General features: G+C 41.1%; 4 protein-coding genes and 1 pseudogene across 10 annotated transcripts; 4 read left to right on the forward strand and 1 right to left on the reverse strand.

The window, feature by feature from the left end:
• The first annotated feature begins 4087 nt into the window (after positions 1-4087).
• LMOD2 (leiomodin 2) lies at positions 4088-10607 on the forward strand. Of its 2 annotated transcripts, none has more exons than XM_005146091.2 (3): positions 4088-4367; positions 8532-9844; positions 10181-10607. In XM_005146091.2, exons 1-3 carry the CDS (start codon positions 4088-4090, stop codon positions 10205-10207), a joined length of 1620 nt encoding a protein of 539 aa, XP_005146148.2. In that variant the 3' UTR covers positions 10208-10607. The 2 variants fall into 2 exon arrangements, with proteins under 2 accessions (XP_005146148.2, XP_033919060.1); XM_034063169.1 differs by having other exon boundaries at positions 4088-4360; positions 8504-9844.
• Positions 10608-26174: 15567 nt separating this feature from the next.
• WASL (WASP like actin nucleation promoting factor) lies at positions 26175-75224 on the reverse strand. 3 transcript variants are annotated; one of them, XM_005146093.3, is made up of 12 exons: positions 74754-75224; positions 49304-49438; positions 47998-48084; positions 47370-47466; positions 42355-42378; positions 37438-37606; positions 35815-35857; positions 35304-35457; positions 31623-32137; positions 30286-30394; positions 28783-28874; positions 26175-28055 (listed from the first exon to the last, which is right to left on the reverse strand). In XM_005146093.3, exons 1-11 carry the CDS (start codon positions 74871-74873, stop codon positions 28813-28815), a joined length of 1515 nt encoding a protein of 504 aa, XP_005146150.1. In that variant the 5' UTR covers positions 74874-75224; the 3' UTR covers positions 26175-28055; positions 28783-28812. The 3 variants fall into 3 exon arrangements, with proteins under 3 accessions (XP_005146150.1, XP_005146149.1, XP_030902185.1); XM_005146092.2 differs by having other exon boundaries at positions 26175-28874; XM_031046325.2 differs by lacking the exon at positions 74754-75224 and adding an exon at positions 69305-69384 and having other exon boundaries at positions 26175-28874.
• Positions 74176-89436, forward strand: LOC115946030 (splicing factor 3B subunit 4-like). 4 transcript variants are annotated; one of them, XR_004549654.1, is made up of 4 exons: positions 74176-74527; positions 78828-78867; positions 86277-86496; positions 89205-89436. XR_004549654.1 is itself a non-coding variant. In XM_031046330.2 (3 exons), exons 1-3 carry the CDS (start codon positions 74217-74219, stop codon positions 89247-89249), a joined length of 396 nt encoding a protein of 131 aa, XP_030902190.2. In that variant the 5' UTR covers positions 74176-74216; the 3' UTR covers positions 89250-89436. The 4 variants fall into 4 exon arrangements, 3 of the variants coding, with proteins under 3 accessions (XP_030902190.2, XP_030902187.2, XP_033919189.1); XM_031046330.2 differs by lacking the exon at positions 86277-86496; XM_031046327.2 differs by lacking the exons at positions 86277-86496; positions 89205-89436 and adding an exon at positions 83575-83935.
• Positions 89437-108624: 19188 nt separating this feature from the next.
• Positions 108625-117610, forward strand: LOC101871564 (hyaluronidase 4). The gene is made up of 3 exons (XM_013128283.2): positions 108625-109542; positions 116082-116171; positions 117182-117610. Exons 1-3 carry the CDS (start codon positions 108625-108627, stop codon positions 117608-117610), a joined length of 1437 nt encoding a protein of 478 aa, XP_012983737.1.
• Positions 117611-129012: 11402 nt separating this feature from the next.
• On the forward strand, positions 129013-134318 carry LOC115946023 (hyaluronidase-4-like; annotated as a pseudogene).
• The last annotated feature ends 9861 nt before the right edge of the window (positions 134319-144179 follow it).

The raw sequence follows: 144179 nt of genomic DNA on the forward strand, positions 1-144179 counted from the left end.
TGACTGAAATAGCCACTGTCCCAGAGCCAGCCATGTCCCATGCCTGAGGACAAGGTTGTGCAGCCCTCTCTTTGCTTGCCTGCAGTTTTCCCTGCGCTCACCCAGGTGGAAGTAAGATTTAATCTGTGGGCTCTGCCCTGCTGGGGGTGAGCACCATACACCACGTGTTGCTTCGGTTCTTTCAGCAACTGGACTGATGTGCCCAAAGTGTGGAAACATGAGAACAGAACAAATTTTCCTAGACCGATGCTTAAATACTGAAGGCAATATAAGCATTTAGAAGGGTTTCCTCTTTTAAAACTGAGAAAACAGATCAGCCAGGCTAGGAAAGATTGGAAGGTCTTCAGTCTAGCTGCTGCCGAGTGAGGTCCATCCCACCTGAACCTAGGTGTCAAGTATCTACAATGGCAGAGTGAATCCTGTGCCTATAAAATGTGCTCTCCCATTTTTCATTTCTCATCTTAGCCCAGATCCTGAAGGGAGAAAACCTTTTGATATTTCTGTTGATTGAGTGATGGGCTTTCACGGCCTATACATGAAATGGTGCATTCCCTGCACACTGGATTTCAGCAGGGCATTAAGGAGGTGAGTCTGGGTTTTCTGCTTGGATGTGCCAAGCACCTCAAAGGGTTCATCCTAAAACATGCTTAATGTAGCCAGTATAAACTTGTCCTCATGTAATGTACGTGGCTCATGCTCTGCTCTCTGTCCTGCTGTAACAGAAGGAATGCACTGTGGTACCTCAGTAGCACACAGTCTCAAAACATGTGATTGAACCCACAGGCTGGGATGTATAACAGGATGACCAACCTGCTTGCTTTTACAGAAATCCCAACATGTATAATGCCTGAGAGGAAAATTCAGGCAGGAATGCTGATAACAGGAGAACACAATCACTCCTGTGTTCACAGCAGAATTCCTCTCAGAATTTGGAAGCTGTGATCTGAACTGTTGAAGTGATGGGCAGCCCATCCTGTGGCTGGTGCCCACAGGAACTGAGCCGTGGTAAGCTGAAGTGCTGCATAATGCCAAATGCTCCCCAAAAGGGAATCCTAAACTCCAAGTTAGTGGATACTCTCAGTTTTAAGGTCTTTGTACCTCTGTTCTTCCTCCTCACAAAGGTGGTAACACCTTCACATCTCCTTAAAGGGTCACTGCACGTATAAAGCCGTTGGTAGTCTTGATATGCTGAAGAACTGGGGCAAAACAAAACGCTGAAAGCTGTTTTTCAAATATGCATGATCTCTCCTGTAAACTGAGCTAAGAGTAAAGGTCCTGGGGACTCATGGGTCCAGGATCAAAGTATATGATTGCAGAATTATGGAATTAAGGACTGTGTTTTAGTGCTCATCAGCAGGCTAGGGCAAACATTATCCCTGCATTTTCTGACCTGTAGTACTTAGCTTTACTTTCAGCTTTTAAGCATCTTTGGTGTGTGTGTAATTTGCCATGTGCTACAGCCTTATTACTTTTATTAAAATTGTTCTGGAGATGTTCATGGGTCTTCACCCTTGGCCATCCCCCTATGAAGAATGCTTCCTAAATTACCATAAGCAACATGTACAGGATCAAGAAAGGAGCCAAGCCTCCCATATCCTCACCTAACTGTGCCAATTAGACCTGGCCCAGAGTTGTATCATGCCTCAGCAAGGAGTAGCATTGAAGTAATATTCATGTTACTGCCAAGGTCTGGCCTCAATCTGCCTCTGGAATATTATTTTAGAAGTGAGTAATGCATGGTGCTTTTGAAGTTCCTTTGAGTTTGGAAAATTTGAGTTATACACAAAGACTTACAAATTTTGTTACATCTGAAGAAAAAAGGAAAAGCAGAAAACTTGAGATTTTCTGGGAAACAGTATATTTGAAGAGATTTCATTTTGAACAGCATGTCTTTGCTTTTAATATTGTACCTGTCAATGTTGTTCTTGTCAACACTGTACTAACATAGCACCTTTCTAAAAGCATTTCAGTTTCAATCATCATTTTCCAATAGAAAATCTGTCCAGTGCAAATTTTCTAACCAAATCCATCCAAGTTTGCAACAAAATATTGTCTGCAAAAATGTGCCCACAAAGGTAATTTTTTCTGCTGCTTCTCTGCCTAACTCCAATGATAACAAAATGAACCATTGTCCTAGACATACTGAAGAAATAAAATTGCTTGGTGTTCTGTTATATACATCTAATGAATGCCAACGTCAGAGTCCACAATGGAAAGTTAAAAGAAAAAAGGTACAAAAGGTACTTCCTATTTTTTCGTGATCATTCATTTTACAGAATTTGGCCTAAGTGTGATTTCTACAGGTGCAACTGAAAGAGTGAATAGAACTCCTACTTAGACACAGGTGACCCACCACACTGTCTCATAACATGGAGGCAATACTCTTAGCTCCATAAGCCAAACAGTTTTTCATCTTCCTCCTTTTATTCTTTTATGCAAAAATTTGATCAATGTAAATGACTTGCAAATATTTCTTTTATTTTAAGGTACACAATACTCTTTAGTCTGCTTTATGAATGTATTTCATGTGTTAGGGAAGACCAAGCTTGTAAGCTTTCATCCTACTTCTTGAGCAAGGCGAACTGTATGAAATTGATATAGAAAAATTATCAAACGAAAAATGTAAATCTATTACCAAATCTGTTATGAAAGTCATGCTCAATCTCCTCTTTCCTTTGCCAACAATACGCAGAATAGTAAAATTAATTGAGAAATTTGGCTAAACATCATACATAAGTTCAGGTATCCAATCGGTGCTAACTAAAAAGAGATGATGTTGGACAAGGACAATACTTCAAATTATATTCACTCCCATTTCCTTTAAATACTGCCTTGAGTACCTAAACAATAACCCACCGTGTGTTATCATTTAATAAGGTTGCTACATGTTGTTATAAATGTGCTCCTTCTTTCCTGTACCAAAACCAACCTTTTCTCTGTCTTTCTGTCTTCCTCTCTTTGCCCCTCTCTCACAACACAGGTTAGCAAATATTGCTGCGTGTTTCAGAAAACACTGCTAGTTCACAGTCATTCACTGCTATAGAGAAAAGAAGTGAAGCTTAACATTTAATTCTGTAGTTGCTTACACTGGAATATACCTGTCTACAAAAATAGCATCGGAATATTATATCACTTATTAGCAGACATGAATGTAGAAATACATTTGAAATTAAGAATTTAAGGACACTCCAGCTGCACATTAGTCAGCCACAGCAAGTAATAGCCATAACTAAAATAGCCACTAGAGGCCTTCATTTGCCAGGCTCTGTCAGAAGTGAGGAAGATAGAGCCCCGCTGCCCACCCAGGGCTTGTTCCCCATAAAGCTCTGGGGGAATCTGCTCACACTCTCCAGCAGAGCACAATTCTCTGCGTGAAAGAAAATCTCTGTGGAGCTCCAAATAGATGTGTCAGGCTGACTCTTCCTCTGATCATCTAGGAAAAAACAAAGGGCAATTAATAAACAATCCAGTTGTGTGATTTGTTACAGGCAAGGCGTGACACTGCTGGAGCAATGCTCCCACAGGTGCTGTCACACACCAGCCTTCTTACCGATCTCAGCCTCCTGCAAGCACCTTGGTGAGATAACACTGCAGTTCTGCTAGAAAGCCATGAAAATGAGAGGAAGTCTGAACGACAGCAAGGGTGTTTTATTTACAGCCCCCGTGGCAGCTTGGGATTAAATGGATTTTCATTCTCTGCTGCAGTTTGGACACAATGTCAGTGTCAATGCACTCAGGGTTCTATTTGCTGCCTCCCCCTGTCTGTGAGGCTGGTATTCTCCTGCTGGCTGCTTGCTCTAAATATGGCCATAGCCAGTGTGTCAATAATCCCCCTCTTTAAGGGACCTGCAAACACTACTGTTGGGACATTCTTGCTGTTCAGATGTCTAGCTGACGTCTGATGCTTAAAACGGCGCATGCTTTCATCCCTCCGTGCATTGTCGTAAGCCCCTGATGACTACTCTTAAAAGGGTGTCTCTGCGACACAGGGAAACAGTTGCTGACCAAACGAGACACAGCTTGCTTGCTTCAGCCTTCTTGAATGCCTAGTCACTGCAGGTTTGTACCAGCCTGACCAAGCAGGACCATGTCTACCTTTGGCTACAGAAGAGAGCTCAGTAAATATGAAGACATTGATGAAGATGAGCTCCTTGCTTCTCTCACTGAAGAGGAGCTCAAGGAGCTGGAACGGGAGCTGGAGGACATAGAGCCCGACCGTAACCTGCCAGTGGGACAACGGCAGAAGAGCCAGACGGAGAAAACACCGACAGGGACTTTCAGCAGGGAAGCACTGATGGCCTATTGGGAGAGGGAGACCAGGAAACTCTTGGAAAAAGAGAGATTGGGTGCATGTGACAAGGTAAGACGTTGAGGCATTTGCTGTTTCCTAGAAATATTTGGGTTTGTTCTTCCCTGGCATGACCTTGCTGGCTCTTTTCTTTCAGTCTCTTGTAGCATTTCTAAGAACATTGTTAGCCATGCTTTTGTGCCTGCAAATTAGCTCAGAGAGTTTTTGCTCCATCTGGAGGTATCTATCCTAAATGCTCAGTTGAGAACAGAAGAAAATCCCATAAAAACTATCATCAGTGATTAATACAGGAACAATTCGAAAGGGCATCTTAGAACTTATTGCCAGGTAGCAATGTGGGCTTTTGAATAACATCTGATTTTGTTTAAAAGCTAAAAAAAGTGCTTCTTCCTTTCCTTCAAAAAACCCCAGCATTGACTGCTGAGAAGCAGGTGAGGAAGATGATTTTGCATACATGTTATGTCTGAAATCAAGTAAGGGGCTGCCATGTTTCATGCTTGCTGGAAGGAAGAAGCTGTGTTGCAGACAGCAGTGCACGTTGCTTTGTTCCTGCTGAGGATTGCTGGCTTGGGAGTCTTCTGGCAGCTGTAGTCAGAGGGTAGCTGGCAGCTATTTTAAAAGTGACCTGGGGTAAGCCAAACCATTTATCTGTATTCTCTCTCCCCTCCAAAAAAGCCCCACAACCCATTAGTGCTTGCTGGGCAATTTACCCTGCAAAATAAAAGTGTTAATAGTAATAGCTGATCCCTGAACTGCAAATGAACAGTTGCAGTTGGGCAGGAGTGAAGGGCTCAGCCCCAGCAGGCAATGAGTGCTCTCACTGTAAGCTGATATCCTTGTCAGCATCCCCTGAGCTCTTCCTAAAACAATTTGTGAGACTGAGCTCTATCAGAAAGGGGTTCTGTTTCCACCCTGGTTCCATGCAATTTCAAAGCAAAGCTGGGGCTTCAGGGTCATGAATAGCTTTAATGATTAGTACTGCTTCATACCAAGCTCTGGCTCTCCTTATAAGAGTATGTTTTCCCATGTTTAAGTAGGAAAGAATACAACAGAGGCAAACATGGCAAAACAATTCATAACTTCTAACAGCCTTGATTCAGGAGCTTGTTTCATTTGCAGGGAAATAACTGCAGTTTGTACATTAGATAAAATAGTTTCCTGGAGCAAAATCACCTGGATTAAATTAGATAACAGTAGTTATAATAATAATAATATCCATGTTTTCTTTAGACATAAGTGTCTCTTGCTCATGAATGGTGGTGTAATGTCTGTGCAGGCAAGCGCACAGACCACTAGCTGTCATCAGACCGTTAGTATCAGCTTGCATACGCTGACTTCACTCCTTGTTTGTCAAGTCCTAGGGAGCCAATGGCAAGATTAATGTTTATTTCCAGCTGAGCCTGGAACTCAAAACTTGGACAGTTCAAAAAACCTCCTGAACAGGTCTAGTTTGGTGTCTTACACAGATGCAGGAGTTTTACTGTTTCCATGTCTATACAGCATTATGGTGGGTTCTGGCTGAACCTCAAAGTGCCTGCAAAAGCCTCCATGGTTTTTGATCTGAGAAAAAAGTTCCTAAATGCATCTGTAGATATGAAAATGTTGACATGCTGATGCAGAGGGCACCAGGGCTTACTCCAATGAAGGCAGGAAGGAAGCTCCTTCTGAGTTTCTTGGAAGCAACTTTCTTGCCCTCAAACTCTCTGACAGGTAGATTCCTTATCTAAGATAGTTACTTGTGTTCCTTCTATAGTTAGGATGAGAGATCAGCCCTTCCAGAAGGCAAACATCCTGCAGATAGCCTTTTAGGGTGAATGACTTGCCCTCCAGAGATATCTACCTCTCTTCATTAACTATCTGAGTCCTAACTTTTCATTGAGTTACTACTGCAAAGTAAGATGAAGCCCTGCAGCAGTTCTGTACTGAAATGCTGCCACAATAACAGAGCATACCTCTATGGCTCTGAAAAGAGCACTAGATTTCAAACTCATCGTGCAGGTTGTTAAGACACCAAATAATGTGTGTGACAGGAAACTGAATTCCCCTTTGACCTCAAAAATGTCACTCAGAAAAAAAAAGTACTTTTTATTAATATAGTGTCATCAAGTACATCAGCAGTCCAGTTAGAGACACCAGCTTCTCATCTGTAGCTTTGTTGAAGGCTGTAGTATGTATTCCTGTATAGATAAAAACATAGCCATGCAGACAGGTTCCTGGGTACCTGATATTTTCAGCTTTTGAAAGTCTGCAGTTATGTATAGAAGCTACAGATATAAATCTTAGTCCCATAATAAACCTGGCTTAAACACAGCCCTGTTTCTATATGTAGCTCAGCATCGCTCAGAGTAAGGGCCTTCCCACACATGATCCTCAGGAGAAGCAACAGGGCTGGACCCTGCAAGCCCTTCAGGCACTTAACACTTCAGAATGACAGACTGGAACAGCTCTATGCCCTGTTTCATTAGAGTCATGCTTCTGTAAACATTACAATTAATGTCTGGTTTGTGTGTGTCCCAACAGAGAATTCTACTTACGATTGTGAAGCAATACCATGAAATCTGCCATTACTATTATTTTAACCTTTTCCTGCATTTTCAGAGCCAGATAATTAAGCAAATCTAAGTCTGCACAGGTTTTCTAAAAATAGCCTGTCATATTAGTAACTTTTGTTTTCCAGAAGCACAAAACAGAATTGCTGTGTCACTGCAGTTTACTCACTTCGTAAAACACTCTCTAGTACTTTACAAGGACTAAAACATGATGTTAGTAAAGTACTGCACACAGAACGATTGTATTTAATCCAAAATGATATAAACGTTTACAAATGTAAATAAAAAGGCATATGCTATGCCTTGCCTAGTAGACAAAATAGGACATGGGAAACTGTATGGGACAAGAGGTGTAAGGTTGGTCATAGCATGTGGGTTCAGTCATGGCCCATACAACAGTGCCATGCTTCTGAAGTCTTCCAGGTGCAGAGTGAATCTTTCCTGGGGTGCAGACCTGCTGATGCTTCTGCACTAGGAATTATCTCTGCCACTGTAACTGTTAATGGCACCAGACAGAGCTTTGAGAAATGGTTCCAAATTTGCCGTCTTGGTGCCCACCAAACATACTAAAATAACCCCTGGGGTTTAGATAAACAATCAGTGTACTCTGTAGGCACTGAATTATAATGTCGGCTGAAGGTTAACTAATGGGTGTCTTCAGCAGTGGGTGCCTAAGGAAAAAGAGAGATTTAGATCAGACCTTAGGAAGAAAATCTTTACTGTGAGGCTGGTGAGGCCACAGCATAGCTTACCCAGACAAGCTGTGGTTGTCCCATCCCTGGCAATGTTCAAGGACAGGTTGGAGAGGGCTTTGAGCATCCTTATCTAGTGGGAGGTGTCCCTGCTTGTGGCAGGGGGTTGGAACCGGGTGATCTCTAATGTCCCTTCCAACCTAAACCATTCTAGGATTCTAGGAGTTACAGTATAACAGCTGACCTGCAACAGTCTTAGTTGTAGGGAAACGTGAAGAATTTTGGGGATTATTGACATCTGTTTACTTGTTACCTGTGAGAATGTGTCTGAATATTTTCTTCACAAATAGCTTCTGAGTATGTATAGCCCACATAGTGCATCCAGAATCTTTCTGACATGACTCCTACAATTCTGTATTATTTTCAGTGTCAATATGCATATTTCCATGTGCAGATACTCTTTGTGTTCTAAATCATGGCAGTCTTTAACCTTTTCAGATGTGCTAACACATGCAAGGGAGTCTGAGCATTGGCACAGGTGTCTAACCCTTGTGAAATGAAGGAACTTGTTGCTCATAGATCATGTCCATTCTGAAATTGCTGTCTTGTGTTTCTGCTGGCAAGGATCCAAATGAAATCCCTTGTGGACATGCCAATACATAGAAAACACGAAGTATGCCTATGTTGCAATATCTTCTATCAATTTTTCTCTTGGCAGAAATCACTGACATCAGTACAATGGTTCCAGTTTATTCTAAACATTGTCTTCTAAAGAATATGAAAGAAATAATGTTAAAACTGTGCTAGGTGCTATTCTCCTGTCTCTCTTTCTGGGGATTTATTTTTAACTTTCAGCATTAACCTGTGTAGTTTCAAGGTAATTGGTTTTATGCAAAAAGGCAGCAGTTACATTACTGCAATCATGTTTAACACACACCTACATTCCTGTCCAGGATTTTGAGCAAGAAGAAGACAATTCAGAAGAAAATTCAGAAGACATCCAAGAAGAGTGTTTCACAGAAAGCAATAGTGAAGTGTCTGAGGAAGTGTATACTGAAGAGGATGAAGAAGAAGAAGATGAGGAGGAAGATGAAGATGAGAGCGATGATGAGGATGAGGAAAAGCAAAATGCTGCAGCTAGTAAAAGACCTGAGGATGGCAGGAGTTCTGACCACATAAGACGCAGAAAGTGTAACAGCACAAAGGACAGTGAGAACCTGCTCAATGGCCATGATGGAAAAGAAGCTGATAATCTGAGCTTAAAAAGCAGCGCCATCCACCCTTGTGGGAATCCAACAGTTATTGAGGATGCTTTGGAAAAAGTCCGGAGCAATGATCCTGACACCACAGAGGTCAATCTGAACAACATTGAAAATATCACTTCACAGATGCTTATACATTTTTCTCAAGCCCTGAGGGACAACACAGTGGTTAAGTCGTTCAGCTTGGCTAACACACATGCTGACGACAGCGTTGCAATAGCTATTGCTGGTATGTTAAAGGTAAATCAGCACATAACTAGTCTGAATATTGAGTCAAATTTCATCACAGGCAAAGGAGTGCTGGCCATCATGAGAGCTTTGCAGAATAACAAGGTTTTAACAGAACTGCGGTTCCACAATCAAAGGCACATCATGGGTAGCCAGGTGGAAATGGACATAGTTAAACTGTTGAAAGAGAACACCACTCTGGTCAAGCTTGGATACCACTTTGACCTTGCTGGCCCAAGAATGAGCATGACAAGTATCCTGACAAGAAATATGGATAAACAAAGGCAAAAGCGTATGCAGGAGCAACGGCAACAAGAGTCTGGCTGCGATGGAGCCATCAATCCAAAGACCAAAGCCTTGCAGAAGGGGACACCTCGGTCCTCACCTTATGTGTCACCTAAGAACTCACCTTGGTCCTCTCCAAATCTCCCTAAGAAAGCACCACCAGTGAAAAGTCAGCCTACAGTTCCTGCACCCCCACCTCCTCCTCCACCTCCACCTCCTCCTCCTCCCCCCGTTATTCCAGAGAAAAAGGCACCAACCAGGAATATAGCTGAAGTAATCAAACAACAAGAAAGCTCAAAAAAAGCCTTACAGAATGGACAGAAAAAGAAAAAAGGCAAAAAAGGGAAAAAACATGAGAACAGCATATTGAAAGAAATTAAAGATTCTCTAAAATCAATCTCGGACAGAAAATCAGAGGAAGGTTCACAACCCTCCACCCGTCCCTCTACCCCACAAAGGTCTCTCCATGACAACCTTATGGAAGCAATTCGGGCAAGCAGCATAAAGCAATTAAAGCGGGTAAGTAAGAGGTCCTGTTTCTGGGCTTAGATAAAGAACGAGCTCCATTAATTTTAATATAGGTATATTTAATAAAAACCCCATTCTCAGAAATGTGAGCATGAGGAAGCACTTGGGAGGAGACTTTCTTCTGCTTGGACTTTTCTGAGCACACTGATTTCTGTTATACTGTGATTTTGACAGGAAGTGGGGTACTTTCCCAGGTTCAAGCTTGTTGCGGGACATGTTGCATACATAGCACAGGGCTCTTGGGAGTGTGTCTCTGGTAGGAATTTCGCCATCCAGACTGTACAGCAAATGTAATGAAAACCCTTCCCACCCTACCCCATTTCGTAGGTGGAGGTACCAGAAGCCCTTCGGTGAAAGCCTGGATGACAGAAGAAGCAGAGCTTTGCGGTGGTCGAGGGGAGGCTGCTCGACCCTTCACTGATGGTAACATAGACTGTCTAGCAAGCTGCTTCCAAAGTACCCTCTTAGATACAAACCATTTCTCTTTTATTTCAAAGAAATAAACCTGCTAAATATGAAACAATGCTTTAAGGATACATTTGCCTTGTAATCTGTAAATATGGAAATAATTTTCTTTTTTTTATTTAATGAAATTTCTATTGAGAAACTGCTGCTTATTTAGACAATATTTTCAATATTTGGTTGCACATCACTGGACAAGTTCTTCACTCTGAGATGTAATAGTTTACCAACCTGTGGTCTCTCCAATTTTTTTTCCATGAATTTACAATAAATGTGGTTTGAAGCTTTGAAGAACACAAGTCCTGTGTTTCTGTGAGTAAAAACCTACCAGATGTTTGCGTCACGTTCAGGAGCAGTAGGGAAGTCCCCTAGGAAAGAACCTGAGATCTTTCTTAGCTGCAGCCATCAAGCCTGTTTGGAGCATAGTACCTGAGCACACATGTTAGTGCGGTTTCATACTGACATGGGAAAAATGGTTCATAAGGCTATATACAACTAACATTAACTAAAATTAAGCTGTGGGCTGTGTCAGGTCACTGGTGTTGCATACAGGCTCCTAAACTGTGTTCTAACAAACAGAACAGGAAGTGGGTGATGAGTACAGCTGCAGTTCATGTTGACCTGAAGGTTAAAAATTAATGTAGATATTTTAAGGATGCAGCAGAACTATTCAGCTGAAAGCCATTCAGTGCAAGTGCACACACTGTATCTAGGCAGAGCTAATACCACTGCAGACATTCAGCCAGACGGAGAAACTTGAAAAGCACTCTAGCATTCAGGTGGAAAAAGACTCTCATATGATATCAGCTGAACAACAAGTGGAGTGTGAACTGTCAATATGATATGGTGGAAGCAGAGCGAGTATCATTTGGAGATGCATGGCTGGAGGTATCACATCACAGGCAATGGCACAAATAGCCTTTCTTTGTGTAGTACTGGGCATCTCCCTCTGTCAGATTAGTTATGGTTCTGGGTGCTTCAGCTAGTGTGAAGGTAGTGATAGCATGAGGAAAACTGAGCAGTGGCCAAAAATGTTGAAAGGCAAGAGGAGATGTATGTTTAGAAGCACTACTAAATATTAATCAGTTAGCTCATTACAACAATAAACAACACCACACCAAAGAGAAGTAATTGCTTAAGATTAGCTAACATCGTGGTGGCACTGAAAAACCACGGGTGAGCTTGTACCTAGAAATATCCGCAGAAACATGAACAGATTACTAAAGGGAAATGAGGCATAACGAATGGCGGATTCATTAGTGAATTGTCAGGGATGTTAATGCTACGGCAAGAAAATGTTGAAGACACATTTTTGCTTTTGTATTTACTGACTAGCATGTATCGAAAGCAATTTAAAGTGAACCGAAACACTGACAAAATGGAAGCTAGGGCTTGTTTCTTCTGGAGATGGAAGCAATGCTGGAATGCAGACCGTAGTCAGGAGTAGACCTATGACCACAGCCCTTGTTTCCAGTATCTTTGTGAAGGATGCAAAGCGGCAAAAAGTTTAGTCAGAGAGTTCAGGTGAGATATAATGAAGTTCTTTACTGTAAGGGTGGTGAGGCACTGGAACAGGTTGTCCAGAGAAGTGGTAAATGCTCCATCCCTGGCAGTGTTCAAGGTCAGGTTGTACAGAGCCTTGGGTGACATGGTCTAGTGTGAGTTGTTTCTGCCCATAACAGGGGGCTGGAACTAGATGATCTTAAGGTCCTTTCCAACCCTAACTATTCTATGATTCTATGAAATACCAGAAGCATTAGAAGCAGCTAAGCAGTTGCAAGACAGAATGAGAGGTAGGGAGGGAGCTCAGGGAAAGCACAGTGGAAAGGATTTGGAGGACAGCAATAAAGTGTTTTCAAAACACCAAAACCAAACCTCTAAGGAAAGAGTGAAAAGTGAAGAAATGATCTGTATGGGAGGTGAAAACTGATAGAGAGGAAGAGGATGATATAGAAGAAAATGAATATTGAAAAGTGGCAGATGGGAGAAGAATGCAGAAGAAAATACTAACAGAAAAAGGCAGAAAGGAAGGTAAAATGAGACTTTCATGAAGTTGAGCTGTTGGAGTTGCTCTTCTGCAGAAGTGGAGGGTGATGGGCACAGCCCTTGGTGAGAACTGCTGACTGCGGTTGCTGACCAGGGGCTCATCAGTCCTCACCGGTACGAGGCCTGCTCTGACAATGGAGATCAGTATTTCAGCTAAAATGCAGTCATGGAAGCATGTCCATGTGTGGGTATTGAAGCTCCTGCAGTACACTCCCTCAGGAGGTGTCAGTCCTATGCCTCAGCCAAAGCCTAACCTTCTGCCTGCGCACATCAGTTTCACTTGGATGCATTTCCAGGCCTGTCTCCTATTTGCAGAGCTGTGATTTGGAGCCCCCAAAACACCTTGTTAAGGTTTTGATGCCCTGCTGAAGGGAAGGGCAGCCCCTTCCCTCCTGAGGTTGATGCCAGCCCTGCTGTTGGCTGGGCTGAGCTCCCTCGCACGTACTTCCAAGAAGCAATCTGTTTTCCTTTCAAATAGGCAAGTGGGCATCATATCACAAGTATGCAAAGCCCCTCTGGAAGGGACTGGGCTGCCTTCCTGCACTGGGTTTAGCAGGTGCCAAGCTGTGTTCGTGCCTGAGGAACAAACACCCTGCAACTGTGCATTTCCCCTGGGGCCCAGGTCCTGCCTGTCACCTCAGTTCACTTTAGGTACCCTTGCCTTGAGTCATGGGGGGGGCAAATCAACTCCTCTGAAGGCCTGACTGCCTCTTGTCTGATCTATGAGGAAGATGGCTCCTGGGTCAGCTCCTGCACATCCAGAGCTACGTCCCCATCAGAGCTGGATGCGTTGTCTGGGCAAGGGAGCCCTGGGATGCATGTGTGCTCCTTGTTTGGACCATAGGGCTCCTGCAGTGGGTGGCCACCCGTGGGTGGCCAGAGAAACAAACACATGAAAATCTGTCAAAATTAAGTGGTCCTCAATTAAAGAGCTGCAAAGGATAACCAAGGGCTTGCAGTCACTGAATAGGTGAAGGGATAGGGGAGGACAATAGGATGTAATGTCTTCAGGAGCAGATGATATATCCTTAGAACATTATCAATCACCTCATGAGCTGCAGAAATACCCAGCCCATGAAGAGCAGAAATACTGTAGCAGAAATACTGTAGCTTCTTGAGGAAGAAAATAATCAAAGCCTGCCTCCCTGTTTGCACTGAGACAAACCTCTCCTGTGTTCCCCCAGATTCAGGATGGAGGCCAGGATGGGAGGGCTCTGTACTGAGCTGCACACTGTGTCTGAGACTGACAGGGGTCCTTCCCACTGCCCCACAGCCACTCTGCCCCATGTGCTGCTGTGGGAATACTCCGGTGACGATCCAGCTGCGCCGGGCAAAGGCTGCAGCCTTGTGTGGTGGTCGGAGCCCCATGCTCCAGGTAGTCCAGAGCCTCCGCTGCGGCTTTGTGCTCTGGCTCCTTCCCATAATGTGCATCCATGTGGTCACCCATGGTGCTTAATGTGATAGAAAAGAACTGATCTACTGAAGCTCCAGAAGTATTAGAGCTTGACTGTTACATGTAATTGCAGTATTTGGCTGTTTAGTTTGTGCCTTATCACCTGGTAAAGTGTCTGAGCTTAGAGAAAGAAAAGGAGCTTGTACAAGTCCAAGAGATTTTATTTCCACATCTCCTGGAAGTTCCCTGCCTCCTGCAGAGTCCCCTGTTGGACGCCCTGGCCAGTGGCCCACATTGCTCTGCCACTGGGGGTATTAGTGCTGGTCGGACAGCCCTGCAGACCTGCTTCCTTCCCACCACCCAGGGCAAGTGGCTGATGAGGCTCCTGCCAGGCAAACCCCCATCCCTTCTGGAGACTGTTTGTGCTGCTGGAAGGCATGGGGACCTGGTGCAGCACAGTCCTAGCATGGTGTGGTGGTAGGCTGGATGTGCTGGGGCATGGGAGGGGAGCAGGAGGTGGTGGCCCAGGTCTGTCCCTTGCCTGCACAACTGAAGAGAAGCTGTGGGCACTCAAGGCTTCCACACCAACACTCGGTTTCCTCAGGAATTTATCAGGGCTATGGAAGCAATGATTAAGGCAGAGCACCTCCACAGCCAAAGTAGGGGACTTTGTCTGTAGGTTGTTCAGGAAGTGATGCATAACTACCATGAGTTTGCCATGAAGGGGGTACCTGCAGTGCCTGGATGTAAGGGGAGAGGTAGCTCCAAGAACCCTTCCCAGTGCAGGACCAAGTGCAACAGTGTTTGGGAGCTGTGTACACAGTAACTGACAGCCAGGAAAAACTGTTTTGAATCAGAAGAAGGGCAGAAAAAGGCTAGGAAAATTGGGGAACTGGAGAGGGTGTCCCATGAGAGAGATGAGAACAGGTGGTGGGATCAGGCTAACCAAACAAAGGCTCAAAAGGATTTCAGCTCATGTCTATAAATACTGTGGAAGGGAAGGAGCTATAGGACACTGCTAGCAGTAAGGGGAAAAAAGGACATAAGCTGTGCATGACTGCATTTGGATCAGAGATCAGAATGAATTTCTTAACTCTTAGAACAAGAAGGCTCTAGGAACAGTGTTCCTATTAAAAAGGAGTGACCAAATTCACCAACTTACTGTGAAAAGAATGCAAGAAGCTTATGAAAAAGATAGCATGGTACAGTGCTTTCAGCCGCAGAAGCCTGAAACTGGTAGCACAGAGGCCATTGTTATATTAATGCTCTTAGATGTGATAACTCCACAGGATCTGCAGGTTGGAGTAGTACTGAAAGTTGTAGGAATCTCCTACAGTTTGTAGTAAGATGCTTTAATTTCAAATCCATGCAGGTCAGATGCAACTTTAGGAAAAGACTGTCACATGGAAGCCAAAGCCATCCCCTAGATGCTGCCTTAACACCATCCATGCTTGCTACCAACAGAAACCAAATACTTGAATGTCAGAGCAGAATCTGACTTACAAGCCCAGTGCTGTCCATCCACTGTCCTGGTCTGACAGATCTCTGTTTCTAAAGCCCTGCACTTCAGACAGAATTCGGTTTTAGATTAATTCCTCTAAAGTTACAGCACCAGTTTACTCTGGCCTGCGGTGCAGTGGCTTCATTTGGATTTTCAAGCTCTTGAATAGGATGGTGATCATTGTGCCGCAGTCACGAGGAGAAAACCTGTAATGAGGAGATAAAGCCTTGTTCAGAAAATACCATGTGCCTGCAGCACTGAGAAGATCTTTAGAAGCACCTGGTGATTTGGAGTGGCTGGTTTTATGCGAGTAGTGTGAGATACTTTCCTTTTCAGACTTACAAAGCATCAGCCCTGCCTGTGTTTAGGCACTTCCAAATGAAGTTTCTGAACAGGACTGTGATTTTTGCTGTATTTTGCTCATTTTACTTTATCTGACAGTGCTCTTGCTCTTGGAAGCACAGAGGATTCATATTTAAGAGCTGCTACTCAGCACACTCAGGTGTGTTTATTGCTACATGTAACATTTGACTATCCTCAGCTTCGAATGAATACAGATTTTATGAAGCCTTTTTATTGCAAGAAAAGGGTTATTTCCTACAGAACTGTGACACAGGGAAAGGCGCTTCTCTTTCCTTGAGATATTGCTCTCAGGGAGTTTCTGGTAAGAACCAGAACACGTATCCTCAAACTAAGTCTGAGGGTTATACCCTGGGCTGTGCCTCTGCTACTTCTGTACTCTGGGGTATACTGCTTCTTTTCTTTTGCTGCTTCTTTGCCCTAGAGACACCAGTAATGCTCTGCCTCACAATACTGCAAGGCTATGTTCACATAGGCTCAAGTGTGCTCCAAATTCCTCAGATATCAAGAGCTATTAGGTTCATTATGGTTATTGTTTTAATTTATTTATGTATTGTGTTGTTTTTGTTGACAAACAGGAGTGTTTTGCCTGGCTGAATAGAGGTGGCTGTGACAGATGTCAGTGTGTTTCTAAGCAGTCAGAGAAGCAGCCCATGACCCGGTGCAGGGAATTTTGCAAGTGAGATGAAACAAGCCATGAGAACAGGGACATTGGCCGTGCAAGAATGCTGTGAAAGGAAGACGTGCCATTCCTGTCATTAGTCACCTAAGAAACAGGCATGTGGGGAACTTAAAGGACAGTCAGAAATGCTTCTGCACCCTGAGGAGAATGATTTGGGGCTGTTTCCCAGGAGTGACCTGAGAGACATTTTCTCCAGACTAACTAAGTATAACCTCTATCCACCAGACTGATTTTCTTGCATTGGAGATGCCTGAAGTTTCAGCTCCATAGGTAAGAAATTGGTTCCTTCTGCACTCTGTTATGCCTTTCTGCCAAGAGCATTTGGTCAATGCCCCCATAAAGGGCTAAATATTTCCTGGGTTTCTTTCCAGGGCTCTTTCTGAGAAACATTTGGAGCCTGAGCTTTATATTAACATGGAGGTTCTCAAGGGCTATCAGTGAGCTACAGTTAAAGCAGTGAATTTCCAAGGCACCTGCAGGAAGCACCTGTGTGTACACAAAGCAGGGTCACCTCTTTCTCTTGGTCTCAGCTTACTGCTCTTTAAATCATCCATACATGCACGTGTTGCTATGTTCCACAAACAAGGTGGAAGGCAGCTGTGCTCATGTTTCCTGTGCTCTTGAACCCTTCCAACAAACTCGGCTCTTTGTTTTCCTCCCTACCAAGCCTTCCCTGACTGTGGCACGTTAGTCGTGATTGTATGGGGCAGGCAGGGACACACAGTCTCTGCCTGTATTGCATCCATCCAGGCATGTGACTGCACAGGCAGCACTCACACAGGACAAACATTCCTGCCTTTCATCCTGGTTTAGCACACAGGGTAGAGTCTGTCACTAGCCCCTGCTACACAGCTTCTGACGTCTCATGTCAGGCTCATCTCTTCCATCCAGCCAGTCATGAGCTAAACTTTTCAGGTTCTGCTATGGTTTAGAGTGACCAAAAATAGTATCTGTGAGATCCAATCACTCCAAATACCCTAAACCAGTTGGATTTTAGCTGCAACACCAGTCAGAGCTGTTCCAGGAGAATTTTGCAGAGCACTGCTGTGGTTCCTGTGTCCTGTTCATGCCTGCTTGTCTGGGCATCGCTGTTCCCTCTCATGTACCAAACCTGCAATCGCTGAGCTCAGGGAGGTAAACCAGCACAAAACAAAAAAAAAAGGATAAGGAAAAGAAAACCAGCTAAACAAAAGGAAGACTTCTGGTTTGGTTCATTAGGCCTCTCACTAGGTGTGTAATTAAATGCAGGGTGACCAGACCTGTTCAGTGCTAAGGGTATGGGCCCTCTGACAGCCATCTGTCCAAAAGCTGATAGGGCCCACAACTCGTTACACCTGTTAACAACTTGTGATCCCACCAACAGCATGGATAATCCTGAAGCACTCAGCAGTGTGCGGCTCCTCAGTCCTCAGCTGTATTTCCACCAGAGGAGGTATGCTGTTCAGTACCTGAGAATACGGGATCATCATCACGTTTAGGGGGCTGCATGACCCAAATGTGCTCCCATCACTTGCTTTGCCTGTCAGGGTTCTGATACTGTCTTGGAATTGTGATGGCTCCAGTTAGCGCGGCCTGGGATACAGTGGTGCAGAGGAGGTTCTTTCATCAGGGATGGTGTCAGTGCATCACTTCCAGGGTAGAATTTCTCATTGGAGTTAGAGAAGCAGCCCGAGCCTCTGAGTCTCAAGTGCTGCTGTTGTGGTGGGAATCACATGCCTGAGACTGCTTGAAACAAAGACCTGAACTTCACTCTGTCATATTTCAATGAATGTTTAAGCACCTGCTTTCCAGATCAGCCTCTTTGCAAGCTGATGTTTCCCCCTCTCCAAGTGGAACATTGCTCTCCAGAGAAGTTCATTTTGTCTGTATCTTTGTTACAGAATACTTTTCATGTGAAGTTCAAGGTTAATGCATCTCTTGGGCAGGCTCAGGATGTCTCTGTCTCTCATCCTTTTCATGAAGAAGTCTGGAGGTTTCATCTCTTTCTGGGGCTAATGGTGAAATCATTCAGTTCTTCACCAAGCCTCTGCAGGGCCACTCAGTCCCCTTGCTGGGGCTAGGAGAGCTGCCATGGTCTTTGTGCAAAGGAGAAAGAATGAATGTGTCTACCTTGTTCTGGTCTTTCTGCCAGCTGGAGACGATGCTGTGAGGCCATGGGGGGTCTCAGGGGCCATTGCCATGTGTAAAAGCAAACAATGGACTTGAGTGTGTTATTTCTGACACAGAACATCTTACTTTAAAAGCAGCACATCTGATTGAACTGAAATCAGCTGGGAATGGCCTGACGGCAGATAAGGAGCTGCATAATTTATTGTAGTCAGCTTCTAAGTGGAACAAGGAATTCAGTCTGGAAATGCTGTTGAAGCTGTAGCTCTGCTCCAGCCTCCTGCCTTTTACACCAGATGTCTGTAATGATTCAAAATACAAACACTGAGCTAACCAGTGGCAGAATTCTGTGCATGATATCTACATGGCTGCTGGTGAGCAGGGCTCAGACTGCAGCACAGAGGGAGGCTGCATAACGATGGCTGAGGAAGTAAGGATGCTATACCCCTGATTTGCTCTTCCACCAAGTGGTCTGTGGGATCACTGTGCTGTGAGAAGGAGGTGGGCACGGTGCTGCCAGCGATCAGACTGCACACAGAATTATGGGGGAAGCATGCCCCCTATTCTGTCCTGCTGTGTCTTCCCTTCACCTCAGTGTTCTGCATGGAAGAGGCTTGCTTTTTTCCATGTTTGCTCTGGGACACTGTCTGTTTAATAACTCTCTCAGAGACATACTCACTGTGACCCAAGCGTTATCAGCTTGGGCTCAGGGTGTTCTCATCAATGTCAACCCTCCCCTCACATGTCTCTGTGCTAGGCTTCGTGTTGTCATGTCAAAAGACACCCTGCAACCTTTTCTTTACCCTTTAATCCTCATCTGGCATTGCTTAGATCATGGGAGATGTAAGTACAAGAGGTAAGGAAGAGCCAAGCCTAAACCATTAAGACAGTCTGAAACAAAGCTCCATCAAGCTGCTTTTTCCTTCCCACTGGCTCTGAACCAGAACAAAGAATATGGCATCTTTTCATCTTATGTCTCGCTGCTGATGAAAAATGCATTTCCTAGCAGACACCACACAGGCTTTTAAATCCCTGAATGTGTTTCAGGTAGAGGGTCCCATCCTGGTGGTTAGAGATGTGGTAATCATAAATGGGAGTTTTCTCTGGTAGATAAATATAAAAATGAAACTTCCACTATGAATCTAAATTAATGCATTTAAAGCATTAATGGCTCTAAAAGCAAAAAATCCACAAAGCACTTTTAGTATTGATTTGCTGCTTTTCGGTATTCTAAAAATCCTTTTTACAGGTTTTATTGGAAACCAGCAACATAATCACCTGCACCACACATAAAGTAAGTAATTGCAACCTAGAGGAGAAAGCAAGTTTGTTCTGGTATTAAAAATTCTCTATCATAGGAATCTGATAGATAATGCAGCATGCAGAATCAGCCTGATTTGTATTTCAAATGTATCTTCAGCACCATAGGGCTATGATATCCTTTATGCAGCCCCAGGCTCTGGTCAGTGAAAGAACTGACCCTGTTACAAAGGTCAGATGATTTACCAGCTTGCAAGAATTGCCAAAACTGTAATATGAACTTGTGGATCTCTTGATATATTCTCATGAAGATTGATGTGTTTCAGTGTGATGGGGCACTGCCTCAGATAGCATAACAAATCCCTTCTCAAGCCTGTAATTCCAGTCTTTGTTTCTGCCCTATGAGCTCTGCCAAACCCTCACGTGCCCCAGAGAGAGAAAGCTGGGGGTCTTGATCGTACATACTGTGCAGATTGCTTCAGATGCTCCCATCTGCAGTGTAAGCTTCTATTCTGTATGCTTCTCTGAGATAGCATACATGTAAGGGGAAACAGTGAATAAATGCAGAGACAATCTCATACTGTGTGTCCCCAGCCATTAGCTATGGTACATGAGAGCTGCTCAATGAACATTGCAAAAACTAACCCTATAGGAGCTTGCCCTCTACAGACTAATAGCACTATTCCTTACCAAACCTGTGGTTGAAGTATCACACCAATTAAACACATACTCTTCTCTAAGCTTGAAACTATTGCTAGTTAAGCACCACCACTGTGTTTGCTGTTGCTGAGCTCCCTTACCATCTATTTCCAGACCATCACAACAGTTTGACTGAGTCCATACCATAGCTTCACTCCGGTTTAGTAGTTCTCAATACAGCTTGGTGGGAAGGTTTTGTGACTAGATAAAATGTAATGCTGCTGGAAATCAGGAGCACTGGGTAGAGCATGTACCTTTATCACAAAGCTCTGAAAAAGCCTTGGTGAAAGGAGCCTCCCCCATTTACAGCTTGTGGAGTAACATTTGACTGCCCGAACCCTTTACAGAACCTCTTGCAGTCCTATCTGATTAGTGTTAGGAAAATGCTTAGAGGTCCTGGACAAAATGCTGGCACACGTGTCCAGAGAATAACCAGCATTTAAACTGAATAAAAACTTCGGGGTTAGTACATCTGTGAGCTTCTGTTCAGCAACACCTTAAGAAGTTGAACTGGGCAGAAATTAGCAGCCAAATTAGCAACAGGAGAGACAAAGTTATTGCTTCTTTTTTCCTTCTTTAACACTGCAGACTTTATGCTGCTAAATTAGAACCCAACTGTCTTTATAGTAATAAACCAGGAGGTCACATTTAAAGAGCTACACTTGCCTTTGTGTTTCCTGGAAGACCTCTGTGTCTCTAAGTCAACTGTGCAGCTGTTCACTGCAAATTATGCAGAAAGATTAACAAAATCTTCGTTAGGACCTCAGAATACATGTCAAACCTACCAGCTTTAAGAAAACATGGATCATGATGTTCAGCTGGAAGAGCTGACACGTTTCACCCTGTGCCTGTTGAATTTATCAAGCGCAAATAGTAAAGAAGAAATACAATGAGGAAAGTAAATCAATCTGATTGCAGCTGTGTCTAGTCACAGTTTCTCCTAATGTCCTGTGATGATCCGAGAGGCTGGGGATGTAAGAGTGTGACTGGCATCCTGCAGAAACACATTATCACACGCTTCAAAGCGATTGGCTGCCTTTCCTCAAACAAAGTCAGAGCTTTAATGTGCACCCTGATGGAAACAGGATGGCCCCTTTCAAACAGAGATGATAGAGATAGACAAGGCAGTAAGACGAAACCACAGGAGCTAGCACACGCAGGGCTGCAGTAAATCTAGGCCATAAACAGAATGCCTCCTGCACTTGAAATCTTCCATGGCCCTGAGATTTCCAAAAGCATGGCAGCAGCACTGCAGCACCTTTTGGCCTTGCAGACCCGCAGGGGTCCAGAAGGGGCACCAATTCTGGTGATCTGATAATGACTTACACCCGTGAAACTAATGTTCTTTACAACTTCAGGGAGAAAGGTGTGAAGTCTGATGCAGGCAGAGCTGAGCAGCCATACGATAGGGCTGCACATAGCTGCTGCTGCTCCTACAAACACTGCCTGCAGTGATCACGCACCAGGGCTCAGGTGGCTTGCCCCAGAGAGGACTCCCTGTCCAGGATCAGTTAAGCTTCTGACACCATCAATCACGGTGAAATACTGCTATGGGAGGGTGTGCTGCAAATCTGGTGTTCAATCCTGTGCTCAGTTCTGGGCCCCTCACTACAAGAAAGATATTGAGGAGCTGGTGCTGGTAACAGAAAAGGGCAACAAAGCTGGTGAAGGGTCTGGAGCACAAGTGTGATGAGGAATGGCTGAGGGAACTGGGGTTGTTTAGTCTGGAGAAGAGAAGGCTCAGGACAGGACCTTATCACTCTCTACATCTACCCAATAGGTTAGTGAGGCAAGGGTTGGTCTCTTCTCCCAGGTAACAAACGATAGGTAATGGCATTGGAACAGGCTTCCAAATGAAGTGGTAGTCACCGTCCTCAGAAGTGTTAAAAAAGCACTTAGATGAGGCCCTCACTGACAAGGTTTATTGGTGGACTTGGCAGTCCTGGGGTAAAGGTTGGACCTGATGATCCTAAAAGTCTTTTCCAACCTAGCTGACCCTACAATTCTATGAAATGTGCCTCATAAATTGGGGATTAACAACTGCTCTGGAACTTTAAGTCCTAAAACTCCTGTCTTTGACTTAGTTTATTAGAACTAAATCCAAGGGGAACTGCATGCTGTGGCTGGGTTTGCAGTGTTTGGGTCACCCAGGAAATATTCAAAAGCACAGGTTTAAGGCAACACTAGAGTATGACCCAATACTTGCACACACAGATAATCAAACTGCTTGGATTAACTCTGCTTTACAGACACGATTCAAGTTTTGGTTTTGTTTTTGAGAGCTTAAAAGTGGCTGTTAATTCTGAAAACCAGGCCTAGCAGAAATAAAGCAGTGTCACCTGATAGTTTTGTTCTGAGAATTGAAGCAACTACATTTTAACAAGTAAAATGGCATCTAAAACTACTTTAAGCAGCACATGTCTGGACTGCAGTACCATGGTCTATATGTATATGCATTACTTCTGAGATTGTAATTTGAGATTTTGAGATTGTTACACCACTACACAGGAGGACAGGATGGTTTGAGTTTTTACTGTCTGCTAGAAGGTACCAGTTCTATCCATGCAGAGAGGGGACATCTGAAGAATGGACTGCAGGTTAGTGCTGAAAATGGCATAGGAAGGACAATAAGGAACCATGTACAATCTAGTTTTATGGGAAAGTCAGGAACCACGAAGATCTGTAATGATCTCACATTGTATCACACTTGCAAAGGAATTCAGGCTGGTCGCTGCCCAGGCCCGCTGATGTCCCGAGGTCCACAGCCACACAATGAGCCAGGCCACATGCCCAGCAGCAAAGAAAGATTCCAGCTTTTTCTTCTTTTCTGTGCCATCAGTTATCTCTGTTGGGATGACTCCTGGAAGAATGCATCACTACAGCTATCCTTTGCCCAGCCACCCACCTCTCATGTTGCTCATTATTAGGACAATCAGCCCAAAGCTTTCTCTATTGGTCATTTAATACCTCCAAGTATTCCTCAGCTAAGTGTGTAGGTAAGATTTATCCCCAAATAGGAATCCATATTAGTACAGCCCCTGTTCACTTTGAAATGGCTCACGTGTTTCATAGCAGCTGCATTCTGCAGGCCGTTGATAGTATTTGTTAGGCAATTGTGCTAACTGTATTTTTATCAAGAGGTTTGGAGAGCTGTCCCAGAGTAAGACATTGTCCCAGAAAAAGACCAGAATGGCATAGAGTAGTGCCATGAGATGCCCTTGAGATGATTACCACACGAAATATGGCAATGTATCTGTGAGAAAGAGACACTTCAGTTAGCTGTGTAGGACATTAGTTTTGCAGGAGTCACATAGCTCCTTTAAGGAAGCAAGAAGGCTGTTATAGCACAAAAGGGATCCTTTAAACATTACAGAATGATGTAATAGTTTTTCTCCTCCTTGTCTTGCTTTACTGAACTCTATTGGTCCTTTTGCAGACATGTAATTAGATTAGGGTTTTTTAAACTCTCTGAACACTCTTGGTATGTATTTATCTCCATTTTGGCACCAAAATTGGCAGGGCTGTGCCTTCTGCACAGACATCTTGTCTGTAGTTTTCCTTTTTTCCTAGTTGGATAAGAATTCTGCTTTACCTGATAGCTTGCCTTAGAATTGGGATAATTCATACGGAACATATGGTAGGTTTTTGAGCTCTTTTCTCCATGAGGGGTAGCCCCCATGTGATGGGTTGTCTGGCTAAGGAGCAGGTTAGCAATGTAATGTGCCTTATTCAAATATGTCTGTGAGGATACCTCCTGTATTCATCTTTCTCAACAGTTTGTCATTCCGTATTCCTTGTACCCTGATGAGCTGAGAAAACCCCATCTACCAAAGGGCTCCAAATCCAGCTCAACTGTTCCAGCAGTTGCCTGGTTTTTGGCATCAACAACCAGAAGAGCCAATTCCCAATTTTGTGTGCTTGCCAATGTCATTTAAGCAAATACTTTGTGTCTGACATACGATATAAGCACTATCGTATTTCTTCAGCTTTAAACTCCAGATCGTATTGTGTCCCCCAGGTGGCACAGACAAAAATATAACCCTGGTGATGGTTGTTTCCAAACTTGCTGTTTTCAAAGCTTGACTTTTTTTTCTCCTCAGCAAACATTACCTCCCTTAATCTAATCCTTAAGTATGAGTCTAAAATTCATACTGCTTGAGTGGCAAAACTCAGAAAAGACGATCAAGCTTGAGGGAGGGACAAAACACACACATGAAGTAATGGGTCAAGAATTTCACTCCAAAGAGGTTCCAAAACCTCTTTAGAGCACTAGCAAAAGGCCTTTACATATGTTTGCTAGTAGTAACAGATAAAACCCACAACAAATGTAAATATGAAGCTTCACAATTTCAGGAGTGTATTAAACTGTGTATAGATGGGTAAGTCCTGCAGGTATCACCCAAAACTATGTTAGAGAAAAAAATCTAATAGCTGACATGTTACTATTCTAGCTCATTTTAGCAGATTACTCTGCAAATACTGCAAAATTCAGCACAAAATTAGCAGAAAATAATTCATTACCTATTTTTGAACATTCATAAAGTGATTCTACTTCTCAATGTATTTCTGCATTGCTTTCAAATCCACAATTTCAAACAATTAATGGTTTATTTTTTCAAGCACAAAATAGCAGATATGTCATAGCAGTTTGGTGATTAAAAATACAAGTCTCCTCTACAACTACATAAACATCCTCAAACGTTCAAAGACTGAAGTGTCCAGCTGGTGTCACTGACAAGTGGGTTTAAATGTGGATATTAAACTCCCATAGCTCACGTTCTAGTTCACGCTACCCCATCCTTTCCAAATTCTCACTCACAAGAAAACTCCAGGCAGTAAACAAATACATAGCAACCGGAATCCTCACTGCAGTGCTAGAGGGTAACACGGGTCCTTTGAGAGACAGAGGCTTAGTATCTTCTAAGCTTCCCTAAACCAGTTTCACTTTTCTATAAATAAAGCTGCTTATCACTGTACTTAAGCTTCAGGAACTTTAATTAGACCAGGAATTTCTCTAACGATTAGATAAAGGCTGCTGCAGTGGATTGGTAACAGCCTTAAACCAAAAGGCTCTCTCCTCTCCTTTCTCCTCTTTATGTATGTCTTACTTGGGAAAATAACCAGTCAAAGAAAAGAAATAGGAAGAAACCCCTCCTTTTAAATGCATATTTTAAGTTTCTGTTTAGTAAGTGGAAATATTATATACCTCAGCACATCCTGCAAGTGACAATTCCAACTCTGCCTTGCACTGAAGGCCTGAAAAAAAAATAAATCAGAGAAGTACTCAACTTCAAAGAAAAGCCTACACCAGATAAAAACCTGAAATGCTGGACTCTTAAGGCGCTTTGGAGAAGGAAGGCAGACTGCTGAAGTGCCGTGAGCTCAAACACTACTCCATGCAAGACAGAGTAAAAACCTTGTAATTTAGCACATTCATTGACAAGAGTTAACTATTGAATACTCCTTCTGGAGTGTTTACTGATGAAGCCATGTTTGTCTGACCTTGAAATGCTGCTGGATTACTGCACTTGCCTGCAGCAGGAGCTGTTTCCAGAGAAGCTGCTGAGCAGCCATGAGATCTGCTAGGAGGCCAGACACAGTGTCACATTCTTACTCATTGTGTTTACTCACCAGCAGCACAATCCAACTTTCCAGAGACACCAAAACTACTGTGACTAGAGAGCAACTATTTACTGCTTTGTGAACTTGGCGAGGGGACCAAAGTTACTTTTAAAGTGTGTAATCGATATGCAGATCTACTTCAAAAGCTGTGCCACAATTAGCACTTAAAAACCACACAGTTTTACGCTAGTTGGGTCAAATTAATTTTATTATGCTCCATGATGAATTGCCACCAGTGCAACATCCTATTCACTGTACATTTCAAAAATTCACATACTAAAAATTTCAGTTTGATAAATGGAAAACTGAATGATTGAGAAGTTCTTACGGATTTCATACGTACAAGTGGCTAGCCAATATTGTCTATGCACACAGAGTGTTGATACAAAAGCCTCATGCTAGTTTGTTAATTGCTAAGGCTATCTGGACAGTCATTTAACCAGAATATATAAGAGGCCTTCATTACAATGTTTAGCAACAATGCACCAGTATCATGAAATGCTATCTTCTGCTCATAGTGCAAGTGGCGGAGTGCTGAAGCATGCAGTTATGAGTAACTTAACTGCCATTGCAGTCTTTATGCCTGAAATTTATCATGTACAAACACTACTTTAAAGTAAATATTAACCTGGACACCACAGAATGTGAATGTACTTTTTGCATGAAGAAAAGAGAAATAGAAAAACCAAAAGCTTTCTTTGGCCAGTATCTACAAATAAAAGTTTTATTCAATAATGTAACTTCAGAGCTCCCAAAACCTGGAACAGAAAATTGATTAATGAACTGTGATGCTTAATTATTAACTGTATTACAGAAACTCCAATTGTGGGAACATAAGAACTAAACATAACTAGTAAGTAACATGTTAGGAAAACCTCTAGGCCTCATCTGCTTAATTTTAAAATGCCCTATATGCAATAAAGATAAGGGAGCAGTGCCAGAAGTTATATGAAAGCCATACAAATATTTTCCCTATACACGAGTTCTTAACTCCACTGCCATTAGCTACCCCAGGCTGCACTTGCACTTAAATCCAACGCTCACGCCATTACAGCAGCAAAGCTAGTAGGAAGTGTTTCCAGCAGCAGAAGGCAATGCAAAAGTTACTGCAAGAAAGTGAGACCACTTGGAAATTTTTTTCCTGAAGTTATGTGCTTAAATTACTCTTGGAAGGAAGTCAGCATCCCCTGAATAATTTAACTACGACCTTACCTCTCCCACTACTTTTCAGCAACTTTCCTTTCTTCTCATATGACTAAATTAATTCGCTAAAGACTAGGTTATAACTGGGTTAGAAATCCAAGCCGTATCATGCAGGTCCAGCCTGTCAAGATCAGGTCAACACTGGGTTTCAGTCAATACAATTCTGATAACTTAAATTTAGTTTGATACCCTGACTACAGTCAAAGACCCAGGACACTACGCATTAACTACGCTCCAAGTATGACTGACTTAACTAAATATTCTGTGTCAGATAATGTGGTTTTTAGAACAATTTTCTACCTGAAAATTACAGTAAGTACAGTATTAATGCTGCAGATATTAAATACCCACATAGCATAGATTAATATTTTGTAATAGGCAGATATGCCAAAGTTTACTGCACTACGAAGTACAATTTATATAAATGTGCAAGCTGTGAAATGAGAATCCCACTTTCCGTCCACTTATTCAAATATTATTCTTGTGATTCGGGTTCTTGATCTTCGTCACAACCCCTGGTCTTAAAGCCAACATACGAAGACAGAATATTGCCATAAAGTTCAGTACTTATTCAAAGTATATATTCTGAGTTAATGGCTTTCCAACCTTATGGATGTAGGATTGGTGTTTCAGCAGTTGTTGTGTACCATAACGCAAAGACTGCAAAGTAATACCACTTAAGTTTATTAGTACACCAATGTCCTACAAATTTTTAAAGTAATTAAACATTATTGAAGCAAGCATTAAACGAAGCCCTTCAGCCTGAAAACCATGTAAAATTGGTTTTAAAAATAAATCGAACTGTAGCAACTGCCAGCCTCCAGTATAGCCCCCGGTAATTTACACTTCTTCATTCTGGAAGTAAGAGCTGGGAAGGAGAGAAAAAAAAAGACTGAACTTGCTTGCATCAAAGATGCCTTTACAACTATTACAACGTAAAAAGCCACCCTGTAACTTCAGATAGAGAGCTCCCTAATTGAAGGATTTAATTACTTCTGCTGTTCAGTAGCAGTCAGTATTGCTACAGTTAGGGCAAACTAATCTTCACAACTAGCTGTGCATTTCTGTGGTGATCATGTTTTATGTCAAGCATACTGCTAAGGTTTGAACTAAATGTTGTGATGTATTTGAAACCATGCAATAGTATAAACCAGCCTCAACATTCATGTAGCACTGTATTTGAAGTGAAGGGGCTAAATAAACTAAGAGCTGCATCACTTAAAGAACATAGTGCTATACTAGGTTTTAATAAGAAAATTTAGATACAGAAAAAGTAGGGTATGAAAATAGTGTTTTCCTTCTTGCATTATAACTAAATTACATTAAGGTTTTTGTCAGTCTCACATATTACATTTAAACTCCCTTATTGATGGAAAGTATTCACATGTACATGATCATCCAGGTGTAAACTTGCACACATTAACAGGGAGTAGCTTTGTAGAGGATTATGACAAACCTTTACAGATTAAATGAGGTATTGCACAGATTAATAAAAAAGCAAAAGGCAACAAAAATATACAGCAAATTGGTAGAACATTTACATGATAATTTTACAGAATCCATAGACAGAAAGTAGTGTTTAGTATATCATTCACCTTAAAAAATATATATATAATAATATATGATCAATCATCCCATTCATCATCGTCCTCAAAGTCTTCTTCTTCATCTTCATCCTCATCTTCATCTGTAAGACAAGAAAAAGCAAGTCACTTGCACACACAGAATTAACATGACGAAAGTGTTATCGATTTCTCCCACAACTTTCTGAAAACAGAACAATCAGTTCAAGGTCATCATTCTGAAAACAGAACAATCAGTTCAAGGTCATCATGACAATACATTTGGTAATAGTCTATTTTAAGATTGCTAGACATGACATTTGGTTTAGACAGATGCTGGCTGGAAGTTAAATGTAATTTGTTTCCTTTCTCACTCCTCTCTCCATGTAGGAAAAATATATCTCGCCTTCTGCTATGACAAAAAGAACGAGAAGTTCTCATTTAACACTTTCTACTTATTACTCTTTCTTAGAAAATGTGAGAGCCAGCTTGTTCATGACTGGGTTTTAAACTTCAAGGACATATTAACTTCTGAAATGTCAGAACTGCTTCCCCAGGTTTACTATGTAATGGGATTTCTGTTTACTGTACGAACAGATGAGAAAAAAATCGCGAGCTAAAATAAAGACTGTGTGGCTACTGGAGTATTCTAAGGTACGTAATGCACATCACAACATCAATGTTTGTGGTTAATTTTATTCAGCCTTCCCCTCTTTTTACATGTATCATAATTTTAAAATTGTAGCCTGTTAAAAATAAGCTAGTTATTTGTTGGGCAAGAGCACTTCCTTCCCTAAGAAGGCTGTATTTAGCATACTCGTGGTATTTAGTTTACGTAAAGTACCAAATTTGAAGATTACTAAACAGGGCAGCAAATCAACAATCTATATTGTATTTAGTCAAATAGTCTGCAGACCGCAAGTGCAGATTTGGTATCAAGGTAAGATCTGGAAGAAAAATGTATCAAAGGCTAAACAGAAGAGATGTAACCCAACAGCTGCACTGCAGTTACTAAACTGCATTTATTACAAGCTGGTATTTGAGAAATGCAAATCCTCTTCCAGCCTTATTTTTCCCAAGCACTGAAGTGTGAAAAGTTGATTCAGTACTAGAATGGGACTAGTCGAGTAACTCCGGTTATCCAGTAGGTGGCATCCAAAGCCCACTTGAAGGCACGGTTTTGAGAAACGAATCTTCAAGAGCTTTGTTTCTAGAAACAGAAGGGAAAAACCTTCCTTCCAAACATACTTTGACAACTTATTTCATCAGACATGTAGTAGATAAAAATATGTCAGTTAAAATAAGAATCTTCACAAGAATATTAGCCTTAATTAATCACTTTAAATTCATAATTACTGCAAACTACTATACACCAGTAATTCAAAGTAGCACAATGTAATCACCGAACTTAACATTAGGGGTCTGCCTACAATATGCTGACATCCATGCTCTTTTCCCAGCACTTTTTTTACATTGAACAGAAGTGTTAGCTCTTGAAAAGCTGACACTCTGAGGCCAAAAAATTCACAGGCTCACCTGAAGAATGAATGGCTTTGCTCCTTTTCTGCATAACTTCCATTAATGCACCCACAATTCCTGAGGTGGGTGCAGGTGTAGGCGGTGCACTCTCCTGACCATCAGATACCTTGGAATAAGGATACATTAGAAAGATGCAATTAGCAAAACAGAATCTGTGTATTTCAAGACAAACCTCCCTGTAAGATTAGTGAGGTTTTTCCTTCAGTCAGAAGAAACAGTGAAACTGCACTTTGTTTCTTCAGCTCAAGCTAAGTTTTTATTTATAAGAAGGTCAACGCTTTCTCTTTCATCATGTAACACAACTGTAGTCGGTCCACGTTCAATACTACGTATTTCAGCTCTGACTTCTCATGAAGTGAGGGCTCATCTAGAGTAAAGCTGTACAGGCATGACTCCTGTGGCTGAAAAATCGTTATTTATTTTATCCTTGGTATATTCCACAAAATATTCTTCCTTGTTGGGGTTCGTTATCCAGGTCTGCTTTGGGTTGTTAATTCCTTCTGAAAGTAATAAGACTTTGATACTGCATACCTGTAATGGCACATAAATATCAACACAGTATCCCAGAATGGTTTGGGTTGGAAGGGACCTTACAGATCATCCAGTTCCAACCCCCCCCACCATGGGCAGGGACACCTGCCACTAGACCAGGTTGCTTAAAGCCCTGTCCAACCTGGCCTTGAACATGCCCTCACACTATTGTCATACCAGAAGCCTCAGGTGCAGCAGCATGGCACAAAAAACCCTCCACAACAAAAAAAAACCCTACAGGTTAAATTATTTTGAAGTTATTCAGTGATACGAAGAAGAAACAGCAAGAGCCTGAAACAGCCTGAGCTGCAGAGGAACAGCAAAGGCATCCCTCATGACAGGCACTTTTCCAGACATGAGCAGCCACCTTCTGACAAGCCTCAATGTTTGCAGTGACAGCTGCCTTTTAAGATGGGGGGATAAAGTGTTTGCCTTCCACTGCCATTACTGCTCAACTCGTTCCCTGCAGTTGTATAGACAATTTTATTGAAACATTCACAAGACCAGTAATCTTTCCATGGTTCTTGCAAAAGCTCTTTATAGCTATGATACCATGGTATCATCACTGTAGGATTTCGTTAAAAATGAGTTTGAAACAAGGATTATTTCATGCACTGATACTCCTCTACAGTAAATATGTGTTCTAAACATTTTCTCAGCATTACTCTTTTAACACATCACTTCAAAAACTCTTGAAGTTATGATCCAGCCCAAAACAGAGACACACTTCAGTGTTGATATTGTAATGGCGCACCCATTTTCAAGTCCCAGGAGGACCTAGATGAGAAACAGCTTTTACTCACAGATTTCAGCTGTATACCCTGCCGTATCTGGTCTAACAGTGCATCTCTTCCTGAGCAGGACACTGGTCGACTGTTCTGTTCTACTTTCTTTAACTGAGCTCCTTCTCTGATTTGATCCAAGAGTGCTGCTTTGTTTCCCACAGGAACTGGAAGCTGGTGATCAACCTCTGAAGTAAGGCCTGGTGGTGGAGGAGGACCAGGAGGGGGTGGAGGAGGAGGAGGTGGTGGAGGAACAGATGACCCACTTGCTGGCGGTGGTGGTGGTGGAGGCGGGCCGGACGGTGCTGATGATGAATGCACAGGTGGTGGTGGAGGATACATCCTGTTTGGAGGAGGTGGGGGCACTGCTGCACCAGGTCTAGATGGAGGTGGGGGTGGAGGTGCTGCTGTGGGAGCTCTTGACGGAGGTGGAGGTGGTGCCCCTCGGCCCCTAGCAGGGGGAGGAGGAGGGCCTGAGCTATGGGGTGGTGGTGGTGGAGGGGGTCCTCCTCTACATGGTGGTGGTGGAGGTGGAGCTGAAATGAAACAAGACAATTTGCAATTACATGCTACTCAATACCCATAAGTCTTTCAGAGACTAGCAGAAAAAAGAGAAAAGGCTCTGCCTTGCCTTTTGCAAGGATCTCTGTGCCTGTGCAAATGTTACCGATTCTGGATTAAGCTGAATAAGCTATGCTTAAGAGCAATGCAAACCAACCTGAATATAGCTGCTATGTCTGTTGCGTATTTGGAAAAGAATCAACATGCAGGAAGCAGGTGCAACACATAAAAAGACAAAACAAGCTTGGTCATTAATTTCTGTCTGGTCCTATGGCAGTGATTGTTAGTTAGTGTCTCAAATTCTCATGACAAAATGCAGAAAAAAAAAATCAAAAGAATCCTCTGCAATTTTGTTGACCCAAGACAGCAAACAAGAGAAAGTGGCTCTAGAAAATACACTTAAAATAAAATACAGAATTTCCACTTTATAATCTATGCATTCTTTTATTAGGGAATTACAAAGGCAAGTATTTTTTTGAAGTAACATCTTCCAGTAACAAGAAAAACTACTAATGTATTATGATACAGCCTAAACTGGCTCTTAGTTCCTTTTACTGAAAATGAGTCCCAACAATATCCTTATGCAGGGACTGTAGAAAGGAAACCCTGATGCACAGGATCACTTCTATAGGAAGTGGCCTTGAAAGGTACTTGCTCTGCTAATGGCATTTTAAATGGCCCCATTTCGTCTTCCATTAACCATCTAATGGTTTATGGTACTTTTGGTTGTGTTATTGCTGCACAGAACTACTTAATAACCCATCATACCACTAAAGCCATCATACAACTAAAACTTCACAATTTCACATGCTTTGATAATGAAAAGGGTATTACACTTAAGAAGATACTTCTTTACTATTTCTATTACGTCTTTCATGTTACATGCTGAGAAATCAGGATTTCTGCACCAGAGTAGAGAGGGAACATCCTTATAAAAGGGATTTTGGGGAAGTGCTTCAGCACCTCCTTCCCTGCTCATCTAGAGAAACACACCCCTCCTAAAATTGTGGAACTTAAGAACGTAACACATAAACCACTCTGGGTTTTTTCCATCCCTTCAAAAGAACAACACTGGGAGAATCTCCTCTCAAACTTCACAGATTTTCCAAGAGACATATTGCCAACATTCCTGATTTTGAAAAACCCTACCACTTTCCGGCTGACATGACTGCAGTTTCCTTTTGGGCCACTGGAGGCCAGTATTTTAAAACATAACTTACTCGGCAAGCACTCCAGACAGTTTTTCTGTATTACTGAAAAGATATACAGCATGGTCATGCTCTAGAGTCTGCAGTGTCTGTAGATTCTAGACACAAGGTTCAAGTTTTCCTGTGGGTTTATCTGCATCGTATCTAGAGAGATTTGCCCCATCCCACCTGGGGAAACAGAGTTCAGGAGTTTTTTGTCTGCCTTCAACTGAGTGAAATGAGGAAGAGGAAGGAGAGAGCACCATTACCTCACCCTCTCTCCCTCCCCCCTCCAGACAGATGGTACAAGCAAAACAAGAAAATAATTTAGTTTTTTATAAATGCACACTAACCTGAATATTGCCATTAAGAAAAAAGTTTGTAAAAATCTTCTATTGGTGGTATTGTCACTAAAAATCCCCCGATCAACAGTACCAAAACTAGGGAAAGGGCAGAAAACCCAAGAAAGTAACTTCTATCTGAGCAGAACAATGTGTCTGCATTCTCAAGTCAGCATCCTGGTAGAGTCAATATGTAAGCACAGAAATTCTTGCAATAAACACAGAAAAATGTGTTTCAGCTAAGAAAGAACACTTCAAACAGCAGTCAATCCTACACATCAAACAACATAATTGTGGATAAATCCACAGAAATATTGGAATATTTTATCTGCCTCTATGAGAAAGCACAGAGGCAAAGTATCATCATGCATGTAAAAGCTTCTTTTTCAATTTTATACATGCAAGTGGCCATAATGTGAAATTAACACATACTTAATAGAAAAATAAGCATTTTTAAAGTATTTTAAACTAATCATAAGAATCCAAGGTAAGTCTTCCCAATCCAATTTTATGGTCAGCAGTCTAGGATCAATAACTCTGTAAACATTTAAACAGAGTTAAGATTAAATAAAGAAACTTGCAGATTTCTTACTGAGAAAAAACCCAAACATAACTGAAATTTTGCTTGCAATTTAAAGAAGTTTGACTGTAATTTTTAGCATTGCAGTCAAACAGGTGTGGACTAAGGTTTCTCATCTAGGAAAGAAATCACACAGCAGCATGAATACTTTGAAGCATTTGCTTAGATGCCAGCTCAAATACATACCGCTCCACCGTGGGGGACCTAAGAAATAAATGTACACAAGTCACTGTTCCCTGAATCTGTATCACTTCAGTCACTCGAACAATTTACTCACTAGTCTCAAACTGCTATCATTTCAATGGCATTTATATCCTATTTCTCTTCAGAAGTGTTCTGGACAAACCTCCTGAAGTTTCACATAGGCAGTGTAATTTTCAGACTGACTTGCTATGTTCCACTAGATAATGCATCAGCTGAGATCACATTCAAAGCCTAGGAAGGGAATAGCTTGTTTGGGAGTTCTTTTGCAGCAGAAGCCTGCTCAAAACTCACACTTTTTACTTTAAAATAGCAAAAAAGCCTTAAAAATTTTCATGTAAAGTTTGCAGGTCTCTAGCTGTTGCAAGGGTCATCACACGGTGCTGCCAAGGTAAACAGGCACCACGCATACACCAGTCAGCTATGTACTACTACTGTAACTGACAACAGCAGTATGGCTTCTAAAATTTTAACTTATTTGTAAGATTGACATTATAAAAGATTGAGATTATAAATAAATATACAACATACACATTCTGAAAAATCTGGATTGAGCATACTGCATAGTTTGCAGTCAGACTAAATGCGACTGGAAATTACTTCACTGACTTAAGTATGATCCTTACTCTTTAGGGAGCAAGTACTCTCATGGGTCATGCATGAACGTTTTTACATACTGTAATGTGCACAGAAACGTTCTGAAAACTAGTGCAACTGCAGCGACATGAAGTCCAGAGAATAATCAGAAACTGTTCATCTTTAAGGGTTTCTACTCTAATCCTTAAGGCAAAAATGCCCTGCTAGCTTTTACGTAAAATAAAAGGAATCCCACCTTGTCTGCGCAGTTCATTTTTAACAGCTTCCACTCCTCCTGTTTTCTCAATGAAATCATAGATGACCTTTGAAGTTTCTTTGTCTTTTAGTTGAGCCTCTGAAATTCCACACAGATCAAACAGGTTTTTCAATTCTGGGTCTAAGTTGTTCACCTGCAAGTAAGATTCATCAGTTTTAAGTAGCTTGAAATAAAAGATTCTTTAAAAGTATCATTGGTACTGGAAAAAGAAACAACCCATGTAGTTAAAAGAATAGCAAAGCCAAATATATGTCAGGAAAGACTGCTTTAGGAGAAAGAAGTACCTTGCACAAAAACTTAAATTTGCATCTTTTCCCCTCAGTCCCAGATCCCTTCTATTCCCTTGTATGTCAGCTTCCCTCTATGTCTGCATCATACTATAAAAATCACCATTTATGTTTATTTAAAGGCAATCTTCACAACCTTACATTAAAAAGCATCCACAACTTTTAATCATTCAGTGTCTTGAATAACTTATTAAATTACTTACATCAAAACCTGTGTTTGGATCCCAACCAACATGTCCAATGTGTCTAAAAAAGCAGAAAAGCCCATTTAATCAGCATAAAAAGGACCTTGTTAACCAAAACAGGACACCAAGGTAAGTTGAGAGTATTATCAGCTTCTAACTCCAGGCTCACTAAGACACTAAGCAACTCTTAACCCTCAATGCTCCACTTGAGAATGGAATAGTAGAACTTCCTTTACTCCCACTTTCCATCAGGTCAAAAAAAACAAGTGGAGTCTTCCCCTTCAGGTTACAGTCTGTGGCAAAACATGAAGGTTCTATGCCCTCCCTGGTGTGCATATGGATGGTGATGGAAGGACTGCACAGAGATCAAGGAAGGAGTTTAGTCTTTATATAGTAACTGGACTCAAGCTACTGCCAAGGTCTTCAGTGTCATGCAGGTGGAAAACCTCCCCCTCCCTCTGTCATCAGAGTTGTTTGTTCTCTCATCACTCTTCTCCCATTTACACCCTTCAAAGTCAGAACTGTTTTCAGCTGCCATCTTCCATTTCATGTGTCTATTAAATTATTGTTTTTATGTGATGCTATGATCAGCTAAAAAAGGCAGAAGTGTTTCTGCCCCTCCAAGCTACTTCATGCAACTGCTTGTTGGTTACAGAACGTATGAATGATGCTAGGGAAGCATTTTAGCCCATCTCTCCTTTTACTTTCTGTCCACTATCCCATTCTGCAGAGCACTCTCTCAACACACTGTGCAGTAACATTACTGTAACTGGTAATGCCAGTTACTTTTATGGGGTTCTATTCTGGGAAAGTACGTCAGTGGAAGTGATGCAAAATAATGATCCAAAAGAACAAGACATTCACTTTTGGCATGTAAACCTCACACTGATTTTTTAGTGATTCACAGAAACTGATCTTTTCTGTAACTAAAGCTCCTTATTGCTTTAGCAAATGAGGGCAACAGATTAAAATACCAAATTGTAGTTCAGGGAAACAACAATTAATTCAGTAAAGTGTCCAAACCCAAGTTTCATGAAAGTGAACCTTAAAATGAAACATCGCAACTACTCAAAAAGATTAAAGATACATAAAAAGCGGTATTCGGAAAAATGCAACTCACTCCCAAGAGGTGTATGCCAGCACACTGTACTTCCATTACAAGATATGGGTACTACGCCATGTACCAGAATGAGTCAGTTTGTAAGCAGAAAGACAGAGATAAAAATATGGCTATTTCATTTCCACTGTTATGACAAGTCAGGACTGCATATGTTGACTATGCAGACACCACTATAAGAATAACAGTGTCAAGGCACTGACCATTGAGGCTGAATGGGAGTCTGCACTGAGCTGACTACTTCAATAGGCATACCTCTTTACTGCTAATTTTTTTCTCACTTTTTTTAGGATAGCAAGTTACTTTTTGTTTACAGCTGTGGTAAACTCCTCATCTGTGTATAAGCTAACTTGCTTTTACACCCCACAACACTCCAGCCAGCACTCATTGTAGTTCATGGTACACACAACAGTCACACATTCAAGTCTTGAGCATCTGCCACACACACACACACACAAAATCCAACAAAATCCAACAAAACCCCAACCAACAAAAAGCAAACCCAAACTCAAAAAAGTCCTTACTGGAAATTTGATGGTGTTCCAATATCTGCTTTTGTCAATCTTCTCTTTTTAGTTTTTCCTTTCTTCTTTTCTTTGGTATATGAAATATTGTTGACTTGTGGAGTATAAAATCTGTTAGTTGTAATTTCCGGGTTTTTGATATCAACAGTTGCCATTGGTAGATTTGGGCCTGTGAACGTAAAGTACAGGAGTTTTACTGCTGTGTTTCAACAAGTCCATATTTAACCTACAAACCTTTTGGTTTTTTGGAGTGTAAAATACCTGTTCTGTAACCACAGCTCTACAGGCCAAGTGCATCCAGCTGGGTTCTGGATGTCAGACACACAGGCTGTTATTTGCTGAAGAAAAAAAAAGTGCTGCAACTAGTGCTGCTAAACTAGAATTTAGTTTGGGGCTGGTGATCCCCCCCCCCCCCCCAAATCTGGCAAAGAAAGCAATTTTAAACTAAAGAGCTGTCATGTACAGAACACTTGGAATGAGACAAACTAAAGGTACAGCACAGCTACTATCCCAAACAAGATCAGAGAAGTGGAAACACTGTTTTCTTCAAATACAGGAGAGTATCTATGAAACTACTCAGGGTTTCTTATGCCTTACTCTTTGACAGGTTTGAAAAACAACAGAAGCCCCAGATAAGAAACAGAGTTTGAAGAGCAGTGACATAAAAACAGCACCAGAAATAAAAATTAACCACTCAGAACATAATTCATAATTTTAAACCTCATTCTTCATTATAAACAATTTTGAATGAATTACTCTAGTTATTTAAAACACATCCAAATTATACTCCTGCCAATTTTAGTATTATGCTACTTGTGCAATACTAGCAAATAAACATAACTAACATGTTTTGCACCCAGTTTTTTAGCTCAGTTTTAGAAGGTAATTCCTGACTTAAGCGATAGTAGTATTTAAATAATACTAAGAGGCAATTTATGCCTTTTTCATATATATACATATGCATATTTTTAAGGAAACCTACAAAAAGAATATGTGATTTCACGTGTGGAAAAATGAGATTAAGCAGGCCATTTTGGTCGGTTTGGCCAGATATAGTTTGAGAACATCCTCTACTTATCTGTGAGTTCTAACCCAACGGTTAGCAAATCAATCAAAGTGAGACCCATGCATCCAGTTTTACTGAGCAGATGATAAAAAAGCCTAATTAGACTTTGGGAAATCCAAACCTTATTCTGACACTATTTTTTCATAATTGCATTTTGTATGGATAATTCAATGTTCTCTAAGCATTCTAAGGGACCAACAAGCATTAAGTTTCACAGTCCAAATTCCAAATCAGAAAAGAGAGGCAGACAATACAATGGATAACACAGCTGACATTTGTAGTTTAACACCTTAGTGGGAATCACCAAGTACTAGCTGGAACAAGAAACAAGAACCAAACTGCAACACCAGGCTAGACAAAACTAATCTAAAAACATACGACAACGCCTACATTCCTGCAAGAGTCTTAAAGGACAAGACTTAAAACCGCAGGGGAGAAGAATTTCTCGTGTTTTCTGCTAAGCAGAAATTCTTTGATCTAGAAATGTTATGATCTAAACAACTACCCTTTGAAAATACCAAGCACAAACTGACCACCTACAAACTATGCAAAACAATTTACATTGTTAAGTTCACTTCAAGTTAGCATTAAATTAATTAATTACGAAGTATTATCAACCCAAAACTTAACAAGTGGAGTTACATAAAAATCTTCAGGATGAACTGAAAATTACTGTCTTAATGTCATTAGTCACAAAACCACTGTAGGAGTTCATTTTCACTTTAATCACCTATTAATTTTCTCTATTATAGTCTCTCTACTTTCACCCATTATCTTGATATGTGTAGTTTCAGCAGCTATATTGACGTTCAAAAAGAAACATGCACCTCTGCAGTGCTTATTCAGCTGAGTTCAAATTATGAATTGACAGTCTGATTCCTTGGATTATAATAATATTTATACACGAGATCACAGTAAACTCTTAAAGACAAAAGTTTTTCTTACCATCAGGTTTAGATCTTAGATATCCACGAGGGATAAAACATTTGTACTCTTCTAGAACTGCCATATTTATATCCAGTAAAATTTTTCCCATCATAAGACATGCACCTTCCCCATCAGGTGTGGAGAGCTCAATAAATGAAGGCGAAAGAGGCATATAGAGCTCATCATTAGGAAGTATCTGAAAGTACAGTGGCCTTAAGCATCCACTGTTACCAATATCTGTGACATCTTCAGAAGGAGCTCCAGAAAACGTAGTACAAAACATTTTGAAATGTTAGTTCTAGGAAATTCTCTGTTTTATTTAGGACCTCTCCTGACATCTGTCCCAGACTACATACAGCTCTACTATAAATGCAAACTGTTCTAGTTCATAGTTGAAATAAAATGCTACCACACGGTTCTTAAAGATTCCCTCAAAACCTAATTCTCTGACAAATCCTTGATCCTTGCTTCATCTAGAACTTCACTAAGAGGTCCATTCAATGGCAATAACTCCTCTTTATTTGCATAAAGAGGCCTAGCTATTACAAATGCGTAGAACATAAATCCCAGGAAATTACAGAATAAAACATTTTACATAACTGTTAATGCCAATTTGATTTTAATCCTGCAATTCCACAAAAAAATCTTAAATCCATACCATTGAAAATGTCATCTGAAAAGAGAGAGCTTTTTCCATGCAGCTTCAACATATGCAGAAAATTCAGACAAACAAGCCCCACTAAACCAAAATTCCCCACAGTATTTCAAGCATGGATTCTGTGAGCTCAGAAATGTGACTGTTCTTGTTTTTTAGTTTTAAAAGTAATTATGCATTGATACCCAGGACATAAAAGCAGGTGTTCCTTTATTTTTTGTTGTTGTTTTCCAAAGAAAATTTCACTGCATACAGAGAGTAAATAAAAAAAAACAGCTGATCCTCCAACAATTTAGTTGCTTTTTTGGTGGGTTCCCCCCAGTTACATGCTGATTGTATGTATCTGCTGTAGCCTGAATTTCAAACACTAAAAGGCAAAGTCTGTAGAATACAACTACCTGAGGCTATAAACCTACACCCTGACCATGCCTCACCTGTGACTACAGAGAGCATGACCACACAACCTTTTGCCGGCAGAGAAGTCAGGAATCACAGAATTTGGCAGAATCAGAAAAGAAAAATTGGACAGGTTGTGAAAGAGTACATGGATGTTCCAGGGAAAGACTGTACTAAAAAGCAGAGATGCTGAGAGCTCTGACTAGTGATTATAGATGTGGAAAGTAAAAGCTACGGGGATAAATCTATGTCTTCAATATTCAGCTTAACAGCATAGGACTAAAAACTGCAAATTCAGTATGTGAGTATTTTTCTCGAAAAAACCCAACCAAAAAATCGATAAACCCCCCCCCCAAATCACAAAGTTTTTGCCTGAGGTCTTACAGCATAAATTATGGAGACTATTTTATGGACAAAAGGTTTTTGCAGGCTTAGTTTTTACAGGTGTAGTTTTTTTAAATCTTATTTCAATCACTGACAAACTAGATGAAAAAAATGCTTGTGTTACAGTTGGTAATATTTACAGTAGAGACAAAGGCTAAATGTTTTGTGGGAGGTGGCACTACACAGTCACCACTGCTGTTTCAATTCCCATCTGCTCTGTGGACACTGGTATCAGGGTTGTGTTCAGATGAGCAGAAGCAAATGTCACTCAAGAGGCAGAGCAGTTAAAACCTGCTGAAAGCTCAGAAAAGCTGCTAAGATGATCATGGATGGTATTACTATGATTGTTTCTAAACTAAACAACCCAGTCCCAGTTGAAGGAATCAATATTAAAAAAATGCCTGGCATAAACTGATGCTTGCCTGAATGCCCTCAAAACTTAATGTCTATGAAAGAGTAATATTTTTAGAAGCATTCCACATGAGGGAGGTTTTGTTTAGATAAAAAGAAGATATAAATAGTTCCCATAATTCAGGATTCATTAAGGATTATCTGTTTGGTGACGTACACCAAGATGCCTGGGTGCTTGGTTAGTACAAATTTAAGACTACCACTTCGAGCCATAAGGGGACCTCAGATGCTCAGGTGACTATACTGTTGCTCAAGCAGCAAACTAACAGATGCAGGGATATGACCTATGACCTGGATCACCAACAGAAATATCACAGGAGAAATCACTTTTTAATTTCAGTGTGAGTTCAGTACTACAAAGCCTTCAAACTTAATACTCTTTGATGAGCTTTTTTCAGATGAATCTAGAATAGAAGACTAAAAAAGACAGGATGAAATTGATATATAATTTGGACTCCTTACATCAATTTCATAAGATGATTGTCTGAGGAACCTGATCTTCATGCCAGTGAGACATATATAGACATATATTCCTGATATATAGACAGACTGAAATAATCCTTCATGTAAAAAAAAGAAAATTTAATCTTGACAAGCATGACATGTGACCAAAGGGCTATCTTACAGTTAGTTAGATACACTGAAATTGAAATTTTATGGATGTTTTATGAAATCTGTCATCATTATGCCTGTCTTTAGACAAACAGGCCAACTTTAAATATCATCAAGGTTCTGTCTACTGATCCTATATGGGCATACTCTGAAGAACAAGCAGCAAATGCAAGGTACAAAGTTTTCCTCTCAGTTCAAGCTGAAAGGCCTCTGTCCTATTTGCAACAAAACATGTTCCTCCAGAAACATTCTTTACAAAGCCAGCTAAGCCACAGAGCTTTCAAGCAACAACTAAACAAATACCAAAGAACAGCAACAGAACAAAAATACTAACCTCCAGAATAAGAGGTTACTGCTTTTGCCACCAGACGACTATCCTGAACAAATCCAAACCAAAGCTATACATAAACACTAAATGACAGGAATAAGAAAAAATAAAATGCAGTGACTCATGCAAAAAGCTTACCATTTGGTGGGTCTCGTCTTTTTTCTGTTGAAAAAGAAAAAGAGCTGTTTATTCATAGGTATCACAGGAAGAATTCATTCTGTATTTTCATTTCAGGTGAAGCTTTCAATGATGTTGAAGTCAAACTTAAGAATCTATTTATATCCTTAAAGCCTACTTGTACAGTTTAAGAAAAAAAAAACCCAAACAAAAAAACCCTAAAAAAGTATTACAGCAAAATAACCCCCCAATTTTAGATAATAAGCACTGATTTTGAAGGCTCAAATAGAGTAAGAGCATAAGGTAATAACTAATGAGCTGGTTTCAGACATCTTGACTCCAAAGTAAGGTGCGATATTAAGAAAAGCAGGTGTTATGGTATAATCTATCAAAGCAAAATTTCTGAAACATTATGCTTTACGATTTCCACTAAATGAGACTGTTCCGTCATTTTTATGTGAAATATAATTGGCACTTTTACACAGTATTGTTCTCCCACAGAACCTAAAAATATTATAATTATTTTTGATTTATGCAAAGAAAATAAGACACTTCATCTGTTATCCAATAGGTACCTAATCAATATGGAACAGAACCAGAATCTCCTTGGTACTAATCTGATATACCATTTACAATGCCATACTGTTTCACAGATCATGAAGAATTTGGCTTGATGATTTAAAATGGAGTTGTAAACATTTCACATTTCAGTGTTCTCAGCCTATAATAATAAATCCTTTAAACGAGATTCCCCTCGCTTACTATTAATTTCTATCCACTACAAACAGCATCTACCTACCCTGCAGCCATCCTTCAAAACCCCAGTACACAGTTACACTCTTCATGTACCTACACACACACTTAAGAATTTTGGATTTAGCAGTACACATATGGGCAAGCAGCTTGTCATCTCACTACACCAAAAACCATGGCTCTCTAAGGAATTTCCTCTCAGAACTGGATTATCTGAAATCTAACAGAGACTCCCAAGAGTTTTGTAACAGGAATTTGTAACATACGTTTCACTTTACAGCAGGTCCCAGAAAAGCTAACATACTGTATTTTTCAAGACACAAAACCACACAGGGAAGGGAGAAGGTGCCTCCACAGATGGTGCTGACCTTGTCCTAACAATACTAAAAAAAATAATCTACAATTCTAAGCATGTGAGGCAAGTCAGCCTTGTATCAGTCAGCTGATCTTCAGAGAGGAATAAAGAACCTGTCAAGGTCATCAAACCTTCAGAGGAAGATGAGTAGAACCTCTTGAGAATCAACTTTTAATGAGCAAGCCTCCTAAAGACAGGCAGTTTCCTCTTAGCTCACGGTCGCTTGGTTTTATGTACAGAGGTGCAGAGCCTCTGCCAGGGTGCCTCAGCAAAAGGTATCAGCTCTGAGGGAGAGGGAAGGAAAAAAGGCTTTTGGCCAAATCCTGTGCTTTCCTTTCCTCGAATATTCAGCAGAAGAAACCACTGATGCTGTGCTGCCAAAAATAAAGTAAAAAAAAAAAAAATAAACAAACCAAAAAACAACCAAATGTAAACTCAACTTTTGGAAGATAAGTAAGAGTTTTATTTAACAATTCAGACACAGGACTGACTGCAAGTCACTTGGCACAGGATAGGAAGCTGGCAGAAGAAGGAGTTATTCATAGGAAGTGTTAAGTGGCCTTGTGCTGAATCATGGGAATCCATTACCATTTTTATTAGAAGAAAGAGTTCATGAGAAAAGATAGTGGAAAACAAAGCAAGACATTTAAACACTTCCTTTAATTTTTGCTGGGCCTGTAAGAGATGAATTTGTGTCCCAAATATATTAGATCTGGTTTTCTGTGGTTCTGACTGCTGATTAGAAAATACAAACTCCTGAAGTGCAGATGACCTGACTGGAGAGTGGAGGATTTCTCCTTTTCTGAACATGGAAATGCCTACTGACCTAAAACAGATCAACTTCAGCAGCTGCCTATGTCCAAAAAATACACTTCCCTTTAATAAGTATTCCTGGAAAAAAGAACGGTATCTGCTAAGACTCGTGATGAACAAGCTGAGCACTTCACAGATGCCCTTGTCTCCCAGGCAGTAATAACAAAAGCTGTGACGGAAGACATTAAAAACCCCATAATAATGCTCTCCATATTAAGAGATGTTAATACCCAGCTTGAAGCTTATAAATTGCATTAAGAAGGGCAGCAGGACCTAAAAGCTTGTGGAGGAAAAAGGCAGCTTCAGAGAGGGCTAACAGAGCTCCCACCCATGAGCTACAAGCAGTCCATACAAATTAAGCCAAGAAGCCTGCTACTTCAGAAAGACATTTAGAACAAGGCTCTGTTCTACAGTCCCTACTGTTCTTTTATGGCTAAGCGCCCAGCGTGTGGAGAGGACACTTGTGTGCATATTTCTGAAGCAAAATAATAAAAGTAAAAACTAATAGTATGCATGTGCAAGACTACACAAAGTGAGAATGCACTACACTGAAAAGCACAGAGAAGAGAAATACTGTATTCACCTTGCTTACTGGCGGAACTATTTGGGATCAGCTTAAGAAGCTAATGGAGAGGCCTACCAGAGACATTAACCAATTACAGTGATTTCTTCCTGAACTAAGGTTGAGAATTTAATTTACCTTAATAGCTAGATGAAAACCAGCCTGATATTTTAAAAAGGTTAAGACAACACATCACTAATTCTTTCTGTGATTCCTCATTCTATTCATTTGCAAGGTCTTGTATATTCTCTGTCTGGAGCCAAACTTTCACCTCTCTGAATTCCAGATGCACTTACTAAGGAGTTGCCTGTATACTAGAGTGCATTTCATTCCAAGTGAGGAAAAGCAGAATGCTGTTGCTTCTTCTTGCAGCTGTTAGACAATATTTTGTGTACTAGTCTCGGCACCAAGACATAGATTTGTGAGGCAGACCTGCCCTTCTTGCTACTTTCCAACAACATAAGCCTTCCATAAGACTCCAGGAAAAGTCTTGTAGCAAGACCTGAATGGTGCAACAGGCTGTTAAGTGATCAAATGGAGCATTCATTTCAGTGAAAAGCCTGTCAGATGGCATTGCTATGAAAATCAGTGTATTTTAGAAGCCATGGGAGTAAAATCCCATTAAAACAGAAAACCATCAAAACTACCAGACTATAATCTCTGTTTGAGAATTTAAGATGCTTTAGAATGCACACAATTTATACATACACATTCTAAATAAATAATATACAACTTCTATATGTAATTTATATTATATATAAATCTATTACAAATTAGTATGTTCTAGATAAGCCATTATAAATAAATAAATATATTAACACCAAAAGCAAATCAGCTTTGACTTGGACAAGTGACAAGCCTGTTATTTTAGCGGCACAATTAGATACAGTTGAACCAATGAGAAATACAGAACTTCATCTGGTGGCTTGATTAAGAAATCTCATAATCATTTAACATTCTTGTTTTGCAGCTCTCAAAAAGATAAAGAAAACCATCAAAACAAACCCTCAGTTTTCTGGGTGTGTTTTCTTAATTCAAGTTGTCTTCAAGTTGTATGTGTTTGGGGAGGGAGAGTAGTTTGTTTGTTAAAATACAGTGTATGGAGTAAGCTCACCCTACAACATAAGTTCAATCACACAAAAAAAGGTAATGGCTCAAAGAGTAAACAAGAGCAACTTATGTAGCCTGTGTAAAAATAATAAAAAAAAACAACAAACAAACCCAAAACTGGAAAAAAAAAACAACAAAAAACCCCCAAAACCAGAAACAAATCCCAAAACCCCAAACCACAACTCTATGTGGAAGGACAGAGGTGACCCTCTGTCTTGTGAACAGGAGGTTTGACTGAACCACTCTTTTCCAACAAAGTTTGCTATGGCAAATAATACAAACATATTTTTTCCCAACTCAAGTCTATCCACTGTACCACTGTGGTTTAGATCCATAGTATAGTGGAACTTCAGGAACAGGAGATGGAAGGTAACTTTTACACAACAAGTATGAGTAAACATTAATGCCACTTCTTAATGACTCACTTCTTCTCATGGAACCCTGTCAGCTTATACTAATTCTGAGCAGAAGGAATCTTACAGAAGCTATTTAAGCTTCTGGGACAACTGCTCTGCACCTGAGTCACCATATCTGAATGAAATCCAAATGATATATATAGATCATGTAGGTTCCCAAGAATACTTGCAAGGATGGCCCACCAAGATGAGGGCTTCTTCCCTCTACAGTAGTCTACAGCATTGCTAGTGCAATTCAATTCCAGAATAGATTACAAAAACACATCCTGTAGCTTGAACACAAGTCCATGTGTTCCCAATCTATGTTTTGTATCACCTTATCCTTCATGGACATATGGCTGTCAGACAGGCAAGTTGTTTATGGACTCCCTGAAAAAGGACCGAGATAAGACCTTGTAAGAAGGCTGAACTCCCTTTAGAACACTGACCACATTTCCTGAGGCATCTTGCAGCTGGCAAAAAAGCTCCTGTGCTGGTAAGGACAGTATAGGCACAGTATGTCTTCTGCTCTTGGCCTCCTCCAAGATCGCTACTTTTGAATAAAACATATTTCTCTACTGAATGCTGGACCAATGCCAAAAATTCATTCACATGAACTACTGAACATACCAGATGGCAAAATCTTTGTTACAACCCACTTGGGCTGAATTTAAACAAATCAGTTATAAACATCCCTAAAAGAGATGCTAAAAGAGGGCTTATTCAAATGTGGAAACTGCTTACAGAAAGATTTGTACTTTTCCCACTGACAGCTTACCATTTTTGCTTCCTCCTGATACCTATTTTCAAACACCACAACCTTGGAGTCTCAGTTTACAAGGAAACTTAAAGAGCACTAAAGTTATTTCAGAAAAATACTGCTTTTGCACAATGCAGAAAAGAATCCTGCTTTAATAACACAATTACTTCTAAATCTAAGTATGGCAGTAGTGCCTCCAGCAGCGTTCAGATACTGAAGTAGCTTCCTGCCTCCCCCGCCCAAAATAACATAAACAAGCCTCAATTTAAGATTAATTTGAATATTTACCAGATTTCCTCTGCCGTCGTCCAAGCAGATCTGTTACTGTTTTGCGGAATAGTTTAGCTTCTTCTTCATTAGCAAAATTAAGACCAACTTGACATGTCTGAAAAACATTAGTATTTCCCCAACCCATGACTCAGAAAATGTTTCAAAGGCTTTCTTAAATGTCTTCTCACACATTCTGAAGGTATGATCAGAAAAAATCACCACCACTAATTTGGAACCAAGTCTTAGCGATTCATTCCATCTTAGGAATGTTTGTCTACTAATCAAGTTTCTAGAGATCATGGCTAACAAATTTAAGCAAAATCTTGTGGCTTGAAATCAAAAGGGGGAGAGGAAGATTTGTTCTTTAAGAATATAGGATGTTTCACAAACACCATCTGCAAATCCAAATGTAAAGGGAGTTGAAAACAGAACTTCATTTTATGCTTCCATTCTATGGATTAAGTTTTCTGGATGAGATTAGAAAATGCTTTTATAAATAAGCTTAAAAAGCTTCAAGAACACAGGTAATATTGTACTTTCATAAATAATTTACAGAATTAAATTAAAATCTCTCGTACATTAAAAAGAATCTACTGTTCAAATAAAACACATTTTAAAGCAGATATTCAAAGATGTTGAGACTCACATCTCCAGCAAAGGTATGAAAATATCCTCTAGGACTATTATATACAAAGTTATTGTACAGCTCCTGCTCCCACAATAATTTCCCATCCTGAAAAGAAGAAAAAAATAATTTTAAAAACTTAGATGAATTGCAGAGTTCAACTTCTTTCACAACAGAACCTATTAAGAGTTGCAAGCTGCATGGTATTAAGCATCTGCCTTGCTATTAGCCCAATAAATGAGCTCAATCAAAATCAAAATATATTGGAACTTGCAGAAGAGCTGTGGAAGGCTATGCCATCAGGTCACTGTGTTCTGTTCAGATACCTGGGTGTTTTCAAAAAGCACCATTCTTCAAGTTCTACTGGGAGCAGTAAAAGTGATCATTGATAGGAACACAGTGATAACAGCAATAGTATTAAAGGAGACTTTCAGTCTCGTTATTTTCTCAGGCTTGTCTTGAAACAGTTAAGGGGAACAAAAATCTCACCTTTTTAAGAAGTTTTATATATTTAACTGAAATAGTTCAGAATCCAAGAACAGGTTTCTCTCAAGGTCTAGTAATCAAGTGACCAAATCACAAAGTCAAATGTAAACGCCAATTGGCAATCCCTGATAAATCTGAGAGACTTCAAGCACTGAATGCTGACAGACAATGAGCTGCTGTTCCTGGCTGTAGAGATAACAGGAAGCTTTCCCAAGTCTCAGCAAATCAGTAAGACTTATGCTTCTCAGTATCATTTTTGTTACAAAAAAATTCTCTTGGACACTTCATCTCTTAGCTCCTACTATATGAAGTGAAATACTGTAATAGGACAAAGAACTACAGTATGAATTACATATGTGTTGTGGAGGGAAAAATCCCCAACAAACCTGTTTGTCCTACATTTCTCACATGCACCAACACACTACTCAAACCCATTATTTCCACCCATACAGAAGACAGAATCTATTTTGTTAATATTAAAGTAGAGAGACCTGCTAAAATTCTGACAGCTATGTGCAGCAGTTGACACTATGCTAACTTTCACTACTGTGACTAATCAGATCTACAGAGGACAGCTCCTGTGAACTGCAAGAAAATTATATCTGATATTTATTTCATCCATAAAAGCTGACATCTATGAGATACTTTAAATTTAGAATACTTGAGAAAGTTGCACTTGTCTATTAATAAGCACTGTAATTGCATCGCTTAAAGCACAATCATCTACTTGAGAATGTTTTTGAGTTTATAGCTACAACCTACGCACATTCAGTTCAAAATGGAGAATGAATACAACCAAGCTTAAATTATCTGATAGAGAAAAAAAAGGATGCTTGCTTACCTTAATGTCAAATATTCTGATAAAATATGACCTCTGCGGATTGTCCTTTACAAGGCAAGCTACACCACAGCATTTCTTCGACCACACGGCATTGCGATCTGCTGCGTATATCTGAACAACTGCTGAGGACATCGTCTAAAAAGAAAAGGTAGCTATTAAGGTAAAAAAAAAACAAAACAAAAAAAATCACAAATTCCACCTTTTTTATCAAAGTTTCTCTTATTATTTGTTCTAGGCAATGACTTTGATGATTTCCCAGGTGGTAATGCAATAAAGTTCAAATGACCCCAAATCATTTCTATACTTCACATTTTCACTTCACTACAAGATTTAGGCAGCTTAAGAACTCAAATTAACTTTTTTTTCTTGCTTGCAAAAATCTGCAAAAAGACTTGGCCTGTAAAGGGCAGACTGGTAACTATGGTGGTCACACAGAGAAGTCCTACAGTGCAATTACATTTCTTTCTGTTCAGTACTTCAAACTGGATAGAAATACAATACTCAGGCTGGAACTGTAAATTACACAGTGCCTGGAAACACTGTACTGGAATGCAACTGTCTACGTTGCTTAATTGTTCAAATGGTCTCTGGCATAATTTTAGCTTATGCCAACCAGCAAACTCCTAAAATTCTTGGGCATGGTTTAAGAATTCACATGAGCTAGGCTCATTCCCAGCTGGCAACTTGAAATCGTCCTGTTTTCAAATTGAGATATTTTAGTAAGAGATGAAGATTATTCCACACTAGACTGCTTCAATAGGGCACTGGGAATGTTTCTCAGTATATTTTGCAGTATATATCCATTCTACCTTAGAAGTCCCATGAGGGAAAAAAAACTGGAACGTCTGAAGAGTAGTTATTTAGGAGTCAAGTCACACAGCATCACAGAATGGTTGACACTGGAAGGGACCACTGGAGGTCATCTAGTTTAACCTCCCTCCCCAAGCTGCATCACCTAGAGCAGATTCCTCAGCCTATCTAGAGCCTTCTGAATGACAGCACAGCACCTGGGGGTATAAGCCACTCCTCTCAGTTTCATATAATCAGCAAACTTGCTGAACAACCACTCTATCCCTTCATCCTTTTGAGGGACTATTCATTAGGGACTGTAGTGATAGGACAAGGGGTAACGGGTTGAAACTTAAAACAGCAGAGGTTTAGATTGGATATAAGGAAGAAATTCTTTACTGTGAGGGTGGTGAGGTGCTGGAATGGGTTGCCCAGGGAGGCTGTGAATGCTCCATCCCTGGCAGTGTTCAAGGCCAGGTTAGATGAAGCCTTGGGTGATATGGTTTAGCATGAGGTGTCTCTGCCCATGGCAGGGGGGTTGGAAGTAGATGATCTTAAGGTCCTTTCCAACCCTAAGTATTCTATGATTCTACAACTCAAGTAATTGATGAGTAAGATGAACAATACTGGACCCAGTACTGATCCCTGGGGGACACCACTAGAGGTCTCCAGCTAGACTCTGTGCCACTGATCACAGCACCCTGAAACCTGCCTTTCAGCCAGTTCTCAATCCACCTCACCATTCACTCATGCAGCCCCCATTTCCTGAGCTTGCCTATGAGGATGTCATGGGAGACAGCATCAAAAGCCTTGCTGAAGTCCAGATAGACAAAATTCTCTGCTGTCCCCTCATTCATATAGCTAATCATCCAATTGTAGAAGGCAATCAGGTTGGTTAAGCATGATTTTCCTTCAGCGAATAAGGTCATAAGGTCTTAAAAGACATAAAACCTAAAGGCTCTGTAATGGGACAGATGAGAGGTTACCTAGCCCAGGATCTACTTTCCAGCAGCACCATATGCTTAGGTGAGAACAGAGGAGTACACCATTGCACTATGGGAATATACCCCCAGCAACTGGCTGGTTGGAGTTCAAAGCTCCAGTGAGCCAGCATATGCGTCTGACAGCACTTGATGGATTTTTCCTTTATAAATTTATCTAATTACTGTTGAAACCCATGTGAACTTCTGGGCATCACAACCCTGGACAGCACTAATAAATGCTCACTAATGCACTACACAAATAGTTACCTACTTTTAGATAAAAGTTTGCCACCTGCTAGTTTCAGCTGACTGTCCCTCCTTGTTCTTACACTAGGAGATGGTGTTAATGGTTTCACAGCTGCCCCTCCATGCTGTACATGCATTTGACAGGTATCTGTCACACTTCTTTACCCTGTAATTTCTCTACCTTTTAAGAAGCAATATCAACATTAAGTCATTCCCATACCAGGAAAATAAATAAATCATTCTATGCTTTATTTATTAGCCTTGCTACTCTCACATGGATCTTGCCTAGTCTTACTTCAGGCTCCTCTGATTGGGGATAGGACTTAAGTTGTATTAATCCGATTTATTAGCCTGTTGAACACTGGGTCACAATAATACTGTTTTCTGTTTCATTCTCTGTTTCTTTCCCTGTAAATCAAAGAGTTTTATTTATTTTTTCACTATGGAACATTAAACAGATGTTTTCATACATCTGGTGTAGTTCCAAGATCCTTCCGGAGGGTTCATACCTAGTCTGACTAATGGGCTCCATATTTAGTTTTCCCCACCTGCTCTATGAGCATTACTTTGCCTTCCTTCATCAACACTACTTGCCAAAACAGTTGACATTTAGAATGCAGGCATGTCTTGTTGCATTATAAGATTATGTACTAACAATATCACCCAAGTCACAATTAAATTGGTTTAAAATAACCAGAAGAATAACCTAACTTTCCTGACTATTTTTTTTATAAAAAAATCCCTCCAATTTAGCCGAAGTAAAGTTAAAGTAATACAGCCAGACTGACAGCTACTCCCTGGGGAAGCTTTATACCCGTTGTACAGGAACTGTGATGCAACTTTCACAATCAAGGTATAATTCTGTTCCTTGTTGCAACCACCTCCTCAGAGGTTGTCAGACTACCGATTTTTCTGGCAACCTACAGAAAAAGTTAAAGCATGACTGACTGATGAAAAGACAGCTTTGAAGTTGCCTCCTCAAATACTCTACAACTAAGTGTAGAGTAAAACTTCTCTCCCTGTAACCTAAAGTAATATGAGTAATTTAATCATAACTGGACTTGTCAGATGAGTAAGAATAGACCCTTGGGTTAGCCATTCTGCCACAACAAAACCGTTAACTGACATTAAGTTGCAGGTGCAAGAAAGGACGTTTTTCCCGATTATATGCAACAGGGAAAGATGATTTGGGGCACAACTGGTCAGATTTTCTTCAAAACTTCTGCTAACAGCTTTTTCTATCATTTCTCCAGTATCATCTCACTGTTAAATCTTGTAGTCAGAAGACAACAAAAATAAGCACAGATGGGCCACTCTACAGTTGTAACAAAGGCATCATTTTCAACAACAGCAACTATCCCACTGACCATGCAAAAAGCCTTCTCAAAGCTCCAAAACAAGTTCAGCTCCCAACTACCTTCCCTCAAATAGGAATATCCACAGAAATAGGTGGTCTTGGCAGGAATTACACAACTTAAATTGAAGGAACAGAAGACAGTTATGTGTGTCAAGAAAGCTCCCCTATGTGTTACCTCCTGTCATATCTAGCTGCAAAAGCACTGACTGGATTATCTAGGTAAACTAGTAACTGTCATAACTTGCAGATGATTGCTTATAAAACCTTGCTCATGAGCAGACAGAAAAATGTTACACAAAAACAGCATGTCATCATTCCGCATAACCATAATAGATTTAATGTACACTTGGATACCCTACGAGTAGAGCTTAATTTACAAGTTAGAGAACAATTCCACTGAACCTAGGCAAGGCGTTGTGAGGCCTATCAAGCCTAGAGTTCAATTACATTTTAACTTACTTATTAGCATTGCATGAATTCCTAGCGTTGGCTGACTGGGTTGAGGCTTTCACATTCTAGAACATATAATTACAAGTTCCACTGTTACATCACTGTTTGTTTTTTGGGGTTTTTTTTTGTTTTTTTTAATTAAAAAGACAATGCAGGAAAAAATACAAGATGTATTTTTAGGGAGAAAAAGACAGTAAAATTCAACTCTTTTTACTTCAGCCATTGTTTATTTTCATCATGCAGAGCACTGGTGCCATGCTTTATGCTCTTCAGCTTCTTGAAGACAGGACAAAAATATTTACTCACATTCACTTTGTCTATTTTGAAGCCAGCTGTGATATCCAGCTCAGTTTCTCATAGCATTCTTGAAGAGAACATTGCATTTATAAGCATGGGTTCTATAAAACTATACGTAAATATTTCTCCACAGGTTTTACAGTTGGAATTAAACAGGACTGCCCTTAAATACTCAATGTAATTAGTGCATTTTTTCTGAGATATAGTAAGTTGATTTGGCACTTAATACCTAAAGTTATTGCTGTATTTCAGAAGGATGATTTTGAAGTTGACACTAATGCTTTGCTTTAAAAGTTTAGAGAGGACCTTGTCCATTTTCAGGATCTGTATATTTGGAAAAGGTGCACAGGGGAAAGGAATAAGACACACCACCAAAAACTGATGGGCCATGGACATGAGAATCAACAGCCCTCGGTTTTCTTTAGCTTTTGGCACAAAATATCCTCCAGCTGGAGGATACGCCATCACTGATTCCAGGAACTTGTCACACCCCTCAAACTGATGAGCTATGAAGCTGTAAGTCTGGTGTTGTCATCTGGTCACATCCTTGGGCACATATACTGCAGGATATGTGGTATCAACAAAAGGCTCATGAAAACACCTTCTGCTTGCAGAAGGCAGCTGCAGCTAGTCACTGCACATTTGTAGAATGTGATCACAGCAGCCACTGCTAGTTTCCAACTGGGCAGCAGGTAGCTGTGTCCTTTGATCAGCTTCTGATGTGAACATTCGCTGCAGTAGCCTGTCATGATAATGACTTGCTGTAATTCAGCATTTCTCAAAAACAGAAAAGCAAGCCAACACAAAGTGGTATACCTCATTACAAGTATGAGCCACCACACTAGATCGCTTATGGTTGATATCAACTGGGAAAAACTAAGTAATTACAGGAAAGTCACGACATTAAAACACAGAGGGCCAAAAGTCACAACAAAGAGCAGTAGCAAGATTAAAGCTGTAAGAGGATGTTCAGCCACTTCAGTACACACTAGAAGAGAAAGCAATTCAAGAGCCATTGGGATGGTCTTGTAGTGCTCATACCAGCTGACAACTGCTTGTGGGACAAAGATAAAGAGATTCATGAAAGGACTTAGGCTGGATGTGACCTCTAAGTCCTCCAGCCCAACATCCTGCTCAAAGCAAGGGTAATTAAAAGCCTAGAGTTCAAGTTGCTCAAGGTCCTGTCCAGTTAAGCTTAAAGGCTTCGTATCACCACTGGGGAACCTGTTTCAGTGTCTAATCACTCCTTTTTTAATGCTTGTAAAAATGCAACTCAGTTTAATGTATTCTTCTGACAGCTCAGTATCATATGTGTATATAGACCTACTATAGGGGAAATCCTTACTATGGCTAAACCAACATGCTGAAGCCTGACCAGGTGATGCTGGGTGCTCACTTCTTTGATACAAGGCCAGGAAGATAGCCTACAGTTTGCTTCTAGGGTGGCTGTTCCAAGAATAAAGGGCTATTGCTATTCATTGACATTCAAACATCAGTGAGTAACAGCCTGCCTTGGGACAGCAGGGTTCAGGAACAGAGATATGCTAAAATCAAGTACCACTTCACTGTGGAAAACAGTGAGGTGTAACTCTAATCTTCACCATAAGAGGGACAGGAAGCTTCAGTACCAAAGCAATCTTTAATCACCTAGCATTATCTGAGTCATGGAGGAAGATATGGAAACTCATTAAGACTCCTGAATAGGACAAGAAACAGAAGTCAGAATGCAGGGTAGCTACCCCTGCAGGACATAATGACTAATCCACAGAAAATCAGCCAATTAGAAACCAGTGGGTGACATTTCTTTCTCTAGATTGCAAGTATCCTGCAGAAAAAAACCCAAAAAAAACCCCCACCAAAACAGTAGCACTGATGATTCAAGCAGAAATATTGCCTGAAATCTTAGCGTATCTCAAATAAAAGCTTGTATAAGCAATTACACATTTAAGTCAATATTTTAATAAATTAATGTTATTCAAAGCAAATTGGAGTTAGACAGTAATAATACCCTCCTGTTGTTCTGCAATTATCTTCCATTTCATAAATATACACAGCTTCCAAAACATTTCTGCAGTGCTCAACACAGCTATGCATTTTCTCTCATCACTCTTAATACAGAAACAAAATCTGTGCAGAGACCAGGCCCTGAACCTCCTCCCCTTCTGGAAGGAAGGAAGGACTTCAGGGGCCTACACAACCAAGCTCTTTTCTGGCAGTTTTATGTCCCTTCTGCACCGTTCTCCTGTTTCAAGAGAAAATTTAGTTATTTTCTTGGCATTGAGGATGTCTCCTGGCATGTGGGAACAGTGTGTTCCCTTCCTGCTAGGAAGGGCTGATAACCCACTTCCAGGGTGAATGTTCTCATCATCGTGCAATCCTACAGAAGGCATGCACTGCAATCTCTTCTAACAGGGCTCTTAAATGAACTGAATAAGCCTGACACTATTCAGATCATCCCTAACTAATTAGGCCACATAAACATCATGCAAGCATGCTTCCCTAACAATTTCCACATTCTAAGTAGCAGAGGCATTTGCTAGAGTCAACAAAAATACTTCCTAGCACTTTCACAGAAACTTTGAAAACTTGAGGTCAATTAGGTTCAGAATCCTACAATATTCTTTAGCCCTGCATAGTAAGTAAAACTTAACCCTCTTAAATTTGGGTGTCTAGTGATGGTTTAGGTGCAATCCAGACATAACAGCAATAAATGCTAAACATAAATCAACACTCACAGAATTTTAAAGGTCTCAATGAGCATTCACAAGCATCAGCTGTACTTACTTTTGCAGCTTTAGATGGGAAGGGATGGAGATAGTTAAAAATAGCACAGGGACAGAGAAAAAAAATAGTGATACTAAAGGCAAGACTGCTTCTGTTTCTTGCAGATGCCTTCATCTGAAGGACCTCAAGGATTACGGCCCAAACCTCATAAAATAGATGCATCCACCTGTCTTTTTAGCCTTTTCCCCCTTAAGAACAGCAGAGAAGGCTATTTATGGTTTCTGCATCTTGTACCGAAAAAGTGTGATGACACTATTTTTCTAGTACACACACAGTTTTCTGTGCATAAAAATATTTCAAGGCCTCCACAATATTTTGACTATAAAATTAGATTTTAAGTTGAATTTTACAACTCTCAGACTGGCTTATGATTTATGTCTTCCCACCAGGTTGCCTCCAGAATCTTCACAAATGAGTCTGACATGTGACAGTGTTCATCCACTGGGGATTGGGATACTTCTTTATTTGCAATTTGAGTAAACTGTGATTACTTCAAATTTTAAAGCTCTTACCACTGTTAAAGATATATTTAATAAGTTAGTAATAATCTTATATTTAAAGACAATTGTGTATTGTAACAAAAAGTTATATTCAGACACTACAGACAGGATTTTAAACTAGTTTTCCATTGAAAGAAAGAATACAGAACTTCAGAAGTTTGCTGGCAGATTTTAACAAGCTAAGCAGCTGGAAACAATCTTCTACTTTTAATGCCATTTACAAGACGTTATTTTCAGAAGACAGACTGATTGCTCCACAGACAGGAAAGCTAAAGCAAGATTTCACATTATTTGACAGAACTGACATAAGAGAGCCTTTTGTAAATACTCAATCACATGGGAAAAGCTTTATTTGGTGCAAGTTGAAAAATTACTCAACTGAAGACACTGAGGCCTTACCAGTTCTACTGCTTATGAAACTATTCGCTACCATCACCAACACTGTGCAATTTTGAGCTTAAAACTTGCTTTCCATTTAATTTCCTATGATTGTCCACATATTAAAAAAATGTACTGTGTATACATGCTAAGAAATTAATATTTATTTCCATCTATATGCAAATTAAGCTATTTTAAAAATAAAGGCACTGCATAACAGATGCTGCCTTTTTCTTATTTGAAGGGAGAAGGAAGAGAGGAAGTTCTTTCTAAAATAGCAAAAAGCCACTTCAGGTGTTTCCTACCATTTCTGAAGCATAAAGATCTTAATCTAAGTTAAAAGCTTCACACAACACACAGACCAAAACATTTAAGGGATCAAGAGACCAAAAATTAAAAAAACAAAACAAAACTAAATATCAAGACCTAAGAACAGATTCCCTGCCTTGTTCTGATCAGTACACAAGTCAGCTACAGCATCCTCACTGAGGATTCTGTAATGATAGGGTGTGGAGAAGGTGCCAGTGATCATTAATTGATGTTACAACAAAAGAAGGGATGAAACAAGGGACTGCTGTTTAAGAAATCTCAATTATAAAAGTGCTTGTCCAGACTCCAGTCTACAGTTTTCTAGCTAAGTGATCCTTCACTCCTAATCTTGTCAGCCTGTTACACAGTTCACATTCTCCTGAGTGCCTTCAGGTCCCAGTTCATTTACATTTTCAGTACCTCCCAGAACTACCTAGTTCAGCTAGAGCTAGCCAACTTTTTCAAACACTTGCTGAACTGTGGATCACGGGAGACCAACAATTAAGATGTGGGTAAACAGCATAGCATATAAAACCAAATCAAACAGCACATGATTAAGAGAGACGTTTTTATCAGACAAAGCATATTTTTAAATCCTCCAACCTCAGTTCAGACAACACATGCAAGACTTCAGCCTTGCAGAGATATGACATAACCATAACCACAAGCATGCTCCAGATGATAATATTCTAAGCCAGATCATTCTAAGCAGATCATTACCAAATGACATACACAACCTGGGGCTTCCACTGATGAACAAGCTGAACACTGTCACTTCCTGTTTACCTGCATAGTATCAGTAGGAGCTTACTCAGCTGCATCTCACTGCTGAAGGCTGCTGAAATCTTGGCTGGCCAGAAAGCAGCAGACACATGACAAAACACAGTTGGTTATTTGTGTTCCGTTGTTAAAGTTACACATTTGGCTACTTTCAGAACAACAGAAAGTGTGCTGTGCACAGGCTGTCCACAAATTTGTCATTGTCCTACTGCCATGGAGCAAAATTCTCACTACAGAAGAAAGACATTTTGTCTTGCAGTTCCATCCCCATCCCTGCCTCCCCAGGCACTATGAATCAAGGTGTCAAAGACTACTCATTTCCAAGGCTCAGGGAACTTTCAGATGAAATGTTAAAGTCTACCTTTTGATTTTCAGACATTTTTAAATTAATCAAGATTCCCAAGACTAGGATGACCTTTACACAAATAAAGCACTGTGTAGGTATGCAGATTAACCAGTTCTCAGACCTATGCTTCAGTCATACACAGGAATTGCAGATTGATGTTTCAAGCCATACAGATTCAAGGCAAGAATCAGGCATTTCACACAATCCATGGGCTAAAGCTGGAGCTTGAATGTGTCTTGTCTTGTTATACTGCCTATTCAGTTATTAGGAAAATCAGCTCCTTTGACGCAACACAATCTTCTCTTCTACTAGCGAGCTATAGCCTTCATGCACTAAAGAGTTAAACTCACTTTAGTTCTTTATAGACACACTTAATGGTGTATGTATCACATTCACAAGTAAAAATCTTCAGAACAACAGTTAAATTGATTAAAGAAAGGATGTGAAGCATAAGCCTCAGGAATTCCTGAATTACCCCAGCTCTGGAACATTCATTAATGAGCCCCTGAAAATGCTATTTAGCATCTACTGGTATTCCCAGGTCCAGATTAAAAAAAAAAAAGAAATGCAATGGTGAGGTTTAGGTGAATTTTTCTTATGATCTTTACACTTGAGGACAAAAAAATAATATGGAGTTTTGACTTCAGATATTTAGAGAACACTGACATAAAACAAATTGTTTTAAAAGAAAAAACTCCTTTAACAGAAAACATTAACTTCTTGCCAACATAAAACAAAGAACCCCTTCAAAATATCAACAAATTGGAGAAAAGGCTATTAGAAGTAAAACCTCTTTGAATAATAGCCAACAACTGGTCTTGCAATTGTGTATACAACTTGTGTTTTTGCCCTGTAGACTCAATCCACTTACATAAAGGTACTTAGAGACGTAACCCCCACACACACACACTTTCACTGTGCCACAACTCAATATGCTTTAATTCCTCCTTCAGCAGTTCATGTTTGACCAGAACAATTATGATAATTGAAGTCAGATATAAGGAAACATAAATGTGTATAATTTTATTTTTTTTTAATACCAACAGCTGAGTCTATGAATGAAGTTATTCCCAGTTAAAAGTCTTAAAAAACAGACATACTGTAGGAAAAACCAGCATGATGGTCTAGTAGTTACATGGTCATTGGATATATCCAAAATTCATTCCAGGGATAAAACACTGAAAGCTCTTTCAGGGTAAATATACCCAACAGCGAAATCATCAGCTGAATGTTTAGGAGACTATTTTTCATTTAATTTTGGATTATATTTGCATTTATTTCTCCCCCATACCTTAGCTTCCTCATCTATAGTATAGAGATCCAGACCTCTACCTCTGTAATTTGCTTTGAGAACTGACAAATCAAAAATAAAGATAAAATTATGCTGCCACAAAGAGAAATCTATTATTTGGGGAGGAGTGGGATAAGAGGTGTCTACATTATCTTCTCTGCTAACAGCCAAGCTTAAAACAGCCTAGTTTTTATAACACTAGTGTTAGTTTTCTCCCCAGTGCATTAACATTAAATAATATCTGATAGCCTGTTAACTGTTTTGGATATGGAAGCTGAGATATAGTCTTTACCATGAGGGATGTTCCTTGAGTAAACTGACATTTATTACAGCTAACAGATACAACTGTCACTGTCAGTACAGGTTCCTTCGTAGTCCAAACCATTGCGTTTATCTGTGGAGGTCAAAAGCCACTTAAATCCACCCATGTGTAAACAAACTTTAAAAGCTTGGAAGCAGTGTCACAGAATGGTGATGTGAACTGGCCAATTCTATGCAGATCTCAGGTTTAAGGTAAGTCACCTATTTCCAAACAAACCACAGCTGTAAATTCTTTCAGCAAATTTACCAATGCTTTTCTAAGTCACCATTACACATATTCAGGATTTGATTGTCACGATGGAAGAATAAAGAGTACAAGGCATGTAATTCAAAACTTAATGGCAAAAGGAATATTTTTTTTTAATTGAAAAAAAGTAATTTCCCACCTACCTGGCACTTCTCAGTGGTCTCTTCCAGGATAACCCTGACACCTCAGCAACAAGACCACATTAAGTCTTAGTAGGTAAGGATCAAGAAAATCATCTTCGTACTCTATTCCTACTTCTGACTCAGCCCTTCAGTAAGGGCAATTGTCACCTCATACTTAAGGTTCTTTTACAAAGGATTAATGGGAAAGCTCCTTCCTTGAAGTCAAAATTCTTCTTCTGCAGCTCCATAGAGACAGAAGATTACTTATCACAACATTGCCTGTTCTCCTGGGCACAACTAAAACAGCAGAAGTAAAAAATCTACTCATTTAAAGTTTTATACAATTAAAAAATTGCTGAAAAAGGCAGCACCATGTATTTTTCCTCTACACTCAACACTTGGCATCCATGTCCAGTCACCAGTTTCCAGTATAAATCCCACAACTTTTTTTCCTGTAGCACAGAGCTGGTAGTACAACTTCACACAGCAGTTCTAATGAGGAACCACATGCAGAAGTGAGGAACAGGGGTAGCTGGCACTCAATCTTTTATTCTTAAATATTAATATGTTTGGATGGGGCAGAACAAAAGCATCCCCACCAAAGATTATTATCTCTGCAGTACTGCTGTGTTCCTCTTCATAATTCGTGAACATTGTGTAACAGCAGTAACAAATATGCTACATGAAAAGTTAAGAGTGCATACCAGCCTGTACTTACAGATAATATAAAAATTACTTCACCCAATTACAATGGTACTGAAGTAGCACTAGATCTTGGGTTAGAAATTAAACATACAATTAAGAAAAATCAATATTTATTAGATCAGTACATGATTTTAGAACCTACAAAATCACACCAATATTAACTTAACATGAACACAGTAGTTTAGATATTTTAAAACCTTTTAGGACAAAAAAATATTTGTTTCAAAAAACATTTACACAAAATACTAGGTCTGAAACTGACCTTCACTCTTTCTGTTGAGTATGGTCTGAATTAAATACAGCAAGTTGAACCAAAATAGTAAGTTTAATGAAAAAGATCTTAAGATAGCTTTGCTTTTGGTCCCACTGAAAATTAAATACTAATCCAAATCAATTTCAATTGCACTGGCAGTCTAATCAGTTAGTTCATTACCCTAATCAATAGTTAGATTTGAAGCATTATATGCTTCAGTTCCTGAACTACTTTTCTGCAAGTCTCAATCTGTTCTGGAGCTAACAGTGAAGCTAACACACCCTGTGCCATGGGCTCTTGCTGCTTAGGAGAACTGGTAACAGCCTTACCATCGGGTCAAGTGCTTGTCACTTAGCTGAAAACCTCCACTTATGCAATGATAACTTACAGTGCTTTTAAGACAGCATAAAGACAGCAGGTACATTGTTACACTAGACTAAAAGAATGAAAATGTTCATTAATACTGACTGTAACCTTTAAACAGAAGGGAAAACCAAAAGGTTATTAATGACATACTGATTTTTTCAGAAGTGTAGTACCTTTGGTAATGAGATATTCCTCCTTAAGGGCACTGATGTAACTTTAACCCCAACGACTAAAAGAAGGTAACCCTTGTAAACACTGGGGGTTCCACGTTTTGTATGGATACTTCCTTCATGAGCAGCTAACTACACCAATTGCTCTGAGCACCTGCACAGTCTGTTAGCCCAGCAACAGCAAGCTCTTGATGTTGTGAGTATATGAAAGATAATGTGAGTCCCAGGAGTGTACATTTCACAGAAAACAGGTGATTACCCAATTAAGAGTGCAAGAAAAATAACACCCTACTCCAAAGACTTTATATGAGTATAGAAACATATATCTCTTCCAGTCTCCTGGAAAAACTAATCACAGGAATGGGACCTACTTAACTACAATGCATTAATAGGTTGCTAGAGGTTAGCAAGGTATATTTTATGAACATCAGACTAAAGTCTGTATAACTGGGTCCTCCAAAGATCTAGGGATGTTTGTCAGAAACTTCAATACTGAGATGACCTTCCTATAGGAAGATGGAAGGGGGTGGGAGGAAGTGTGCCAGTAACACCGCGAGACCTTAAGCAAGCCTGGGCAGGGAAGGAGGAGAGAAAGTAACCTTGATTTCTTGTTAGTCCAGAATCCACTCCTGGGCACATGGAATATTTACAGAAAGTGAAACAGATCTACAGAATGGATTGAAAGGCCAGCCAGCTTCACTGATGAAAGTGTCCTGTAGAACATTTGTATTCAAAAGTATATCCTTCAGAAGAAGGTCTCTGCCATCCACCATGTGATGTGCAATATGATACTGAACTCAAGAGTTTTATATTAGCTCATGTGGAACTAAGATCTCTAAGTCTGCTAATCCCCACATAAAAGCTTCAGTTCTACAACAAACACTATAGTCCTGTGAAGAATCCCAGAGTCAAACTGCCATCAGTCACGTCACTTCCGGATCAGGTTACTCTGACAAACAAAGGCTCCATGCTACACTACATCTGAAGTCAAAGACCAGCCTTGATGATTCATGGCAGATATCCCTATTTATGGCTGGTTTGTTTATTTGGAATAAGCCAACTACGTAACACCCTTTGCTAATTAACACTTGCATCACAGTGACATTGTCTGTATGGGGTGACCTCGGAGAAGAAGTTATTTCCAGTGATACAGATATTGGCACTGTACCATTTCATTGCTAGAGCAATTACTGAAGCCAGAATTGGCATTCATGTCACCATCCTGAAATTAAAGCTAAAAGCACTCAACTTCTAAATCCACGATGGATTTTTATCTCCCCTCTGCTCTGAAGCAAAGACTACCTGCTGTGGAAGAAGTGCTTGTACAGCACCAAGCATCACCAGGGGTCCAGTTCCTGACAGTCCTGATTTATGAAAGCTGATACTGGAAAAAAATACATCTTGAGGCAGAAAAGAAGATCACAAGACACTACGGGGGGGGGGGGGGGGGGGGGAACAAAAAAAGATAAAACAAAAAGTCCAGGGAAGTGTCTACAGAACTGAGACATCCCAGACAGAACCAATGATTGAGACCAGACACCAGAACAGAGAGAGTATTTGATGGTTAAGCTATCGTAAATTATCCTACTTCACACCCTAGAATTGTCACTGGAGCTGAAGTGGGAAACAAATTGTTGCATCTGAACTGACAGAAAAAATGCTAAAACGCTTCAAAATGCAGCTGCAGGGAAGATTCCAAGAGACCTCAACACATCCCTTGAGTCTCTGAAGATACACAAAACTTTCCTTATATTACTAACAAATTACTCATCACAAAAGAAAGCTCTTGACAGGAATTCATTTTCTTGGTAGGCCAGTGCTCTGTAATCAAGAAGTACAGTAAGTGAAATGTAGCAGCCCTTAAGATCACCCCTGCTGTACCTAATACAGTCTGTTAGAAGCACGGCTACATGTTTCCTTACCAGCAAGCAAATTTTATTTTTTTTCCCCCTTCTTGAAATCAGAGAAGAGGATCAGGAACCTTTTGAGCTCATGTTCACAATATCAGTATCAGATACACTTGATTTGTCCAGTGCACTAGGTTGTTATACACACAAGCACACTTTCATCTGCTGGAAACTTCTAGTCACCTGCATTTTCTCAGGCTTCCAAAAGCAATTTCTAGGAGCAGAGAGACAAGACTGAATTTTGTTGTTGGCAGTAAACCCAGCTTTGACTTCAGCTTGATGTCAAATAGGACAGTTATGAGAACAGGAGCAGAGCTGACCCTTATTCCAGTGAGGTACCACTGACAATGCTGGAACAGGTAGCTCACTTCTGCTTCCCCAACCTTTGGTCTTCTGGCAACTTTCACTGATTGTGCTAATATTAGTAACTAGAACCAGGGGCACTCTGGATGCTATGGCAAGTGGTATAGCAAGTGGTACAGCAGAATGCACATCTGCACACAGGAACTCTCTCCTCCCAACACAAATTGGGCGAGGATGGCCCTACCCATTTAGCCTATTAGGAGCTGTGTTTACACCATTCTACTCCCAAAACCATGCTCAATAAGTTGGGTGAGTACAAGCTAGCCAGGAGGTGTGCCAACAAATTAAACATCATGGACAGGCACAGAACAGTGCATGAGTTCACGCTGCTGCCCTACTTAAGTCTGTTAGCACTAGTATGTTAGCACAGACCAGAGGAAAGAGAAAGAACAAGATGTATCCTTCTGTCACTAAATGTCAATATACCCTGGGTGTGTACCTCATGTTTTGAGCCTGTCAGTTCTGGTTATCAGAGACAGAAAGGGTACAGTCCAGACAGGTAGGGCCAGCACAACGGATGGTACCCGTTGGTTACGCAGGGTAAAGCCTGGAGCAGCACCAGAAACACTTGTTTAGTAAGCAACCCTCATCTAAACAATACGAACAGAGGGCAAAGGAACAGACAGGATTTGTTGTTTACAGGCAGCAAAAGCCAGAGATGTTCAAACAGACTGTTAAGGAAAAGTCTCAATGAAGAACTGAAGCACTGAAAGAGAGATAACTCCTAAATGACATAAAAAGATGAACTGAAAAACATGACATGGAGTAAGATCTACATCTCTTAGAGAAACATTTAGTGCTAAATCCATCTCCTTTCATCCTATCAAACAAAAACATAATGCATTATAACTGTAGACATGTGGACTAAGGAAGGGAAGGGCATGCTCTGAGCAGAGATACAGATGTAATAGTAGCCTCTCAAGTATCTAAATATTGGCACCTGAATATAATATGGACAAATCTCTCAAAGACAAAACTAAATATTTTTTTTAATTAAGTGGATTGTTGAATCACCACTGAATTCTAGAGATCAAGTGCAAACAACATGCTCTGTTGTGATGATACTTTAAAACCTTGTATAGCTTTATAGTTCCAGCTACACAAACTGAGAATACTGCTAACAGTGCACTGTAACACTTAAAGAGGCCAACACTGTTCAAGAAAGGTCAAAATGACAACACCTACTGTACAGCTAAAACATACTGGTTGATATAAAACAGCACACAATATTAAGGCCCAAACCCAGTAGCTCTTAAAAACTGTTAATTGCCAGGCTGCTAAAAACAAATGCATAATGCATAAATGCATAGTTCTGTGTGCCCAGTTATAAAATGTATTTCATATCTGAGATACTCAAACTAAAGGCAAATAAAGAAAAAACAGCTCTGCATTTTATTCATCATGAACTACTGCTTCCTTCTTTGCAAACACAAGAGGAAGCTTTTGCCTGTGGTATTGCACAGAACACATACCACTACAGGATGTTCATAGTTTTCTTCCTCTTTCCAGTTAACCACAAAAATTGAGCACAGTTTTACAGAGAGGAGCTTATTTGGATGCTTTTGTATGTGTTTAGTGTTATAAGCCAAGTGATGTTTCTATTTGCTTTGGCTGACTTAGGGGGAGTAAAGGAAAAATATGTCTACTTACAAAGAATGACCACATCTTAGCTGTGCTCATAGAGAGCTGTCACATGGTTAGAGGAGCAGGAAATAACTTACAGTTCACTCAAAGCAGGACTAAGCAGTTCTGCGGTTTTGAGCCTGATCTGAGCCTGCAGAGTTGCTGGAGCTGTATCTTCCAATATACAGTTTCTTAATATAGCAGCTTACAAACTGGAGAGTCTGGTGCTCCCATGAGAAGCAGTGGAGGGAGGAGAAGAGGGTGGCAAGAAGCCCAAGAAATATCATACTCTGGTATTTGCTTCCCTCTTGCTTATACACCAAGAGTTCTTTCTTACAGCAACATTAACAATAACTTTAGGCCAGAGAGGATGAAATAGTAGAGAAATGTCTAAAGGCCGTATCTCAGGCTCAGGTGCACTCTATGTATCAAGCAGCAAACAGCTGGCTAGCATAGAGACTCTCTCCTCTCTCTGTGCATTGCTCTGTTGCATTAGAAGAATACAAATCATGTCTAGTCCAGCACTGGATGCAGATAGGACTACATGTCCCATGAGACACAAAGCTCATCAGCAAGAACAAAGCAATTGTAGAACTAGGAAGTAGGGGAGTAAGGGAGCAGAGGGGCTATTGGTGAGGAGGAGAGACACTTTTAGTTGTAGATACTTGTGCTGATTATGGATGCAGCAGCTGAAGGGAGAAAGGAAGAACCTATAAGCCTTTGAGGTACAAGGGCAAAAGAGGAAATAAATAAGGGCAGGAAACTTGGGTTTGTTTTTTTTTTTTTAAAAAAGTGTGCTAAGAAAAGTGCAAGGAGACCCTAATGAAAGCTGAGACAGAAGATTCTGAGGACAGTGGCTAAATTGATTCCCAGAATATCATTACCAACTTTACAGTAATCTGCTGTACAAAAATCTGAAAGCTTTATTTTCTACATAGAAACCAAAATTAAGTCAGTAAATTACAACATAGTATGTTTTATAACAGAAGAATGTTGTAAATAATCCCTTACTTTTATCCCAAACATAAAAGATATTACAGCAAATTAATACTAATTTCTCTCCTTAGCCATAAATCACATACAAATAAATCTCTTGGCTGTTACCTTGAGAGGTGAGAAAGCCCAAATTCCTGGATTCAAATATTCTTGTTGTTCTTCAGCTAAGACAGCAAGACAAATACATTCAGCTAACTTTCAGGAAACACATCACGGATAACACTTAAGTAAACACATTTTTTAAAAGGGCTTACAGTCTTAAAGGCAAGAGTTACCTTTAAGAGTTCAAATAATGAAATACAGTTTTCTTAGCTTTTCAAAGAGGAGAAAGACACGTTTTCTTTGTTAGGTCAGTGCTTCTCAAATTGCAGGCTCAGTACCCCTACATGCAAAATACTTTGGTGAGCACAGATATATTTCTGTACAAGACTGATGATACATAGTGGCTAATTAACAAGGGTAGATAAAGTCAAAATAACACATTCGATTTAAATGGAAATTAGATGAATGCAAAGGAATTTTGAATGACACACAATTCCAAATTGGAAAATGGTGTGTGAATCCACCTCACAAAAATGGAAACACAACCCTGATCAGCAAGCCTTAACGCAATCTTTTAGTTTTAAGCTAGACACACTGGACACATCGGACAACTGGAAAATGCATTAACACTGCTTCCCAGAAAATGCAAAAGAAAAAAAAAAACAAAACTGTTTTAGAGTAAGGATATTGAGGAAAGCCAAATAAACAGTACAGGGAAAACAGTCTAACCAAGGTGGGGATACATGTCTTAAGGTGAGCTGTAAGCTGCATATCTGCCAGTATTTGTGGAGCTCTGCAGCAAGTTTCCTTGCCAGCAATGATCTCCTCAGAACATTAAGTCTACAGGAACAGAGTAGTTCATGTAATAAGCTTCTTCCAGAATCATATATTCTTCACACACACACATACACACACACACACACACATGCACACTTTGAGATGCCTAAGTGTCACGTCATTCACTACACAAACATGAAGAGGTGTCAGGAAGACTAATTCACAAGTAGGTTAGAATATACTACTGAATCTGAATTAAGCAACTGAACAGCTTTCTAAGAAAGTGTCCCTGTGATTGCTTGCATTACATCTCTTCTTTTTCTGTTTGGCCCTTCTAGTACAATGCTCCCATCATGTGAAGACTACAGCACACTTCAGGGTCTTCTAATTTAACTGCAACTTGTCCCTCAAGGTAAGTGCACACCTACCGTGACCATTTTATTGGTTATCCAGGCATAAACAACATGTCTGGAAGCCACAGAAGTTAGCATGGCAGCGTACCCAAGCAAATACCTTGAGAAACAAAACTATTTTGTACTGCATTATGTCCCAGTAGAGTGGTCTGTTTAAAACCACCATGAAGATACACTTCTGGTTCCACTAAATCCGCTTTGTAAGATTAACTGTTACAAGGAAAACAAACTGGACAATAAAAAATCCCTCTGTGCCAAAGTAACGCATAACACCAACCCTTCTTGAGGAAATTATACCCTAACCTACCAATAAGCAACTCTGTCTAGTACCCATGACACATTTTTGTTACTTGCTATATTTTATTATCGAGGTATTAGGTCATGAAACCATAAGTCTCCTGCACTATATCAAGTTTTATTTCTGTACTGCAAAGATTCCTCAAGGGATCACCCTACGAAACATGTTCACTGGAAGAGAGGACACCATAAATCTTCCCCCATGGCTTGAAGTGAAGAGCAAACTTTCTCAAGAGAAACCGAGCACTTAAAAGCTAACTAAACCCCATCTCCACTGCAGACACCTCTGCCTGAAAAAGGTCAGTAAAAGAATCAAGACTTTTGGTTAATGGAACTACTGCAAAGTTCCTAGATGACATTCACTCATCATATACAGATCACTTTAGTGCTTCACTCTACCCACTGAAGCAGAGGTAGATAGAGGCTGCCAGTGGCAACTGCTGCCATTGCTGGCACCCACAGTCCCTACTCACAAGTAAACAGTTCTTTCTACTACAGACACTAACAGCAGACCAATAAGGGTCATAAGTTTTACAGAAAAGTCAGGTAAGTTTTTTTTTTCAGGCAGAAATACCAGTACTCCTCCTGAAGAAGAGATCTCAAGTTACCGCATTCTCCATTATCATCTTTTTACCCTGAAATTGCATGGTATAAAATGATATTAAACACCCTACTTGTTTCAAATCAGGCTTATACTAAACCCTTGAGAACCTCAGAATAAATATTCAGAGAGGAAACATTCTAATTGTAACAGATTCAAATCAATATTTATGATCAGATAATGCATATAAATCACAGCAATTCTTCAACTAAAAGAAGAACAAATTCATGTCTTTGCATTTACATATTTGCATGAAATAGTAAACTTTATCTTCTAACAAGAAGATACCTCTTCTTTAGGTGTTTTCCTAGACAAGTGGTATCTGGACATCTTGGTGGAAATCTTGTAGTCAAAACATGACTGTTATCTGAATCCTGCATTAAAACTGCACTCTTCTACATTCCTCCACCTGATTCGTAGCTGTGAAGAGTTGGTAAGTTACAACACAGCAGCGTGTGACTACAAATTGTTTTCATCCTGTTACTTTTGTACACTATAGGATTCCAGAGCACTTTATCAGGAGCATGAGTGGTATACTTGACCAGCTGATGAACCACAGAGATGCTAAGAGGATTTTGGCACTTGACTACCTCCAAACCAGAGGAAAATTAAAAAAAAAAATCTACAAAGAAGCTCAGAAAAGATAGAGGTTCTTGTTCCAGGCCTGTATTACTAGATCACATTCTCCTTACCAACACATAACACTTCATAAAGAGATGTACAGCAACTGAAATTTGTAGTAGGACTCACCTTGCATGTCAAGGCATAAACACATGTGTCTAGCACATGAGCTACAGGCACAGTCAGGAGAGATGTAACCACTACAGTCACTGAAGCAAGGACAGAAATTCAACTAATAATTGTCTTTATCTTCAAGTAAATTTAATAGATTTAGATAACAGCCTACTGTTACTGTCTATTGACAGTGATGGGATTTTAACACCTAAACTTCACTCTCTTACTCTTGAATTGAATCCACACTTTATGAATTGATGCTTTGTCTCAAACACTAACAGCTAGGAGATGCAATGCTTTGTAGAGCATTCACATGAGGTCTAAAAACATTTCTCATCCATGGATGAATAATCTGTTTACAGCATATCTTAGCTTGTGCTGTAATTACCTTATCTTAATAGCAAGTTGTGAGGAAAACAAGCAAGGGAAATGCTTTGTAAGTAACCCTACTGTAGATACATGTAGACAATCTGAGGATGATGGCTAAGCTACTTGCTCTGAAGAGTCTGACCTGACCCATTCCTGTGAAAATCAGTTTTGTAGGCACAGGTCTGGTTCAAAGGAACTGTCAAAACCCAATGTAACTCCCTCTAGAAGGGAAGATTATTGCTAATATTGTCAGGAAAGTGACTCCAGTGGATACTAGTCAGGCATCTGAAGATGTTATATGTCTTCTGATAGAACAGGATGGTCCTCAGAAGAAATCTAGGCCTAATTCTCAATATTATTCTGTTCCACAAGACCCCATCCTTTACACTTCATTTGATTTTCATTTAAAAATTTAAAAAAAACGTAGAGATGAGATAACTACCACTGAACTGATGAATCAGTTATCCCTATCTGTTCAAGGGATGACTCCTTTCCAACTTACAATCTCAACATTTTTGGGAAATACAGCCTGCAGCACAAACTCAAACCAACTGCCTCATGAAGCTGCCTGTTACTCAGACCTGTAGTCCACCTTCAAATCTTAGTTCATGATGTTTTCATACACACAAATAATCTTTCAAGTCCTTTTTTGATAAAACCTTTAAATCTTATCAATTAAGAGCCGTAACTGCCATTCTGGTTTTTATTTTGTTTTATCTCAACTATTACTTTAATTTGTCCTTTGTCTTTGACATAGCTTATTCTGGTCACGTGCACTCTAAAAGCAGCCAAAAAAGTTTTCTTAGTTTACAGTTTACTGCTGCCTCACTTCTGTTTTTGCATTCTACATGTTTTTGCATTTTACCAGTTCCTGTTTACCATATAAACCATGGCAAGATCTTACAAATAACAACATATTCCTAGCCTTATTCATTACACCTTATCCAAGTGTTGAGTCCCACTTCCAAACAGTATAAAATAGCCATACTCCATTACCTATCTCTAATGCTATCAAGTACACACTTCTCATGTTTTCTTTCCTCAGGCCTCACACACATATAAAATTATGTCTACAGAATAAACTAGTTTTTCATCAATGACATTACTGACCAATATTAATCATGCAAATTATAAAAGTACCTTCTTTAGTAAAAAGATATTAATGAGAAACCTAGTGTTAACTTTTCCTTACAAAATTAATTATTTCAGACAAAATTAAAGTGACTGATTTATAACCAAGCAGACTTAAACAAAACCTTCCAAGTCTGGCATAACCACAAAAAAATTCATTAATATGCACAAAAGTAACTTCATAGTTCACCTTAGCGTAAGTTTACATAGACTTTTATTTCCACATTATGATAAAAAATAGCTATGGAAAAATTTCTACAGAGAGTGAACTTTACAACTGACCTAAATAACAAATGTTATAGATCTGAATGAAAATTAAGTTTCATGCCTAAGCAACAATGAAAGTCCTAATGGACTACCTTACGCTGGACACCTATTGCAAGCAGTTCTATATCTGGATTCACATTTCAACCAAATTAACTGTAGCTGCAGCTTGGACTATTAGCTAATAGCTTGGTTTTGAAAACCTGATCGGTCTGGACAAAGGTATTTTAATGGCTTATAGATTCAGATAAGCATTTAATGGCTCAGCAAGTAGGGAAAAAAAAGGGGGAGGTAGTGAAAAAAAGAGCTAGTAACCTTCTGTATGTTCTGTATCTACACTTGTCTACTAGTCAGTGAGATTCCCAAAGTATCAGTAGTAGTCCAGAAAATGGTACCAGTCTCAGCAACACACACAGAGGCATGGCTCTTTACCACTTCCCCCCCTCCCAGGTAATTTTTGTGTTTACCAGTCATCATTACTTAAGATGCCATTGAAACTATGTCAGTATTGGAGTTCATAGGTTGTGAGTACTCAATCAAAATTAAGCTCCTTGATAAATTCCTTTGCTTTTGCATAGAACAAAAACTAAGTAGTTGAATTCTCAACGTTATTTTAAAGTAGCTGCTGTGTTGTCAGTCAAAAACAGTGTCAAAGACTGCTGAAACAAATCAGGTCAAGAATGCCACATGCTTTCTCAGCCAAATCTGTTACGACTGATACCAGCACTACACCTTCCATAAGAGAGCTATTATTACTACAAAAGGAGTATGCATGATCATAGTTTAATGTCTCAACTGTTCTTCTGGCATTCATTTCACTAGTGATCTAAACAACACACTAAATCAAACATAACCTAAAAATTATGTTGACATGGCAGATGCACATCACGTCCAGCAGCATATCCATGTCTTATTTGGGCAGAAACAACACCTGTAACAGTCAGGTAGCACAGACAATTCAACTGATGGGAAACCAAGCTCGTGCATCCTATGAAACTTGCAAGATTTGCCTTTCTTAAAAAGTAGCATTTACAGTCCGAAGTTTCACTGATGAATAATTCAAACATAGATATTAAGAGATCAAATATCATACGCATTACTGCAAAAAGGCATTTATCAGCACAGCATGCCAACACTGAGTCAGACTAGATGGTAAAGTACTACTGGGCTCTGACAGGCAGACACTGTAAACTCACATTAGACAGGCAAAGCCGTTCCCATCTCCAGATGCCCATTCCACTTCTCAGACAGAGGCTGCCCTCCAAGGGACAGAGATATTCAGGCTGTTCAGGATTAGTTTCTGAAATGTCACCATTTCTGGCTCATGTCACAATAAGGCAAAAAAGTTTGGTTAAATACCTCTAGAGCTTCAAACTGAAGTCCTCAAGATTTAGTAGAGACCCTCAATACAGTAAGATGAGCCTATGCTTAACCTAGAGAGCATACAGAGCTGGGAGGAAAGGAGAAGAGAATGGGCCACAATTAGAAGAACCTCAAATGGTATATCACACAACTTTCAGCGTAAACCACCGGAATGTGTAGTTACAAGTAAAATACAAAGCAAGTAATGTCTATGAAGCTGTCACAGATTGTATGACACCCAGATACTGTGAAGATATTTACCTCCAAAGTCTGCTTTCACCATGCTATTTATGCAGAAAAGTTGAGAACTTGAGTAGGTGAGTGTTACAGACAAGTGTAACAAACCCGACAAGCGTGGTCACTTGACAAAAAAATCTAAGTTGTAGAAAAACAAACTGGAAATGAACTTATACAAATTCATGGAATATTCTTTAAATTTAGGAAAAAGCTTTTGGGGTTTTTTTGGAAAATGAGCTAAACATATGAAATGTGTGCTTGAAAGCAGATCAATTACTTGAAGGTGGTTTTTTACAAATTATTACTTTTCAAAACACAGGTTTTTCAATCACACCTTTTGACCCATTTAACTTAAATTACTGTAACAGCATCTTACTTAACCCATCCCAGTGTAAATATTGCCTACTTCCTGTTCAGTTACTACATCTTATGTTTTCCTTGTGACAGTCAGTTTGACCAACAATACCATTTCGAAGTCCGAAGAGTTGTGTGGAACCACTATGCACAGATATCCTGCTTTAAATCACAATTTCAAGTTCATGCAATACCGTTTGTAGCATTACAGTAAGATACACAGTGCCTAGCATAGTATGGTAGGTGCTGAACACACAGCAGCAGAAGACATCCAGGTAACATTTTCAACAGCTTCCAGATGGTTATTTTTATTTTTCTTAAGAAACATTTTCTTTATCATTTTTTCAAAATTGCAATTTTTCTAAAAGCTGCTTTTCTAAAGAAAGTTATTCACTTTTGAAGCCTTCAAGTTCTTTAATACGGAGAAGTACAGTTTTAATAGAGTTCTATACTAACATGCACGAAGGTATTCTGCAAACGAAGAACGTGCCGAGTAACACATTTGCTACAAGGCTTTTTCCTTTAATCGCCTGCTACATACACGCATATAAACAGGGAAAGATACAGTATCTGAGTTGCATTTGAGTACGGAACTTCTCGTTTAGGTCAGAAAAAGTACAAGCTAAAATCAAGGCAGGCCTAGCACTGATAGGAGCCTCCCTACAACTTCGTCAGCACTGCTTTGTTGCACCGCAGGTGCACCTGGGGCTCGTCAAGCAGCTGAACTTTTGCCACAGAAAGCCCGCGGATGCTCCTCGCTGGCCGGTTACCCCTGCAGAGCCCGTGTCAGCCGCAGGGCAGGGGCGAGCCCCACAGCCCCCCCGGGAGCTCAATGCCTACGGACGGGGCAGCGCGGATGGATGGAGCCCACACCGGCGGTCCCGGGACCGCCCCGGTGCACACGGCTCCAGCCGGGACCAGCACAGGGAAGGGGGTGAGGCCGGGTCCGGCGCCGGCTGAAGGGCCCCGCCACCCGTGCTGCTGGCCGCGGCCCCCGCCATTCATTGCCCCCAGCATCCCGCTCCACTCCCACCGCCCAGGGAACTGTGGACGAGGCAGGTGAGTAGCGAGGCCTGCGGAGGCCCCCCCTTTCCCGAGCAGCGGGACGGAGACAGCGGAGCGGCCGGGTAGGCTCAAACTTCCGCAGCCCTCAACTTCCCGTCCTCACACATCCCCCGCCTGCGCCGGGCCTCCGCGCTGGAGGTGGGGACGCGCTCGGGGTCTTTGGGCCGGGAGTACCACGGGCTGCCCCCCTCTCCTGCGTTCCCCCCGGGCCGGGACTCACCACGCATTTCTTGCCGAGGAAGCCGAACAGGCTCTCATTCTCCTGCGGGGTGAGCAGCAGAGAGCCCACATTAGTGACCCGCCGCGGCTGCGGGGGCTGCTGCTGCGGGTTGCCGCTCATGGCCGGGGCCGGCCCGGCGCTGCCCTCGCCGCCCTGCGACCGTTGGCGCCCGCGGCCCCCTCCTCCGCTGCCGCCGCGGCCTCACAGCAGCCGCATCGCGAAGCCTCCCTCTCGGGGCTGGGGAAGGAGGGAGATGGAGAGGGACGACGGGGCCCTGGCCGGACTGCCGGCGGGGGTGCTCCGCGGAGGGGGTCAGCCGCGCCGGTGCCGCTCCGCGCCGGCGACCGATCGCACCCGCCCCTCCGAGCGGCGCTAAACTTCCAACTCCGGCCCGGCTCCGGCCGCCGCACGATCCAACATGGCAGCGGGGGCGGGCGAGACCACAGCGCGCGGCTGCCAGAGGGGAGGCCGACGAGCGCGCGGCTGCCGCGACCATGCGCCGTGAGGCGGGGGGGTGCCGCCTTCCGCTCCAGCCGCGCCCTCCTCTCAGTACCTGCCAGGCGAAGCTGGCCGCTGTTGGCGGAGGCGAGCAGCAGTGTGGAGGAGGCAGAACGAGGAAGAAGAATGAGCAGTTGGTGCTGTCCCTGTTTGCTGCCTGCCCTGGCCGGGGCCCGGCGAGCTGCGGTCTGGAGGCCGTGAGAGCCACCGGGGCAAGGCATGAGGGGGAGCGGCGCCGGGAGGAGGCCGTGTCAGTGAAGGGAGTCGCCCGGAGCGGGAAGAGACCCCGAAATGCTGTAAACGGCCCTATTGCCCGAGCTGAACCCCAGTGCCAGCGAGTGTTCGGGATGGCCAGGCCTCGTGCAGGGTACCGGTGATGGAGTGAGGACATGTTGGAAGCCCTTATATTTGTAGTGAAACATGATTTAATTTTTAACTCGGGAATCTTCTCACTTTCTGTGGCAGAGGGGGAAATGTTCTGTCACGGTTTGACGGACAGATGACCGCTTGCATCTGGCAGGCAGCTGGTACAGTTCTGGCAGCGAGGTCTGGCCACACACACAGGGAGCCAGGGCCGGGCTATCAGTCCTCCCGCTGCCCGCCACGGCTGCCACTGTTTGAGATGAAATGCCTACAAACAGTAGCAGTATTTCAGGCTCACTGGGCTTCGGCGGCTGAGGAGAAACATACACAATCAGCAGCCTTTGTCAGCTCGATTTCTCTTCCCCCTGCTTCTCTCCGGGTGATAGCAGCCAGCTGGGGTGGAGGTTGAAGTCTTCGAAGCCTGAAGATCCAGCTCACAGCTGCCTTATGCTCAGCCTGTCTCTCAGCAGCACAAAAGGTGCTCATGCTTTCACATGCAGAGATAAAAAACAGATGTCAAAGTGAGCACCTTGCTAGTTTTCTCAATGCTTCTAGGTGAAGAATTTGTTGGCTTCACATCTGCCAACAAAGTCATTATCCATCTGAAAGGTGCTGTAGCAGTCCCCCCATGGTGTTTACTTGGTAGAGCTGAAGAAGCGCGGGAAGAAAGGAACTAGATCAGCACAGGAAGAAAGCCTGTGAATACAAGTTATACAAAGCTGTACTGACTTCATATCTTCCAGAAGATCAGGCAGGAACAGATGGCAACCCCTTCTGCTCTGCTTATAGGCCCTTTTCCCTGTACTTAACAGACTGTAACTGTGTCCAGAAGTGTAAAGAAGAGAGAATATGGTGGAACATCCTGAGCTTCTAACATAAAAAGCATTTAAAATACATGCAGATCTCACGGAAGTGGTTTAAGCTTTTGCTGTAAAGGAAGAACAGTAAGAACCAATACATCCAAAATACATTTCAGCGATCCTGGGTTTTCCAGGTTTCATTCCTTTCTTGTGCAAGTATATGCATATTTTAGTGGAAGAGGAAATATTTTAGCTAAAGAATATTGGCAGCATTTTGCTCATTGAAAATGTATGTAAAAAGATAAAACATGTAAGCACTATGCAAGGTACTTGCGTTTTGTGGGGCTTTCAGTTTTGGTTGTTTTTTTTTAATTTCAAAAACAGTTGTTTCATAGGCAAAGCTGTTTCAAGGATATTTACATACCTCTGTTAGTGATCATAGTGTAAATAGCTAGAAATACAGTACACCTTCAATGAGTACATACTGGTATTGTCTTCACCTCTCTGACCACTTCTGTTCCTTGATTTACTTTTTTTCTCATTTCTGTTAGCTTTTACTGTTCTTTCTTGTGTAGAACTTGCCATTCAAAGAGAGTTCTGGGTATAATGGGTGATAATATTTTACTTGCTACTGTTTTTCTCAGACCAGCTGGCTGTTAGTTCTTTGTAAGGGCCCTTTAACCTTCAGGCTCTCCTGTTAGGGTTTTATTTGCTTTTTTTTTAATAGGGATAGGCTGGAAAAGGAAGAAAAAATGACTGTTTTCAGACCCTGTGAGCAAAAGCTCTTTCTGGTTTTGTACCATGGCACAGCAGCATGTCCTGAAGGTAAATGGAAATGTCAGTATCTGGTGATAAGTCCAAGGGATCCACTGAAAAATAGATTTTTGCCTTTGATATTTACATTTACAGTAATATCAGCAAAGAGCTGCTGTTCCTCATAAAACATCCAATTTCAAGCAAAGCTCTCTCAAGGAAGGCCACCAGCTAGAATTACCTGTGTATGTCTTGAAGAAACTGCAGTTCTTTCTGATCTCTCTTAGGGAAATTGCTGTCATTGTTTATCTGGGGCTTTCCTCAGAATTTCTCACTGTAGTTCTTAGGGTTCAAGCTGTGTTACCCACCACTGATGTCTGTAAGCTTTATGGGAAGCTGCTCTTCTATATTTTTCAATTTCAGGATACCAGCTCGTAGCAACAAGGTACTGAAATACATTGGAAGTGACATAAAAAGTGTATTAATGTAAACAAGTGTAATGATATTAAAGATTTATATTACAAATGCTTATTTAATAAACAGGTTTTATTACCCTTGTCAGACTTAAGCTTTGATAGAAAATATGTATCTCTGAATTTCATCTTTAAATGTGGACCCCTACAGTAATTTTTCAATTTTTCATACTGTGTCAGAGTTCAAATGTTATTTGAAATGTTCACTAAATGCACAATTTCAGGCGTAACATTCTGCAGTTGAATATCAAGTGAGAAGGTGAGGAAAACTTTCTATTGAAAGTAATTTTTCTAGCATTGTGAACCATATTTTAGAGGTTTTATCAAGGTCTGAAGTATCTAAGTGCAAGAAGCTCTCCAAGGATTTTTGTTTTTTTTTTTGTTTTTTTTTTTGTTTATTTGTTTTGTTGTTTTTTTTTTTTTTCTGGTGGTGTCACTCTGTTTCCCAGATCTTGATTTTGTCCCAGGGCTGAATTCAGGTCACAGTTTAGTTTTCGTATTTTCTGTAAGATAAAGAGATGGTTGCTTACACTAAAGAATAAGCAGGCTTAAAGAAGGACGCAGCTCTCCATAGAGCAAAATTTTCTACCATCGCTCTTCCATCTCATGCTATTGTTGGTGACAAGTGGAGCAGCCTGGGACAAGTGCAGACCTCCCTGCAGCAACCACATGAGCATTGTTGGGGGAGATAAGGACTGAGAGCGTCTGCTGTCACCACATGGGAGGGCAGCCCAAAAAGGGATGAAAGGGAGGAAAGGCTTGTTTCCCTCAACACCCTTTTTGGTTGCACCTGTAGAAAACAACAGTCCCCTTGCTGCAAAACCTCCTGTGGTAACCAAAAAAAAAAGAACTGTCTTGGTGGCTGGAAGCAGGTTTTGAGCTGTGGAGACACAAGTTCTCTTTTAAGTAAATCCCATTGTTTTTCTCAACTGAGAGACCTTTCTTATCAGAGACCTCACTGAAGAGGACTGGGTTTGCATTGTTACTGAATCGATGGCAAATAACATATTAGCTATTTGACTGGTAGGTGGTTCATTCACTTCTGCTCTCTATGCACTGAACCTTTAAGCATTCAGGATTCCCAGCCTGCTCTGGAGGTAACTGAGTCATCTGTTAAGTTATGGCTCATTTCAGATTCAGTCACTGACTTTCCTTTCTCACAGAGACTTTTACATTTTCTCTTTCAGGCGGGTAATAGTCTGGAAGAAAGAGGATCTGGAGCCTCTGGTGGGTTTTTTTTTCTTCTCTATATTGAATTTACATCCTGCAGATTTTGATTACAGAAGGACTTGAATTAGCAACAGAAGTTGGCAATTGAGTTTTATTTTAATTAGTTAGGAACACCTCTGCTGATTCCATATGGATGTAGAAGAGTGGTGTCAGTAGGAAGAATCCTATCCTTTTGTGGGCCAGCCACGCAGCAGAGCGTCCTCACTTGCAACAGTGAGCATGCTGGAGGCCAGGAACCAATGCCATGGGACAATAAGGTCTTTCATTTCTTGTACGACTGCCATCTTGGGTGCCAGATAGAACTTTTTCTCTCCCTGTAGTGTCTGTTATGCATGTCTTTCTGTTTGCTGTATCTTTTTAGCCCTCATTTTCAACCTCAGATTATTTGCTGTAAGGAAAGTAGTTTGTGCCCTTCTATTCTGCTCAGCCAAGGATAACATTGGTTTTGGTTTGGATGTAGAATTGTACTTTCAGTTTCCTGGGGTAAGATATGAGCAATTCTGTTTTAACTTTGCAATCAGTTGCAGGGAGATGTAGCTGTTATCAAGAGCTCCTCTACAATTCCTTTGTGGCCTCAGGCATTGGACTGTATCACACTCCTTTTCAGGACTGTGGAGGAGATGGACCAAACAACATGCTGGAATTTGAGGCATCTTTTCTCTTGATACTTATTGATTATTGCTTGCAGTAACTGTGGAACAGTTCCGTAGCTGCTCTGTAAATTAGAGGAAAACATTTTCCTTTTCCCAGCCCAGCTAGTGTCTAGCCTTGCATCAAAGCTCATCTTCAAAATTTCATAGCACAGGGTTTGTTGAAACACTCTTTTCATTCTTGGTTTGGAGTGTACCTCAACAGAGATGTGCCTTCTGAGTTTTACACCCAGCAATAACCATGAGTAGTGTGAATAAGTTAATTTTGATTTATCCACAGTTTTTAAAAGGAATGTTTATTCCTTCTAAGTTTCCTGACAAGTTTTTTAATTCAGTGTAATGAAATCTCCATCAATTAATCAGCCACCATAAAGCTCAAGGGCCTCACCAGTTAAAAGAAAAAAAAAAAAAAAGAAAAAGAAAAACATGTTCTTTCCTCACTGCAATCTGCAGATCCGTTGTTAGAGCACATTTCCTTAACAACAGAAATCTTGCTCTGTCTTTGAAATGTCAGTTCTTGTTTGCAGCGTGACTGACCTCCCACCCTGATCAGCGTGGCTCTGACCCGGAAGCCTCGTCCTCACTGAGTGGAGGGGAGCACAGGCAACTGCATTCAAATCTCCCCTTTTTATTGTAAGCACTAAGTATGATCTACATACTTGCCCTCTAAGAGCTGGCTTGCTATCAGTCGTTTACTCCCAGTATGTCAACAACATACAGCTGGCAAATATGTAATACAACACAGCAACAATTGCAGTTTTGGATCCTGAGGGTTGATTTAGTAACTTTCATGTAGTTTTTCTTTTTTTTTTTTTTTTTTTTCTCTTAATTCTGTATCCGGTGTGTAACAACCCGAAGGAACAGGCGTGACCCACACCTTGGTTCTTTCTGGGGTTGTGCTGCAGCTCACACTGCTGGATCCTTAATTCAGCCCTGTGGTGTTTCAGGGCTGGCTGTGTCCTGCCAGTCCTGTTCTGCTGCTGCTACCCTCCAGGAGGCCAAAGATCCCATTAAAGGTCAGCCTTCATCTCACAGAGGGGTCCAGACCTGGGGTTTCTTCATTGCATCAAACTGTCTCTGATGTTAGTACTTCTTTAATTCCTTGCTTCTCTGTGGAGATGCTAGTTGATTTCAATGTTTCACAGGGGACAATAAGAAAAAGAGCAGTCTTCATGCATCAGTGTTCTTGAAGGCATATGGCTCTGCCTCATAAAACAAGAATGAGAAGGTGCATATCTTGATCAGCCTGATTTTTATGTTCAGGGAGTTTGCTTATATCAGCCTCAGGCCAACTAAAGCCACTGGTGCAGTGAACTATATTTTTTATCGGAAAAATAGAGTATGCTTACCAAATCTAGAAGCTTAACAAATGTATGCTGTAGGAGTTTTAACAAATCTAAACAACGTTAAATTGAACATGCTGCAAACTGGCTTGGGAAGATGGATGAAACCCATCTTTTTTTTCCAAACCATATGTGCAGTCAATTGACTGTGGCTTATACATATGATGCATCAACAAGCAAGTTAGCACTCTGTCCAGTTGTTTCACCTCAGAGATAAGTAAGTCTAAAAGTAAATCTTTGGTTTTTATTGCATCCTACTAAGTAATCAAATTTCCATAAGACCTTAGGAATACCTGGAATTTAGCACAGGCAGTCAAGTTATTTTGATTGGTACTATCCTGGCTACCCTATTATTACTTTCAATTAAGGACTCTTCCCGTGGCATGTTAATATGGCACATACAAATTATATCAGTACATTACCTACTTTGCTCATGCTCACCAACTCAACCTGAAAGAGAAGTTGTCCTATGAGAACTAATCTGTCTGATTTTTTCTTTTTCTAACTAAAATACTGATGTATGTGTAGTACAGCAGTGCCTGAAGCCCTGTACATATTTGGTGCCTGGGAGTTTTGTAAACATATGAGAGCCCAGTGCCTGATCTGGAGGGAGGTGACGTTAATCTTGGGGAACATCCACAGAAGCCTGCCTCTTAAAACTCACCATCCTTGAATAAATATTGATTCTGTGTGCTACAACATGAGGTAGAGAAAGTAGAAAAGTTGCTTTAATAATTTCTTTTTTTTTACTTCTTTGTGACAAGTGTATTTTGAAAGATGTATAACTTTTTTTGTGTGTACATCATGGTTCTTCAAGCCCACCGTTACATGTGTTAAATATATCAGGTACAGACCTACCATTTTTGAGCTGATAGGATATTTCTGTGGATTTTAAAAGAGCCAGAACTGATTTTATTTGAGCTCTGGACTTAGTGCAGTGTTTGCTGCAATAGCATAATATCTAGTGCTGACCTCCTTTGTCCAGTTAGATTTCTTGGCCTTGATTTTTCTTGTACCTATTTAAAAAATGAAACCAAATGTCTTCATTTAAAATACTCTCACAATAGTTACAGTATAACAAGTTGCTGTTCAAAAAATTGGAAACCTATAGCACAGTTAATAAGGCTTTCTGGGAAAATACTTGCTACTCCTATAGCAGCTCTTTCACAGAGGTCATGGCGAGGAGCCAGAGGAGGTTGGTAGACAGCTAAGCAACCAGAAAAGAACAAGTTTGTCAGCATGTACAGCTGATTACCATGAGAATAATTTTCCATAAGTATAGCCTGCAGAGTGTTTGCTTAAGAGGGGGGGGTAAATTTTTCACTAAACTTCCTAAAAGCTAAGCCATTTTTAACTGTGGTAGAAAGGAATTCATTCAATAAGGCTCAGTGCAAGTTTTATACTATTTTAATGCTACTTACACATTGCAGAAGGTGTGATATTTCATATATATAGGCAATATAGGACTATTCTCATAATGATACAATTATTTTGGATAGGTGTTTTTATTTCTACTAGCTACAGTGATCAGAACAAGAAAACATGAGACATGTTCTTAGTGGAAGAAGAGATGGTCTTTAGTTATTATGTTTTCCTGCTTGTGATTGTCAACTAGATTGACAACATATAACCATAAGAGATAATGTCCTCATTTGTTTATCATTATAACCGTAGCATAACTCTGGGAATATGGGTAGTCTTACAAGTTTTGTGGTGCTCCGAAACCCCAAATCTCTAACCAAGTATAACTAAATCATAGTACCAATCTTCAAAGCAGGTTTAAGTGTGTTCAGCTGCTTCACTGTATCTATACCCCTTTCTCTGGCTTTTTGTGTGAAAGGTCAAGGTTGAGAGTGTTATGTGGGCCTGTGCCATGTGGAGGCTTCCTTCACACTGGAATAATCTAGTGTTAGCTGCTTGCCTAAGGAATGGTATAAAGCAAATGCATTAGAATAAATATATGAACTCTAAACTTTCAAAAGAAAAGACAAAGCTTGGTTCATATTTACATGGAGAAAATGTTTTTGATGAAATAATAACCCACTCAATTTTTAATATTGTTCTTCCATATACAGAATGTTTGCCAAAGTCCTTATAACCATATGTGGTTTATTTCAAATAAGATGCAATCCATAACCTGCAGCCTACTTAATTTTGCAATATGAGCTGTCTTTATCCATTATTTATTGTCTTTGAATATGAGGAGCACCAGAATATTAGACAGGAAGAGCACAGTGGATTTGAGGGTGAGTCATAAGAATGAGACAAAATTCAGCAGTAAAAAACACCGTGCTTAAATGTCTCTGTTAAGAACAACTCTGGGGGAGGCCTGAGGATGATTGGGAGCTGCCCGGTCCATGTGGGCTTGGAAAGGTAAATGCATGTCCAGAGATTCCAGAGAGGTATTAGTGCCTTTGTGCAAGGCCCTTATGCACCTTATCAGAAATAATGTGTATGATTCTGCCTGTTTTCTAGAAGATTAATTTGAACTGGAGCAGGTTCAGAGGAAAGATAGTTTGTGTGGGAGAATAGGAAAGAGGAGATGAGGTATCACAGCAAAACAAAATGACAGAAGACCTGAGAAAAGATACAACTTTAAATACATTGTACTTCCTGATTGTTGAATAGATGCAGCTTCCATTGGTTAGGTATCATTTCTTCTCATATATGTAATTTCTAAACAATCCCAATGACTGATCCTCCTTTTTCAGGTGATGAGAGACTTTATGAGGAACACATCAAAGAAGAAATCTCTTTTTAAGGAACGGGCAACATTGGTTCAAGAAAAATGTTTAGAAATTAATAATGAGTACATTTAGATAGAAACTTACGAATTCCTAATTATGAGGGTAGTCTGTAACGTGTCTCCAGCAGTATTAGTTGGGGGCAAAAAATCGAACTGCTTTTAAGCTAGAGCTCAAGACATTTATCAAAGTTATTCTGTAAGTGTTGCTTTTAACACCAAGGGACAGGACCCAGAAGATCCCTTTAGTTTTTCTGTTCTTATGTGTCTGTTAAGTGTTTTATCATCTAAAAAGTAATAATAAAACCAGTCACTGCTATTGAAAACATTCAGAATCCTTCTGTCTTAAGTTGTGTAAAATTAATAAATGATTTGGGTTTCCTGGAGAACAGTAGCTTCTAAACAAATCTGTTGGATCCTAATTTAAGTCTGTTTAGTCTGCAGAGGTGAAATTGTTCTGAGTAGAAAATACATGATAAAAGCTGTGTAATGGGTCTTGTCAGAAAGCTTTCTCATTCTGTTTAACGCTTTTTAATAATAGACAATCTCTCCTGCATTTTATAAAGAGTAACAAAACTCCTGAAGCCAGAATTGATTGCTGGTTAGTTTAAAACAAATAAAGATTATATCCTCTCGTTACAGTGTGCTGCTCACTCTCTATATCTAGAAGTCAGTGGTTAAATAAAGTCTCTCTGGGAGGAATTTTCCATTCTGAGTCATAAGCATTGGATTGACAACCTTTGTAGAAATTTAAATGCAATCCTATTAAATAATACACTTCTATAAATGCTGAAGGATAGGTTCTTTCTCTGGGTGCGGGGGCACTAAGCTGCAATATCTTGGAGGGCAGCTTGTAGGGAATTTGTGTGGCTATGAAAGCAATAAAGCTGGAAACTGCTGGGCTAGAACACCTCCAGCATCCCATCAGGAGGATGGAATATCTAATGACACAGGACCCACCAGCCAGCAGCAATTATCTAAATGGTGTTTGCTCACAGGCATAAAGTCACAACCACATAAATAGAACTGTTGGGTTTTCTTTCAGTATCACATTAGAGCTGGAGATTGTTCTTGCAAGCAGCATTTGAAACAAGTATGTCAATAAAATATGAATAGCTACACGGTTCTTCCTGGTGTGTATTTTTAACGTACAAAATTTAGAGAAATAATTTCCTCTAAACTTACTTTTTGGATTCATTGGTATTTTCTCTATCTCTTGTAACTATCCAGTTGGCTTCATTTTGAGTTTGTACTCATACAGCTGCAGACTTTGGCCTTATAACCTCTGGATAATATATAAGTGAAAAACGTTAATGTGCTAAAACCGATTAAAAAATGCAAGCACCAATAGTCACAGAAATCCAGGATATGCATAAGGGAAATTATTTTTTCCAGTATTAAAAATAATTGGGAAATGTAAAGGGCAGTCAGCTCACTCAGGATGCTGCACATAAACACCAAGGAGTAAGCTAGAGAGATCACAGATCATGTTGTAATGATGCAAAGGAAGAATGGTGATAAAAAGAGGTGTGAAGGTGTTGGGCAGCTTTCTGGAAGAGCAGAGGAGATGACACCAGCAGGCTGGGAGTGCATGAGATTCCTGTTCTGACTGAATCCCAGCACTCATCAGTGCCAGTGCACTATCACGCTTCTGTAAAGCTGCCCCAAGTCACTGAGCTGGGCTCATGGTGAACCTTTGGACAGACACTTCATGGTGGTGTGCAGTTCTCAATAAAGAACACACTGCAGCATGATTCCTCTGCCTATAGCTGGTCATGCACACGATGCTGTACAAGTCATTTCTTGTTTTCACCTTTCTGCTATCACAACCTCTAGATCGCTTAAGATATGGCACTGGTATTAGCTTCCTGAGGAAGGGCATCTCAAGGTGATTGCTAGCTATACATGTAGGCACAAACCCTGTACATCTTGGTGCTGTGCTTACCAGAAGAGAGGAATGTCAAAAGAGAAGCACAGTGAGGCCCTGCCACTGATGTAGAGTACTGCTATTGACTCTTTCTGTCTGACAGCAATAATTTGGTTCACCATCTCCACCTCTTTGAGTTATTTATTCTTTGTTAATTTAAAGCAAGCAGTTGCTTACTGTTAGTGGTCAGCTGGTCTGATTTTCCCTTCTCCCTCAAAACTACAGTTACTAACAAAAGTTCAACATTTGTGCTGTGCTGTACTTGTTTTGCTGAAACTGAATAGCTAAAGTTATGCCAAAAGTTTTAAACAACAAGCAAACAAAGCCAAGTAAACAGTCCACACAAGTGAATTGTGTTTCAGCACATGCTTCTGAGCCAGCAATCAGAGATTTAAAATATTTGGAAACAAAATCGTCTATTAACCAATGCAGTCCATAAAGCTAATCAGCCGTAATATATTCTCTTAAGATCAGCAGTGCTTTTGCAGTGGGGAGTAACCCCTCTCCCCACAGCTAAACAGGCACTTTACAAGTGTGCAACACATCATATCTCATGATAACTCACAATATGGAAATCAGCACCTTCATTTACAGTTGGTTTCATTAAAATTGCCATGTATTGCAGAGATGAAAGCATTTTGTGCATGTGTATATATGCATGTTTATATATATATATGCATATATATGTATGTATTACATATATCATCACTGATTTTTCTTATCCTGCACTGCTATTCCAACAGGGATGCATCCTGGATACTCTCGTAAGGGAAAACTTTCACCAGAGAAGAGCGACTGGCCTTCAGCAATCTTGAAGAGCATAATTTGTCTTTGGCTTTTGAAATAGTTATTATACTGGAACTATTGCACCAGCTAAGGCCATAACTGAGGTTTTGATGAGGCTGTACTGTCTGGATGAGGTTTTATATCCAGGGCCTGAGGACAGGCAGGACTTCCAAGAAGGTAGAAATTTTTCTTAGGAAGCTTCGAACACCTTTCTATTACATGGCATTTGAAGTCACTGCTGATCATACAAGATGATTTGAAACCAAAATCATGTGAAAAACTGCCTGCTCTCAAAGTGCCGATGTGCTTGTGGGATTTTATAAGCAGCTGGCATGTAAATGTAAACCTCCTCCTATGGTAAACATTAACGATGAATCAATTTGATCTCTAGTGGGTGCAAGTTGAGTTCAATAGAGGTATGAGAATGTAAATGCACTGTGAACATGACTGGTTCTCCAGTGCATAGACTTATCTGCAGTGAGGTAGATGAGATTTCTACTAATGAAAGGTGTGGGAACAGTCCCGGGATGCCAGTGCACCATAGCTCAGTGCTCAACGCTTGTGCAATCTCTTTTCAGTCAATGACTGTTTTAAAGACTAAAATTCCAAATTGTTCTATCAAAGCCCTTTTTGATCTGTTACTGGAAAGATTTCTGCCCCTCTTGAGCTTAATGGCACAAGTGGAGTTATCGAGACCTGATAATAAATATAGAGTTTTTTAATGTATGGTTACTGAATGAAGAAATTCCAAGTTCTCCTGCTTTGCTTGTGTCTTGTGTTACTATCTGATGTTAAATAAATCTTTTTTGATTGATAAATCTTGATGATGATAGATCTGGATAAATCTTTTGATGTCTTCTGTTTCAACATAATAAATTTATTTCCAGTGTTTCTGATGATACCTCAGTTTGCCCCATCACAAATGCTGAAAAAGAGAAACTACATTAAGGTGTTGCCCATTCTAATACAGGCAGATCAAGGAAGTGCAGAGAACACAAAAATTACCATGGCAATCGGTATGACAAACAGTGATGACCGACAAACAGTGGTGACCAAGATTTCTGCAATTACAAAACAGGCTCTGGGTTCTTTCAGTCTCACTAGAAATTTTGTTCAAACTGATGAAGCGAAGTACAAAGTTTAGTGGATTTTCCATTGAAATTATGACTTTTTCTTTCATTTGTGATGATGGGTTGCCAATGCAGGAGAAAAGATCTGGGAACAGGTTCCAACTGCATCACACTTGCCATTGGTCCTGGGGTGCTGCAGGAGCAGCTTCTACTCTCAGTGACACTTTCAACCTGAAAAGTACAGCAAGAGATGAAAAGGTGGGTGGAGTGGTGAGCATTCAAATGGGCCAGACTACTCTTAACATCAAAAGAGACTCAGTCCAAGAACTGGCCAAAGGGTCAACCAGATTCTTGCCAGGCCTAAGGCACTATTTCCATAATGACTTTGTTCTGTGCAAATGCTTCATTCAAATGTGGTGCTAGGGATCCTGGGCAAACTCCTAAATTAGCCAAGGGCTTTGTATTGGGCTAGGAATTGTCCTGTACCTTGGTTCTGGCAGAGAAACAGAGCTGGTGGTGACAAGGGTGAGAGGCAGAGAGCAGTCCAAGCCCTAGGAGGGTGAAGGTGAAAGCTCTTGGATGCTGTCTGTTTACCTGTGTGAGCTTTGGGCACCAGAAGGCTCTGTCCTGTGTCACACCAGGAGGATGGACAAGACCTGTCCCACCTCTTCCTCTCACCAGACATGATCTCCTCACCTTGCAGGTGTAGGGAGTTGTTGGGCAGCAAAATTGACAAGCCTTCCCATTTTCTCCCCACACTTGTGGGAGCAACCAGTCCTGCAATGGGGTTGTAGGAAGCAGCTGTACCCTGGTACTGTGAACTTCAGCTTCCTGTTCAGCAATAGGAGATTGGCCTCTGAGTTTGCTCACAGGGGGTAATGCCAATGCAGGATCATATCTTCTGCATGAGTATCTTGATTTGGAAGGATTTTCTCCGAATCAATACTCTTGTGCTGGGTTTTTATTTACAGCCCAGCTCATACTCTGGCACAGATTTTGGAAAACAGTTGTAATTAACAACAAATATCTTAGGGTTAGCTTGGTTTGCAGTGATTAAAAAAAACAGTTATTGTTGCTTTGTAAATTGACTTTTGTTAATGCAACTTTGTGTGTTCACTTACCAAAGGCAAAAATAACTGAAAGCACCTCTGAATGCAAAGCTATAATATATAGTTCCTCTCATAGTTTCACCACAAGGGATCATGCCAACCTCCTGACACAGCATGTGCAGCCCTGTATTAAGCTATTTTAATGGCTCTTAATTCAGTTTTGATCATTAGAGCTTGTTCTTGAAGTCTGTATATAAGATTGTCACTTGGAGTGCCGGATTAAATATCATCCACAGGCCTTAAAAAATCTTGATAATGTCATTTCTATGAGGCACAAGGGGTGGGATTTGTTTGACTGTGTGCAGATCTCTCCAGGAGCTATCTACATCTATGCTACATCTATGCTAATCATATCATTTTCCCTTTATAACCAAAGGAGAGAAATAAGCACTTTAAGGGTATGAGTCAGCTGTTCTATTTCCGATACCTGGTATATGGTGAGATAAACTGCACTGTAAAAGGAACTATTAATCCTTAGTGACTTGAAAAGGAGCTTTGGTGACCAGTTCAGGTATAGATATGTGTACTGGTGATATAGAGAGAAGTGAATCCCACTGAGATGACTGACAGTAATTATGAGCACGCTTTGAAATAAACGAGCTCAAGCACTACACATTTTACTCTTAGCCCTACAGCTGTTTGCATATGAAACAAGCTGGTGTTATGCTATCACCAACACTGTTCTTGGTCTTTCCTATTTCCACAGGAGGTTGCTGACAAGCCTGACTGGTCCTTTAGAAGTAGAATTTGAGGCATTTAAAAAAAGAAAAATGAGTCTGCATCCTGATAATTCTCAGAGTGAAGGCCTGGCTCTCTGCTCTTAACCAAATGAAGTTTTCTGGATGTGGGCTTGAATCCCTTTGACTGAATCGTGGGAGTCAGACATTGCCACTGCAAATGTAGCCATTGTTGTCTCAATAAACATATTTTGCCTTGTCTTTGTTTTTTTTTTTTATTTATTTTCTGGGGCTGAGCTCTAAAGGATTTTTCAAAAACCGTTCACAGATAACAGCTGATGTCTCTGAAATCCGTGCAGCGTGGGGAATTATCACAGTGTTGTGCACGTTTTGTGTAATAGAGCACGGCCCTGCCCTAAAGTCTTCTGAAATAATGATTGGTTTTTAGACTCAAAAGGCGACTCTGTAGAATTATGAGAAACAAAAAGGGGGGGAGGGGGAAGGAGGGGAATGAGAGAACAGTAAAAAACACCTAAATTTACTGAAAAATGTACTAAAGAAAAAATACTTCCGTTTTTACCCACAAGATGGTGCCACTTCCTCAAGTTAAAGTACAAATTCCCTTCGAAAACACTGTAAAAGTAACGCTTATCAAATTAATCCCCACGAAGGGTGATGGCGTGCAGAAGTCCTACGAGTGCCTTTAAAATAGTATTTAAATGGGTTTTAAATGGCCTATGGTCCTTGTGCTGTCCCTCTGCACAAGAGTAAGACATGAATTCAGGGACTTGTTCACTAACCTGTGTGACAGAAGTAGCCTTTGAGTGCACACTGTCACTGCTGGCTCTTCCGAGTCACAGCGCTCAGTCCGAGTGGGTTCCAGTTTCTTTCTGCTCATGGTAAAAACAATTCTTTAGCGAATGTCAAAGCATTATATCTAAGGCAATGTACTAAAGATGGGTGGTCTGCACAGCTATTACTGCAATTTAAACAGAGCGGGGTTGCCAACATGTGAGAATGCATCTGAGAGCCTTCACTGCCAGGATGATCAGTCGGGTGGAAAGCTCCCAACTCCCAGCTTTCCTTTAGGTTACTGCTGGGTTTACAAAACTGGCAGTTAGAAAAAAAAAAGACATACCACTTGTAACTTCTAAACTGAATGCATAGAAAGAGTGAAAAACAGAACATTCAGTGTCTTTTTATAATCACTTCGGAAGATCTTTTCGGATGGTAGCTGCTATTTGTTAATTTCATCTCATTACTGGTGAAAACATGAAAGATTGAGAAACAAATGCGTGGTTTTATATAACACTTCAGCTGTAAGATTATCATGAGGTCAGATACAGAAGGACCAGGAGATGGCAAAAGAGGCAGCCCCTTGGCAGCTGTCTGGCCCATCCTGCACTCCCCTTTGCTCACCCACTTTGGTCCCTATGGGTGCCCTGGCTTTTGCCCTGACCTTCTCCCATGCATATAGCAGCATCTCCTACCTGTTTCCCTGGTTACTTCCCCTACTTCCCCTGTCTGCTTCTCATCACACTCATTTAGTAGCTGCTTCCTCTGTGAGGCACCCAAAGTGCAGGTGAGCCAAACAGCATCACCCTGCTTTTATTTGGGGTTCAAGTATCCCAAAAATAGTGTCTAATGATGCAAAAACATTGGGCAAACTTGACCATGTGTCATTGCTAGTCTAACACATGACGAGAATACGTTTTCATTTACTAAGAATAGAAGTGTAATTCTGTGTTTTATCATGCAAATCGTAATCTGTATTTAAGGTGTAAAAATCAACCTTCTATTCAAATCAATTGTGTGCCTGATTCTTACTGAAAGCCAAACCACGTAAGCTCCTACATCTCTCAGGCAGTCTTGTGAGTTCTATTTGAGAGCATAGGCCGAAACTGCCTTCATTCACGTGGTTAGGAACAGCAGTGTGAATGACTTAAATAAAGTATTTTTATTTCTCAATGGACTCTTCTGAAATGTAGAAACCCCAATACATATAGCTGGATGACAAAGCATGAACTCATCTCTGATTCACAAAGCAAGTCATTGTCTCAAGGTAACCCTTCATTTGCACCTTGGCTTCTGCCTGGCCCAGGTGATACGGTGTCATCTGTGTGGCAACCCCTAATTCTGTAGGGAACAGGTTATTCACCACCTGAGGCATGTTACTGAGGCATCCTTTGCATTGCGTAAGTTAAGTGTGGGTTTTTGCGTGACTCAGGGTGGCTCCATAGAACCACTGAAGTTGAAAAGGACTTTTAAGATCATTGAGTTCAAGCATTAACCTAGCCACACCTTGCTTGTTTAGGCAACCTGCAAACCTGAGGATGTGTCCCAGCCTAAGTCACACAGGGTGTTTGCCCAATACCCAAGTAATCCAGTTCCTTGTGGGAGTACTCTATATGCATATGCAGCCTGTGCTTGGAAAATGCAAATCAGTTCAAAGATGAAACACAAACTCTTATGGAAGATGACTGCACTACTTCCTTGATTTGCACAAAAATCTGGATTTGAGGTGATATTGCAAGGCCCTTAGTTTTTACTAAGTATGCAAGAAGCGAAATTGCATTTAACTTTAATTCAAATAAAATTTAATTTTTTTTTTCCTAAGAAGATGAACAGAGAGAAGGGAGAAGCAAAACAGAAGAAGCTTCAAAATTAAGACTAAGATTTTCAAGGAAGTAGATATCATTTGGGTAAATCTCATTAGAAACCTCAGCACACCATATTTTAAAATAGTGCCACTCTATATTATCTTCTATTTTCTTTTTTTTTCTTTTTCCATATTTTTAAAGGAAAAGCCCTTTCATTTGGTAGCCTTTTAAGTCATAATTAGTGCCTCTTCTGTGGAAGGAAAAAAAAAGTGTTGATTTCAGACAGTGGCTTTTGTTCTTCACACTTAAAATTGAATCATATTTCCTTGTAAAGCAAAACAAAGCCCTCTGGTAGGAAGGGGAAGGAGGAAAGAACAGCAAAGGCAGGAAAATACAGCTTCTGTATTTGGGTAGATTTTGGAGCACATGATCCAAACTGTGATCTTCAGGCCAGGAAAAACATTTTCCTTTTTGCTCTTATTTTCCTCTCTACAATTCATGGAAAACTTTTTTTTCAGAACTAGATTTAATTGTTCAGGACTGTTTGTTAGCTGACTGTGCTAAGCTAAATGTAGCAGGGCTAAGGTCCTCTGTCTGGCTAAGATGGGTTCTCGTTCAGACAGAGAGCAGAAGGGATTGAGAAAACATAATACAGAGAAGGAAAAGAAGCTGAGAAGGAAGTTCATTTGTTAGAAGCATGGTTGTTAGAAAAGGCATCTCTCAGAGGCATGAGATGTCTTTCTCCATACAACTGATTGCTGCTGCCTTTTTGGTGCCAAGACTGCTGAGCACTGCCACTCCCGCACAGCTGCCACAGGGTGCTATGAACATCACCTCTTTGCTCTCTGGTTTGGCACAGCGTAATGAAGGGGTGCAGTGACGGTGGATTCTGGGTGCTGGTTCACAGTTCCCCCATCCCTGTTTCATTTTCAGCACTTTGAGTTCTTCTTCTTTCACTTCTCTGGCACAAAGAGCTTGTAAAAGGCCAAGGGGTATGATCAAAGTGAACACTTCTGCAAATATCTATATTTATCTTGTTTCTACTAGCTGACAAACAACTTTCTGACAGCATTTAATGAGCCTTAGTGTTCAAGACAGAAAAAGGCTAAATAATTTCATAAAAGAATATCTCTTGGTTTTATCCATAGCTTATTGTTAGCCTCCCCACTTATCCATGTTATGGTTTACTGTACAGACTGTAGAAAATACATCTCAAGCGTGAAGTGGATTTTGTTAGCAGTGGGATTCTGATTGTGATATCTGTATATATATATTTGTTAAATATGTATGTATATATGCATGTGCAGAGATAAGCAAGGGCTTATTTTCCACAAGCAGTTTTTCTCAAGTGCTAGTAAGTTCTTATTAGATTCCAAAAATACTTCTTGTGAAAGTGAAAAATCTTCTTCCATATGGAGAAATAACGTGATCTCATGAGTTTTCTATAAAACTGCTTGTTTTCATGCCATGTGAGAAAAATCTATGGAAGTTGTAGAGATATGATTTAGCTACAGACCCTTCTTGTACAGCTTCTTCTTTCTGTCTGTAAAATAGAAACAGAGGAGTTGCCTTGCAGAAGTATGTGGGAAGCCATGGCTGTTCTTTCGCTTTCTCTTTAGTCAACATAAGTTGATGCTTTTTTCTCCTTATTCATTTGTCTCCTGCTGTTGCTTGAAAATGCTGTCAGCTGCACAGGCCTGTGAGTCAGCCACCTCTCTGCATGGAGCTGAACAATAAATTCCATTTCTTCCTCCTTGCACTTCAAATATAGCTTCATTCCTCTGTTCAACCAGGAAAGAGGTCTGTTACTTATTCTGTTCCTGTGTGATGAGATTGCCAGCTCCCTTTGGTGTGACAATGCAAATTGATCTATGCTCTGAAAAAAATTGAATCCGCTTTTTTTTTTCTAAAGGAATGCCAAAATAATGGCAATATCATAGGAAAATAACATAGGAAAAGGCCTTTGAGTAGAGTAGCTCTTCAGACAGCAGCATCTCAGACCTGGTGACTTATTTTCGAGGAAGTATGTTCAGCGAGTCAGCCTGGCTTTTCTATTTGTAAGTACCACGAGTTGGGAGCCACAGGTCTGATTTTGTGAGTTGTTAATAAAACATTTATCTTTCCAAAACTATGTCCTGAGTGTGATAAGCTTATAAATGCTGCAGGCTTTGAGCTTTAAACACATTTTCTATCTTTGTATTGTATCTTTGTGTTGTAAACATAACCGTTGCTAGAATAAGATCTCAGCTAAGTGCAAAGGCCAAGTATGCTGAGTGTATTCTCAGGAGCTCCTTGCAATAATGCCTAAAAGCTAGGACTGAACAAACCAGATACATCCAGATAATGTCACCGAAGTGCACACTTCTTGCATTTACCCATGGAATATCTGTGGGAATGCAGAAGCATTGCTGTAACATGTTGTGTCTTGAATGGAATTTTAGGTTCTTTGGAAAACCTAAGGAAAATGAATGGGGGTTATCTTTAATTTCTTATATTTTGCATTTGATTAAGAATCATTAGCTGTTCCTCGGCCTGAATCTCCAACCTTAGTGCAAAATTTCCTTATAACATTGTCAAATACCTGATTTTTCTCCTAATGAAAGCAGATCACTAGTCCAAACTTCACATTGGTATTGGCTGATTTGTAAACGCCTTGGTATTCACAGGTCTAGCCTTTGTTTCACCTTAAAGCTGTGCACACCTATTGTCCTTTCCTGCATGCTAGAAGTGCCACTCACACACAAGTTGTCCATATGTTATTCAGAGACACTCCTACTGTGTGTATGTGTATACATATATATATATATACATATATATATGGTTTGGCAGTGTGGGTTGTGTTGGCAATTCAGCAGCAGGCAGGCTGATACCTCCTTGCAAAATAAGTGGCATAGGTTGGATTTGGCTTTGCAGCTTGAGGGAGGTGGATATGAGACTGGATGAGAAGCAGAGTGCTGGCAATGGTAGCCAAGCACTTTTTAGCATTGGTGTCCTGACCACCCTTAGCTTGAGCCAAACTTCACTGAAAGCCCATCACAATGGGGTACTGCTCCCCAAAACAGGTGCCAGTGATAAGTGCTGGTGAAAAGACAGCCAACAGTTGGTACCAGTGTTCCAGACGTGTCCCTGTGCAAACAAAGCTGGCAGAGGCAGTTTATTCTGTCTCACAGTTAGCTGGATATTTTTAGGGGTGTTTTAGTTTATCTAGTCATAAAATCAAATGTCCAGTATTTATGATTAAATGTGTCCAGAAATGCAAGAGAGAGAGCCCTAATCCCTTAACCTTCTAACCCTTGAAGGGAAAGATTTACAAAATTACATAAGGGCTTAAAGTGCAGACAACTAATAACATTTTCAAAAGCAATAAGCCTGGTTCAGTGCTATCAGTCTATGCTCAAAGGTAGTAAGTGCCTGACTACACTGAAACACCAGGAAACAGCAATTAAATATTTGAATAATTTTACATGTATGAGACTTAGTCCTATGAGGCCCAATTGGTTCAACTGCATTTAGCAATGTCAGTAAATGCCCATTTGCATCTTTAGGCAACGATGTGATTTTGAAATCTGGCCACAGGGGCATGAGCCCTCTTATTTCACATTAACCTTAAATAAAATAGATCCTTGGGACTGGAATTTGGTTCAGGGACATGTACGGAATTGAGGTGAAGCCCATGGCCCACAGGTCTCATCAACTGGGAAACATCTATTTAGAAACCAGTGTTAAAACTGAGTCTAATGCTGGGTAATTTCCACACCCCTTCTCAGCATTCTCAACCGTGGAACATAAGGAGCTATTCTGTGGGCAGTGTTGAATTTAATTTCTTCTAAAGTTCTTCAAAGTAATTTTGTTGCTAGATGTATATTCTACATAGAATTGCTATATTAGTCTTGTTTAATAAGATGTCAGCTTTTTAGAAGCGTTTATTGTTCAGAATGCATTTGTGATGTGTTGTAGAACCTGGATTTTAATATACATCAAGACTTCATAGTTTTCTTACTGTCTTTAAACACTAACATTAATAACTACTTGATAATTAATTAGAAACATACATTCTAATATTTTTGTCTGTTATCTGGAAAAAAACCCAACCCAGCAAACCAAAACCCAGCCAATACTGCATTTGAGAACAGACCGATTTTTATTCATGTTGCAACCCATATTCCTAATGTGATTTCCTGAGACATTTCTCTCTCAGCACCTAGGAAGCTGGATTATAGTTATCAGGAATGAAATTTGAAATAAAAATGTCATTTTTTTAGATGGGTAATAAGAGGCTGAGCTTCCTTTCGAGCTCTAAACAAACACCGCTCTACATATAGTATAGCTTTCGTCCTCAAATTCCTTCCATTAAAGATCTTGGTTTCATTTGTATTCACAGAAAACCAAGGCATAAGTCCCTCCCTCAATTATTCCCCCAACAGTCTGTCCCTACATTTCCCTCTCTTCTTCTGCAGCCTGTTGTTCCTTCTGTCCCACAGGACCTTTTCTGTATAGCTGGGGTGAGGTCTGGTTGCTGAGAAGGACCAGAACTTGGGAAGGCTCCTGATGTAGATGCCCACCACCCGAGTTCAGGGAGACACAGCAAGGCTGCACTGGGCTTTCAGATTTAGCTTTGTACTGCACAGGAGAGGTTGGCAGGAGCCAGACTACAAATCCTGGTGTCATTCTCCTCCTCCCTGTCAGAATTACATATATAGGTGGACAGGTGCCCCTTTGTCAGACAGCAGGAATTGATAGCTGCTGACTCATGGCTGTTGTTGCACCTCCCTTGTGATCTCCATTTCTCAAATACTGAAGGTAACTACATCAAGTAAAAATAACAACAGAAACAAAATCCTTTGAGGTCTTAGTGCCCACACAAGTGTGGGTGGAAAGAAAGCTGAAAACCTTTGGTGGGTTGGAGTATTACACTAATTTTTACTAAGTCCTAGTGCTGCCATCAAGTAGCATTGTAAAACACACTGCTTGTTCTCAAACCTCCTTTTTCCAGTCTGGGTTGTTGGGGATGTTTCATGATCCTGAACACACACTTTTTGTGCTCTTCCTGGCTTTTTCTCCCAGTGGTTGGAGAGGTTCCTTTTGCTCCTGCAGCTCAATGCACTGCCTCAATGACCTGTGATGCCTTGAAGAAGCAAGTTCCTGAATTGGCTTTGTCTGCTGTTTATACTGTAGGATTCACTTCTCTGTGTGGTTCTGAGTAAAACCCTGGGGTAGTATTTTCATAGGTGCCAGCCATTTATGTTAAATTCGTTGTTCTTTTCCCACTTTAGTCAAAGAAATGCAATACTTTCCACTGGCTTATCTGATTCTTCTTTTCTACCCTACCACTCTAAGTGTGTTCAGGTCTATTTTTAGACTACACCAAAGATTTTACCTAGATATGTATATAAACCAAGTACATGTGCACAGCTTGCATATATTTTAGCCTTACAAACTGATATAATAATATTTAATTGAAAAGTTATTTGTGTGTTTGAACAGATAAAACAAAGAGAATAATGGAAATCAGCTCCTTGTGAATTATTCCTTTGATTCATATTGTTCCACCTGAATGCAGGATAAGAAAAAAGAAAATGTTTAGTGGAGTGAAGTGGGACCCAGAACAAGAATGAAGGTAAAGGGGAGGTATCACTACAGGGCTGGCAAAGCTGAGCTATGTAGAGTCAAGGCTCTAAGGAGGTGCTAACTTTTACAAGTAGGGTAAATAGTATAGTAAGGGGGAGGTGGGCAGCACCTGGATTAGCAGCCACTGCCCAAGGGAAACACGGGGCTAGAAACACCTTGAGAAAGAGGCATTTCACACATGCATCAGGTTGGTCTCCACTCCTGAGCCTACAGACTGAGAAAATTGGGCTGAAGAGACCTTTACAATGGCTTAAAAAGGAAGACAGATGTAAGGCCAAGTATGAGGAGCCATCTGTTTAATGTTACCCTTTGTGCTATGTTCTATTTTAGGTGAATAAATTGTGCTTTGTTTTGAACAAGTTGGTGCTGAATCCTGGCAGGTGCTCAGGAAGAGCTGTGCTGGCCAGGTGAGCCCACATGCTGCAGCTCCAGGATGGGAACCCTGCACGGCTTGTGAGGGGCACCTCAGCAGTGTGGCATGGCTGGGACAGCTGTTAAATGCACCCCCTAGCATATCTACAGAAGGTGTGGGGCAATAGTCAGTAATGAGTTATTTCAGCCTTTCCATTGTAGAAGGGGTGCCGAAGCATGGTACAGGCACAAGTCTGCTGTCTGTTCCCTTTCCTCACAGCAAACATCAGGAGGGGCTCAGGTCTCAGAGACCATTTTATCTCTACCCATGATGGAAACAACCTGCTGAGTAAAGGGCAAGATAAAAAGGGAGTCATGCTGCAAGCTGGAAAGAGAGCAGGAGAGATCCACTGTACATGCTTCAGCCTTGGGAAAACGTAGGTTGGAGCTCAGTTAAGGATAAGGCACAGGCCCATAGTAAACTTGCCTTTTTTATTCCCAGGGCCCAGGGAGCTACTTGCTTCCTATTTAATTCAAATAGCTGCGCTGATTCAGAGACAAATGTGGCAACAACAACAACAAAAATGTCTGTAGTTGTTCCAAAAATTCTCTGTACTTGTTTCCTGTATATATTTCAAGTTTAATACTTACATGGCAACAGTCATGCTTGACAAGATGAGGAAACCCAGGGTTTCCTTCTTTTGCAATTTGCAGTTCCCACATGGGGATATGGACATTTCTGACATCCTTGTCTGCACTGTTATAATACACAAATGCTCATCAAGTATCAAATCAATACACAAATGATCATCATACTTCTCTGTGCAGGGACTCCTTCTACCCTTATACATCTGATGGGGTTTTGACTGGTCATTGAGCTAAGATGTATCTGTTTAAGCTGTTGTCATGCTGAATCATTTTAAAAGCCTCTTTGAGGAGCTGGTCCCTCCTGCCTGACTTTGGTCACTCACACCATTCAGTGGCACTCAGCTGCTGGTCCCTGGAGTTCGCTTGCAGGTGTCATGTTCAGGGAATAGTAAAGACTGAGCATTTCAGGTTAAATTTTAGGGAGGTATGTGCCTAAATCGTAGAATCATAGAATCGCTTAGTTTGGAAAAGACCCTTCCGATCATTGAGTCCAACTGCTAACCTAACACTAGCAAGTCCACCACTAAACCATGTCTCTAAGTGTCACATCTACATGTCTTTAGATACCTCCCATGATGGTGACTGAAACACTTCCCTGGGCAGTCTGTTCCAATGCCTGACAACCCTTTTGGTGAAGAAATTTTTCCAAATATCTAATCTAAACCTCCCCTCATGTAACTGAGGCCATTTCCTCTTGTTCTATTGCTTGTTGCTTGGGAGAAGAGACCAACAACCAGCTCTGTACAACCTCCTTTCCAGACAGGTGTAGAGAGCGATAAGGTCCCCCTGAGCCTCCTTTTCTCCAGACTAAACAACCCCAGTTCCTTCATCTTCTCCTCACAGGCCTTGTGCTCTAGGCCCTTCACCAACTTCACTGATCTTCTTTGGACACACTCCAGCACCTCAATGTCTCTCATGTAGTGAGAAGCCCAGAACTGAACACAGGATTCAAGGTGCAGCCTCATCAGTTCTGAGTACAGGGGGAGGATCCTTTCCCTGGCCCTGCTGGCCACACTACCTCTGACACAAGCCAGGATGCTGTTGGCCTTCTTTGCTGCTGGGGCACAAGCTGACTCATGTTCAGCCACTGTCCACCAACACTTTCAGGTCCTTTTCCACTGAGCATCTTCCCAGACACTCTTCCCAAAGCCTGTAGCACGGCATGGGGTTGTTGTGACCCAAGTGCAGGACCTGGCACCGAGCATTGTCGAATCTCTTACCACTGGCCAGAGCCCACTGATCCAGCCTGTCCCAGATCCCTCTGCAGAGCCTTCTTCCCCTCCAGTGTATCAACACTCCTGCCCAACTTCATGTCATCTGCAAACCTAGTGAGGGTGCACTCGATCCCTCATCCAGATAATTGATACAGATATTAAACAGAACTAGCCCCAGTACTGAGCCCTGGGGAACGCCACTTGTGAGTGGCAGCTAACTCAGTTTAACTCTATTCACCACAACTCTTTAGCTCTGGCCATCCAGCCAGTTCTGTAAATAGCTCTTCTGAACCATTTTATGTGCTTGGTTTTGAAAGCATCCCTGCTTTTCCCTGCTCCACAGCGACCAAGCTGTCCCTGCTGTTAATTCCTATTACTGTTGAGTCCAGAGCATGTAACTCTCAAAACACAACTTAATCCTTCCCAAATACCGGTCTGGTGGTTCTCTTATGAGGCCATAAATGTAGGCAATACAACATTTTTAGAGCAAGATCCAGGCTGCTTACAAGTAATGCAGCTAACTTTTGAATGAATTTATTGGCTTATTTTGCAATGACATGGTGGGTGTTTAGGTAAAATTCTGCCCTTATCTTCAGATGCCCTCAGTTTCTCATTAGTTAAAAGCCCACTCATTAGGAAGAGCACATTCCTGGGACAAACACATCAGCTGTTGTAAATTGTTCCGCCAAAGTTTTCTGCTGTTCACTGATTTAATAGCGGTAAGTGCCATGTTATTTCCTCAATTAAGTATCAGTAAAGACAAAATTTTCAGTTTTGATTATAATCTACCAGTTAGGAAGGCTTTCTATGTTGTTTTTTTTTTCCTGTAGCATGTCAATTTTGGACTATATTTCTTTTTTTTTCCCTGTCATATTTGGTGCTTTACAACCCAATGTGTAACAGCAATTTTTAATTGGAAAACTGATCTTGAAAAGCTTTCTGTCAATCAAATGTATATTTGAGAAACAAGAGTAATGTTTTGACTTTAAAGGTATGTCAGAATTTGATTACTCCATTTAATACTTAAATGCACTGGGTCGTGCATGCAATGCTATGCACCTAGAAAGCAGCTAATCATGTGTTGGTCATGTATTTAATTCCATATGAACGATAAAAAAAATACTTCTTTCATTATAAGCAAACCATTCTGGGCAATTGTTTCACGATGACTGACAGTAAGGCAGTCCCTCACCTACAGACAGTGTGTTTAATCTCAGAAGGAGCCCAGAGGAGGATGCAGTTAGCTGTTTGGCAATGAGCTCTGTTTGTCAATGATTTGTGTTCATATATTGTACTGGGTATTTGCAGAGCTAGAGATATTTTTAATTCATTTATTTGAGACAGTGTAGATGCCAGACAAGCTGTGTATTGGTATGCAAATAAAGTCTTTAGTTAATTTCACCTCAAATGCTTTATGCATAGTACCCAAATTGTCCAGAGTTTCTGTGCAGCAAAGCAATATTCTCTATTTTGTTATCCAAAGAATAGGAATTATTCACTGCAAACAGAGATTTACAGTGGAAATACACAACTGTTTTAAGCATTTGCCAACATACGAGGGTTTTTTTAAAGGACACATTTTTCCTCTCACAAGATTATAAATGCTTAATAACTTCATTAATTCATCTGGAATATTTCCAGATTTACACCCCTCAATTAATTTCAATTGAATTTTCTTGAATTACACCATCTGAAAGCAGAATTTATCTTTGAGAGCGCTAAAGTTAATTTAGCTTACAGCATTTTCTCTTGAATAAGCCAAGGCCTGATTGTAGGAATTCTCTGTATTATCAAATTGACTTAATTTTCTCTCTTATAAGTGCCTCTAATAACAATAAACCTTTCAGAAAGTGAATGTGTGAATTAAGCAGATGGTGTGAAAGAAGCTAGACTTTAATGCTTTGCAACAATGTAAACTCATGCATTATTTATTGTACAGTATTATCCATTCATACATTCTTATAAACTATTAAAATTACATGCCAGAAGGTAGGATGTATTCCATTAGTGCCAGTTGATGTTCATGATCTTCAGTTGAATGCATTTAGTAATGAAGTAAAAGGAAAATCTATAAAACACTAAGAACTTCTTTTCAGAATACTGTTGGTAGGCACTTTTCACCCACCAAGGGTCAGAGCCAGAAGAATGGTACACTGAACGCTGCTGAGGACATTAGTCTTAATTATTCAAGGCGTTTAGGCTTTAACAGCCCTGATAATCAATATGGCTCCCCAAGAAGGCAAAAAACCACAATTTATTTCCCCCCTTTATACTTTGCACATTGGGGAAGAAATTAATATTAAAATTGCATAGAAAAGGTTATAGTTTTAACATAAATTTCACAACTTTAAATATTGAGAATATTTTTTCTAGGATATATTTGTCTTCAGTTTGTAAAGCAATACAAGCAGATGGAGTGGAATTGAAAATAACACTACATCAGGCTTCTTAATAAAAAAATAGATCAGTGTTTCATATATTAGATACAATCTAAAATCATGTATTAGCTATGTAAAATGGTTTAATACTCTAGATTTTATATACTTCATCCACTCAAAAAATACTTATTTTACTCAATCCTTCAGTGATTGAAAAAATGTTTGTGGCACATACACATTTAATCTCCCTCTACTGCACAGACAGATTTAACCATATTACTTTATATTTCCCTGGTATTCAAAGTGTCATCAATAATCTGCAGTGATTTAAAATGACAGGACAATCTTTTAACTAAAATAGTACTGGGAGCCATGACCTGTATCTTAATCTTCCCTCTGTCATTGATTCATTAGTAAATCACTGAAAACTTTCAGCATCTCAATAGGGAATGTTTTTTCTCTCCAGCGGGAAATTAAGAATTAACATTTGAAAAACACTTCGAGTTCCCTCTGTTAAAGGCAGTGGGTCAGTAAAGAGAAGAGCCAGGAGGGAAGAAAATCCCCAGCCCTGGCAGCCTCCACTGCCTGTGTGAGCACGAAGCAACGACAAGCTGACCCCCATACATCCATTTGTGACTGACCAGCTGGTGCCCAGCCTTGAATAGCCAGATCCAAAAGAAGAGAGGATGCAGGCTCCAAAAATGGGATATGAAGGCATTTGGGACAATTTGCAGAGTTGTTGCAGCACTGGAGCATTGGGCAAGTAGATGTTTAGGGTGACTAAACTGCACATATGGAAGGGGAAAGGTCAAATGTTTTACCAGTGGTGCTTTAGTGACAATGCACAGATGCAGGTGTCTTTACCTATGTCTGTGAGATCTGGAAGTGATGAGACCCTAAGCCTTAGCTAAAGACAAAAGATCTCTTCTGATGGCAAAGCCTTATGCAATGAATGCAGCTGGGTGCAGGCTATGCTGAGGGTTTGTTGCTTTTAGTGAGGAGCTGTGATAGCTGGGATAGGTGGGATAGCCTGACCTTCAGTATCCCATGGCACTGTTTCTTGCTTTTAAACACAACTAAAATCTCTGTCATTTTGGAAATGAATGTCAAACTGTCATTCTGGAAAAGTTACAAGTCTCCTGTTTTTTTTACTGGCTTGAAAGTACTTTAAGGAAGGAATTGTACTTCTATGAAACCAGTCCTATAGCCAAAGGTGGGGTAAAATGCCTTCAGCATTTATTGTGCTGAGTAGCCCTCAGTTTTGTTAGTACTAGTGCTATGTCTTGGCATAAGAAACAAAGTGTGTGAAAATGTAAGAGTCTGACCTCTGACAACTATCTGACAAAGATGTTAGATTAGGATAGACCAGGATAGACCAGGACACGTGAAGTACTAAAGTGATTATTGTTAATAGAAGTGAATTACGGGTTCCATGGAAAGAATATCTCTTTAATACCAATGCTTTTCTCCTTTGTTCCCATGCTTCCTTACAATCTTTCCTCTCAATTTAAGGCATGATGCAAGCTCCACATAACAGAAACAATAAAGCTAAACAGGAAATGCCTAAGCAGATCTCTGGCCCAAATATGACTTACTGTAAAACTGGGACACACACCCGAGAATGTCCTCTGGCATTTTCCATTTGTTTGAAGGTAAATAATCCACAGTTTACAAAAATGTCAGCAATGATAGCGTGGGCCTGAATCACCATCTCCTTGCTCTCTGAATTTATTTTGCACAAAAATAAAGATATGCTTCACTGCATCTTGCAACCTGGTGTCTGTGTTCACCTATTGGAAGTGAACTGTAATACAGATTGCTAAAGAAAGGGTCAAGTGTATGTTTATTTTTGTACTTTTGTTCATTTGTAAAGAAGGCTGTACATAGAATCATTGAACGGTTTGGTTTGGAAGGGACCTTAGGGATCACCCAGTTCTAAACTCCCTGCCATGGACAGGGTTTTTGCACCTTCCACTAGACAAGGTTGCTCAAAGCCTCATTGTACTGGAATACATGGTGCGCAAATATGTCTCTTTAGGGTGCAAGTCTGTATTTTTTACTAATGTTAAGCTGTTTGTTTTGGAATCAAAGTGTGCAATTAGGATGCTTAGTTCAGCTGTTATCAACTATTTGGCAATAGAAATACGGTGGAATTCTGACCAATAAACACTGTTGAAGTAAACGTTTGACTAAGTTAACAGCATCTGCTTGGGAGAAGCAAACATTCTCTTATTTCTTCTTACAAAAATGAAGAAAAGCATATGCAGAAACGAACTTGTTTTTACTAGACAAGAAATACTGAATTTCACCACACTTATCAAAGGATATATTGAAATCCAGCCGTAACCTGATTCATGCTAAACTGCATAGCAGAAACTGATACAAATAGAAAACTACATGTTTTTTTATGCAGACATGATACGAAGTTCCCTGAATGCTATAAAAAAACCTCATCAGCTTAACAGGTTTGTGATCAGGCCCCATTTCTTTCACTTATGAAGAATTCATTTTTGTTTTTAGAATATAGAGCAGAAACACTGAGAACAGTTTCTGCTCTGAAAAATTGTAGTGCCTCAGAAAGCTATGTGCATCATTGGAAAGTTAAATTAACCATGATAATACACCATTGAATCAGAAAAATGGGAGAATTTGGATTAAGGTTGATAATATGCTTCAAGAAGGAACTGTTAGTGTCTGTGCTCATTAAAAACCCCAGTGTTTAAAGCAGTCCCAATTAGTGCCAATGCATGAAAGTAAAAAGTTCGAAGATACAGCAGTGGCAACTGTGACAAAAGATGTTTTGTTCTTGCTTAGAGGTTCTTTTGTGCATTTGTGACAGAGCAGATAATGTTTTCTCCTCTTTCAAATCTATAGGCTTACCTGCTTCTTTGAAAACTTGTTTCACTTGGTTTCAGGTGTCTTTTTGAAGAAAAGGCAAGCAAATAACATCAGAATTAATTGCATATTAATGCAACTGGAATGGAACTCTTTCAATGCACAATCTTTTTGAATTGTCTCCTCTTTAAGGAATTGTGTATATGGGAATATTTTCTGTGTGTAATAGTAGCAGGAAAAGTGAGATGCTTTAGCCATCTAAAAGATAGGCATGTCACCTAGGCACTTAACACCTCCTTTTCTAGGTTAATACAGACAGCTGAGTGACTACTTCCATATAGCATTAAATAGCTCTGGGAAGTGTTCAGTATTCACTGGAGGACCCTGAATGGTCCTTGACCAGACCTCTAACTTCTAAATAAGCTTAAACATGGTTAGAAAGATTCCTGTCCTTCTTTTTTGTGGGATTCAGCTTGCAGATGCAGACATCTGCATGTCTACAGTCGAGCAAGGTATCCAGGCTTCTTCATGACTTCAAGGAAGATTTGGTCAATTCATTCAAAAGACCCTTGAGAACTATTCAACATGTCCTGAGATAAACATTTTCATTTTGTTACTTGTGAAGTACTTGGTCCTGAATAACCAGCTCTAGGTGATCCTGCTTGAGCAGGCGGTTGGACCAGATGTCCCCCAGAGGTCTCTCCCAGCCTCAATCACTCTGTGATGCTGTGATTTTAAAACCTTGCCAGGGACAGTGACAAGAATTAGCCAGGAACTAAAACTATAACTCAACATTATCCTGTACTGTTATTTTTTGGCTTATCTTTGTTATGATTTATTATCTGCAATATTGTAATGCTTAGGGCTGTCAGATCTACGCAAGAACTGTACCGTATTAGTCCTTATACCTGACAAAAAGATCTAATTATGTGTACATAATAACACAAGGCTGAGCAGTATCAGCATTTAGATTGTGGGAACAAGCAGCTGGGATCTTTTCCCAGATTTTTTCCTACACAGAAATTCGCTAAAAGTCTTTTCTCTCTCTCCTGGTGCTCCTCCCATTTCATCTGTGCTATTGCTTTTTGAGAAAACCTTTGTTTATATTATAAGCTTGTTCTCATGTACTGCAAAGCAATCCAGCCCAAATCATGAAAAAACTCTTGGAGATGTATGGAGTGAATTTGCTGCATCAAAGAATGAGTGCAAAGTCCTGCGATGCATTCATCAGTTTGCACAAAACAGGAAGGAAAAGACAGTTTTGGTGGCTTTTGTTTTTGTTGTTCTTTGTGTTTTCTCAGCCTATGGTATTACTTAGATGATTATGCAAGACTCTGCAGGAAAACAGAAAAAGATACCAGTTTCAAGGACATGACTTCCTTCTGGCAGATTAGTGAAGTGAAAATAACCTGGCATCCTTTTCCGACAGGCATGCTTGTAGGTAGCACCAGCCTGATGGCCTGTAGCAATGGCCCATTTCACTCAAGGATGTTACCCTTAACAGGATCTAATTGATTGTGAGCAAAGTCTCAAAACTTGGGTGCTAAATCTATATTTAGGCAGGCAAAACAAGCAGCCAGAGAGCAGGCAAGGAAACAAGAACATAAATCGCTAGCTTGCTAAAGAGGGTTTGCACCCCGGGAGTCCTGCCTGGCAGCTTCTTGCAGTCCTACTCTTCACTTTGCTGTCTCTAGCCATTGTTTACTGCAGGTTGCCTTCCTCCACCTCTTGGAAAGGTTCTAATGTACCACGCCACAGGTCAGGAGGACTCAATGCTTTCCTGGGACTGAAGATGGAAAAACACAAGGCTGGGGATAGAGGAGAGAAAGGCTGTTCTTTAGGAGACAAAAAGACAAGTAGAGACTTTAGGGAAAGGCAGAAGATCAGGAGAGCATCAGCAGATAGGAGAAGAAACATCAAACCCAGAGGATAGAAAAATGGCAAGGAAGGACAAATTACATACAGGGGGAGAAATACTGGATTTTATTACTTATGAAAGCCAACAAATTTTCCAACAGTGAAAAAGTGTTTTTCTTTAATAAGCCTGCTGGCAGATTTGGATAAGGGTACCTGCAGCCTTCCTGTAGATCTGGCATTCCATTACAGATTAAACTGTAATATCCAAGGAGTACTAAAAAATCTAGTATTCAGAGTGGTGTGCTGACTACAGTGGTTTGGAAAGCAAAAAACCTACAGATCCCGGCCATGAACTAATGGATGGGTATGTGCAAAGAGCTCTCCTTGTCTAGGAAAAGTTAGGATATTAACTGGTGTTAACTGAGTGAGAAAATACTAGCAATAAATGAAGCTAGGCTAATTACACTGTATTACACAAGATCATTGGGTCTGACTCTACAGGCAAGGAAAGAAGTCATAAAAATGGATGTAAAGTAAGAAAATGCGCAGTTTCAGGACCTTTCAAATTCACATGGCTAGTGCATGAACTGAACCTGCACTGCAGAAAGTGATTGCAGTGGTTTAACACGTGACTAAACTGGAAAAACTTGACAGATAGAAGATAACAATTGATAAACCAATTCATACTATAGATGTGGTAATATTTGTAACAGCAAGCAATTTTTATCATCTCTGGATTCAAGCCAATTTATCAGCTGGACCCCACTGTGTAGTGTTTGCTCATCAGCCCCAACAACTGGCACTGTAGTCCCCAGCAAAGAGACCTGAATGACAGCCGCAGGACAGGGCTGAGCGGTGCTTCTTTGGGGAAGAAGCAGGAGCAGTATTCTGGACAGCTGACTGCAGGCAGTGGGTGGACAGCTGCCCCATAGAGTGCAAAGTGGGGCTGGGGTGCCAGGGCTGCCAGCAGCCCTGTAGCTCTTGCTCCTCCCAGGGTACTGATAGTCCCCAAGCCAGTGTGACAGTCAGGGATAACAGCACATCCTGAAAGGAATAAATAACACTGATAGGCCCCTACTTCTACACACTAGGTCCCTTTTTTAAAGATGGAGCATGCTTTTTTGGCTAATTCGGATCATAATTGTTTTTCTTTAATATACTGATATTTAATTTGCCTTCAGTATAATCAGTAGCTTAAACCATTAAGTCATTAATAGTATCACCCTCCTAGCCTGAAGATTGGTTATCACTATTGCATTTACTCATTTAGGAAAAAAAAAAATTAAATTCAAGTGTAGGTAACAATACACTTTTTTTTTCTCAGATATGTTGAAAATTGCAGCATTTCTGAGTTCCCAATTAATTTGTGTGAGTTACAAGTATTTGCCTTTAGTTTAAATGACTTTTCCTATTGTGACCATTAACATATACAGATATTAAAGAAGGCATTAGCCCTACTGTGCTGGTATTCTAGGCAAGTCTAGACTGTAGCAGACTGGTAGCTTGGAAGCTGAAGTTTTAAATGATCAGCACATTTGTCTTTATATTGGTGTTTTTAAATTATTCTTTCATTAGCTTTTTTTTTTTTGCACATGTCAGAGAGCAAATAAGTGTTAAGGAAAGGTCTGAATCAACTGTAGGAGGTGCCTGGGTGAGAGGGAAGGACATAAAAAAGCTGAGCATCAGAACAGACTTCCAGGCAGTGAAGTCTCTCAAAGAGTCTTTAAAAGCATTTGATAATAGGTTTAATGCCTACAAGACTACACTTTTGCACTTTTCTCTGTGCTGGGTATAATGCTAACATAAGCAAATCAAACCAAAAGACATCCCTTTGCCATCCTATTTGCCTCCAGGGTGGCTACTGCCCTTCTAACATGTCTTGTTTGGTTTTTCTTTCCAAAGACACACCATAACAGTTTCCCAGAAAAGCCCCATGCCATGGATGCTTGGGTCAGATGGTTAGCAGTGTCAGTGCTGCTCGCTATGGTTGATGCTCAGCTGCTGAAGCCAGCACGGGCCCCTCTGGTTCTGCACAAGCCTTTCGTGGTTGTTTGGAATGCGCCGACCGAGCAGTGCAGGCTGCGGTACAAGGTGGACCTGGATCTCAGTATTTTTGACATTGTATCCAACACCAATGAGACTCTGAGTGGATCCAATGTGACAATCTTCTATCACACGCATCTGGGATACTATCCCTATTACTCAGATAATGGAGACCCTGTCAATGGAGGGGTGCCCCAGAATGAAAGTCTTACCAAGCACCTCAATAAGGCAAAGTCTGACATTGACTGCTGCATACCCATGAAGAAATTCCAGGGACTTGCAGTTATTGACTGGGAAAACTGGAGGCCCCAGTGGGATAGGAACTGGGGTAACAAAAGCATATATAGAAATAAGTCTCTTGAGTTGGTTAGGAGACGGCATCCTCAGTGGTCAGAGGACAGAATTAGGAAAGTGGCTAAAGAGGAATTTGAAGATGCTGGCAAGAGTTTTATGAACAACACCATCCTTCTGGCTGAGCACATGAGACCAAATGGTTTGTGGGGTTACTACCTCTACCCAGACTGCTACAATTATGATTACAAAGAACACCCTCAAACATACACAGGGAAATGCCCAGCCATTGAGTCTGAGCGCAATGATCTCCTGCTTTGGCTGTGGAAGGAAAGCACTGCTCTCTACCCTTCTATATACCTGGATTATATACTGAAGTCAAGTCCAAACGCACTAAAATTTGTTCACTATCGGGTTAAGGAGGCAATACGTGTTGCCTCAATGGCTAGAAAAGACTATGTTTTGCCTGTGTTTGTTTACTCCAGACCATTCTATGCCTATACTTTTCATGTTTTAACAGAGGTAAGCAGACAATTTTAGAAATGTAGAGAGTAGAAAAAGCCTCTTAGAAAAAATACTTGCTAAAATTTTTTCTTCTATAACAACACTTATTTATTTGTTTTTCATATTTAAGGTGGCCCCTCTAAAAGGAAGTACTGTACAATCTCTACACCATTCAAGAGTTAATACTGCAGTGCTTTGGTCTACTTATGTAGGATAACATTGTCTATTTTTAATGAGGGTAATTTAGAAAGAAAGTACAAATAAACCATTTCCTTAAGGAAGTAATTCATTCCGATATTTTAATTCTTCAGGACAGCTTGTGAAATGAACTTGACAAATTTTCGTGAAGTTTAAAACTAATTAGTGTAAAGGAAAGATAAACTTTCATGAGAAAGGAGCCTCAGGGCTTTTTTGTTTCTTTATCTGAATGTAAATTCATTCAGCATAGAAATAAACCAGTCAAGTAAACCAGTCTGGCCTGGAGTTCCTAACTCCTGCACGGCAAGCATTGACCATCTCACTTTTCAGAGGTAAAACATGTTCAAATATCTTCACAATCCAACATTTAGTGTTAACATTGTGGAGTTCTTTTAATAAAGAAACCAGGTTTTCGAATCATGCAATGTTCCTTCAACCAATGATCAAGTGCAATAAATATACAGTGTTCACAACATTAATGGTAAAAATACACACTTACAAACCCCAGACTTTCTGGATGTGTAATGACTGTGGCTCTGCCTGTTCATGGACATAATAGAGAGGCACGGATGCTTATTAATTTCTTTAGGAGTTGTTCCAAGTTTCAAAAGTTTTACTTTGATCTCTATCAGTTCTGTGAAAGGGGAGGGAATCTGGGGCAGGTTCCTTGATGGCTCAGAGCATCTGGGGGTCCTCCCTCCCTTTGGTTTACGGAGAGCTGTGTGAGAGCTCATTCTGCGGCTGATAGAGACAAGTTCTTGACTCAAACCAGAACAGCCAAAGGGAGAGAAAAGGTAAAAGAAAAAGCAACAGTCAGTCCAGCAAACCCCAGGCTGCACATGGCTCCAGCCTAGAGCTGGACCTGGGGAGGTGCAGTGGAGCCCTAGCAACCTGAGAAGTGTTTCAGGCTGCCCCCAGGAACCAAATGGTGCACAGAAGCAATCACAAATTCAGTCTGCCTCATTTTTGAGCAACTGAGAACTCTTTGTAACTATTTTCTGTGTGATGTGGAAACTACAGGTCTTAACTGACTCAGAAAACATGGGCTTTGAAATAGGCAAGGCTGCTGCTGAAGGCAAGGATCCACTGGGGTCAGTACACGCAGGATTTCACCCAGAACACGTTCATTGAAGAACCCAGGATGTGAAATAATTGCTCTAGCACTCTTCAACTGCAGCCTGTAATAGTACATTTTTATAATATAAAACAGTCATTTGATCAACATAAAAATACCACAGATGTTACTGAGAGGTATGAAAACTAATATGCTGTTGCCAGTTATGCTCAAGTTCAAAATCTGTGGTGGTATAAAGTTACTGTTTTACCTAAAGCTATTTTCTGAACAGTACAGCAGTAATAAGACATTCCTCTTATGTTATACTTTCTAACTCACTGGTCTGTTTTTTAATTCCATGTAGCCATTTACTTTCGGATGCTTTAAAGATCACTTTACAGCTCTGTAGTCAAGGAAGATCTCTGCGTAGGCAGAGAAACATCTTTGGGTTATACTCTACTACATACTTTCTAATAAGGACAGAACCCAGCTCTGCAGGCAGCCGTAGTTCAGGGCTTGACGTGTCGCCAGGATATGTGTGAACAGCTTGGGGTCTAACAGGAACTTGCAGGGTTGCACTTCAGAAAACTCTAAATAGGAATGATAGGAAAATAATGTTCTTGGTTTGCTTCATAGCCCTGAAGCCATCAAGGTCCTTTAAATATTGTTTTTCGTGTTCAGTTTTTAGACTAGACTGGAGCTTCTCATTTGGTCTATGACATGCCCACAAGTGATGCTCACAGACCTACAGACAAGGCATGAAAACTCTGAGCTCCAGCAATGATGTGCACAAATTTTGCAAGGAAGGGAGACAGTGCAGTACAATAACATCCAGGCTAAATGGCAATATTAAAACTGGGATAGCAGGATAACACATACCTGAGCTCTGACAGGGACTGGATCAGGAGAACCGCTGTCCTGCTCCATCAAATTCCACAAGAGCTGTGATATTCTGGTGCAACAGAAATAATTGCTGGCACATTTAAGCTTTGTGTATGAGCTCTTCTGGACACAACATGAAATACACTGAGTATCACAGTGGAAGAAAATAGAAAGAATGGTTGTGAGTCAAAGTCACTGAGGGAGAGACACTGGTCTAGCAGACCTCCAGAAAGACATGAGACCCAGATCCTAAACAGATGCTGTGGTTATGTGTGCTGTACCTTTCACCCTGCCTGCACCTGGAAATCAGGCGATTTGAGCATAAGGTGTCTGAGAAATTCATTCTGATTTTTTTTTTCTTGGAAACAATTCATAAATTCTGAATTGGGATCCCGATCATTATGAAATACATAGAAGCAGTTTGCCATCTGTGGGGTATTTAGAAACTATCTGCCTTGACAATCCACTTAAGTGTGTGGGAGAGGGAAGATAACACAGTAACATCTGTGCTTCCTGAGTAGATGGCTGAAGTCATTAATAGAGCAGGATGACAACTAACAAATGATGAATAATGGATAACAGTTCTCTCGTTCACCTACAGATAGTATTCTCTGATTAACAGGTGTGTGTGTGTACAGAGGCCATTCCCTGCAACCTCGCCAGGCTTGTGCTACCATTCCTGAATACAGAAAAAACATGCCTGTAACGAAGACTGGTCAAAATGTAAAGGAAAGATTACAGATTTATTTCTCTTTCCTCAGCATGCAATTAGAACTGACTGTCCTGCTTCCTCTCAGGCTCTAAAACCGAAATGCCTTAGCGCACCTCCTATTTTTTTACTCTCTAATGCAGTCAGTTGGCTGATCAGAATATGGAGAAGCACTGATAGAAACCAAAGCTTCTTCCTCCCTGCCAAATCAACTCTGTGCTTGGAGATAGTCCGGCATAATCTTGAGTATCTTTGGTTGTTGCACACTGCCCCCAAAAGCTTGAACGAGAATGAGCTTCAGAAGGGAAGAGACTCTGTTGATTTGTTTATCACTTGGAGAAATATCAGACACTTCAGTGGCATTTGACCCATAAAGTTGCCTCCTCAGGACAGTTCTCTAACATGGATGGATGGATGAGGGTCTGGTACAAGGAGTGAAATAGGATTCTCCACCTAGAAAAATGCCAAGATGCTCATGTTTAAAGTGATATCTAACATTTTTTAAACTTGCATGTATTCTTCCATATGAGGTACTTCTTAATCTCAGACAGAAGAGCTGTGTCAATGAACCCCCACTAATGCCAAGATGTGCTTTGTGATAAGTGGTGCTAGGTTCAATCTCAAAATCAGGACTGTTGTGTCTGAGGCTGCTGGTGGAGCTCGTGTGGCTCACCTGGGTCTTCACAGAGGTACCTCCCTATCTGCTCCCACTCTCATCCATTATGAGAGGCACATAGCTTTCCTTTCCTAAAAATACCCAAATGTGGGTGAAACTTTCATTTTCTAACCCTGTCTGTGGCAGGGGAGGGTGGTGGTGGTGTCACACTTTCAGGGTGACTGCTACCCACCTCTGGTGTGGGAGCTCTTGGCTCAATTCTCTTCCCAGGCTCATCAGGATGAATTCAGCACCCAGTGTTAGACACCAGGAATGAGTTAAGGAATCACCAGACCAAAAGTAAGTTGTTACTTTTTTATGAGAGACCAAAAATAAAGAACAAGGTGTAACCTCCTGTTCATAGATTATTCAGGGAAAAGCTTTTCTGTGATACGGCTTTTGAGATACCGGATGAGAGTCAGTCATTCATAAAAGACATAATTAGGTCTAGAAGTTACAGTCAGAAACCTTACTTCTTTCATTTTGGGCATTTAAGCTGAATTCATCATATGTTGTATTCAGGTTCCCACTTGTTTCTTTTGCTCTCCACTGAAACCTGTACTGAATTGGAGTAAAGTTAAATGGCATCAGAAAAAGAAATGGCACCCCTCTGAACACTGTGTGTAACCTCACCATGAAAGTAACCCCTGATAGAGGGTCAACTGGAGATTATGTACTTTTAAACATAGGGTAAGAAAGAAAAATTCAGCCCATGTCTTTCTAATTCTCTTTCTTCCTGAGGAGGACTCTTAGAACTCAGCTTTTGTCTTAAAGGATACAAAAAGTGGAAATGTAAGGTGGAAGAAAAGTGTTTGTATAAAGGCTCATACAATTTTTGTTTTCCAGCGAGCTGCTGCTCTCACCAGAAACCACACCTGTGTAGGTGCTACAAGAATTGTTTAAGCATCCCTAGGGGAATATGCATTCTAATCAAATACCAGATTTTGGCCTTAACCTGAGAAAAGTGCTGAGTTCCTCAGCATTGGCGAGGTGCTGATTCAAGGTGTGGGCTGAAAGTGGAAGTGTAGGTGCCTTGAGAGCTTCAGTTGTGAAATTACCAGTGCCATTGGACTTCACACACCCAGAGGCCTAGGTGAACTTTAAGAGTCATGCTCTCTTTTGATTATTTTGTATCCATAGGATTTAGACATGAGGTGCTGAAATCCCTTTGTGGATCCCAGTGTAAACTATTTCTAAAAGTAACAAAAGAAAGAGGTGGAACATGAGGGAATAAAAACTGGATTTACTGATTTAGGTCAAGCACCCTAACTCTTATAGCATATTACCTACTTACAAAGTCTTTATTTTGGGGCTTGCTCAGGTCTTAGCTCATACATCAGTGCTAAATATCTATTGATTATTTATTTTGTCTGTCTGAAAAGGTTTCATTAATTTGTTACTGAGATATGAAACATGTTAGTGCTAAATCTTTTAACCATCATGTGGCTAATGTAGAATCACAGATCAGCCTTTGCAATCTTCATTAAATGCTTACAGGTGAGGAAAGCCTGAGGATCCTCATTACCAACAAGTCAGGCTGTATTTTTCATTCTCTTAGCATTTGATATTTTAATCCTTAATCACATACTTTTTTTTTTTAATTGGTAAATCAAATTCCCATAGGAAAAACCCTTCACCATTTCCCACATAAAAGAAACTCCTGCAGCCCTCATCACTATCCTTTTATAAAACTAACATCAGACTGAATACTTCTAAGAGTAATGGCACTCTCTAAAAGTCAGCTTGGATGATCAGCAGCAACATGAATTGCAGGCAAGGCCAATTATATCAGTCTGAACCCTACACTGAGAGCCAGTAGAGAAGCTCTGCTTTTTCAGACTTCTGCAGGTTTTGCTGCACTGGTTTCTCCAACCTTTAGTCAAGGGCCAAGGCCTTCTTTTTTATCTCTCAGGCCATAAATGCTTCAGGAAATGGGATTCCTTAACTATGTACTGGAAAATCAACAGAACCACTTACATAGTGAAATAAATTATTTAGTAGTAATTAACAGTATTAACATGGTTCTTCCACTCTGTCATTTTGCATTTCTGAGGTGCCGCCACCATTCTGTGTTTTTTTGTCTGGTCTTTTGGATTGTATTTTCCTAAAAACAGGTGAAAAGACTATATCAAAGACCGTCAGTATCTTTTAAAGGAATTTGCTCTTTCTTCATCAAATACTGTAATATCTGTCATTACAAACACTGATCAGGAACTACTTTGTTATCAGTTCTTGTAGACAGAAATGGTTTTGGCTGTAATTGATCATTGAAATTGAAAATTTGCTGGTGGAAAAAGATCCTTCCTCCATATTTTTTGAGACTTAATTGCATTTCTCTAGATGCAACAGTCACGATCTCGTGGAATGTCTTTAAGACACTTGTAAGGTATGTTGCTAGTTTGTTGGCAAGGCACCAGTGACTTCTGTTCTACACAGTCTATGTCCAGTAAAGCTACGTTACTGCTATCACTACAGCTCCACTGCTTATTGATGCAGCTGTAAAAGTGGACATGGTTAAGTCAGTGTGCAAGTATTGGCACTGTATAGCACTGGGCAAGGCTTGTTTTTCAAATATGTGTTTCCTGGAATAATAGCATTCATGCTGGTAGTAACAGCAGCTCTGCAACTGTATTGGTATGGCTAAAGCAGCACAAGTTATATTCCTGCCTAGAGCCTATCAACTGCAACTAGATGCTGTAAGGATAATCCAATGATCATACTTGTCATCATTTGCCAAAAATGGTGCCTAAGTAGGTATGGCAATCATTCAAAGGCTGGTAGATAAAATAGATCATTCAATTCTTACTCCATCAGGTTTGTTGGAGGACCACTTGTGAATAATTATTTACTAGTCACATTCATGAATGCCACCTATGCAAACCTGTGGAGACACACAGAGGAGCTTGCTAAACTAAATAGTGATTTTATTGTGAAGAATATACTGCAAGACCAGTGTCTCCTGGGGCTGGGTGGGAACTGATACCCATATCCAAGTTAATTTTTACTTTTATTTTTATATCTTTGTTTTTCTGATACCTGGTTTTGGCCTCTTTTTTCAGAGGGATCTGGTAAATACTATTGGTGAAAGTGCAGCTTTGGGAGCAGCTGGAGTTGTTCTTTGGGGCAGTATGCAATATGCCAGCTCAAAGGTAGGTCTGTATCAGTTTATTAGTATTAGGAATCACCTCAATACCATGCACTCCATAGCACCTTCCTATCTTTATCAAAGTCATCAGCTGAGGATAGTGGTTTAGTGTGACCTTCAGGTCTCATTAGTCCTATACGTTTGTCAGACTGAGAAATCCCATTGCTTCAGAGAACATTGCTTTGGGCAGGTCATTTGTACCATCATGGAATAACAAGTCCAGGTTAGAAGGAAGACATGTTCTGAGACAATAACATATGAATATAAGCACAGTTTGGTTTACCTTGTTCTGCAAGGCCTATCTCCTCCTCCCAGGTTCTTCAAGCTTTCATAAATAATCCTTCTTGAAGTGATGAAGGTGGCAGGGGCTGCACTGGGGTTCTGCAGGAGGAACGACAGACAAGCCCCTGCTTCTAAACCTGGGCTGGGCTTGGCTTTGGTGCCTACTCCGCTTTTCATGCAGTCTGCTCTCTTCCTGCTGGAGTCTCTGGAAAAGCATGGCTGACTTGGGCAGAAGAAGAGGAAAATATGAACTGGGATTTTGTAGCTGCAATAACAGCAAACTCTGTGCTGATTTCTGAAAATGTTGTGGCTCCTAGTAAACTGAAGGAGTTGGAGAGATCAGAACCAAAGTGGTGGTTCAATATGTGCTTTGAAACCTATTGGTCCCAGCCACTGCTCCTTGTTAACAATAACCAGAAATCTCTACTTAAGGAACTAGTTAGTCTAAGATTAGCATATAAAGTCTCTTCCTGCTAACTAGGACTCCTCCCTAGTCTAACATTGGATGTTTCTACCAAGTATCCAAGTAGACAAGGTAGTAAAGGTTAATACTTTGTTAATCTTACCACGGAAGTAAGCTCATTTAAACTCCAGTACATAAATCCAACAAGATTTATCTCAACAGGCTACTTTAGCCAGGAACAATTTTGTACTAGCATCTTCTTAGATATAATAAATTTGGACATAATGCTAGCTACTGAGAAATGTGTCATGGTCTTTTATTATCTACAGGAGAGCTGCTCAACTGTGAAAAGGTACATTGACGGGCCCTTAGGACATTATGTGATTAATGTGACATCAGCAGCCAAACTCTGTAGCAAAGTCCTTTGCAAGAAGAATGGAAGATGTATCCGCAAAAACAGTGAATCTTCTGCATACCTCCATTTGTCACCCACGAATTTCAAGATCCAAGCCCGTCACTCAGAGAGAGGCCTCAAGTTCCAGGTGACTGGTGAACCCAGCTTGGAGAGTATTGAAGCCATGAGGCAGAGATTCATGTGCCAGTGTTACCAGGGCTGGACAGGAATATTTTGTGAATTGCCTGAACAAAGGCTAATGGAGCGCTGGGTTCACATTGTGTTCAGTAGATCAAGAAAACAAAAGCCTTATGTCTTCCTCTTAGCAGTCATGCAGCTTATTCTGCTCTGTACCACACACTAGTCTTCTGAGGCAGTGCAAGGAAGTAAGAAATGGTGCCACAAAACGTTCCATTTGTTAGCAAATTTTCATTGCATGGGGAAAAGGCGCTGTTGATTAAGCAGTTATTTCTGTTTTCTTCATCTGCCATTCCTGAAACTGCTTCAGACATCAGGCATTCTGAAAGCAGCCCCCTCTTTTTTACTAGCTCCTTTACTTTTAACTCATGTTCTACTCATATGTTCAACAGGTAAGGCTTGTGCTCTGACAGTGAAAGCTTCACCTCAGTAAAAAAGTTACATAAACTTGTACTTCTGCTGAGAAGCTACAGGAGAGCTTTGCCACTGACCTTTTGCTTTGTCGTGCGTAAGGGCAGTGGGTGGCAGCAAAAGTGAAGGTAGAAAACTTCACTATTTTTATGTGGGAGAGAAAGAATTAAAGTTGAAAAAAAACTGACAGTTGTTAAGAACTCTTTCTTTAAACTAAAGCTAGGATGCTTTGCCTTTACAAATACCTTTTGATTGTATACATTCTACTTTAGCTCCTTTATTCAGTTCAGAGTTTGCTAAACTTCAAGGGGAGCTTACACGTACTTTAGTGTTTTGAGAGCATAGAAATTATTAGCCCAGTTTTGCTAAGTACCTGTCACCAATGTAGGTGTGTATTTAAGCTGGATGATCCTGGTTTCTATTACAGTGTTCTGAAACCAGAAGCAATGTGAAAATGCTGTAATCCCCATGCACTGTGTCAGTGAAATGTGCTTTTAAAATGTTGTGTGCCACTTTTTACAGGTTTGCATTATTTCTGTAGGCTTATAAGAATAAACTTCTGACTTATATACACAATTTATTTAGGTAGCATAAATTCAATTAAACTGACATAAGGTCTTCATCAGCTAAAGTTCTGCTACTCTGTGGGAAGTTTATACAAGAGACACAAATGCTGTGGTAAAGTGGTAGTATTCCTTATTCAGTCTGTGGTGTATATTCTCTATTAGGATACATAGGCAGAGCTTTATTAAAGTCCGTAGGGCTCTGTCAGTTATGTCAGGTGCCAATTTGCCCAATGGCTCTTCTTTAGCCTAGGTTACCACTTCACACAGAAGAGCATGAGTGTTTCTGGTAGTATATCTACCTGGAAACTATGTTTTTTGAGTTTGGCTCAGATATTTCTGTGAAGAACTGAAAGCCCAGCTCTCCATCCTCATTGGCAGGTTGTCTGAAGAAGAAGACTAAAATCAGAATTTAGTAAGGGTTTCTTAATGATTATTGAAGGAACCAAGTATCTAAACAAGATATGACAAGGGAACATATCCATCCAAGGATGTGGTGTACTGCCACTTGAGCTGAAGCTCCTTGCAGTGACCAGTCCAGACCTCGGTGCCTCACCAGAAGCCAGAGTTGGGGTGGGTAAAGCTAGCCTGGAGTGGCCCAGCTCAAGAATGTGGATATTTAATGTGCTTTCTGAAATCCTCTTCTGCCACTGATTATTTAAGATGAAAATAGATGAGAAAGGTTTGCTGGCTGAACATAATCATGCAGGCATTTTGTGTTTCATCACATTTTTCCAAATGCAATATTCTCTGCCAGAGTCAGTGACTTTGTAAAAATGGGAATGATACTGTTATAGAAAAAAATGCTAACAACCCTCACAGGCAAAACGAAAAGGATGAAATTTCAGAGCAGTTTGGATGTGTAACACTGTGCACAACTATGCATGTGTACATTTCTCCTATCAAAACTCCTTGCTAAGACAAAAAAATGTCACTTAAGTTAAAAAGTATCTTGGTTGTGCACCAAAAGTATTTGATGTAGACAGATTGTAAATTAAAATTGCACATCATGTGTAATAAGAACACGTGATTTTTTTTTTGCCAAAGAAACTTTGATACCCTTTAAGATGCTGTGATAGCCACTTTTTGTTTGTTTATGTTTCAGGAAAAGTAATTTCCTGTCAATCTGGACCAGACTCAGATAGTGGGAGCACTTACAAACACAGGTTGCTCTAAAAATAAGTTGGAAATGATAATCTGTATGCTTCAGCGGATGATACTGGCTGGGAACAGCACAGATTCTCAGAGACTCAATTCTGATCCTCCAAAAAAACACAAGTTAAAATAATGCTGTCACGTACTGCTTAATGAGATTAAAGCCCCTAATTTGTTCTCATTCAGCAAGGGCACATACCGCAGCACTCAGCAGTAAGGAGCAGTTAGAGGTCACATTTGAGAAGAGGGGAGAGCTCTTTTGGTAGCTTCCCAAAGTAAGTGATTTACGTTTAACTGTGCTGGTTTTAAGAGTTAAAACACACCAATTTATTCCTTGTTTAATGTCACCAGAATAATTCCAAGGTAGTATTTTTCTGGCTCAACGAATACCTTGCTTAAGCTGTGATAAGAAAAAGCGTTTGTGTTAATATACATAGATATCAACATGTACAGGTTCACATGAATGAGTGCATTCATTTGTATGTTGCAATGTATGGGTCTGTAAGTCTGACCCAGCAGCAGCAGAACAGTTAGAAGAGGTGTGAGGCTTTGTTTTCCGCCTGGAAGGAGCAAGCTTGGGGGCAGTTGTGTAATCTTATAGCTTGGCATGTATGGGCCCTGCTGCCATGTGGATTATGTTCCTTATGTAACTGCACTTATACAGGAAGCTAACAGCATCTCACAAGCTAAAAATAAGCAGACTTCTATGATTTCAAAGGACAATATTTTAAACTTCACTCATGCAGCTGCTCCTATTTCACCAATAAATGTGTCCTCTTCAGATATGTTATTTCTTTTTTGACTAGGCTGGTATTTTAACATGCTGGCAACCTGTTTTCTCAGAGAGTCAGAGCTCCTTTCTCATTTTTCCATTACAGCAACAATTCTCCTTGTTTTTATTTAAGGTGCTCTCCAATTTCTGAGAAGCAAAACAGCCCAGAGTTTTAGTCCTGTTTTTTCTCCTCAGACAGCCAAGCAGTCTGACATCTGTGGGCTGCTTTTGGAAAAACAATGTTTCCATGCTCGTAATAACCTTCTCAGTCAATTAGACAGCAGATTATTAACAACACTTTCTATATTGCTCCTTCAGGTGCTGGTTTTTCAGAGCAGAACATAAAGCATCTAGGTTTTTTTCCCTTTATTGAAGTTGCTCCTTTCCTTGACTTTGCATCCACTCACCCTATGTGCTATGGAAACCCTTGGTCCTCAAAAGCAGTACAGTCAGGGGGTCATGTACACAGAGGGAAGCTAGGTTTTCATAAGCTGACACTTGCATTCACCTTGTGTTGTTACCTTGACTACTGTGTATGGCTGCTCATGCCTCTCCCCATAGGGAGTGGAAGTGAGCTTCAACACAAGCATTTCAATGCCCAGGGAATCCATCTCAACACCTCTGCACAGCGATCCCAATGGGGATGTTAGAACAGTCTCATGCCAGTTATTGCCTCCCCCATGTTGGGCTCCCTTGGCTCTGCAGGTGTGAGGAGGACCAAGGTGGCAGCAGGGACTGTTTGATACAGGACTTGGGAAGCACAGGCTGGTGGCGATAATGATCATCCTCCTGCTCCTCCTCACCCTCAGAGGACTACAGTGGGACCTGGTGATGGGGGGGCCCTGTCCACAGATGAGATACAAGCTGGCTTTGAGGGGACAGGACAGAGGTAGGGCCAGTGTGTGCCACTCCACTGCTCTATCAAAATTGCTCCAAGTCTGGTGAAACTGAGTCATGCAAAAAGATCTCACAAAATCCTTCAGTACCTGCTGATCACATGGGGTTGATTAAAACAAGCGTGAACTAAAGCCCTTCAGTATCTTTGGATTGCTCATGGACAAGTACTCTAAAGCTTCAACATCAGAATTTATTGTGTGGAATATTGGACAAATAACATTTTTTTCTAAACCTAGAAGCAGGGGGCAACAAGATAAGCTCTCTCTGAGCCTCTGCAGGAATTCAGGTCCTGAAGCACCTTGATTTGAAGAAGCAGTGATGTGTAAGCACCATTGTTGCATTCATATCTCAGCAGCAATACTCAGCTCCAAGTACACTTGGATTAAAACCCAGTACAAAAACAGACCTGACTGCAATGAAGATGCTAATTTGAGTGGTAGAGCTACCTCACTTTTGACAGAAATCAGTTGATTTGTGATTTTCCAGAGTGCAATCTCCTGTTTAAATTTTGTTGTGATTTCTCTGCTTTTAAAGGGGCATAATCTCATCTGTTGTAAGATGGTGTATCTTCACTGACTTGCAGTAGGTTAAAAAGCAGGCATGAAATATTCATGTTTGCTTTGTTCACCCCTGGATTTTCCCTTGTAGGCTGGCATAAGTCCATTAGTTCTCAGCACCCACCAGCTGCTGCAAGGACAGTTCCTCAAAGTATTCCCTCCGTGCTCCCAGAGAAGAAGCAGGTCTTACGGCAGCTGGCTGGAGAAAGGCTGTGCTGGGGCACGACCACTGAGCAAGGCTCATTAGGTCTGTTCAAAGTCTTCTTCCATACACAGGGCTTACCAAGGTTTACATGACTCTCTGCTTAAAATAATTGCAATAATCCCTTAGACTGACAACACTGAATTGTTGTGCTTCCTCCAACAATAACATTTAATCCTACTGTAATACTCAGCTGGTGGGGCAGAAAAAACCAAATGCTTCTTTTTGTTGTTGTGTTACAACTATTCTGTAGGAGTGGGAAGAAAGGAATGTTACCCGAATCTGCAGTGCTGGGTGCAGGCTCTAATCATTCTAGCGCACATGTGGGTGTTCTGCACAGTCTAGGGGCACAATCTTACCCTAGTACAAGTACAAAATAACTCTGCTGGACTCCCAGCAAAGTTAGTGGGAGGAAAGTCAGCTCCTTTCTATTGTGCAGACTAACCTTTTGTTTAATTTCTGTGAGACAAATATGCTCAGAACATCAAGAATCACTACTATAGTTTTCAGTTAGGATTTACCAGGCAACTGAATGAAGAAAGTGGACAGAGAGGAATGCTTCTTCTTAAAAGAATTGGTTCAATGCAATTTAAGATACTATAAGGAATAAGAGTAAGTCAACACTAATCTATTAGTGTTTGCTGTTTTCTCTCAGGCTCAGAAAAAGGAAGAAAAGAGTGGTAATGACATGCCATGAATTCCGTTTCTGGTCCAAAAAAATACTCTCCACTGATGCTGCATGGATGCGCCATGTGCTCAGGAGCAACCTGGAGAGGGAAAGCCCAAGCAGTTCTAATGCCTTAAAATGGGCTTCAACCTTTTTCTAATGCAGCCTGAAGTCAGGTGTCTGGCTACACTATATGGTGAATCTCTAAGCATATCTCCCAAATCTGGCTCTTTGCAGTGTTTTGAACTACAGGTAAATGAGCAGTGTGGCAGGAAACGGGCTTCCTGGGGGACAGTTTAAGCCCACTCTTGAGCAGATTCTTCATGTCTTGAAGCTCAAAGAATGTGAATCTTCTTGCTTTGCACATGGTGTAGTCTGTATTATTTTCTAATGTGTTATCATTTGAAAATAATGTGGTAGCATTGCAGACCACTCAGGCTATTCCAGGACTCAGGCCATTATGCTTGTTCTGTAGCATAAGCACTCAAAATACATCTCCTAGTGCAAGGGCTACCCTCATTGGAAAAGGCAGGGGAGATTGGGGATGGGGGCTGATGTACTGGAAAACCTTTTAGCTTAAAATAGGAGGAAAATTGTGGTATAGAAAACTGAGAAACTTGCCAAGTTGGACACATGCCAAAGAAGCTTTGTGTTTATTTCTATGTATGTCATAAAATGACCCAGTCACTGTCACCAAGAGCATTGGAGAAGTACAAGCTAAACATAAACACTGATTTTATGGATGTTTCAGTGGGCCTTTAAATCAATCCACCGTACCATCTGCCTTTTCTCTAGCACTAAGCATGGGTCTAACTCCCCAGGTGGGACAACTCTCAGGTTGAATGCCTACAGGTGAGAGATATCTATGCAGCATCAAGTGAGGTCAGTGAGGCCACACCCGGAGGCAGTTGGGGCCGGGAGGGTGCGGGGGGCCGGGAAGCAACCTCTGTCTGACTGCTCTTGATTTCCACTTCCACGCTGCGTGTGAAGGACGATGTGGCCTTGGGTTGGTGGTAGAGCTTTAATCAGAAAGAACCCTTTTCTTAAACCGATCTTCACTGCTGCCTAGCTTTTCAGGACCAGCAGCACAGCGCCCGGAGTCTCCATCCCCGTCTTGGCACCGTCCTTATAGATCTCAGGATGTACATAGTCTGAACTACCAGGGACGAGACCTGCAGCTCTTCTTCTGCCAAAATCCGGAGGGCTGCAACAGAAGGAAAGCGAACAGAGTTGAAACCCATCGATCTGCAGAGACCAGCATGGATCATCTCCAGACCATGCCAGTCCCAGCCACCCCTTTCCTCTGCCAGGAGGCGCAGCCGGGACAAACTAATGACTTGAAACTGCTGCTCAGGAATGCAACAAGTACCCCCGAGCTGTGCCCTGGAGCAGGACAGGGCACGGCAGAACGCTGCCCAGGCTCTGTCCCCGACACACACAGCACTACCCCTACTCATCGTCGCAGGCCTCCTGCAGCGTCCCCGCGGGGGCTGTCAGCGCTGGGCAGATTGCTCAGTCAGACCCGCTGCTGCCCAGCACGCTCCCTGCAGTACAGCCCCGGCTCTGCCGGTTTGGCTGCATCCCCCGTCCCTCAGCAGGGTGACCGCAGGAAAGGGCAGAACCCGAAGGGAGTTGGCACTGAGCAAGGTGCCAGCGAGCCCCGCTGAGAGGGCAGGGTGGAAGAGGGAGGCATAGAGAACCTAGCTGCACAAGACCTGCAATGGGCAGTCAGGAGGGAGGCATAGAGACCCTGTCTGCACAAGAGCTGCAATGGGCAGTCAGGAGGGAGGCATAGAGGCCCTGGCTGCACAAGACCTGCAATGGGCAGTCAGGGCTCTGGCAGCCACAGGGCTGCTCCTCGCTGCTAGCGCAGCGGCTGGGACTGCGGCCAGGCTGCTGAAAGAGGGACGGACGGACCTCACGTCTGCCTGTCGCACGGTGACCTGCGCATTCTGCAGGTACGGCAGCCTCTGACGCGTGTATTTTTCAGCTCTGCTCCTGTCCTCCTCCAGCTGCAGAGGGCACGGGGCAGGCACAGACCCTCCTCAGTCGGCCGGACCAATCGCTCCTCCAACACGCCCCAGTCCCCATCCACCTCAGGCCATTTGCGTCTCCCAGCCAGGAGCCCTGTGGGGTTGAGGTTCAGAGACAGTCGGAAGCGTAGCCGGGTCTGGAGATGCTGAGAGCCCTCTGCCTCACTGCCAGGGCCTGGGTGGGTCTCCTGCAACATCCTGAGGGCGGGGAGGTGAGACGGGACTGGACAGGAGCCCTTGGGGGCTCTGTGCCTGAGGGCAGGGAAGGAGGATGCAGCTCCAAGCTGCAGATTCTGGGCTGGAGCAGAGCAGGAGAGGCACCGCTGCACAGGGGATACCTTATGTCGAGCCTGGAGCTTGTATTCACAGAGCACTCGGCAGTTCTCCATGTCTCCTGTGCCTGCATGTGGCAGTTTACCCTTCAGCATCTTTGCAACAACACGGAGGGCTTCCTGAGAGGCCTGCAAAGGGAAGCAAGGACTGGGGAATGTGGGGAATTCTGCACAAGGAGGTACTCCAGCAGGCCTGAATGAGAGCACAAACATCCTGACCCTCATCACCTGCAAACCATGGGAGTCAAGAGGAATCAAAGTTAAAACACCAAGATAATGTCCAAGAACTGTAGATACTGAAACAAAGAAGTTACTGAAGACAAAGATATAAAGTTGTACCCGAGACTTTCCCAGGAGCTAATGAAAATCTCCAATGTGGACTGAGGGGACAAAAGAATGTGTTCAAGGAAAATGGAAAGTAATACTGTAGCAGAAAGTAGTAACAAAAAATGTGCTTATACATCTGGGAACAAATAAGTTGTTCAAGCAAAGGTGCACGGACAATAATGTGACTGGTTGAAAAGGCATGTCATCAGTAATGTCATTGGCTGGGAAAAGTGTATGATGTTGCAAAAAGTACCAAAAAGAAACTAACCAATGCTAACAATTACTAATGGCTAGGCAGAGTGTCTATAGAAAGCCTGTAAGCTCACTCAGTAAATTATTTCGGTTGCACCACAACTGAAGTCCATGCCTCCATTGCCACAGGGGTGTTGTGGACAGGGCTCGGTGCCCAAAGCCCTGGCCCCCAGCACCTGCAGGGACAGCTCAGAAGCCTCCAGTGACTCTGGTGTTTAGGGCTTGGTGGCCATGGGCTGCTGCTGATCCCTCCTGGACTGCAAAGGGCAGGTGTGGGAAATGTCCCTGCTTGGGAGTGGCCTGTCATGACTGGTGCAGGGGAACCTGGTGCTGGGCCAGCCCTAAGGGGTTGTGTTCCTATGTCCTTGCACAAGCAAGGACTGCTCTGGTTACTTGCAGCCAAGTGCAGGCCTCCTCTGTGCTATAGCTGAATATCCTGTACAACTGCAGGTCCTGGAGCTTGCCGCTCAGCTCCTTCAAGACCACCTTCAAGGTGTGGGGCTGGGTCAGCAGCGCATCCCACATGGCCAGAGCAGCACTGCAGGCCCAGAGTGCTCTGTCAGCAGGGGTGCCTTGGCTACCACACAGTGCATGGGCCAGGCCTGCAGCAGTCAGGCTGTCCTAAAGCCCTGGCCCTCCCCAACCCCTTGCTTGGAGCATCCAGGGTCCTGCCTGGGCAGGCAGGAGGGAGCTGAGATAGTGTTCCCCATGGGGCAGGGAGGAACCTCATGGTGGGGCTCAGGGCTGGTTTGGACAGCTTGGCTACTGCAGGCCTGGCCAAACCAGCAGGGCTGGAGAGTGTGGTGCTGTACAGGGGCCTGCTCCTTGGGGGTGTTCTGCTGTTTCCTGTGTGTCTCCAGACCCCTATCTCCACATGGGACAAGCCCACGAGGGCTGCTGGGGTCAGTCACATGATGGAGAGAGCTTCAGCAGGCTTGTGAATACTTCCCTGGGGCACTGCTCTGTCATCCAGAGGAGCAGCAAGGCCAGGCTCTGCCAGGCTGACACTGCACTGATGTGCTTCATGTTCTCATAGATGCAGCTCATGATGTTTGGCACCTGGAGCACACAGAGATGAGCATGGTGCTGTCACCAGACTGCAGTCATTCCCTCAGCTGCTTCTGAAATGGGCACCCTTCCCATCCTGCTCTGCTGTCCTCAAATGGCTTCAAGGTGCCTGAGGCACCTGGGAGAGGGAAGGCAGGATGCAGGGAGGAACAACACCTGGAAAGGCTCAAAAGGCAGGGCAGTCTCAGTCTGCCTACCTTTATCAACCGGGAGGTAGGTTCTGTCATTGTCACTTCTAGGATGCTACTTGCCTCCTGCTTGGCATAGATGCATGGAGTCTTTCATGGCCTCGGTGGCCATGAGGATGATGGCTGTATTCTCAGGTGGCTGGAGGTATTGCCCAGATGCCTGTGGGAGGGAGGAAGGCAGGGAAGACCTGTCACAGCGAGTGCCCCGACGGTGCTCTCAGCTGAGCAGCAAGAGCAGCTCCGGAGGGAGTACCCACCTGAAAGCTGGCAGGCATGGGAGCTGCAGCAGCTGAGGGAGGTCACCCAGCTGCAGTGGCAGGAGGCTGAGCAGTGCGAGCTGCAGGAGAAGCTGCAGCAGCTGCACACTGCTGCCTGTCAGGCACAGAGCCTGCAGCAGCAGCTGGCCAAGGAGCTGGCGAGAGGAGCCTGGAGCAGTGCAAGGCACGCAGTGAGCTCCAGGATGTTCTCAACAAGCTGCACTGGGAGAGCAGCGAGGAGCAGCCGCCTGCAGCTGCTCCCAATGGACTGCTGCTGTGGAGGAGCCTCTTCCTAACCGCATCTTGGAGCAGTTCAAGGACGAGCAGCTGGATTCCTCTGGCGAGACCAGGGACAAGGCCTGGCACCATCTGCAGCCTTTCCTGACCTGCGTGTCCATCGGGCCCTGCACTTTGCAGAGCCTCTTGGCATCCAACTGCTGCAGTGGGTATCAGCAGCAGGCAGCCCAAGCTGCTGGCTCCAGGAGGGAAGCAGCAGTGCAGAGGTTCTGCTATGGACTGCACTGCGGTGCTGGAGCTGTTTCCGCTTCAGCACTTTCACAGCAACAAAGAGGGCTTCCTGAGAGGCCTGCAGTGGGGGACAGGGATTGGAGGGGTTGTAGATGTGGCTTGGTGCCCAAGGCACTTCAGGGACAGCTGAGAAGCCTCTGGGGACTCTGGTGTTCAGACCTTGGTGGCCATGGCCTGCTGCTGATCCCTGCTGGACTGTGTAGGGCAGGTGTGGGAAATGTTGCTGCCAGCTTCTCCAGCCCTCCCTGATGCCCAGGCCACCCCTGCGGGGTCAGCATGCCCTGTGGTGTGCAGAGCACAACCAGGACTGGACCTTATGGCCATTGTCACACAGTGACAGCAGACCCAGCACCAGGCAGCAGCGCTGGCAGAGACCTGCAGAGCTCATGAAACCATTTCCTCTGGGGGTTAACTCTGAGTAGTGTGTATGTTTTCCTATGGCTGGAAAGTGTTATCAGTTGGTAACTCCAGGGAGGAAAGGGTGGAGGACTTGGTATAAATTTCTGTCTGTTTACATGAGGAAGGTGAAGGAAGGGGTGGCGTCTCCTCAGCACTTGCAGCAACAGTAGCTCTGATAGAACTATCAAGCCAGGATCAGCTTGGTAACTTTCCAGATGAGGAATAATACATGCGGGCAAAGAAGTACCAAACTGACCTGTTAGGTATACTCAAGAACAGTGTTTCACCTTTAATTTAGTGGTTAATGCGAATGAACATCTTATTAGAATCATTCTGCTTTCAGGCTTTAACATTCTCCTCATATTCTCCAGTGATACTTTTGTTGGCTGACTTTAGAAGATAAAAACATTGCGATATGGCACTGTAATGCTGCTGTTCCAGCTATCACTGCACTCCATCTCTTAGCAATGTTTTAAGTGCATTTCTATTTAGTTTCCAGGTGCCTCCAGCAGCAAACACTGCGTGGAAAGCACATGGTTTAAGTGCACTGTAAAGATGTTGTTGGGTTGATCTTGATACATGTCTATGCTACAATACCACAGTGAGGTTGTGTTGCTCTGTGTTTCAGATGTCACTGTGTCATGGCAAGAGTCTTAAGGTTTCATTTCCACAGTTCCCTTGTGTGGCATTTACAGGCTTCTGAGTGGGCTAAGCTCAGCTCTGGAGCAGCTGAACACCAAACAGCTACTGACAGGTGGAGAGAAAGGCAGATGAGGAGCAGTCTGGGCAGAGAAGGACGTGGCACTACATGTGTGTAATAGAAAGGGGTGAACAGCAACCGCAGCACAGAGCTCAGCCCGTCGCAGCTGAAGGCCGGCAACAGGAAGGTGTGTGTGGGGGGGACTTCTCTTCACCCGTATGCAGTGAGTGGTGGCAGGAGCTGCAACTCTCTCCACGGCCATGGCCGGGCCGGTGCGGGGTGCGCGGCTCACCCGCTATCCGGTGCCTCCTGACCGCCTCTTCCGCGCTGCGTGTGAAGGACGTGGCCCTGGGGTGGTGGTTACAGCCCAGGCTGTGCAGGGCTCTTAACACCTTCATCAGGATCAGGAAAGCGCTGCACTAAAGGGGTTTAAGTCTTGGCTCTGACAAGCCATCAGTGCCTCTGGGTCAGTCAGATAGTTGTGAGGTGACATCCTGCTTCATTTTTATTGTTCATTATGCTGCATATTCAGTCCCCTGCATTTAATAACAGATATTCTGCAGAATCTTATCGAGGCTTATCGAGGCAGAATCTTATCGAGAACCTTATCTGTAAAGAATGCCCTGGTCTAATAAGCCACCATCCATATGAGGGTAGGTAGAGGATGGTAGCTATGTATCACATATCCTCCTTTACCATCCTCCTTGGGGCTGCTGCAAGCTCTGCAGTTCTCATCTCCTTTGTCACCAGCCTCCAAGCATATTGTTTCCAAATCCAGATCCATCACAGAGAGCAAGGTATGCTGCTGACAGCATGACTTCAACTGGACAAAACTTGTTCCAGCCCATCAGACTTCTGAATGTATCAGCTTTGGTTTTGCTGACAAAAAGTCAACAACAAGATTATTCTGTAAGAATACAGGCATTTTATTGGATCTCTGTGGGTGTGAAAAGTCTTTTTTCTTTCTTTTTTTTTTTTCAAAAACTACACATGTCTTTGGTATGGTATTTGGTGATCAGCTTGCCTGTTGAGACAGCTTGGTTTAAGCCCATCAAGGTGTCACTGCATCAATGTCACATTGTTGTTATAGTGTTAACCAGAATGGAGAAAAAATCATTGTCTTTATTAATCATTTGTAATTTTTCTAATCCCTTTGATACCAGTGTAGTGTCACTGCAGTAGGATTTTTGTTACAAAATAAATGCCAAAGCTTGAAGGCGCATTCCTCATCTCTAGATTAACTGGGGGAGAGCGATACAGGGTTTATATTATCTGATGATTGCTTAGTTGTTTCTTATCCTTTAGGTAATTATTCTTATTCTTTCTTTTCAGCAGTATCCTATGATCTGGTTCAAGTACTTCCATTATGTCTGTTCAACTCAGAACTGCTTGTTTTGAGTCAGTTTTGCTTAGCCTTAGCTAAAGCTGTTTGATGTCTCATAAAGACAAATAGTTTCTGCTTTCTCTCTGTTGGAAGTTGCTGCCCACTGTGCATTTTCACTGTCAACTGGACACCAACATAGGCTGTCTCTGTGTTGCCTTGGTTTTCAGAGAAAAATAAAATTAGCAGAAGGGGTATAACTGGGCACCTACATTCTTCCATTTGTCAACTATGACAGATAGATATGAAAGAAATACCTAGCAAAGAAGGGAAAACAAATTTGAAAGGTCTGGAGAAAAAGCAAAATACTGAGCAGAGCTTGAGCACAGGACATCCTTTCCGCATGCTGCAGACAAGTGACTTCAGAGCCTGCTCCCAGCTGGAACATGGGTGTGCTTACATGGTGACTAAATGTGTCAAATGAAATAAAATCAGAAGTCAGCAAGTCTTAGTAATTTGCCCTCACACAGACTATAAACCAGTAATTGTTTCCTCCTTAACAATAGAGGAATGACAAATATGTTTCTGTTTTAAGTTGTTCATGACAGGTTTTTCTCAGGGGGAAAGGCAGTCTGCCACTTCTCTGCAGTCTTCAATAACCTATAGTGATATTATTATTGTCATTATTATTATTACTATTATTATTAGCTTGCTGATACTGCATTTCCCATGTGTCAGCTCAGAGAGTCTTTGTGTCAGCAAATCAATATATCCAACGATCAGCAAAGCATAGGGCTAATAACACCAGAGCCCTGCCTGAGGAGGATGTGCAGACCCATGGTACAGGGCAGTGCTGACCCTCCCCACTTCCCACCAGCAGGCAGACCCCAGCAGGAGCAAGCTCTGGTGAGTTCCATGGGTTTTGGCACAGCCTGGCTGGGCAGCACTGGCCCTGCTTGCCCCAGGGTGCAATGCTATGAGGTGCACCAGGGCACAGGTGGCCACTGGTACAGTACTCCATGAAACCTGAGGTAAATCACCCGTGGGATATCCCCAGTGCAGCTAGTGACAGAGAGCCTGAACCAGACTGTGACAGGCATGGGAGCAGAGGGGCAGCGTGGGTGGCACAGCTCTCACAGCAGGGACATGCTCAAGAAACTGCAATTTAGAATCACATGCTGCAGTATGAAAGAAAAAAATAATTGTAGGAATTTGCTGCCCTCTGGCAGGTTTTTCTTACAGCTCTGGTTCTCTGTGAGCCATGAGAGCAGTGCTCAGTGATGATGCTCCAGCTCAGCATTTCCCAGCTGATTGTCAGCAGAGTAGAGCAAACATCTGGGCACCACTGCTGCTGCCTCCCTGGAGCCCTTCTGGAAAGCCAGAAGCACATGCAGGGGCTGGTGTAAATGGCAGAGCTGCTGGGCTGGCAGAAGCACCCTATCTCTTCTCTGCATCCCTTTGGGGTGATGGGGCAGCAAGCCTGACTCTCTAAAGCTGGTCTTTTCATTGGTTGTCTCCTCACAAGAGTAAGCCCATCATCTTCCAGCTTTGTCTGTACAGCCTTCTAGCAAGAAAATTCATCTTGCTGACAAGCCCTGAATGGCTTTGCTGGTTTAAATTCTTGATATGAATTCTTTCATATACCATGCCAAGATACTCAGCAAATCAGGGTAATTTTCATTAATCCCATTAATGCTGATATGGCACTTTTGGATATGTGGGTAGTGGTTTTGAAAACCTAGGTTTTCTCCTCACTAAACACAAAGTATTGTGAATCTCTTGGGGTGAGATTTCTCTGAGGAAATGTTGAGTTCTACAGTTTCTATACCATACTGCATCAGTCCCATGGACTGACTGCCTGATCAGCAGAAGGAACATCATGGACACTTCAGAGCACTCTGATGTCTCACACTGCCAGATGACTGTATCATAAAAGCATGCATGTCTTATTTAATGTACCAAGGTTGGCTACCTTGAATGTTGATATTTTTGCTGCAGGTACCTGAAATTAGGTCATGCTAGTCCTACCCTAAAATAGCAAAGAAATGGGGGAGTGGGGAGGCCATAGAAGTACCATAGGCGTATAGAGGTTCCTGATTGTTTTTTCTGTTTCAAGAGAAAGGAAGGATAACATAGATGCTCTATTCCCATTAGTATATGTAATAGTCTGGCTGCCCATATGACACACATGAGCCTCACCTCCAGCAGCTCACTACCCCAGGAATGATAAATAGGTATACAAGGGCTAAGGAAGAAGAACAACAGGCAGGATTTGCATACAAACCCATGATCAACCCTGATGACTGATTGCATAGGTTGACTGTGTGGGATTTCCTCAGTATTTGGAGTGCAGGGATGAGCCTGGAGTTGGAGGATGTGTAAGGCTCTCTCTTTTACCAATAATGTAAGTATGTAGGTTTTGCTGTGTATCTGATTTCTTTTCTGCTTAATAAACACGTAATGGCAGGGATCTTGTGACTAATGACTCTGCTTATAGCAGTGGCCACAGGCCTTAGCATCAAAGTCCACATTGTATAGTGCAGTGCTATGCAGAGCTGTCAGAGCTGGTCTGGAAGGTGCTAGCTCTGTGTGATAGTGCAGCCAGGCTAATAAATAGCTCATGGTTCTGCTTTATTGCTATTGGGGATTTGAACTTGTATCCCTTTATGGTACTGCACAGTGACAATGAAATATGTGTGCTTGTTTAGAGCTATTTGGAGTATATCTGGCTGGCACTGTGCTAGACAGGTCAGGGATGTTCATGAAGCTGTGAAGATGGTGATAAAAGTCAAGGTTTGATTTTATTGTTACCTTTGTTATTATTGAGAAAGCTTGAAGAATAAGAAAACTGTTTCTTCATCAGCCGGTTAACTGCAACAGCCATGGCCCCTAAGACACCCTGGGGCCCCACTGAAGTGATGGCAGTATCCTTGGTGACTTCAGTAAGACCTGGATTGATGAGACATACAATTGTGGTTATGCTGACTTCCATAGACTTACACTGATTTACTTCAGCTGGGAATCTTCCCCCTTTCTTTGCATTAGATTCTTTGCATTAGATTGTGCTCACTTGTGTTAGCAAGATAGATACCTTAGAAGAAGCTAATACAAATTCATATAGCTGTATATAGAATAGGTAATAATGCCTCTTCTGTGATGTTCTACAGACAAACTGGGAGATCCACCTAATGTTGTCTCTTAAGTCATGTAAGTACTGCCTGAAAATGGACACTGTTTTGCACTGTTCACCCTTTAGCCCCTAGTATGACTGCATATTTCACTCATCTGGACTTCCCTTGCTATGAAAACAGCCCAGCCACTGGTGTGAGAAAGCAAGCCTTTCTTAGACACTTGGAATGACCAACAGACCTGGGCTCCCTGAGGTGCAATGTCATACTGAACCTGAAAATGTTCCATACAATTGGAATATATGAATAGCCTATTAGCTAAAGCAAGAAGGCAGACACATCACAGGAAGTCCCTGTTAATGGTGGCCTTCCCTAGAACTTCAGTTTGCAAACTCATCTGGAAAAAAATGGCCACAACTTTAACTACTACATCCCAGATAAGGACTTCAATGGATAAGTTATTACACAGTGAGAATACTGGAGACCTCAGTGGGCCCACAGCTGGGATGCAAAAAAAAGTATGCTGAAGAAAATCCAGGAAACTCATATCCAAAATGGAAGGGAATATTTCAGCGAATGATGTTGAACATTTAGCCAGAGTTTCCTTTGAAGAAAGTGCAAAGCTTTTGTGAAGGAAACAATTGCATAAGGAATGAAAGCAGAGCAAAGGGCCTTTGAAGGATACTATTTATGCCCTTACTGTCATAATTACAATTTCCATGATCAGAACTACACGGGTTCCTGTCCAAAGAGTAAAGCTGTGAGGAGCAATGAGCTTTCCTGGCTCTGTAATAGCAGTGCAGCCCTGTATCCTTCCATTGACATCAAGAAGCCCCTTGAAAAGAGTTGAAATATTTTACACTTTCCTCAATTTAGGCTGAATGAATCCATAAAAATTTCCTTCATGACATCCCAAGATTATGTTTTGCTTGTATTTGTGTACACTTGACCAGGTTATAGAGATCAACCTTTGTTATTTCCCTCTGTGGTAAGCTTTTGTTGGAACAACGTGGGCTGCATTTGTGCTTTACCCATTCTTGCAGATGGTGCATCAGGATGGAAAACCACCTACTTGGGCCAGATTTGCTGGTTCATGTTAATTGTCCACATGCTTTAAAGAGCTCAATGTTCTGAAGAAAAAATACAGCCTCGAAAACTGTTGAGGTTTCTTAGGGTTTTTTTGTTTGTTTGTTTGATTCATCCCTATACTATACTCAATCATGCATTTGAATGGATTAAAAGGATTTCAGCATTTTGATGTAGTATGTAGAAGACAGTTAATACATTAATCCTCCCTGATGTACTTTCTTCTGCTCAGGTATGCAATCACTAACTAATCCTCTGATGGCTGCCCCTTTTTCAGAAGGGAAAATGAGGCAGAGATGTTAGCAGCTTGCTCAGTGTTACATCAGAATGGGAAATTGAAACCAGGAGTCTTTCTGTACACCTCCATCTTAAAGACATTTAATTTAGCCTCATACCTACCTGAAGCAGGAAAATGGTGCACCAGAACCATGGAGCTCTGCTCACATCAGCTGAACACACACAAGTATTTTCAAAATGTGCCTTACCTTAGTCCTTCTTCACGTCATTTTGGACATCCTCCCAGAAACTGGATGAAGACAGTAGGTTTCCTGTGAAAAAGCAGCATAACCTATCTGTCACAGCCCTGGCTTTGTCCTCCACTGTAGACTGCACTACTAGCAAGTCTCAATTTCTGTGTTTCACAGTTTAGTAAGTGAGCTTTATTGCCATTTTAAAGGCTATGCTAAGTCTTTCAGACCACATACAGAGTCTGAAGCTGGCACATTGTCTGTTAGCACTGCCATCACCCACTACACTGCCCACTAAGGGACTGCACTTCCCTCTGCCTTGAAGGCAAATGCTTATTTTTAGGTATTAAAAGAAGTGCAGACACCTGTTGTTATCCATGTTACCATTCCTTAGCTTTGTAAGAAGAGGATAGATGAACATCAATAACTGCTTCAGGCTGATGTGCATCCCCTTTGACATTTTATGCCCAGTTTCTGTATCTTTTCACATTCAGGCAACTAATTCCGGTAAAGTTTTTCTGCTTTGATTTTTGATGTGGCCCTTTGTCCTGGTTTCAGCTGGGAAAGTTAATTTTCTTCCTAGTAGCTGGTGCAGTGCTGTGTTTTGGCTTTAGTATGAGAATAATGCTGATAATATGCCAATGTTTTAATTGTTGCTAAGCAGTATGTACCCTGATCAAAGACTTTGCAGTCTCTCATGCTCTGCCAGTGAGGAGGAATACAAGAAACCAGGAGAAAGCAGAGACAGGACACCTATTCCAAACTAGCCAAAGGGGTATTCTATACCACAGCACATCTTGCTCAGTATATAAATTGGGGGGAGTTAGCTAGAAAGTCCAGATCACTGCGAAGGTCGGGCTGGGTATCAGTCAGTAGGTGGTGAGCAGTTGTATTGTGCATCACTTGGGGATTTTCCCTTTAAGTTTTAGACCTCCCTCTTCCCACTCTTTATTATATTGTCATTATTAAATTATTCTTATCTCAACCCATCAATTTAACCTTTTTCCAGTTCTCCTCCCCATCTCACTGGGGTTGGGAAGAAGGGACAGAGATGTAGGCTGAGTGAGTTGCCACCTGGGGTTAAACCATGACATCCTCAATCTCTCTTAAATCAATGATGATATCTAGGGAGTCACTTGCATATCAGTGGTCGTTCATCTCCAGTGCTTGGGCATAGTAATTTACTTGTTGCTGATCCTTAATCACTGTTTTAGTTAAGGATAAACATCCAAGCACCAAATACCCTCTCCTTACATCTTGCAATATGATGAAAAGGTACAGTGAAAGACATGTCTCTGAAACAAAACTAGGAAGAGCACAAAAGTTAAAACTGAATTTCTTAAGACTCACCAGGTGTTGCATTTTCCCTTTCATGTAAGGCTGTACAATGCCAACATTCTCTCTCCTATAGTGCGTGCCTATTTGCAATCACTTTTTCTAAGGTTTTTGTAAGGATCTCCCAAGGAAAGCAGTGAGAAAAATGCATGCCTTTTGTGTCACAGCTTTCAGAGAGGGACTGGAAAACAGCTGATTGACATAGCAGAATGGCTCTTTCCTTCTCCTTATCAGCAAAAACAGAACTGAGGGAATGCTGAGGGGAATTCTCACGTTAAAAATTCCTCTTTAATGAAAAGATTTTAGTTGCTTCTGGTAATTGATATGAAATAATTTTAATTAAACTTTGCACCAAGGTAAATGAAAACAGTTGGGTTTTTTCCCCCAGTGTTTGTTCCCTTGCTCATTACCAACACCTAAAGCAGTACCTAAGTTTGCAACTTTTGTTTAATAATCTCTGTACTCTAGACAACAAACCTTTAACCACAATAAAACACAGTAAAAAGGGGCAAGAATTAAAAGAAAATGTAGTCCGAGGGACAGCCACATAGCAAACCATTGGATTACTTTAGAAAGACTGTGAAATGTTGAATTAGCTTGACAGTGATGCCTTTACTCTTTTCACTTTTTTCTTAACACTATTGGGCAGAGTACCCTGGGAACTGAAGGCATTGTTACTTGATGAGTTATGTATTTAACTTTTTCAGATTAACCCTGCGCCTGATTTAAATGCAATGTGTAAGATCCTCATTTTATCCTATGAATAGACACTGATGGTCTGCACCAGTTATGAATAATTGGTACCAGCAGAGCTGACTACCTAACCAGTCCTTGCTGTCCTGCAGTCAGGATGACCATGGGGCATGGTCAGTTCTTCCTGGCTCAACAAGGTCTTGTGGGGCACACAGGCAGTCAGTGACAGGGTAGGAAACCAATGGCTAGTAACAGGGATTTTGGAAGACAGACCCTCAATAGTTATCATCCTGGTCAGATTCCTTTCCAGCTGAATAAAACACTAGGAAATCATCTAGAGCCTGATTAGCATATCAGCAGATCAGATTAGGTGAACCAGTGATGCCCAGCCATTTGTCAGTTTATGGGAGCTCTCTGTTTGTGCCTCTGTGTGGGCATCTAAAATAAAGCAGGATGCTGAGATCAGATGGACAGGCTTTGTATTACATGGTATCAGACCTAGCCATATTAAACTCAACAACTGATTTCTGAGGCTCCATAATGTCCTGGAGCTTTCAGACACCCAACTGGGGTGCAAAGGGCTTGAGCAACTTGTGCTCCCCAGAAAACACCACAGTCTATGGACCTACAAAGAAGTCATGTAGTATGCTATAAACACAGGTAATGACAGCATGGCTGTGTGCAAGACTGTGTGTGTCCAGAGTGGATGCACATGCTTCAGGGACTTGCCTTGTGACCTGACTGAGTTGAAAGGAAGTTTATTCCCTTATTCACATTGACTCTGACAGAAACCACAGCCAAATATTTACAAAAATTGTCTGAATAAATTGAATTTGCTGAGGACAACTGAACACTTACTTTCAGCCATTCATTCTCATGCTGCCTGGGTTTTCTATACTGCCTGCCAGGAGAAATGCAGCCCAGAACACCCATTTCACACAGCTTTAAGGTCAAAGTCTTTTCTCATGGCAAAGTTGGTGTCTGTATCTAGAAAAGGAATAAACAAGTAGCCATAAGACAAATAAGGCATGTTTAAGACCTGTGCTGGGCTCCCTGCTTTATTCTATGTGACCCCAGCAAAGATTTGAAACATACCATCCAGCTCCCACTAGCCTCCGTTATTCCTTTTCTGCCAGAGCCTTAAAGATCTAGTCAAGCTTAGACATTTGTGATTTCACATCTTTTAGCAGCCAGCTCTTTAACTGCTAGGAAACTAGAAGATCATCTAGAGCCTAATTCACACATCAGCAGACCAGATTAGGTGAGCCAGTGACGCCCAGCAATTTGTCAGGTTCTGGAAGCTCCGTTTGTGCCTCTGTGTGAGCAACTAAAATGAAGCAGGCTATTGAGATTGGGTGGACAGGCTTTGCATTACATGATATCAGACCTAGTCATATTAAAGAGCAGCCAGCTCATTAACGGACTGCTAAGAGATGCATTCTTCAAATATATGCTATTCATATAGTGTATTCAAAATATGCTTCACTCTTCAAATATACGCTATTTACTCTTCAAATACATCCTATTATCCTCATATCTAGCCTCAGTGACTTATTGCCATAATAATAATTTTAGATAAATGATTGTAAGGTGAATAAACATCATGTTAATAGAGTTCTGGAAGGGAAGTGAGAAAAACTTCTATTTTTTTTTGACAAAACTCCATTGTAGAAAGAAACAATTTAAATTCCATATAAGGTGGGGAGACTATGGCTACACCACAGCCAATCAATAAGAAATAAATTGAGTTTAGAATGATCCTTCTTTAAAAGAAAAAATATAAATTTAATTCATGCTATTTTTCTCAAAAAATAGATGCAGGAGATCCACTGAAAATTTTCTAATACACATTTTTTACGGAAGGAAACGAGAAATATTTTGGTTGATTTTTTTTTGATGGAATGGCTTTCTCAGGAAGATGTAGTTTGTTAAAGGCAAAGTGCAGATTGTGGTGGATTTTTCAAGGGAAAGGTGTAAAAATGATTCATTTGACATTCTCCTGATGCTGTAGGACTAAAGTACAAGCTAATATCAAACAAAAGTCTCTTAATGTCTTCTGAGCAGCATTGGATTAGATGTTAGTTTTGAGTCTTCTTGCTGTCTTTATTATGGTCACATCTTAATGTCATAGTAACTAAATAATGGAAAAGAGAACCAATGTTTTACAAGATCAAATTTCAGACTCTTCCATGACTATGTTAAATTAGGAACTGCCTGTAATACGTTAATGTATCTTGTATAAATGTTTCTTATATATAAATATAATGTATCATATAAATTATATTCCTTTGTACTCAAATACGCATCTAGGTACTCAGGCCCTAATTTCTCCCACCCAGTACATCCACTGAAGTGGGACAACTAAATCAGAAGCTAATGTTTTAGTGGGCTTCTAATGGAGCAGCTCCTGAGAGCAGCTCCTGAGGATCAGTTCAAGTGCAGTAGGGGTTAGTTGGTTTTGAGATAAATAGCCCTTGGGGAGATTCTGTTGGAGGTGGCAGTTCCCATATCCCACCTCAGTATCAACCCATACAAATAAGCCTTGGTTTGAACGTGGGTCACATTTCTTCTTTGGGCAGAGATACAATGCCTTTTTATTAAAGCACAAACCAGCTCTGGCATATTGCTTCCTTTCATTGACAGATACAGGATTGTGGGTTTTTTTTTTGCGGTGGCTCAGGCTTTTTTTTCCTTGAGTGTTCTCCTGCTATTCTGCATTCAGAGAAAGACCTCAAAATCCTGGTTACACTGAGAATTTTAATTTTTAGGTATTACAGCCCAGGTAGGCAACCAACAAAGCACAGGCCAGTGCAATGAAACTGAGCTTTCAGATGTTTCAGAAGTATCTATCAAGATTCAATCTCTCTCAACAGTATTGTTAGGCCAGATGATTTTGTAAGGTTCGAGTAGCCAAGGTCTGCAGTGTGATTGTGATGACTTGCAGGTTGGTAGAACGAGGAAATACTTCCCAAGCCACAGCAGGTTACCCTCCCACAGCAGGGTACCCTGCATGCAGAGTCTGTTCTCATGGGCAAAGATGAACTACGTGCTCCCTCTGACTCCTATGCTAGCATCCCTTTCATTTTGAGGCTGGACACTCAGGCTGTGTGAAATCTGGTATGAATTTGTATCAGCTGCTCCTCTAAGATCAAGCCACCTCTCTTCTCCTGTGCGCAGCACTTCTGACTTCCAGCTTTATAACTTTTTGGATTTCTATTTTCTTCTCTTCATTTTTCCTGTTGGCTACATTTTGTGATCCTCAACTGGTGTGCTGGCATTTTCAGATTTCTTTCCTGGGATCTAATTATGATAGAGCATCCTATAAAGAATCAGGCTGCTTAAACTTCAGACTATGGGTTCCTCTCAGTATCCATATCCTTAAGATTTAGGCATGCCAAAACTGAGGATTATGGTGACCAAATTAGTTTATTGATTTCTGTAGGAGTTAGAAACCTAAACAGGCCTGAAAATCTGTACCTGGGCTTGCAGCAGCTGCGTAGTTAAAACTCTCTCACATAATATGTAGACCATAATACAGCATTTCATAACAAAATTGATAGTGCAAATAAATATTCTAGCTGTAGGTGGTTTCCCTGCAGAAGAAGTTCAATTTATGTTGTTATACCTGCTAAATGGTGGTGATAAAATTAACTAATCTCTATACAACCATGAGAATGGATGTTTTTAAGTATAATAAGCATACTTTCTCTTCTTATAGTGCAAATTGTGATTCTTCTTTTCATGTTTTGTGAGCCTAAATATTTCATAATAATGTCATGTGAAAATAAATAATATATGAAACTAAAAATCGGAGGACATGATAAGCACAGAAATATTTTACTCAGTGCTTTTGATAGTCTTACTAAAGCCATATGAAGTTAATGGTAAGCTTCCCTTAGTTTCAATAGGCTTGGAGTCAAGCTGGGGTGCCTCCTGGGGAATTATACCACAAGGGTCTTGAGAGCTTGATAGGGTGCCTCTTCCATGGTAGAACATTCCTAAAATGGATCAGAAGGCATTCATTACAAGCAAAACCAAGTTTTGAAGCAGCTTGTTTAGCTTTTGTGTTTACCTAAACATAAAAAATGACTAAAAAGGATCTAAAAGAGCTTATTATCTAAGTTGTTAAAGGTTTTGATAAGCTATTAAGCATTCATATAGCAAATAAATAGTCTATGTGATTTGGTATTTAAGACTTTATTGGTGTAAGGTATGAGAATAACCTTAAATATTCTTTCAACTAGCCAAAAGATTAACAAAGTCAGCTAAAAATCTACATGTATCTTGCTAATAATTGAAACCATGTACAGTTTTCAGTACACCTAGTCTTTTAGCAGGGGCAACCAAGGTTATTGAAATGTAGCTGTAGCTGTGAATGAGAACAGGACATAAGGGAAACTGCTCTGACATTACTACCTGCTGATCACCCTCTTAGGCTCTTCTTTAAGTCACTTTGAAATGGGAAACCTTATACTAATTCTGAATTTCAGGTTATATGGAACTTTGGTTTGTAGCAATTTTCTGGTATTGACATGTTGTACCACATTTCCTGCTGGCTTTATGTTGACAAAGGTATCTTCTCTTTTTGCTTCCATCCTAGCAAACAACAGATGTTTGAAGCTGGCACCTACTTGCAGTCATACAGTGAAGTATCTGTACAATTCATGGCCTTTTTCCTTCATCTAGATCTAATCAGGTAAACCCCATCTGCATGTGTAGCCAGTAAGGAGGTACAGATCCAAGTGGCAGCAAGGTTAAGTTAGTGTTTCAAATTAAATCAGAAATTCTGATCTGGTGCAGGCAGCCCTTATCCCAATCATCTTGACTTATTCAGCACTGAACTATTTTCCTCCCGTTAGCCTCGAGGCAGCTAAAAGGTAATGCTGCACCTTTGTGCTCATTTCTGCTACTTGATTTTACAGACAAGTACTTTTCTTTATCACTCATTCAGTTCCAGATGTCTGGATGTTGTTCTTAATCCCAGGCTGTATTTTTGCTGCAAATCAGTTTGACAGCCAACTGCAAAGCAGATTTGCCCTGGCATAATTTGGGTAAAATGATGGTTAAACTCAGCAATAACATTGTTAAACACTGTACAGATTGAACTGCACATTCATTTTAATTGTATTCTGTATTGAAACGGATGTACTTAGGGCTCCTAAGTACGCTTAATGAATCAGATTAATAGTTAGGAGTTTGTATTACTCTCATTTTCATGTAGGGGATTTAAGAGTAACTACCTATCTGAGTTCTAGTACTCTCAGTTATGACATTATTTTATGTTTATAATGAATAATCTAATCACCACTGACGTTGTATTGAGAATAGCAGAACAAATTACAGTTCTCTTGTATCTTTCTTCATATACTTTTGCCTTGTGTTCGACTGGTAGAAGTCTGGGGTATGTAATGTTCTGAAAATTACAGAATTATATTTAAATCTTTATTTATCTAACCCTAACCTGATAAATCAATACAGAATTTTCTACTGGGCTCCCACTTTATGCAGGATTTTCTGAACAAGCCTGTCTTAAAAAAAATTAAAAAAAAAACATATTACAAAATACAATACCTCTGAATACGTGTATTCAGAGGTATCGTGGGTTTCCTCTGCTATCTGAACTTAGGCAGTTGGGTTGCTTACTCAGATAACTTTTCATGGACTGGTATACCCTATGAACTCCCTACAGTAAATGAATTCTCAGCTCCATGGGAATTGCTCAGTAATTGGAAATGAGATATTAAGTATTCTTACATACTTCTGATTCTTGGGGAATTTATGTATGTGTTTTGCCTACAAACATATTTTGAGACAGTGGGAAAGGAGAAATACAGCATAAGCTAGAACAGCCTATAATCACCTATTAATATATGTGTCAGAAGATTTGAATTAAATTCTTTCCCTGTTTTGACAGAAGTGTCACATCATCATCGTATTCAAAAAAGATGTTTCAGATGCTTATTCAAACAAGATTTGTAGTTCAGCCCATGCCTCTCTCTAAAGGAAAAATAAGCCTCCCAAACAGAAACTCAACATTCTGCTATTCCAAGAGTAGTAAAATTGTGTCTTCACGATGGCAATGAATCTATTTTCTTCTAGTATTCTGGGTCATTTTAGAAAGCTCTTCCTGAAATCTGTGTTTCTGTAAGGATTCTCTGTCAGCAGACAAGGACAATGATGTTGAAATCTGCTGGGACTGGCTGCAGTTACATCTTAGATGTGTCTGTGGAAAAACTGGCTCTCTAACTTCACGGGATGTGGCTGTCGAAGGCTTGAGCATTGATTCTCTGAAGAATTTGTTTGGATCTGGAGCAGCTCTGCAGCTTCCTGCTGCATGGGGACTTTGCTCTTCAGCATAGAAGAGCCTGGCTTTTTTCCAGATCTTCAGGCACAGATCATTGAAATGATCACAGTACTGAAGATGAAGGCTTTCCTAGTCATCACTGATTCTACCAGAGCCATCTGTGATAAGCAAATTGAACACTGGCTTGTTTCTCCCAGAAAGTGGGAGGAGGGATTGCAGATGAGCATTTAGGGAAAAGTCCATAGTTTAAAAGCTGGATTTCTGAAATGAAAGCTACTACAAGCCTCTGCTCCCAGGAAAATCACTCTTTATTAGAAATCAGCACACTTAACTGGCATTCAATTAAGGCAACATGAATACAAATGATTTACTTGTAACCCCTTGGAGGGAAGGAGTGGGTGTTTCTATAGGTGGTAAAATCCTTTTCTCCACTTTCTGAGTATACTGGTTTTATTTTAATAATAGACACTTTCTCACCCTTTTTAATATCTGCATTGTGATTTATTATAAATAAAAAAAATGATCTAATTATATTAAAATTAGAAAATGCTTTGGTTGTATTTTAAATGAGTACAAGATTAAAGAATATGTGCAATTTACAGTGTGGTCTTGCCTTTATCTAAGTGATTATTAGAGTTTCTCATCAGTAAAATCAAATATCACCACTCTGTATCATATGTATCATGGTCTTATCTTGATTATAGACTTCAGTAGCAGTGACTTGCTTGCACAACAGTGTGAAGCAGATGGAGAAAATTGAGTATGGCTATACTTATCTCCAGAAATAAGATGTGTACACTGAAGAGCAGCAGCCCCAAACTCATCCTGCTTCATTAGGCAGCTGAAGGAAGCATAGCAAAAATTACAGTCACATTATCAGGTTTATAAAAGTTTTCTAAAATACATAGCTGTTAAAAGTAGATCAAGACATCTGACTTGCCAAAAGTTATGAAACAAGTCCAGGCAATGTTTGTTTGTCTCCTAAGACAAAGTCTTTGTTACCAGAGGAAAGGCAGATTCTGGAGCTTGCCTTGCCTTCCTTTGCCACCTTAATTCTCCCAAGGCCATTTAGCTCCTGGGCCTTTTAGTTTCA

Source organism: Melopsittacus undulatus, chromosome 5 (assembly GCF_012275295.1).
Source record: "Melopsittacus undulatus isolate bMelUnd1 chromosome 5, bMelUnd1.mat.Z, whole genome shotgun sequence".
Lineage (NCBI taxonomy): Eukaryota > Metazoa > Chordata > Aves > Psittaciformes > Psittaculidae > Melopsittacus > Melopsittacus undulatus.

Coding starts and splice junctions, on each gene's coding strand:
- WASL (XM_005146093.3), bottom strand. CDS start 74,873: ATGAGCGGCAACCCGCAGCAGCAGCCCCCGCAGCCGCGGCGGGTCACT. Junction 48,085..49,303: donor TCAGAATATTTGACATTAAG/GTAAGCAAGCAT, acceptor TCTTCTTTTCAG/GATGGGAAATTATTGTGGGA. Junction 28,875..30,285: donor CAAAGCCATTCATTCTTCAG/GTGAGCCTGTGA, acceptor CTTGTCTTACAG/ATGAAGATGAGGATGAAGAT.
- LMOD2 (XM_034063169.1), top strand. CDS start 4,088: ATGTCTACCTTTGGCTACAGAAGAGAGCTCAGTAAATATGAAGACATT. Junction 4,361..8,503: donor GATTGGGTGCATGTGACAAG/GTAAGACGTTGA, acceptor ATTCCTGTCCAG/GATTTTGAGCAAGAAGAAGA. Junction 9,845..10,180: donor GCATAAAGCAATTAAAGCGG/GTAAGTAAGAGG, acceptor CCCATTTCGTAG/GTGGAGGTACCAGAAGCCCT.
- LOC101871564 (XM_013128283.2), top strand. CDS start 108,625: ATGGATGCTTGGGTCAGATGGTTAGCAGTGTCAGTGCTGCTCGCTATG. Junction 109,543..116,081: donor CTTTTCATGTTTTAACAGAG/GTAAGCAGACAA, acceptor CTCTTTTTTCAG/AGGGATCTGGTAAATACTAT. Junction 116,172..117,181: donor TGCAATATGCCAGCTCAAAG/GTAGGTCTGTAT, acceptor TATTATCTACAG/GAGAGCTGCTCAACTGTGAA.
- LOC115946030 (XM_031046327.2), top strand. CDS start 74,217: ATGCTCCTCGCTGGCCGGTTACCCCTGCAGAGCCCGTGTCAGCCGCAG. Junction 74,528..78,827: donor GGGAACTGTGGACGAGGCAG/GTGAGTAGCGAG, acceptor TTTCTCTTTCAG/GCGGGTAATAGTCTGGAAGA. Junction 78,868..83,574: donor AAGAGGATCTGGAGCCTCTG/GTGGGTTTTTTT, acceptor CTCCTTTTTCAG/GTGATGAGAGACTTTATGAG.